General features: G+C 38.3%; 1 protein-coding gene across 3 annotated transcripts; it reads left to right on the top strand.

Annotated features, from left to right (window-relative positions):
• Positions 1-30935: 30935 nt before the first annotated feature.
• Positions 30936-116234, top strand: olfm3.L (olfactomedin 3 L homeolog). 3 transcript variants are annotated; one of them, XM_041589357.1, is made up of 6 exons: positions 30936-31702; positions 100696-100842; positions 104958-105113; positions 106082-106301; positions 113945-114051; positions 114748-116234. In XM_041589357.1, the coding sequence occupies exons 1-6, from the start codon at positions 31637-31639 to the stop codon at positions 115420-115422; spliced, it is 1371 nt and encodes a 456-aa protein (XP_041445291.1). In that variant the 5' UTR covers positions 30936-31636; the 3' UTR covers positions 115423-116234.
• The last annotated feature ends 27945 nt before the right edge of the window (positions 116235-144179 follow it).

Genomic DNA, 144179 nt, shown 5'->3' with positions numbered 1-144179 from the left:
TCTGGTGAGGCATTGATTGAAAAATATGTAAATTCCTTTTGTATATGCTAGAAATCTGGTATATTTTCCACCACTGTTGTCCTTGTGACCAGATTACCTACATATATAGCTTTGACAATTGATAACATTTCTGTGATCACAAAAAAGTGAAAAGCTGCTATATATTTTCACACTTTGTACCCTGCTGCTGTACATCATGAGAACCTATGGGTTAGGGTATCTGCACTCCAGCCAGAATGGAGCATGAGGACCTTACTTTTCCTAATGAATATAGCACTGTCTTTTCTCTGACTTAGCCACATTATTTAGACAATATATATGGGGTCCCTCTCGGAGTAGACTGTCCTTAGCCTCTCTACATAGACCGAAAGAAGCTGATATGCAACAGTACTATTTAGCTGCGCAACTATCACAAATGTGGATTTTGAAATACACAGAGCCGGTTGAGGTGGTGTATCAGTTGTGGCCAGAAAAATTACAAACAGAACTGCCACCATTCCATGCCCTTGCTTCTACAGACCAAAGAAGGCTAAGCACTCCAATAACCCATTGATACTACTTCAAAGATGTATTATTACTAAGCTTCATTTCCTTACTAACCCAAAGGGATTAGACCCGTTAACGTCCCTATGGCAAATGCCAAACTAGCCCCTCTGCATAGAACAAAGCTGCCAAAGGCCTGGCTAGATGCTGGGATCTATACGCTGGGCTAGGTTTGGAATGAGCAAGGTATGGTCTTGTTCGACAATCTCAGGGAAAAATTTGCCACCCCCCCCCTTGGGGCTGACATATCGCATGGTAAGATGGGCAGTGAGGAAAACTCTTAAAACCTGCAACTTCCACTTACCCTCTACGCTAGTGGCAGAGGTGTTTAAGCAAGACCAACCTCGTCACAGAATCTCTTCTTTTTAAATGCTGGGTGCTGGGAGGCTGATATATCACCATTTATTGATGAGCAATGGAACCAGGTGCTCCAAACTCCCCTCCTGATCTCTCCCATTTATAAGTTTAGGATGTTGCAATTATACTTTGTTCACAGAGCTTATTATTCTAGGACTGTGTTGCATAAGCTTAACCCAGAAATATCACTATCCTGCCTGAGATGTGAGCTGGAGGAGGGCACAATTTTGCACACTTTTTGGTCCTGCTCAAAAATTAAGCCTTTTTGGATAGCTGTACAGTCCCATATTACAAAGATGCTAGGGTTTGAGATACCGCTGGACCCTAAATACTATTTACTAGGTATGGACCCCCCAACTCCACTTACTCGTCCAGCCCAAATAATGGTTCACAAACTACTTTTCCTGGCGCGTAAGCTCATAGCACAAAACTGGAAAGCACCTGATTCCCCTACATACCCTGCTTGGTTAAATATGGTACAGGAATTACAAAAGGTGAAGGACCTCATAGCTAGGCGGAAGGGCTTCTCTAAACTCAATATGACTATTTGGCAATTATGGATCCTGGAAAACGATTGAGTATGAGTAGGGTATAGAGCAGTATACCTAAACAGGATAGGGCTGTGGAAGGCCACCTTTCATTGGTTTATGTTATTTATGCTCACTCTGTAGTATGGACTGTTACATGTGTGTATATGGATTAACTACTCTTCCATGAATAAATCAAAGCATTAGAGGCAAACAATTGGATGATAGTCACTGGCAGCAATTATGGGAGCACGCAGTATACCGTTTAACCTCCTATTCACGTAAATAATAGCGTACTACAACCATTGCTACAGCTACAGTTATATACTGAACACCAAATTATGGTATTACATTGTCAATTCTGTACGGATTTTGTTTTGTGAGACTGTGTAACTGCCCAATCTCCAAATTGGGACATGAATTTACTTATGCTGTCAAGTCATCTGTTATTCTTTAAGTCTTTAATAAAACTATATGCTATATGCTTTAAAAAAAGGATATAGCACTGTCTGCATTTGGTAGCACTGTATTCATGAGGGGTATACTGGGGAGGTGGGTAGGCGGCCCCATCTAGCCTCATGCCTACCTTCTAACTTGCATGTTATTCAGGCAGGCACATGGTGCAAAGAAGTCATGTCCTTACATACTGCCATAGGGACTGCACTGGACTATATTAACTAGAGTGTCTGCAAGAGAAAGGCTTGCAATCTTATTGTCAGGGGACCTATCGGCTCCCAGCGGGAGTAATCTTGACCAAGGAGGAAACTTTAAGGTTTTTTATTTTTTCCATAAATCTCTTAAAATATGTGTTTTTTTCAAAAACTCAAATTTTTGGAGGTTTTGGAGGTATTCATATTTTTTAGCAAATCAATCAGCATAATTTTTCGGTTCGTAAGTTTTGATTCTGATTTTTTAATAAATTTCAAGACATTTGTATTTTTAGAGTTTGTAAATTTAGACATGATTTCAAACACCTCTATAAACCACTAAAATCCTTTTATAAAGATGACCCCACTATTCATATACAAATTTGAGATTGATACAAATGTCACCATTAGTTTTATGGTCCTTTAAAATTACATGATTCAAATTCAATTTCAAAAGCAATCTTAAATTTGGTTCAAATTCAGTTCCAGGCACTTATGATTTGTCCAAAGCCCAGACTAATTCTTGGTTTTGGTGCACCGCTATACCTTCAATGATAAATTGATTCTGTGTCAGTCTCCTGGCTTGGAGCAAATGTTGCTTTTCCTGTGTAGTTTTCATTGTACAGGTCCAACAACTAAACACATGTTTTTCAAAGTGAAGGATTATAATAAATGAAAACAATTCTCAAATGAGAAAGGATTGCTATCTTTGGATTCACTTTGAACAATATCTGACACCATCAGCTGTTGCTTCTCTTCTTACATTTTGTTCATGCTTCAATGTCTCCTTTCTAAGTCTATAGGTAAATAATGATTGAATAGTGGCATGTGACACATTCTACCCCCAGCATGTAACAAAGAATGTATTCCTGTGCCGCCTTACAATCAGCACCAGCTTGAAAATAACAGAGATTGTACTGCATTTCAGCAACGGTTGGAGAGTCACTCATTGCACATATAAATATATACATGGATAGATTGATAGAGGATAGATGATGGATTAGATAGATAGATAGATAGATAGATAGATAGATAGAATGATAGAGAGACAGATAGATAGATGATAGATAGATGATAGATAGATAGATAGATAGATAGATATATGATAGATAGATAGATAGATAGATAGATAGATAGATAGATAGATAGATAGACTGCTCTTTAACTGCTACCTTGATCCTCTCCCACACTCCTAAAGTGAGCTATTACAGATCTTTTCTCATACTGCTGAGGCCTATCTCCAGATCAGGCACTCCAGCACCAACCACCCTCTCCAGCAATTGAGGTCCAAGATGTGACTTTAAATTGGAAAGAGAAAGCGCTCCCCCTCCCAACTGTGTAACAGACTCTTAAGATGGCTTAACCCTTATGAGGTCTGTCAAGGGCATGACTGGGTGCACGAAGGCTAAATGACATATACAATCCCTCAGCAATCAATATTGTGTGTAGCCTCCGAAAGAAAAGGTAGCTACAGACTGACGTTAGACAGGAATGTTTCCATTGTGCTTTATTTTAGTCCTTTGTTTAGAAGCTGAGCAATTTGTTTTAAAAGGCAGACATTTCTAAGAGTTCTTCTGTGTAAGGAGGGTCCTGTTGCTTTGTTTACATGGCAAATATGATTTTAGCAAGGCAGGAAGGAAATAAAATGATTACTGGATGCTGTGCCTATAAATGTGCACTGAAGTATTTCTTCTCAGCATACAAATTAGAATGACAGAGGACTAAGCAGCACTTGTTACTTTAGTTCTTAGGCTTCTGATGCTCTTGATTAAACGGCATTGTAAACTTCTACAAACTGACTCCACCTGTGTGCCTTATAATCAGTTGGATTAGCGTTTTCAGTCGTACAGTGTCAAAGACTAACTTTAGATCCAAATAAATAAGCCTCACTGCCTCCCCTTTCACAGCCAGTTTGTGCTACATCTTTCCAAATAGCAATTAGGCTTAGCTCAGGCTGTGTGCTCTATGGGTATTGCCTTTGCAAAATCAATTCACTTGTTGTCCACCTGTTAATGGGACAAAGTGCCTATTCCTTGCCGAAAGACTCTTTGTCCCATAAAATATTTCACCACTCAAGTCTGTATTTTTGTTTTTAAATTTACCCTTGAAGGAGATGGACAGATAGGAGGCAGGGTTGTTAAAAGGGAGAAGAGAAAGTATGAATGAGAAAAGGATAAGCTCACTCACTTTATTGGAAAGATGGGCAGACTAGATATGGGTGAAAGAGGAACTTCTGTCACTCTCATGGGGGGTGTAACTGGCAAAAGAGCAATGCAAATAAGCAAAAATATTAATGAGAAATTACATGCAAACTGTACTGACCCTAATACATTTGCGTGATTATTCTTGAGCTTTCATTCAGTCCAATGAGGCTGTATTGTACAAAGCAGCACACGTGACATATATCATAAAGGACTATTGCCTTTTGTAATCTTGTGCTAATTACTTACATTTGCTCTTTTTTATTCAATTCCAGATTGTCTTAGCGCTTTCAATCTGTTCATTGCCAGGGGCAATAGAAATATGACTTTTCCATGGGCACAGTAAATGTGACATTACCTTGATTCAGTCTGTGAATGGCCATCACCCTTTTTTTAAGTGATTCATCTGATACGTCCATGGCAAGGAACAAGAAATACAATTGCAAATGAGATGCAGCAGCCTCTACTCGATGCATTTAAGTGATGGTATCACTGTTTTGAATGTAACTGATGGTATCAATGTTTTCAGTAAGAGAGAAGACATACTGTCATACTGTCACACAGCGGCAAACATTTCAAAAGCTGCTAAATACTCTCAATAGAATATAGAACATGCAATTATTTTGCTCTACTCTTAACAATTGCTGCCATTTACACTGGCTGCTGCTGTATTTGCTATTAACACATGATAGTGCTGCCTGAAGATAATGCCTAATTACAGCACTTTCTAGCTACTTTCTAGCTGTAATGTGCTTTGACACTTTTTAACTGGCTGAAATATGGGTAGTGTGTGCTAGATAGATAGATAGATAGATAGATAGATAGATAGATAGATAGATAGATAGATAGATAGATAGATAGATAGATAGATAGATAGATAGATAGTGTTTACTTTTGGGTTTTGGCAGGTATCAAAATACAATTTTTTAGGAAGGCAACTCCAATTCTATCTTTTGTTATTCACTCAGTGCCAGTTGTTTAGAAGAGCCAATAGCTTTGAAATCATCTCTTTTCTTTTTCAAATCCAGATTTCACAATGCGATGAGATTTCCTTGTCTTGAAAAGCTAGCTGATTAAACAAAATGGGTCGTTTTCTGATAAATGCAGTCTCAAAAAATGTGACATTGTAGTAGACTGAGGTTTTGCAGTGATTTACTGAAATATAAATAGGAAAATAGTAAATTAGTAGCTGAGGTTATAAAAAGGAAAATCTGCCAAGTTCAACCTTTTGGTCCAAATAAACATTGCCTAACTGCTGACTGAGAAAAGCTGAAGCCATCTCTAGTCTGGCCTTGAAGAAGAAAAATGTAATTCCTGACTCCAAAATGGCAAACAGACCAGTCCCTGGGTCAACTTTCTACAGGTATGGGATCTGTTATCCAGAATACTGAGAACCTCAGGCTATTTGGATAAGGTATATTTCTGTAAATTAGATCTCCATGCTTTAAATCTACTAAGAAATAATTTTAATTTAATTAAACCCAATAGGATTATTTTATATCCAGTAAGGATTAATTATATCTTATATGGAATCAAGGACTGTACAAGCTATTGTTTTATTGTTACAGAGAAACAGGAAATCATTTATAAAATGTGAATTATTTAATTAAAATGGAGTCTAAATTCAGAGCTTTCTGGAAATTGGGTTTCCAGATACCTGTAATAAAAGTTAATTTCAGTAACTATATTTTCTCTGTTGCGAAAAAGGCATCCAACCCTACATCTAGGGGCCCATTTATTAAACCTCAAATTTATCTGGTTGAGGTTTTAATGGGGTGGTTCACCTTTAAGGTAACTTTTATTATGTTATAGAATTCTAAGCAACTTTTCAATTGGTTTTCATTGTTTATAGTTTTATAGTATATTTGACTTTTTCTTCTGGCACTTTGCAGCTTCAGAAACGGCATTGCTGTTACCTTCTAAAAACAATTATTCTGTAAGATTACAAATGTATTGTTATTGTTACTTTTTATTACGGATCCTTCTATTCAGGCCTCTCCTATTCATATTTCAGTCTCTTATGCAAATAATTGCATGGTTGCTAGGGTAATTTGGACCCTAGTTACCACATTGCTTAAAGGAATTGTTTAGTATAAAAATAAAAACTGGGCAAATAGATAAGCTGCACAAAATAAAAAATGTTTCTAATATAGTTACCGTATATACTCGAGTATAAGCCGACCCCAGTATAAGCCGAGGTACCTAATTTTACCTACGAAAACTGGGAAAACTTATTGACTCTAGTATAAGCCTAGACACAACTACAGCCCTGTTTCCCAGCAGCGCACATTCTGCCAAAGCGACCCCCCCAGCAATCAACTGGACTTCTTTGCAAAGTTGATGTTGACAGAGAATTGCCAAACGGATTACTGTGTGCATTGTCCCACTGTCCCACTACCATGTGCAGAGGGTGCTGTGTGATATTGCCATCACTGTTAATCCTTCATATAACCAACAGAGGGCGCTGTGTAATATTGCAGTCACTGTTAATCTTTCGTATAACCAACAGAGGGCGCTGTGTGATATTGCCATCACTGTTAATCGTTCATATAACCAACAGAAGGCGCTGTGTGATATTGCCATCACTGTTAATCGTTCATATAACCAACAGAAGGCGCTGTGTGATATTGCAGTCACTGTTATTCTTTAATATAACCAACAGAGGGCGCTGTGTGATATTGCAGTCACTGTTATTCTTTCATATAACCAACAGAGGGTGCACTGTTATTCTTTGATATAACCAACTGAGGGTGCTGTGTGATATTGCAGTCACTGTTATTCTTTCATATAACCAACAGATGGCGCTGTGTGATATTGCAGTCACTGTTATTCTTTCATATAACCAACAGATGGCGCTGTGTGATATTGCAGTCACTGTTATTCTTTCATATAACCAACAGATAGCGCTGTGTGATATTGCAGTCACTGTTAATCTTTCATATAACCAACAGAGGGCGCACTGTTATTCTTTCATATAACCAAAAGATGGCGCTGTGTGATATTAGTCACTGTTATTCTTTCATATAACCAACAGAGGGCGCACTGTTATTCTTTCATATAACCAACAGAGGGCATTGTGGGATATTGCAGTCTCTCCCCAAGTGAACTGTTGGTATAGGAATGATTAAAAGTTACTGCAATCTCAGCTACTGCCCGCTGACCCGAGTATAAGCCGAGGTAGACTTTTTCAGAACATTTTGGATGCTGAAAAACTTGGCTTATACTCGAGTATATACGGTAGTTGGCCAAAAATGTAATGTATAAAGGCTGGAGTGACTGGATGTGTAACATAATAGCCAGAACACTACTTCCTGCTTGTCAGGTCTCTTGGTTTCCACTGATTAGTTACCCTTGTGACCAAGCAGTAACCAATCAGTGACTTGAGGGGGGGGGGCACATGGGCCATAAGTGTTACTTTTGAATCTGAGCTGAATGCTGAGGATCAATTGCAAACTCACTGAACAGTTATGTCCCATGTGGCCTCCCTTATAGTCACTTACTAATTCAGAGTTACAGAGCTGAAAATCAGGAAGTAGAGTTCTGTTCTGTTACACATCCAGTCACTACAGCCTTTATACATTACATTTTTGGCTAACTAACTATATTAGAATTTTTATTTTATTTTATACAGCCATCTATTTATCCTGTTTTTATTTTTACACTGAACTGTTTCTTTAAGATGCAAATTGAAGAGCTGCTGAATAAAAAGCTAAATAACTCAAAAACCACAAATGAAAAAAATAAATGAAAACAAATTGCAAATTGTCTCAGAATATCACTTTCTACAGCATACTAAAAGTTATCTCAAAGGTGAACAACCCCTTTAAAGGGGGAAAACTCAACATTTTTAGGGATTTATAATATCCCAAAGCTGCTAAAAATTTGAATCTTATGTCATGTAGAAGTCAATGGCAGATGTCCCCGAAGTTGTGTGATCTGCGCTAAATTTTCGTCCGATAATCAGATAAAGTCGAGTTTTTGCTGTGATAATTTGACAAAGTCAAGTTTTCGGAGTGTCAATCGTATGATTCGAATTAACGCTGGATTTTGTTTAAACGTTTTTTCAATCTGACTTTTAAGAGAAGAATTAATGATAAATGAGTTCAATTCATGGATGGGAGTTTGGTCCATTTTTGTTTAATAAATAACAGAGATAAACTCAAGTTGTAGTAAATAACCCCCCAATCTGTATGGATGCCCTCACATCTACTGGAAGTATGAAAGATTGAAAGTGTATAACATGGTTATCTCATACGTTTATACACTGTTATCATATCCACCCTTATAGTCAGTCTTATGGTCAGTCTTATTCAACATGTGTTCAATAAATAATGCTTGTGCTGAGCATATACATACATTTTACCTGAAATAAATATGTTTTTTGTAATTGTTTTCACTAAACAGGTAAAATTCAATATCGAATGAAAAGTGGCATTCTACTCTCTGTTGATATGAACACAATCAAAGCAAATCACCAGTTCACAGCTACAGTCTGTAAGGTTTGTGCCCAGTGATAGGTGTATCACTTTTTTGTCCACTACACACATACACAGCAAAGTAGGGGGCTGAATCAGCAGCTTCTCCACCTGCTGAGATAAGGAGCAGGTCATCATCTAGATTGAAGCTTTTCAGTGGACTGGTGATTTGTTTCAGTCCCGCTCCTAAAAGCTCCTACTGTCAATTTGCCAGCAGAATTTTGCATTTTGTTTGCACTCAGTAAACATTCTGTTTAGTGGCATTTCATGGGCTGAGTTTAGTGCACCTAGAAAAACTATATATCTTTTTGTTAGCACAATCTATGCTTGTTGTGCATTTCTACTGCTGTAAGACATACTGTAAGGGGGGGGGGAAATTAAATAAAATTTGCAAAGAGAACAAATTTACACACAAATAAGGATAATAATTCACATGTAGCAATGTAATATGCTTCTTTAAACTTTTATTGCATTGCGAATGTTAGTTACGCATTGCGCACATTTAAGACCTGCTTGAAGGTGTCGTAAACTTTTGGAGCAAACCTTTTAACTTTTTCAGTAAGAAGTTTTATTACATACACTGGGGGTCATTTATCAACACTGGGCAAATTTGCCCATGGGCAATAACCCATGGAAACCAATCAAACTGCTGCATTCATTGTTCTACTTGCAGCTGGCTTTAAAAAGCTAATCACTGATTGGTTGCTATAGGTAACTGCCCATGTGCAAATGTGCCCAGTGTTGATAAATAACTGTGCTCTATCGCAAACTATACACAATCGAAATCCTACTGTTGTGAGAGGGTTCACAAAAATGTTCGTTACATTTGCACAAAGGCAAAATTGTTCACAATGTAAATATTTATTTGCATTGCAAACAGTTATTCCATAAGTGACCTGGAGATGAAGACATCCTATAAGTACAATGCCAAAGCACCACTCCAGAAGCTTTTTGGAAAGAACATATTCTCATAAATTGCAATTGGGTAAATGTGTCTATGAGACCACTACACAATAAGAAGACTCCAGAAAAAGCATATATTGGGCATATGCCCCAACACATCCATATGTACAAAGCTAAAACTTGCTTAAAGGAGAACTAACCCCCTTCATACCAAAATCCCCCTAAACTGCCTGCCATTGCCCCCCTTTCCCACACTGTGCATTAGTAAAAAAACAGCCCCTTAAAAAAATCTGACACTAAAATGCAGAGAAGAACAGCAGAGCTTCCACCTCTTTGTATTCATTTGGGACTCACAGCCTATCTGAGCATTAACAGTTGAAGCCAATTCCTGACTTGGCCCAACTGCTCCCATAAGCTTTGTGCCTTTGTTGAACCCCAAAAGAATACGAAATGGTGGAAGATGGTGCCCTGGAGCTCCTCTGCACTCCTCTTTATTTAAAGTCAGAATTTTTAAGGGGTTGTTTTTTTACTAATGCACAGTGGCCGGAGGGAGACGGGAAGGGGGGCAATGGCAGGCAGTTTAGGGGGGCTTTTGGTATGGGGGTTTGGTTCTCCTTTAAGTTAGTAGGGGGATTACCCCTTGGGTCTACTGCATGTGTATGCCATGATCCTTCTTGTGATTATCAGGGAAGACTTTAATATGGATTTAAAAAACAATAAAAGGACGAGCAGAAGGGAGAGGGTAGCAGAATGAGCACTTTGTGGACCCCACTATAAGATTGACAAAAGATAAGAGGTGCCACAGTTGCTTTTTGTAAGGATTCTACCATCATTCATGAAGTACAGCAGTTTATATAATTATTAATTACAAACCTTTATCAAGTATCACAGCTAGAAGGGCCTCGAGATTCTCATTGTTGGCCTCCAGTGATCAAATGGGATATTACTGAATTAGAGAGAGTCCAAAGAAGAGAAGCTAAGCTGGTAAAGGCTAGGTAAAGTCTAAAGACTAAAGTTATAATTGTTTACACTAGTGGAGTGATGCTTAAAGGGAGATATGACAACTATGTATAGATAAAGGGGCCCATATAATTAACTCTCTAATGCTTTATTTACCAGAAGATCCTTTAAGCAGATATGAAGGCATATATCCGTATCAGAAGAAACGAGATTATTATTATTATTGTTTGTGAGAGCTGTGAAATTGTGGAATTCTTTCCCTGAATCATTTGAAAATAGCTGGTGATCCAGGTGCTGGTCCGATTGCCATCTTGAAGTGAGGAAGGAATTTTTTCCCCTCTAAAGCAAACTGGAGTTGCTGTGCCACCCAACCACACCCACATTTGCTCGGAAGCACTGGGGATTCACAGGAGATACAATAGTTTTTAAAATTTCCTGTGCACCAATCCTCAGTACTCCGGACCTGATGCTGAGAATTTGCACATGTACACAAAGAAAGTGGAGGGGATGGGGGGACGGCAGAGGGTTTAGGGATTTTTTTGGTTTCCTCTGGATCAACTAGCAGTTAGGCAGGTTTTATATAGACATATAATCTCTCTCTTTATAAATACATATACTCAGTGGACATGTAGTCATGGGACATGTATCTTTTTTCAACCTAAGTTACTATGTTACTACATAGTATGATAGTAACAAAGTAAGTTAGGACCATCAAGTTAAACCTTTTAATTGTTTTTTTAACCTGCCTAATTGCTAGTTGATCCAGAGGAAGGCAAAAAACCCCACTTGAAGCCTCTTCAATTTACCTCAGAGGGGGAAAAAAATCCTTCCTGACTCTAAAATCACACTAGTCCCTGGATCAATTTATACTATGAGTTAGCCTCCATAACTGTGTATTCCCTCACTTGCTAAAAAGCCATCCAACCCCTTTTGGCTATCTAATGTATCAGCCTGTACAACTGATTAAGGGAGAGAATTCCACATCTTCACAGCTATCACTGTAAAAAAAACCCTTCCGAATATTTAGGTGGAACCTGTTTTCTTCTAATCGGAATGGGTGACCTTGTGTCAGCTGGAAAGACCTAGAGCTAAATAAAGCATTAGAGAGATTATTATATGATCCCCTTATATATTTATACATAATTATCATATCACCCCTTAAGCGTCTCTTCTCCAGCGCGAACATCCCCAAGTCTTAGCTAAGATTTTCCATACCATTTACCAGCTTAGTTGCCCTTCTCTGTACCCTCTATAATAAAATAATGTCCTGTTTGAGCACTGTAGACCAACCCTGTATGCATATTCTAGATGTGGCCTTACCGGTGCTCTATACAGTGGAAGAATGACCCCTTCCTGCCGTGAATCAATGCCCCTTTTAATACAGCTTATGACCTTATTTGCCCTTGATGCTGCTGACTGGCAGCCAAGTTTATCATCTACAAGGACTCCAAGGTCCTTTTCCATAATGGATTTGCCTAGTGCAGTCCTATTAAGGGTATATGTGGCTTGGATATTTTTACATCCCAGGTGCATGATTTCACATTTATCAACATTGAATCTCATTTGCCACTTAGCTGCCCAGATTGCCAGTTTGTCAAGATCCTGCTGTAAAGATGCCACATCCTGGATGGAATTAATTTGGCTGGATAGTTTTTTTTGTATTGGAATGACATCAACTTTTCTCCAATCCATAGGTACCATACCAGATGAAAGCGAATCTGAGAAAATCAGAAATATGAGCCAGTATTAAACTGAAACAAGCTCTCTTAGAACCCGGAGGTGTATGCATTCTGGCCCTGGTGTCTTGTTTAAATTCATTTTTATTAAAGCTTTATGAATAATCAGTCAGCCACTGACTAGATTGAGTCATCAGTGTAGCTATGAAGTGAGCCTGGGAACTCAGACTTCTCTATTGTATACACTGAAGAAAAGACATTTGCCTTTTCTTTATCTGTTACAACCATACTGAAATCATTATTTAAAGGAGCAACACTCTCAATCCACATCTTTTTACTATTAATATACTTAAAAAACTTTTTGGGGTTAGTCTTAGCCTCAGCCGCAATGCACTCTTCATTTCCTTTCATTGCCTTTTAGATTGCTGTTTTATAACATTAATTACAGTGTTTATATTCATTAAATGCAGCTTCTGACCAAGCAGACCTGTAGTTTTTAAATGCATTTCTCTTCTTTCCTATTAACTTCTTTACTGCTATATTAAGCTATATATTACTATGTTAAAATAAATAAAATATGCAAATTCATTCTGTTACGACGAGAACTTTTGCAATTTGCATTCATTATTTTTTCTACATTTCTAGATATTTGTACTTTGTAAACTGCTAACATAATTAATTTAAAACAATGGTGCCATCTGGTGGTCAGTTTTGCCAACCACCTTGACTTGCGAAAGACCAGAGAAATGTCAATTTTTTTCACTTCTGCCGGTTTATTTCATAATCTATAAATTAAATTCAAGTGATGGGTCAGATTAAGAACCTGTGCTCGTATAAGAAAAATGTATAATTTGAGTCAAATCTAAGAATATGGTTTCTATTATGTGTGCAGTAGACATGTTTTAGGCTTTGGTTAACTGAATTAAATACTTTAGGATCTTGGGGAAATTTCCAAAAGGTCAAGTGATGTATTTGTTATTTTAAACTGACTAAATAAAAATGTTTTAATATAATGGTTTACTGAGTATATATGCCTCATTTCTTGTACATAGGTGGTAAAATGAGGGATGAGACTGGAGCTGCACACCAAGTGTTTTTCTTGCATGAATCACACCTTCTTTGATTGAGATCTCTAACTCTGACAAAAGATACTGACACAGAAATAATATCAGACTTCTACTGTGTGCCAGAATTGACTGAGCCCTCCACTATGCCACTTCTTCCTCCAATTGATGCATGCTTACAAAAATCAAATAAAAATCTCTTTTTGCTGTCATCAGTGATTACAGCATGAAAGGTATTCCTGACAGGGCTTTGGCAGATTATAAAAGAAAATATGACACATCTGAAGAACAAAGTTCAGAGAAGAAAGCTTAACAGCCAGCGATAAAACATTCTAAAATAAAATGTATTCACACAACAGTTTAAAAGGTTGCTAATCATATAAAATACTTAATAGTTATTGTCCAAGAGGGAATATATTAGAAAATGTACATCATGCTGGATTCTTGCATAAGTTAGGCTTTCAGAGAACCATTTTACTACTAAAACTTGAAATATGGAGGTACATTAGATTAGGCAGCTAAATCAAAAGGTGGGAATTAAATTATGAATGCAGAAGGAGTCATTTACAGAAACCTTGCACAATTCTTGCTCATTCTGAAAGCAATTGCAGTCAGTGTCGGATGGGGGGGGGGGGGGGGATCAGGGCCCAGTTGACTTATATATAAAGTATAGAGGAGTGCATATATGTGTGCATGTAAATCAGTGTATTGCTAATTTCTCTGGGGTTTTTTAGCAATAAATTGGGCACTGTGATATATAGTGCAGCAAACGTATCCATAAGTAAATGCATTTATACTTCTAATACAAGATGCCATAAAAGTAAATGCAATATTCTCATTTAATAAACACCAAGATAAAGTGAAATCTTTTCTCTGCCGAGGAATATATTGATTAGCAGCTTTGGCCAGCTGCAGGTCAAATGCATAGGAATGAATCCTCCATTGTCAATTGCCAAGAACAGAAAAAGATGTCGTCCTCTAGTCTGATAAAACATCCAGTAAAATAACTTAGAATTGTAAGATTATTTTCTTTTATACAAGACTAGTGCATATTTCATCATGCATATCTCTTTAAATCCGTTGCATCTGGGCACAGAAAATAGCTTCAAAGGGCAAAATTGCTCAGCCTGTAATAAAGAAGTAGATCAAACACACCAAGAAGGGGCTTAAAAGAAGACCAAAGCTTTCATATGAAACGTATAGAAAGCAATAAAGGAAAAGAAGAACCTAATACTCATATTTTCAGATATAAGGAAAAACCAGAGTTCACCCTGAATATAAATATTACTTCTGTGTATGTGTATAGCAATTTTATACTGTACTGACTTGGATTTGAAAATTATTGGGTGTAATGTAACACCAGGGGTTAAGATTACTCCAGTTCTAATAACCAGTAGCAACCAGTCTGAAAATAGCATTTACGAATCCGCTGATGGAAATCAAGAGTTTAATTGGTTGCTAGGGATACTGGCATTCATTAGAGACCTGTTAACACAAACTCATTTAATGGTTTGCCCAGTTCTGCTAGAGTAAAACAAGTCCCATGGCTAGGATTGTATAATATTATGATATTTTATATATTTAGTATATTTGCAAGCATTCTTCTAGAATTTAAGACAATTTGGTCACATATTAAGTGAAAAAATAGATAGATAGCTAGATAGATAGATGATAAATAGATAACAGACAGATAGTCTAAGCCAACTAAGCTGAAACGTGCTTTCATTTTATACTAGACTGCTTGTCTAATAATTTGATGACATCTCCAATAACCTCTAGAGTGCTTAATAGATCATATGATTTACAAACATTGTCTCAACTTAACTTTACTGCCTTTGGCTATAACTGCAATTAACATTTATAGGATTCAGTATACTTAATTGGTGTCAAGAAACAGTTAAGAAGATGGAATGAAAAGAGAAAAGAATCTCACTCATTTTATTGGGCATATTTATATATACCCAATTACAATAAAGAGAGGGAAGCAGTAAAAATCCTAAAGACCTAAGAGGTAACTGAATATATGATCAGTGGGGGTAGGATGGGGAGAGACAAAAGAAAACAAGCTTCTTGATGTAAAACAAAGTAGCTAAATCATCTTAAAGGGTATCTTCTCTATTTTAAAAAGTTACTGAAAAGTCTTGTTGGTGTTTCCCTGTCAATGACCATAACCATTCCTGCAATCATTTATCCTGTAAGCAATTGAGAAGGAAGGAAGCATTCTATTAACTTAGGGGGATGACAACAGTACCATAGTTGGCTGCACAAGTGGAAGAAGGAATTGATCTTTCTTAGGAATAGGGTTCAGGGATCCATACCAATTGCTGATGCTATCAAGTAGCCTACGGGGTCATCAAATAGCAATGCAGCATGCCACAAATATTATTCACTGTTTCCCTCAACTCGTTCTGCTTATCCCACTAATTCTGAACAAACCATTCCACATGCTGGGAAAAGATGCAGTGATCTCTTTACCAATGAAGACCTTAGCTTTCAAATCAGCTTAATGATCATGGGAGTCTGCAGAAGGGGGCAAGAGGAGGCAGTTGCCCCACCCTGACTTTTCCGTCTAGTTCTAAGAAATTGTCTGTAAATTTAATTCTCAACACAAGACATTTTTTGTACTTCCCACCCCAAGGCAAGCCTTAATTAGGTTATCCTCTGCATTGTCTTGAATAGGTTCATCTTCAATGGGATGCTACCCTATGTGATATAAGATTACTTGCTCCGCAAGGCCCTGATAGCTGGTTTAGCTTCCATTAAGGATTCATTATAACTTAATTTGGATCAAGTACAAGGTACTGTTTTTTTTTATTACAGAGAATAAAAGTTTTTAATAATTTGTATTATTTGGAAAAAATTGAGTCTATGGATGGAGACCTTTCTGTAATTTAGAGCATTTTGGATAATAGGATTCTGTATAACAGATCCCATATGCAGAGTTAGGGATCAAGAGCATATTGCCCCATCTGTACCTGTGCCAAAGGCAGTCAATCCCTCAGATTGTCCCCAAACCCCCAATCTGTACCTGTGCCAGCATAAGCCAAAACATCCATCATATTGTTACCCCAAGTCTGTACCTATGCCAGCGGCAGCCAAAAAAATCATACTGCCCCCAATTTGTACATGTGCCAGCAGGAGCCAAATATCCATCACATTGCCCCAAAAATCTGTGTATCTATGTCATCAGACACCATATTGCCCCATATACCTGAGCCAAAAAATACACAATATTGCCCCCAAATATGTACTTGTGCCAGCAGCAGCAGCCAAAAATCCATCGTATTGCTCCTAAATATGTACATGTGCCAACAGCAGCCAAAAGTCCATCATATTGCCCCTAATCATCTGTTTACCTGTGCAAGCAGAAGTCAAGATATTGCCCACAAACATGTACCTGTGCCAGAAGATGCCAAGAGGGAGGTGTGGAGTGATCCTGCCTGCAGTATGAATCATGGACAAGAGGGGTTTGGAATAGGTGGTTTTTAAAATTTAAAAACTATTAGAGGCCATGCAAAAAGGGTTAAAAAAAAGAAAATTCCCCTTAACAGTGAGCCAGTGTCAGACTAGGACACCAGGGGCCCACCCAAAACCCTTTGACCAGGGGCCCTACAAAAAATGTTAGACCAAGGGTCCACTCTCAGTACTATTATTCTTCCTCTCCCCACTCAACCTCTATTCTCCTAGTCTCTTTTCTTTACATAATATAATCTATTATTCCATATACTTGGCCTCTTTGTTGTAGGGAATGGCCATGAAATAGGCCAAATGTTTAGCAGCATGAGGGCCCACCTACACCTTGGCCCACCGGGAGATTTCCTGGTATCCCGGTGGGCTAGTCCGACACTGCAGTGAGCCCCCCATGATTGCGCCCTAGGCGGGCGCCTACTCTGCCTACTCCTAGTACCGGCCATGGTGGGGGGGCGGAAAATAAAGAGGAGTGGCGTGACGCAAAAAGGGTGGAGCCAATGAGGGGCACCACACAAGGGGCGGGGCCATGGGGAGTAGCATCACAAAAGGGGCGGGCCATGTAGAGTAGCATCACAAAAGGGGCGGGCCACTGCCCGAAGCCGACAAAAATGTAAGTTTTGATCGGCGGGCATAGAATTTTGTAAATGGTATTACAAATTACTGGCAGCTACATTGCCGGTAAATTTGTAATACCGGCCCCGGCCCTGGCAGGTGTTTTACCAACTAGGCCAGTAAAATACCGGCCGGGTGGCAACCCTAGTTCTGGCCCTGATCAATAGATCTGTGCATAGGGCAAGCTACCTGTGTACTGTATGAAACAGTCAGAAAAGGAAATATATATGTTGGAGTAATCTAGGGTTCATGATTCTTTGCATTTTTAAATCAAACAGGTAACAGGTACTAAGGCACATTTGGGCAAAAACCATCACCTGTGAATAAAATAAAATTGATGAGAGCCCAAATATTGTTTTGTTTTTGAGACCCAGATTTTTAGCAACAAGAGGCTAAAATAAAGCTTTCAGAGTATCTTGGTGCTCTGTTTGGTAGAAGAGAATTACTGCCAACATAATATAGGTTACTTAGCACCAATTAACCTCCAGTCTGGCTTGATCCACACCACCCTGAAACAGTAAGGGAAAATGATCCATATTTAATTAGTCATTGATTATTAACATGAAACAAAACATCTATAAACTGAGGTCACAGGAATAGCATTTTCTTATTATGCTGGGGAGACAACACAAAGACATGTATCTGATTTACTGAACTGTACTCCTGCGTGTTTTCATTTTTAGCCTGAATTGATTGCTCTGCTTGTCATTGTGCAATGCTCCTGCTCACATGCTGTTGAAGGAAAATGTTAAAACTAATTAGGTATCAAGGCAGATCCATAGAGAGGAACATGGGCAAATTATTTGAGTTACCCACTAAGTCTGGGATTGAGCACATTCTGGAAAGTGTCATTTGTTTATGGTATATAGAGCAGAAAGAGGTATTTGAAGAAAAGGATATGTAAAAGTATGGCACTGTTATCCAAAATGCTCGGGAACTGAAGTTTTCCAGATAAGGGATCTTTCTATATTTTGGATCTCCACACCTTAAATCTACTAAAAAAGAATTTAAACATTAAACCCAATAGGGTTGTTTCGCCTCCAATAAGGATTAATTATATCTTAGTTTGGATACAGTACAAGGTACTGTTTTATTATTACAGAAAAATAGGAAATAATTTTTACGAATCTGGATTATTTGGATAAAATTTTAAAAGTTTAAAAAAAGTTTATAAATTTAAGGGAGATGGTCATTCTGTAATTTGGAATTTTCTGGATTACTGATCCCATACCTGTACTCTGCTCACCACCACAGAAGGTATGTGGTATGAAGGTATACAAATAACTAAATACAATGGGGGGAAATTATTCAAACCCTAACTGGGCTCAGATCCTTGTTGCCCGCGACTTGTGAATCAAATTGCTTGCCCCTTGATTCCCATCTCTCATAATTGTAGAATTCTAATTGATTCAAATGAAGTTGGAAACCAAACTACATATTTTTTTCTTCCTTTTTCCATCTTTGATAGCAGTTATCCAACCTTTGAAAGATGTCTGGCAGCACTGTTTTAATATCCTATTTAATAATAAAGTTTGCAAGAAAAATCTTTCCAAAACTAGGTAAAAAAGCACCTAGTGGCATTTGACTCATTACTATTAGGAATCAGAGTGTTGAATAAGTCATTCAGCTCCTTGTTTTGGACTCTGGTCTGTGTGCTAAGTTTGGTAATTTGATACAGTATATATATATATATATATATATATATATATATATATATATATATATATATATATATATATATATATATATATATATATATATATATATTTTTTTTTTTTTTTTTTTTTTTTTTCCCCCACCTGCACACCTATCCCTTCAGTGAAGCTTATGAAGGAAGGCTTCCCCCAGTTAAGTTGGATAGCCTCTATGTGGCTTAATAAATGCCTTTAAATAAAAGTAAATGCAATACCTACTTCCATTTCGTTAATATATAATATTATATTATATATTAATAATAATATAATATAATGTTCCATCTGACTATAGCAGATGGCAAGCCACTGTGATACCTGCCATTTTTATTGTTACACCTTTTCCTCTTAATATTTGCATCAAACAAAATGATCAAGAGATATAATCCTTAGTCCTTTAGCTACTTTAAATGTTATGATGAGTCCATTTAAACAGTCAGGAAGGTTTTATTCTGTCTGTTTATCCTTATCCATAACAGCTGTATAGGAAAGTAGCTTTCGATTTGTGCATGTAGGAATACAGCAGGCTGGGAGAATAAAATCACTAGACTTCTGAGGAATCCATCATACAATCAACTGTGCACTTTTCTGCACTAGACGATTTCTATTGTTTGTATGTAACAGATAATTCCTGATGCATTTTGAATTTTACCTTATGACAAAATAATGACAGTCCACTAGGAAAATTAAATGTTGCAGTCTGCCATAGCTTGACATATAAATTATAGGAAAATGTACATCTCTGTGCACAATTCCCAAATTCACAAGCAGAGGCGAGCAGGTCACTCTATGCCCTGGTTCTTTGATCCGAGAAGAGAAGCAAATCACAATGGCATTCCCTGAATGAAGCTCAGCAAATCTGCTCCCGTGCAATTGTCATCTTATGGAGAAGTAAGCCAATTAAAGCCGTATCCAAATTACATGCTAAACAGAAATCACTGGCTTTTCTCCTTTATAATGAATATAACTTTTCATTTTGCATTGGCAAGGGTATGGCCTTAATTATAGCTTGTACACAGCACATGCACAGTGTTCTGCATTGCCTTGTAATTCTCTTTAGAAACAAGGTAGTAAATCTCTTTGGTTAATAATCATTTCCTCTGTCTAATTTGGCACGGTTTTATAATCATACAGTCATGAAACATTTGACTGAATAATTAAAAATAATGACCCATATTTACTAAATACTAAGACCTGGAAAGTATTGTATGTTTCTTTGGTTTTTATTTTGTATGAGTAAGTAAATGTTAAAATTAAGGGCATGTTCGCAAATGCATTTTTACTAGCAAATGACATGCAGTTTGCTCAGTTATTATCGAGCTCAGAAGCAGTAAACAGTAACTATCTGGAATTATTAGCGGAATTCTGCCATAATTAATTGGGATACTTGCTTTAGATTCAGATGGACACCTTGTGATCTGGAGCAGTTTCTCAAGTGCAATCATTGTATTACGGTTACTAGTGTTGCACTAGAAGTGGTGCAATCAGCCTGTGAGAAAAAGGTACATACCTTCTTTGGGTACTTCCACCACCTGAGATTTGCACCGAGGTACTTAGATCCTTCAGGTTATCAAGTGGTATGTGCGGCCTATTCAAATAACACAGACTAACAGAAAGGTATTCTTTGTGGATTCTGAAATTTCCTATCAATAGTTTCTTGCTGCAATTTAGTTCTAGTAAGGCAGGGCAGCTAATTCATCACATCTTGACACCTGGCTAACAGGGGGTATGTCAAAAGGAAACCCGCACATCACTGCTGACTGGAAAGTCGTAATGACTTTGGCTCTGGTATAAACTGTCAAGGTATAATCCATATTTCTTCCAGCCAATCTCCAGCACTGGTCTATGGCAAAGTAGTCTAGGGCTTCCTTAAGAGAAAAAAAATTGCTGCTGGAGAAATACCGCAGCAATTATCAGAGATTATTTCTGCTGAAATTCAACATGCATTCACAAAGCATCATATTGCTGTACAATAAAGAAATGTATACATAAAACATAACAATTACATAGAAATTCTGTCCGAAACAGAAGTTAATGAGGCCCTACTAGTGATAAATGGTTTTTTTGACCAGCCAAGGATTCACTGAAAAATTCACCGCGGCAAAAGGGTGCAGACACTAAAACGCTGCCAAGACAAAAAAGTCGCCATAAGAAAAAACGCCCATAGACTTTAATGCATTTGGACAAAATAGTCGACATAAAAAAAAAGGCCATTGACTTTAATGCTTTGGACAAAAAAGTCACAGAGACAAAAAAGTTTCCACAAGAAAAAACTCCCATTGACTTTAATGCATTTGTAAAATTGTAGCACACATAGGGGCACATTTACTAAGGGTCGAATATCGAGGGTTAATAAACCCTAGAATCCGACCATTGAAGTTAAATCCTACGAATTCTAATATCGAATTCAGAGGATTTAAACCAAATCCTACGATCGAAGATCGAAGGAAAAATCGTTTGATCGAACGATAAAATCCTTCTAAATTGAATGATTCGTAGGATTTTAATTGATCGATCGAAGGATTTCCCTTGATCAAAAAAACCTTAGAAAACTGATGGGGAAGGTCCCATTAGGCTAACATTGTAGCTCGGTAGGTTTAAAGTGGCGAAGTATGTAGTTGAAGTTTTTTTAAAGAGACAGTACTTTGACTATCAAATGGTCGAATAGTCAAACGATTTTTAGTTCGAATTCGAAGTTGAAGTCATAGTCGAAGTAGCCTATTCGATGGTCGAAGTACCCAAAAAAAACGTCGGAATTCTAAGTTTTTTTTCTTTGAATCCTTCACTCGAGCTTAGTAAATGTGCCCCTTAAAAATTGTCATGCGAAAAATAAATTTTGACGCTCATTGAATTCACTGTGTTTCATCGCATTTTCATGGTTTCGGGAATTTTTTCAGCAAAGTGAAAAGGAACAGATTTTCTCATCACTAGGCCCTACTTGTTCCTTTCTAGTTGTCACAATCTAAAATACAATTTTAATGTACTGTACTTAGTACTTAGATGGTGCACCAACCATACCAAGATGCCAGTGCAAACAAACATATAAACTCTTGCTTACATCATGAGCATGGGATAAGGGGGACATTTTCGTATCAAGAGGATACCAATGAAAGGTTTTCCATTGGCGAATGTATAATTTTATATGACTTTATTGCCTTGGTTTCTTTAGGAAAGCTAACCCTCCCCAAATATTCACTATTTTCTTGAGACTTATAGCCTAGAACTGTTAACTAGAGTAAAAATACACATTGACTGGTAAAGCATAGCAGAGCATAAGAGCCAGTATATTAATAAAGGCTGGCTTATGTAAAAAATTAGGGTTGCCATCTGTTTGGTTTTTCTCAAGGCTGTTCGGGTTACTACTGCCTGTTCAGGTTTCAGCCTTGTGAAACCCGAACAATAATCTGTCCGCTAACCACCTCTGATGTTAAAACACCACCCACATGAGACACACACCCATAAATATCCGAACCTTCCTCCCATATGTTACTGCTCCGCCCCTCATCCCTCCCCCTTGTTTTTTTTTTTGAAGAAGTCAAAGATGGCAACCCTACAAGCAATCATTCTCACCACAGTTTTGTTCAGTGGTTCTGCTGTCTTCCTGTAGTAATTGGCATTGAAAACATTGTCATTGAAACAAGGAAGCTGCCGTGACACATTATGCACATTATGTAGTTTCAATTCATTGAGTGAAATAACAAGTCATTTTTTTGTGACTTAATGTAGATGCAATCAATAATATAAACTGAGAAAATTAGATCTTACAGTCATTTTGTAGCAGTGTCTAAGTTGCAGCAACCAAACTGCTGATGTGAGCATGAAAGATAGTGAACTCACTTGATTTCACATCTATGAAATTCCTGAATACTGGGTACTTATATTTACCCTGCCCATGACAATCTCACCAGCCTGCACGGACTGTTAGTTGGAAAAGGGGCATACTTTTCTCAGAAGGAAAACAAAAAGATCATTGTTCTTCATGTAGCATTTCAGTTTGCGATTTTATTGGTATTTTTAAAAGAAGTTTAAAGGGGTTGTTCACCTTCAAACACTTTTTTCAGTACAGTTGTTTTCAGATAATTTCCATTTAAAGGAAAAGTAACGTCAAAAAATTAAAGTGTTTTAAAATACTGCTCCATGCTCCACCTTCAGCATGCCCGCGGAGCGTGCGCACACATATGCGTACTTTGAAGAGACAAGATTGGGGCAGCAAGAGCAGGGAGCGGATCTGGGCCTGCAGGGCCAGCGAGAGTCTGGGCCCACCGGGTTTTTTCCCAGCACCCTGCCGGCCCAGTCCGACCCTGGCTATAGCAGATAAACTCTGTAGAACATAATGGTGTTATCTTTTATCCATTAGTTAACCTGTGCTATATAGGCAAACACGAAAAATAGAGATGGCACTATTCCGGTATCCCAAAAATAAAATCTAATCAAATGGAATCCAGGAGTCACATAATATTAATAAAGTAATACAAAAAGTTTTATTGCATCTTGTATAAAAACAAAAGCCTGACGCGTTTCGTGTCCACACAGGACACTTAATCATAGGCTAACTGGTACATATTATACACACAATATTTAAAGGAATGGGAGCCAATAGGAAATAACATGGGCGGGATCTCAATTCATTTGCAAATGTGTTACTGCCCCTAGTGGCTCTTTATCTAAAAAGCAATGCTAGTACAAATAGTAGTTCTAATAAATGTACTATTAAGTTTTTTATACAAGAAAATGACAATGTTCATCAAATATGTGTCAATACAAATATGAATATAAATAGATAAACATAGAAAAATATAGAAAACGAAAAACAAAAAGCAGGGGTTGTCTATTAAATAAAAAATGAAAAATATATATCTGTGCTATATGCCTTTTTTCAATTACCGCCATTGCTACACAGCAGCTTGTTTATATGAACTATAGTATTGTTTCTGAAGCAAACACATCAGTTTTACCGGTTCAGGGCAACATTACATGATATTTTCATTTCTTTAAAACACTTAAATTTTTTGGTGTTTTTTGGTGTTTTGGTGTTACTGTTCCTTAAACTGTAAGGGGAGCAGGTCTTTCTAAAGCATATATATATAAGCTTGAGTATATATAACAGCGTTCAATGGACATTGATTACAGGTAATGCTAGAATGCACATAAAAAATAAAACAAGTTAGGGACCGCCATTCGGGGTTTACCTTGACGTGGTATGGTGGCTTATCAATTTTATGATCATAACTTTGTAACAAAATAACCCCTATTTGGGTACATATGCAATAGCATTTATTATACTTATATATATACTTTAAAGCCTTTAGAGTGCTCCCACAACCCCCCTGTTTTGAGATTGTATATATATATATATATATATATATATATATATATATATATATATATATATATATATATATATATGTGTGTGTGTGTGTGTGTGTGTGTTGTACATACATAAAGCATCCATTGCTATTATATTACTGCATATAATATAGGGATGCACCGAATCCAGGATTCGGTTTGGGATTCGGGCAGGATTCGGCCTTTTTCAGCAGGATTCGGATTCGGTCGTCGGCAAACTTACTGCCTTTTATTTCAATAGAGATAGAGTATTAATCTGACTATAGACAAAAGCCTTGTTTTACTTCACTAGTACAGGTATGGGATCCATTATCTGGAAACCCCTAATCCAGAAAGCTGCAAATTATGGAACTGCTGTCTCCCATTGACTAGATTTTATCCAAATAATCACATTTTTTTTTGATTTCCTTTTTCTCTGTAATAATAAAACAGTACCTTTCCCAACTAAGATATAATTAATCCTTATTGGAAGCAAAACCAGCATATTGGGTTTATTTTATGCTGATGATGTATGATTTCTAGTAGATTTACGGTATGACTTACCCAAATTACAGAAAGATCCCTTGTCCAGAAAAACACAGGTCCCAAGCATTTTGGATAACAAGTTGCATAACTGTACTAGAGATGCAAGAGATAAAAATATAAGGTATCATAATTTCAGTATCTAGTAGAGTTAAATCTAAAGCAACTGGCTCTTTTTCAGTTTTCTGGGTAGGCATCATTGTGATGGATAAAACATTTAAACTTGTGGGCCATCAGTAAAGTGCTAGTAGACTATTTAGCAGATGGAGGATTCAAATTTTAATGCACTCGGGATCAAATATTGGCCCTGGAGACAAACCCACACCCAAGTGTATCCCGTTAGTTCCCAGTACTTTCCGGGAGAGCTGTACTTCACAATCTTAATCAGGCAAGAAAACTTTATGATTTCATAAAACTTTATAAAAACTTAATAAACCTCATAAAAATCACCTGGAAAATCAATAATATTAAAGTAACTATTCACCTTTGTTTCTAATGGGTAGACACAAAGGTGTCTTAATGACTATTGCCACTAAATGGGTTGTTCACCTTTAAATTCGCTTTAGTATGATGTAGAGCAGGGGTACCCAACTGCCGGACCGGCACTCCTCAACTGGGCCGCCAAAATTAATGGGGTGCACAGAATTGGACGCCGGTGACCAGAATTGGAGGCCGGTGACCAGAATTGGACGCCGATCCCCCTCCCGACCCCCTCCCGACTTTCCCCGACCACCCCCCAACCCCCCTGACCTTGCAAAAAATTTTCCCCGGGCCAAAAAAGTGAGAGCATTTGCAATTGGTTTTCATATTTTTTCAGTTATTTAAATTTTTATTAAGCAGCGTTCCGGATTTCTATTTCAGCAATCTGGTTGCTAGGGTCCAAATTACCCTAGCAACCTTACACCTCTATTCACGCAGCGGCGCACTCAAAGGTCACAAGAATCGCTCCATTCAAAGGTTTTTTCTTTAGTTAAAAAACATTACTTTATTAGATAAATCTTGGTATTAAGAACAGAGTCCAAGGTCTGACGCGTTTCGTTTCTTCCTCAGAGACCTCAGAGGCCCCTGTTTATATATGCTTATGCTTAGAGATTTATACCCGTGACAAGTCGGCCCATTTTGAATTACATCGATCCCGAGGTTATGCTTTGGATAAACTTATGTTGTGTCCCCTAGCAACCTTCCACTGATATGAATAAGTGGCTGGAATATGAATAGGAGAGGACCTGAATAGAAAGAGGAGAAATAAAAAGTAGCAATAACAATGTAGCCTTGTACAGAGCATTTGTTTTTTAAATGGGGTCAGTGACCCCCATTTCAAAAGCTGGAAAGAGTCAGAAGAAAAGGGAAAATAATTGAATAATTATAAAAAAATAAGTAATGAAGGCCAATTGTAAAGTTGATTAGAATTAGCCATTCTGCAACATACTAAAGTTTACTTAAAGGTGAAGCACCCCTTTAAGTATAGTAAGTGCACACAAGGGATGTCATTCCTATTGACTGCATTTTGCCCACCAGAGACAACAACTCTACATAATCCTATTACTCACTGCGAACTACAGCTTTATTGTGATATCAGTGATCAGGATTCTGCTGCCCAGGCCTGGATCTGCTGAGAGGCCACCAAGGCCCGGGCCTAGGGCGGCAGGATTTTAGGGGGCGGCATGCTGCTCAACCACACCCACATTGATTCAGAAACACTGGGCAGGCGCTGGAAATAAGATTGTTTTTAACATTTGCTGTACTCCAATCCCCATTGCTCTGGTCCCGATGATGAAAATTTGATTGAATAAAAGGGAGGGGACAGGGCCTGCTATGTAAATTCAGCCCTGCTGCTGCCTACTGTCTGCTCAAGTGATCGTGTGCTGTTGGCAGTTGAGACAATGCACACTTTGAGGCCATTGTCTCACCCTGAAGTAATGCTCATTAGAAAAAATAGTAGTAGCATAACTACCTTGCCGTTCAGTCTTGCTGACTGTGAGCACATTCATATTAAATGTAATTGATTACTCCAAAGCAGCTGTGTGAGATATGTGGGACAGTGCCTGTCTTACATAAGCGCCAAGGTGCTTTATCTTTATCATCTGTACTTTCTACCCACTCTCTGCCTCTTTCTGTCTCTTGCTATGTACAATATAGTGGGCTAGCAGTGTGCATTTACAATGATCTGTATGTGAAGAAACTTAAAAATGTGAACATGCGTTTATCCATTGTGAATATTTGTTGACACAAATATAGTATGTATGTGCAAATCTATTAAGAGAAGCATTTGTATTAGTGATGTGTAGGCCGACCCTTGGGTCAGGCGGGTTCGGGCCGGCCTCGCACGCTTTGTCGCGGGTGGAGGGCGGATGCGGGTTGAGCACTTCTCCTGCTCTCCCCGCCACCATCAAATGCCTGCTTCCGACTTCTGGGTTCGTCTTTGATAGACGCTGTGCCTGCTCGCCCCTTTTGTGACATCATCGGGTTGGCGCGAGTCTGTAAAAGGAACTCCCGACGCGCACATCTCTAATTTGTATCTCTAATATCAATCTTTTGATCAGTATATGCCCATATATATCTAGTATCCTGACCCTGTGTAGAGATTTATTTCTAAGTCTGATGCTATAAAATATCACCTTATCAAAATCCATTATTATGCTGTGCATATGACATTTCTCTGTATAGCTTGATTTGGTGGATATACTCTATACAGAGAACCTGTTTTTCTGTATACAGTGCTTTCACGGTTGCGTCTGTGGCTCTCTCCTGCTGTTTTTCTGTATTTATTCATCTAATTCCAAACCCCTATTTTGCATAAATAACGCTTGTTAGCTTAATACCCAGTCTCTCATTATCTGCCTGTCTTTATGAGTATTATCACATTAGCTCGTTAAGCCTTGAACTTCATAGGCAGGTGTGTCCAATCATGAGAAAAGGTATTTAAGGTGGCCAATTGCAAGTTGTGCTTCTGTTTGACTCCCCTCTGAAGAGTGACAGCATGGGATCCTCAAAGCAACTCTCAAAAGATCTGTAAAGAAAGATTGTTCAGTATCATGGTTTAAGGGCAGGCTACAAAAAACTATCTCAGAGGTTTAAACTGTCAGTCTCAACTGTAAGGAATGTAATCAGGAAATGGAAGGCCACAGGCACAGTTGCTGTAAAACCCAGGTCTGGTAGGCCAAGAAAAATACAGGAACGACATATGCGGAGGATTGTGAGAATGGTTACAGACAACCCAAAGATCACCTCCAAAGACCTGCAAGAACATCTTGCTGCAGATGGTGTATCTGTACATCGTTCTACAATCCAGCTCAATTTGCACAAAGAACATCTGTATGGCAGGGTGATGAGAAAGAAGCCCTTTCTGTACCACAAACAGAGTCGCTTGTTGTATGAAAAAAAGCTCATTTAGACAAGCCACAGTCATTTTGGAACAAAGTGCTTTGGACTGATGAAACAAAAATGTAGTTATTTGGTCATAACAAAAATCGCTTTGCATGCTGGAAGAAGAACACTGCATTACAAGAAAAGCACCTGCTACCTACTGTCAAATTTGGTGGAGGTCCAATAATGCTGTGGTGCTATGTGGCTAGTTCAGGGACTGGGCCCTTGTTAAAGTTGAGGGTCGGATGAATTCAACCAAATATCAACAAATTCTTCAGGATAATGTTCAAGCATCATTCCCAAAGTTGAAGTTACACTGCGGTTGGATATTCCAACAAGACAATGACCCTAAACACACTTTGATATCTACAAAGGCATTTATGCAGAGAGAGAAGTACAATATTCTGGAATGGCTGTCACCAGGGGTGTAACTACAAAGGAAGCAGACCCTGTGGCTGCAGGGGGCCCCAGTAGGTATAGGGGGCCCCATGAGACCCTAATTAATGAGCATTTTAAATATATACTGGTAATGCAGGACAACCTCTAGATATGTTGGGGGCCCTAAAATTAATGTGCTGTGGGGCTCACTAACATATAATATGTCACTGGCTGTCACAGGCCCCCAACTTGAATATCATCGAAAATCTATGGGATGATTTGAAGCAGGCTGTCCATGCTCAGCAGCCATCACATTTAACTGAACTGGAGAGATTTTGTATGGACGAATGGTCAAAAATACCTCCATCCAGAATCCAGACACTCATCAAAAGCTATAGGAGGCGTCTAGAGGCTGTTACATTTGCAAAAGGAGGCTCAGCTAAGTACTAATGTAATATCTCTGTTGGGGTGCCCAAATTTATGCACCTGTCTAATTTTGTTATGATGCATATTGCATATTTTGTGTTAATCCAATAAACTGTATGTCACTGCTGAAATACTACTGTTTCCATAAGGCATGTTATATATTAAAAGGAAGTTGCTACTTTGAAAGCTCAGCCAATGATAAACCAAACTCCAAAGAATTAAGAGGGGTTCCCAAACATTTTCATATCACTGTATAACAACCTGCTTTTCAGTGGAATATTTACTCCTCCCTGATACTGATTTCATGCAGATGCTGCTGTTGTGGCTCGGTTAGTTTGTTGCTTGAGCTTTATGGCTGAGAGTGGGGTTTGTACAATGCATATAGTACTATATTTATGTTTATATAACTGTCAGACATTAAGGGCTAGTCCACACGGGGAGATAGCCCTGCGTTTGCGGTCGCGGCGACAAAGCGCCGCGCCAGTCGCCGCGACCGGCGCAGGCGACAGTTTTGTATGGGCGCCTATGTAAAAACGCCTGTGCTAACCACACGAGGCGATGCGCTTTTCAACAGTCGCCTGAAAAAGCCTGGCGAGGCATTTTCAGGCGACTGTTGAAAAGCGCATCGCCTCGTGTGGTTAGCACAGGCGTTTTTACATAGGCGCCCATACAAAACTGTCGCCTGCGCCGGTCGCGGCGCTTTGTCGCCGCGACCGCAAACACAAGGCTATCTCCCCGTGTGGAATAGCCCTTACTGCCTTTACTGACACCAAACCCATTACCTTCTCCTTTTGTTTTCCTCTCTGGAAGTTGAGTGAAGGAAAGCAGATGCCTCTTGTTTATTATAGTCATTACAACAGTGTCAGGTTTCATATACATGTATATTTACCTCTGAGTGCCCAGTGCCCACCCCTACAACTATGCAGCATCAGCACACCCCCAATAAAAGTATCTTGTCACTCGCATTATTCATTTCAGTTACCAGGTAGCCCCATTAGTAAGACAGTAGTGGTTGAATTAACCCTGTAAGTGCCGGGGGAGGCAGTGTGTCAGTGTATGTAGCACAACTTACACCCCTACTTCCCACACTCCTGGGAGTATTGAGTGAGTTGCAGCAGCAGTACCAGTGCTAGCAGTAGTAGTAGCAGTAATAGCAGAAGTAGTAGCAGTAATAGCAGCAGTAGCAGTAGTAATAGCAGTTGGAGCAATAGTAGCAGCAGTAATAGCAGTAGTAATAGCAGTAGGAGCAGTAGCAGTAGTAATAGCAGTAGTAGCAGTAGTAATAGCAGTAGTAATAGCAGTAGAAGCAGTAGCAGTAGTTATAGCAGTAGGAGCAGTAGAAATAGCAGTAGTAATAGCAGTAGTAGCAGTAGTAATAGCAATAATACTAGCAGTAGTAGTAGTAGCAGCAGTAGTAATAGCAGACTGCTATTGCTACTGCTGCTACTACTACTGCTATTATTACTGCTATTACTACTGCTATTACTACTTATATTACTACTTATATTACTACTGCTACTACTGCTATTATTGCTGCTATTACTACTGCTACTGCTACTACTGCTATTAGCAGTAATAGCAGTAGTAATAGCAGTAGTAATAGAAGTAGTAATAGCAGTAGTAATAGAAGTAGTAATAGCAGTAGGAGCAGTAGCAGTAGTAATAGCAGTAGTAGCAGTAGTAATAGCAGTAATAATAGCAGTAGTAGTAATAATTAGCAGTAGTAGCAGTAGCAGTAGTAATAGCAATAGTAATAGCAGTAGTAATAGCAGTAGTAATAGAAGTAGTAATAGCATTAGTAATAGCAGTAGTAATAGCAGTAGCAGCAGAGGGAAGTGTGATCCAGGTGAGTAGTGGGTGAGTAAGTGTCTGATGGTACTAGAGGGGCGTGTGATCATCCCCAGCACAAGGCAGGGAGCCAAGGAGAGCGCGTGTCAGTGCAGACTGTCAGTGTGGCATTTAGAGAAGGAGCAGCAGTAGCGGCGGCAGTAGCGGCTCCACAGATCCAATGAGGAGGTGGAGATTAGGCAGAAGAGTTGCGCTGAGGGTGTGAGGGAGCCCAGTACCCCCAAGTGCATTCAGAAAGGAGCAGAATCGAGCGGAGTGTAAAGTGAGCACTTTCTGTCAGAGCTCTCTCTCTCTGATCGTGGCCAATTCATTCGTTTATCCACCTCACCACGACTCTGCCAGTCATGCTCTCCCCTAGAAGATACAGCCCCCAAATCTCTGCAAGCAGAGCCCCCCTGAGCCTGTGTGATGTCACATCCGTTGCCCAGGTCTGAGCACCTCTCCTAGAAGCTCTCCTGCCACATCCTCCTGCACCTTCCCTCCAGCCCTTCGCTTTCTCTCTCTCTCTTCTCGCCTTCCGCCGGCCTCCAAACTTTGGCGGCTGGATCAGCACCAAGGAGAGCGCACGATGTGGAGTGGGAAACATTGCTGCTGATGAGCTGGCCAGACAGGGGAGCAGTATCATGCAGTCTCCTCACAGCCGCCTCCTCCTCCTCCTCACCCTGCTGTCTCTGCTGGAGCCTTCCAAGGTACAGTAGACTCTCACAGACCTGGCTCCATGCTCCTCCTTGCTGGCAGGTGCCCTTTGTCTGAGTGTGGTGTGGGGACAGTCTGAGTCTGCTCCTGTCCTGCTGTGATGTCCTTGGAATGCAGAAGTGCTATTGGTAGTGTCTCTGTTTAGGCAGCAGTTTGGGACAGAGGTGTTGTGTGCCTTGGTGGGTGTAAGAGACATTAGGGGGTGCAGTGTGTGTGTGTGAGAGAGACCAGTCCCTGTGTATCTGTGTGTAACTGGTCAGGGCATAGACTGCAGAGAACAACTGGGAGGGAGGCAGCCAGAGATGCTAGAACTACTTTATTTATGATGTGTTGTTCAGTAGGAGAGCCAGACTCTGCACAACCCAAATAATGTCCCACTGAAAGGATAGATAGCAGAGCAAAAGTGCTCCTGACAGCAGCATTACCATGCTCTAATCTGTTTCATGCTCCAGGCTGGATGCTGGCCAGACCCTGCTGAATTTCACACCAAAGCAGAATGCCAACTAATCCTTCCTCCCTGCTCATCCCTCTTCGGTAAAATCATCATATTTAGTGCTGAGCGATGTAGCTGAAAACTCTATTCATATTATATAGCCCAGAAAAACAGATCTGGCCAAACCGCTTTGTATCGTTGTTTGATTTAAATACAATCTGCGCTTCTCTGCCTTGTGATATGTATTTCTCATTATCTGCTAATCAAGTGTTAGTATTATAAGCTTGGCATTTAGAAGTCAAGGATTTTCTCCTTAACGTCGAAGCAAATGTATGTTATTCTGTAATAACTGTATTATTCTGTAATCAGCATTATGTGCCTGTTTTATTTGATTGGCAATAGCTTTTAGGATAATGATGCAATATTTGGCATACAGCTTAATTCTGCCCCCCACCCCAAAGTGCAGAATCTGAATACGCTCCAGATGATGGTTAATAGTCTTATTAGCCTCCTGACTAAAACGTATACAATGCCCAGTGCTGATAGCAGTGTGTATAATAACACACCAATACACAAATACAGATAGACAGACAGAAATAATTAGTTTTTTTCCTCAGAGTACATTTATTGATCCTTTACAGTGCACTTCATTATGGAGACCAGAATTTTAATTGAACCATTACAGATAAAGAAACCAGACTCTACCATTGTGTGCTCTTTTAGTATAAACTGTTCGTAGCATGTGACCCTTAAGGGGTTAACAGAGTTACATAGAAGTGTTATGTTGCGACACAAGTGCACCGGTTTCATAGTAATTGGAAATGATTTGCCTATTTCAGCAAGGTGGATGTGCACAGTAAATCAATGTTTGCCTTTGCTTAATTGATTAATGTTAGCAATCAAATAGATGTTTCGATATATTAAGAATAACCCTGATTAATTCAGTAGATTTTTTAAGAAAAAAAAAAAAATATATATAAAAATTATTTAGTTATATATACTGTACCTATATCTCATGCTCACATTTTGGAATTTGCTTTATTGTTGCGGGAAACACTGTTTTGTTGTACATATACTGTATACTGCGTATACCTCTTGCAAGAAACAACATGATGAATACATTGCTGGAAAAAATGTACACAACATTGACAGAAACCATTAAGGACCAGCTTTGTATAATCATAAGATTCAAGTAAATTATCACATTTGGACAGGAGATGATGAGCCAACTGTATTTGATAATTGATAATTGACAGTGATAATTAATCATCTAAACTACGTTTTTTGGTGTTGATTCTATTTGTCATTGTATATCTAATAAATACCCTGTTTCCAAAGCTGACTGTGGTCATAAAGAGAATATCTCAGCTCCTGGCAGTCTAGCTCAGGGTTGTTCAACTGACTGTCAACAAGAAAATTATATTTTGCCTCACCTGCTTTTGTTATCAGACCTATCATTAAATGATGATATCTGATCATGTGATTATCAATCTGTTGAGGGGGCTTATTAACTATTGGAGGTACCAAAATACAGTATGTCATGGCAAAAATTTAGCAACTCTCTAATGTCCTGTTCAGCCAGTTTAGACTGAAAAATCCTCTGGTTGTTGTGGGCAACACGATCATTCAGTTAAAGACATTTTGGGTGAGAGTGACACCACTTCCTAGGGACCACTGAGATTGTTCATTTCAAGTTTCATACTGGCATGTGACATTGGGTAGAGTACCATGTGCTACCAGTCATTCATGACATGTACATTTCTTATAATACATTTGCATTCAAATAGATATTTTGCTATCTGATAAGCAAAGACTAGTGATGGGCAAATAAATTCACCAGGTGCAAATTCGCCAGCAAAAAATCCGCTGCATCCAAAAAATTTTGGTGCACGTCAGAATAGTCTTGCGCATAAAACTTGTTGCGTCAAAATTATTCTGACACTCATCGACTTTGATGCATTTGGACAAAATAGGTGTGTGTATAAAAAGTGTCACGGGTGTCAAAATTGACGCGCATCAAAATAATTTTGATGCCCATTGACTTCAGCGTTTTGTGAATTTTTCGCCTTTTCGTGAATTTCGTTAATTTTTCGGGACAAATTCGACCGTCACTAACAAAGACACTAATTTCAAATCAGATATATTTAAATGATTGATTTTCTTTTTTTTGAAGCCATATGGATTTATTTTAATTTTGTCAATGACATGATTGGATCTTTCAGCTTCTTCTCTGAGTCATATCTTCCGCCCCCACTGTTTTGTGAGAGGGCCTCAAAAAGTTCGGTCTGTTCTGCCATCATCGGTGTTGTTCAATGTCAGGCCTTAAGGACTTTTTTTAATATCGAGGCACCCAACTACACGTGAGGCTATTAGCCATTCATTATTTTTTATTCACCTATTTGTAAGTGAGGGTTAACTTAATTCCAGGCCCACAAATGTCCTTGAGACTTGAAACATCTCTATATCTATGTGAAGATCTATTTATATGGAATATGGAGCTTATGTTGTGCCAGTAAACAAACTATTCATTACTATTCCTATCGTTTTACTTAAAGAAAGACGTTTAAGCCAATCCCTCTTTCTGATGGACTGAATGTAAGGGAAGTATGTTATTAATTAGATTTGTCTTTTTATAGTTAATAATACACAGGAGCCAAGCAGGAAGGCTGGCCATCAGCTAGAGTTATTTAAGCAAAGTGAGGCATGAATACCATGCTCTTCAATAACTGTAAATCATGTTTTGTTCACTGCTGAGCATCAAATCATTTTGCACACATCCTTCTTCAACAAAAGCTCTTTAATTAAAAATATTTAAGCCTCTGGCCATACATTTCTTTACTGCTCTGTCTCCGCTAATAGAGAAAATCCTCTCGCTCTCTCTGAAGTATGTGCTGCTTATTTTGATTGAGATGCAGCAGGACAGTTTATAGAAACTTTTCATGTCTTTAATGTATTCATATAATGCACTTTATTCTCATTTCATTTTGTATCAGGAATAACAATAACATATAGATAAAGCAATAAAGTAAAGTTATAGCCTATGGAAATGACAGGGTATATTGTCTATCACAAACCTGATTTGGATTGGTTTCCATTGAGTAGCAACTCCTTACATCAGGGGAGTATGTAGTAAATGAGTTGATAAAGTATCCAATGCTTTAGGAGGGAGCAACTTAGGGACAATGGAATTCTGAGGTACCTCTGTCTGGTATGTTTTTTTTTTGGATAAATGTATGATTGTTTTGTACACCAAATAAATATAAATTTGAAGGGGTCAATGTTCAATGCCAGCAGAAGCTGTTAAGGCATATGGTGCGAGAAAGGTAGAGGGATTAAGGAAAGGGATTAAAGAACTTCACGTGGCCAATTTACACTACCTTGGCTAATAAATAGTGATGGGCGAATTTGCACTGTTTTGCTTTGCCGAAAAATTGGCGAATCTCCCGGGAAATTCGTGAAACGCCGTAAAATTCGCAAAACGTCGCCAGAGTCTCGTTTTTGACGCCGGTGTCCGTTTTTGACACCGGCATACGTTTTTTTTATTCCGGCGTACATTTTTGACGCCGGAGTAAAAACAATTGACAATTTGAGCGGCCGTTTCGCAAATTTATTCGCCGGCAGCGAATCGCGCAAATTCGCCGTGAATTCACGCCTGCCAAATAAATTCGCCCATCACTACTTATAAACATTAACATTATTCTTGTAATAGTCATGTTGATCAGGAGTAATGTTCAGGGCTGGTTCTAAGCACATATAAAGAATACTTTTAAAATGCAGGGCTAGATGATTACATTTAAGACAATAACAGGAAAGGAAATGATTAATAATCATTTCCTTTCCTATTATTGCCTTATCATAATGGGGAAAGTTAGTATGACATGTAGATTTATAAAATACCAGACAATGTTGAAATACAATTCTGTTTCAGAATTGTGGGGGTTAGCAAAGGCTCTTTCCTTGTTGTAATTTCATATATAACTCTTTGTACTGCTGCACAACAGGAACATTTAATCCCATCTATTTGTTCTGATATTGAAGCGCACCGAACAGAGATCTTGTTATCCTGCAGCTGTCTGTGATATGCTCTGTCCTTCTTATGGATATTTATGCGTCAGCTTGTGAAGTTTTAAGTGTCTTCACTTCATATAACTGCTCAGTCGGTGTACGCTCAGAGCGCTGCCTGTCAGTATCACAGTAATATTAGTCTCACGCCTCCTGATTATTCGGCTTCTTTGCATTCTGAAGCGGTAATAAATCCAGAATATGATCACAATAAACTCCACTGCTTTTTTTGCCTGTTGGTACACAGGCCTGGAATATTGATGAGCTGTTATTCATTCATTTTCAAATCACAGGCTTTGATAATTACATTTCTGTTTAAAGCGCTGTGGTGTTTTTTTTTCCCCTTTAATTCTGACAGAATCAAATACTTTCCTTGCATTTAAGAAGTGGCAGATATTATGTCTGTCTACTGCAGTAAAACACAAATCCTGACATGGTTTTTGGCTGACACACAGTGATGATATGTGAATGGAAACATGGTAACTTTACAGTTTGGCACTGCAGAATTGGGAGAGAACAAGGGATTAATCCAGTGTCGGATTGGCCTGCCAGGCTATAGGGATTTTTCCTGTTGGGCCCTGACCTTAGTGGGCATTTTGCTATTACTGGAGAACAGAACTCTTTTCAACTCTTTTCTATGTTTGCAGGTTCTGCTTGTGCTCATTTATTCCCAGCAGGGAGAATTATAGGAAAGTGCTAATTTAGGAGTCTGTTATGGGGTTGGGGAAATGACTGAGGCCAAATGTATTGCTGAAGATAATCAGGATAATCCAGGGAGGCGATTATGTGTATAGAGCTGGCAGGGGAAGCTTCTTAGAAAGTGTAAACAGGTGAGCCTGAGTTAATAGATTCCGCAAACAACCATATAGTCTGAGCTGAAATCTGTATCTCCCTGAGGGCAAAGAGATGCAAAGGTACTTTAAAATTATACATCAGGCCTGAAAGCCCAGTCAATTAATATTCACCCCTTGCTTTCATTATGTATATGATAGGGTCATACTATAGAAATAGTGTTTATCCCTTGTTCAGTTGTTAACAAGGAAAACTAATTTTCCATTTTAATGCAGATGTATTTGATCTACAACAGTGCAACTTTATATCAGTGCAACTTTATATCAGTGCAACTTTATATCAGTGCAACTTTATATCAGTGCAATTTTATGTCAGTGCAACATTATGTCAGTGCAACGTTATGTCAGTGCAACTATATATCAGTGCATCTTTTCACGAATGAAAACTTAGAGAGCCAGTGGAGAATGTTTAAGACCTATCTGTCACCTTAATATGTTTTTGCAATACTGACTATGACAATTTTCATTCATCCAGGCCATGGTATATCTAGTATAGGTACATCTAAAACAACTGGACTTGCTGAGTAATCATTAAAGGGATTAAATCATTGGGAAGAGTTTATATGCCGAGAACTTCCCACACCAGTCAGTTGAACTGAAGAAGCTGCTTGGATGAGTAGTGAAACGTCTTCAATGATTACTCAGCAAGTCCAGTTGTTTTAGAATTACCTATACTAGATATATTTATGCAATACTAGCTACCTTCTAATTATTGACTGTGATATGGTTATGTTTTTTTTGTATCCAAGTTATTAAGCACTGCCTAGAATTTTGTCATATGACCTAACATTTACCTAAATCCCCAAGCCTCTTTCATTACAAATTGGTAAATTTGCTAGCAAACATAGGCTGCGGTTCTACTGTTTGCTGATAGATGGCAGCAGTGAGCTGTGAAATAACTATCGTTGCCAAAGTGAGAAGAGTTGAGCAAATAAATTTGGTATCAGAACACAGTCTTCTGAAGATGCTGCTGTTCTCAGAGGACTGCATAGTATCGCATTTTTCATTTCTAGATATTTCCATAAAACATAATACAGCTATTTGCCCTACAACTCGGTGATAATTAATCTTCTTTATAAATCCTAGAACTGTAGAAGATGAGGGTAAAAAGGGAGGCAGCACTTTCTGCAATGCAGAAAGTGATGTCCAACCTGCCACCCACAAATCCAGTAGTTTTAACAATACATAGTTACATAGTTACATAGTTAAATTGGGTTGAAAAAAGACAAAGTCCATCAAGTTCAACCCCTCCAAATGAAAACCCAGCATCCATACACACACCCCTCCCTACTTTTAATTAAAATTCTATATACCCATACCTATATTAACTATAGAGTTTAGTATCACAATAGCCTTTAATATTATGTCTGTCCAAAAAATCATCCAAGCCATTCTTAAAGGCATTAACTGAATCAGCCATCACATTACAACAAAAACTAGGTGCTAGGTGCTGCCACACATTGCCTCAAGCCCAATGAAGGTGAACAAAGCATTTCATCATCTTCAGTCTAACAACTAGATAGTGAGATGAGCATCTATGAAGTACCATAAATACATTACAAACATTTGTGTATTTTTTTAAAATTATATATTCATATAATGTAAAATTATAAATATATGCTACAGCCAAGGACATTTTTAAGACAATTATTTACACCCGTTATTTATATAATACCACTGTGTTCTGCAGTGCTTTACAGAATGTTATGGAATGTTCTGCTGCAGAACAAAAACATAGCAGAATGTTTTGTGATACACAGCAGTTCCTGCCAGGTGTAGCAGATAAGCACATCCAGTTTTCACAACATTCCCACAATTCGCCGCCGGTGAATAAATTAACGAAACCGCCGTGAAAATTTGCCATCGACAATTCGCCAGCGTCAAAAAAAAAATGGACGCCGGCGTCCGTTTTTATGGACACTGGCGCAATTTCACCATTTTGCAAATTTTTCGCAAAATGTCCCAAATTCGTCCATCACTATTCATTAGTGAAGCTGGAGTAAAAGGGGTCCAGTAAAGGAGGTTACCAAGTGACATATTAGCACCCTGTTATAGTAAACCCAGGGGTGTAATATAGTCACAGACTAGTGAGCAAGAGTGACGGACTGGCCCACAGGGATACCAGGAAAACTCCCGGTGGGCCCAGGGGTCAGTGGGCCCTCATGCTGCTAAACATTTGGACTATTTCATGGTCATTCCTTATTTCTATGAGAAAAAGGGCTTAATAGATGGGTATAATAGATTATAGTATGTAAAGAAAACAGACTAGGAGAATAGAGGTTGAGTGAGGAGAGGAAGAAAATAGTACTGAGAGTGGACCCCTAGTCTGAAGTTTTTGGTGGGCCCCTGGTATTCCAGTCTGACACTGCTGTGCTCCACATAGGAGAAGTAAATTGGGTGAGTATCCCACAGGCAACACCCACCAGAGTAGGAACTTTAGTGTGTTTGTGCTCAAGTTTATGTTCAAATGTACATTCCCTTTGAGCACCACTGAATAACCTGTATGCTGGGGCGGACAACTGTGTAAATTATAGCAATAATAGCAATATATTGCAATATAGCTATGATAGCAATAAAAATGATCTCATAAATCACTATAATATTTAAGTAATATTTTCTATAGAACAGAATGCTTTTATGGATGTATATCATAATGGGAAAAGTAGACCTGGTATTGTTAAAGTATGGTCACTCCTGCCTTAAATCTACTAGAAAATCATGTAAACATTAAATAGACCCAATAGGCTGTTTTTACTTCTAATAAGGATTAATTATATTGTAGTTTGGATCAAGTACAAGGTTATATTTTATTATAATAGAAAAAAAGGAAATAGGTTTTAAAAGTTTGGATTATTTGGAGTAAAATGGAGTCTATGGAAGACACCCATCTCGTAAGTCAGAGCTTTTTGGATAAGGAGTTTCCGTATTTTGTTTGTTTTGCTGTTACAGTATATAATTAGTAGTCTAACTACTGTACACCACCCTTCCTTCAGACAGCGGTGAGGGCTTAAATGGAAGAGAGGGTCACAATGTAACTAAGCTCTACTGTTCAGCAACAGTGGTAAAGAATGGATTTCTAATGACCCCTCTTTCTACCTGTTATAGTACATATTCATACCCTAGGTTTAGGGCATTGTGGATATCAGGTCCCACACCTGTATATGGGTGTGTGATTTTATATTTTGTGGGGGAATTATGGTATGAGTGCCAGCACCTTTTCTATGGATGAGACAGAGACACCAGGAAAAATCCACGCTGGACCGTTCCTTTGTCTTATTCACAAGCAGGCAAACATATATGAAAGTTCTTTTCATACAGCGAAACACACAGGTTTGCCTTTCTAAACTTAAAATAGGCTCAGCAACTTGTAGCTTTCAGAGATAAATCTACCACCACTTAAATGAAAATCACACTACCAGTATCTAGGAGTTTTCTCAGCTCCTCATCCATTCAAAGCTCCCAGACTACTCTCTTAAGCATTGTATACAATTACTATTTTGAGCAGTGTATAGAAGTATATTTTGATGTCTGTTTTTTCGATATTTAGGGGACCGCTTTACAGTGACCACTGAGCTGACCTATCTCTTCTATTCTATGTCGTTCTGATGATCACTTCTTTTCCTTATCTTCCCACTGAGACTTAAAACTGACAAGCACAATAATAGGTTCCCAGGGAATCCAAATTGGTCCTGTGATAATCTGACTTAAAGAAGACACCCATCTGCAAAGTGCATCTATCTGTATCACATCAGGCTTATACTAATAACTGTCTGGGTATAGAAATTTGCTAAATGATTACAATAATCTTGATATCTGTGCCAGTGTGTTTCTCCTTTAACATGTTATCAGTTTGCATTAAATTGTGGGTTTTTGCTTTTCTAAAATGCTGTACATTCCATAGTTCATAAGAAATACCCCTCATATCTATGTCTGGGATATTTATTAGTCTACACCAGCCTTGTCATTAAACTGTTGCTATAGCTGTCACATGAATGAAGGATAACATGTGTAGGGGTGCTAGTGCGGGGGGAATTGTTTAGGGATTGATGTAAAGAAACATGCAGTAACTGAAATATTATGAACAATCCATCATTCATCGCTAATATCCATCCTGAGTATATTATGAACAGCTGCTGGGTATTCCCTATTGTGTCTGGCTGATGTTAAATGCATATTTATGAAGCTTGATGTTTGGGTGAAGGACATTATTAAGCTTCATCCATTGACTCAGAAGCAATTGCTCCACTAAAATAGATAGATCTGATAAACGTGTATGCCCTACTTTGCTTTATTTATATACAAACACTCACATCCAGACATTACTATACCAAGCAGCACAGAAAATTTCAACCAAGCTTAATTTATATTGCATGCCCCTAAGGGAAGGAGGTCTTTAAATGAGAACTAAAGCCAAACTGAAGAAGTAGGTTATATGTTGTATATTATGTCCTGGGCTTCTGTATCAGGCCAAGGCAATCACAGTCCTTTAGCAATAACGATCTGTTTCTCCAAAGATGCCCCAGTAGCTCCTCATCTTCTTTTCTGCTGATTCACTGTGCATGCTCTGTGCTGCTGTCAGCACAGAGACCCACTCACAATATACAGCACACATAGAATATAAATGTCACTATATAGGGCTGATTAGTAATTAATACAGATAACTACATGACCGCATAGAAACTAGTGCAACTAGCATCAGAATATAACAATAAGCCCTGTAGCATCAGCGTATATTACAGACAAACCTCATTTTCTGCTTGAAACAACCCCTAAGCTTAGCTTCTCAACAGCTGCTCAAAGCCCACTGAGCATGTGAATGTCACAGACACTTTCCAAGATGGTGACCCCCTGTGACAAGTTTGAAGTCCTGGATCATTGCTGCTATTGAGAAGCTGAAACTTAAGGCTGGTGCAATAAGTTCGGTATATAAAATATGGCATTTTTATCCATATTCATATTTAGGGTTTAGTTCTCCTTTAAGCGTAGAATCCAGTGCTACATAGTAACAGCATGTAAAGAAATAACTATTTGTATACAATTCAAGTGAACATATGCTCATGGGTCCTGCAAAATCTTAAAGGACAGGTGGTAGAAAAAAAAGATACAAATATCATATGCAATTAGTACAATTCTCTCTTTTATACAAATGGAAGCATCACCACTGTGGGACATTGTTAGGCAGAAATCAAAGGACAGACCCACAAAGCATAGTTTACAAAGCAAGTACTTGTGGTACACACCCTCTCTGTCATGATCTGTGTAGCAAAATCCTGGGACTGATTAGTAAATCAGACTTCTTGGTGAGTAGGACAGCCCTTCCAGGAGCAGTCTTCAGCAACACCCTTTTAGAGCATCAGAAATTTCTGCTGCGGAGTAGTAAACAGAGGCAGCTTGGGCAATTAAAAGGGGCCAGGGAAATGCTTTTATTTTCAAATTTGGCTCTAAGGTTTAAGTGTAGATGCAAGTAGCTCTGTTAATAGCATTTTAATGCATGCAATATCATGCTTACTTATGCTTGTGTTATTAAAGGGATAGTTCACCACTAAGATAATATGATTTAATATTGATATTCTGAGACAATTTGCAGTTCGTCTTCATTTTTTGTTTTTCAGTTATTTAACTTTTTGTTCTACGGCTATTTTAGCAGCTATGTGTTTGCTTGGGTCTTGTTTATCCTAGCAAACAGGTAGTGGTTTGAACAAGAGATGGGAATGTGACTAGTAGAGGGCCTTCATATAAATATAATAAAACAATTGCATGTAACCCTATTGTGACACCTTGTGTAGCATAGGATATACACTCTCTTAATTTTTCTCAATACAGGGCCTGAATCATCTGAATCCACCTAGTGGGCATTGGGGACTTACAGCTCAGGGAAATTCTACCAGGAATTTACCACACCTATTTCAGCAAACAAATATAACTTTAACGTTATAGAAATACAGAAAAGCAAGGCAAAGGCAAACTGCAATGACAATATCACCCCTGTCCTGTGGTAAGTCCAACCCTTGCACAGTCTTTACCAGGACACAGTCCCACATTCAAAGACAGTCACATTTCAATCCTTTTCCCAAAAGCTCTGAAATGTTCCTCAGGTAACGCTACCTGCCCCAAAGTACCTCTCCCTTTAGACAAGGCAGTAGCTCCCAAACAGCAAGCTCACGGACAATTTCTGTTCTCACACAGGGGCCCACACATTGGATATGACATCCACAGAGTCTCTTCAGGCCAAGCTCTCTAGCTGAGCACACAAAGCCTCACCAGGCAGCTCCTTTACATTTCTCTGCTGCCTTAAATTCTAGATCATCTCTACTAGGTTGACCTCCCACAATGCTTGGGGACCCATAACTTCCCCCTCCCATATTCAAATTAGGCCCAATTCTTAGCTGGTCACATCAGTGGATTGTCAGCCAGTAGGGCATTTCTAGAAGATAGTGGAAGTTAACCCTATGAACCCCTACAAACAATAAAATTGTAGCTTCACAGAGAAATAGTGTATATCTGCTCCTAAGATCCTTACAAGAACAGTCTGCATTTTAACTTTTGTCTGCCATTTTGCCTGTCATATGCTGTGCATGCACATACTGTACATGTAGGCAGAAGAAAACTTTTGTCCGGTACAGTTTCATGGCAAAATTTACGGTTTTGCCAACACAAAACTTTTCACAAATCCCTGCCAGAATTTTACTGTATGGTCTGTTTAAAATTTTTTTAACGTATAGTATAGAGGAGACGCCAGATCTCATGCTAAAACTCTGCTCTCTGATGTGAGTGGGAAACCAAGAGTGCAGTGAACTAGTACACTATACTTTAAATTGGGACTTGTAATGCAAATGATAACCACCATCCTTTAATACAAGTAATGATTACATTTATAGCCAGTTCATGTAATCTTTTATTCTACTCCCCATACCCCACAAAACCTGCATTCTCTTTCCCACAGATGTTAATTCACTTTATATGTATAGCCAAAGTTTTATACTATATCATATTTTTTTTTAGGAATAGTTATAAAATGAGTTCTGCTCTCAAGTAACACTCCTTAGATGTATTCCTTGTGAAAATTCTGGATTACTTTTAACTTTGTACATTTATCTGATTAAATTACACTGCATTACAGAAGTTAATTAGGTTTTTTTCTGATATCGTTTTGTAATTAAGCATCATGGGACTCTTCATAGATTCTGCTGCCATCATCACAATAAGCATATAGGCAAAGTGTCAGAAAAGATATCCATATCTCTCACTAAAACCAGAGACAACTAGCCGCTTTAAGACTTTAATCTGTCTATAAAGGTTTAGTATATGTCTGTTTCAGGGTAAGTTAAATTCCCAAGGCTTTGACATAAATCACATAAACTACTTTTGCACTAACTCCTTCCCAGTGCAGTCTTTATAGTGACCAAGCAAGGAAATTAATTAGTGCAAGAAGGAATGATTTACCAAAAAGTTTGACCACACCCATTTTTGTGGTCACACCCCCTAATTACCATGTTCATTTTACAAAATGTGGCAGGTTATGAAGGTTTGAACGCATTTCTGTGCTTTGTATGTGTTATTACAATTTCCTTCTAATGAATGAAAATTGTGCTTTAAGCTGCAAGTCATAGTTTCCCCAAGAGACTTGCTTATCTTAAATTGTTACCATTGCTTCTTTGCTTATCTTAAATTGTTACAAAAGTACCTAAGTGCACCTGCCACATATTGTGGGCTCTCTGGCAAAAACCAAATAAGTTTCAGGAACATTGTATATTTTTTTGGCTGTTCAGTGTAGGAGATCAAAGAAAAAGTCGGGGCATTTCAGTAACAATCTGGGATTGCGGGGTCAGCTGTCAAAATCGGGACTGTCCCATGATAAATGGGACAATTGGGAGGTAGGAATTATATGTAGTTAAAGAGAAGAGTGGAGCAATGGTTTGACTATTCCCACAGGGACTTTACAAGCATCAGGAACAGGATATAATAGCAGTAGAAATGGCAATGGGTCTGGCATTTTGCAAGGGAAAAACATGGCGATTGCTTTGTGTGCCATCAAGCTAAGACAAAAACATTCAGTGTTCCCAGTATGCATTCTTTAACTACAATATCACATTTATCAGCATAATAACTTGTTTTGAATTCAGTTTATATATTTACTGGGCTTTTCTGAACATGCCTGCCTAATGCCCTTTAATTATTTTAAAAAGTCTTTTAAATTCTACTGCTGCTGGGAAACCAATCATTGTATCATAATAATTTGAGTTTACCTAACAGAAGTCCTGACCCTGCCATAATGCAACATTGGAGCATGTGTCTAACCATTTCCTGCATTTGTGCAGTGCCTTCATGTTTTATTAATTACCCAACAAGTCTATCTCCCACCCCCATTGCACGATATTTAGTTACTGGTTGCTAAAACTCCCTAGTTGATTCTATTAATGTGTAGGATGATGTTAAAAGTACTTCTTGCGCTCAAAGGCCCTGCAGTACAGTGTGTTGAAAGTACACCTGGCAATGAAAGCATCAAACCATGTTCTTCTCCTAATAACAAAGCATTTATCCCTGGCGTGAAATGAAGAAGTGTATACTTCCTGCAGAAGATGAGCTATGTTTGTATGATTCAAACCTGATTGCTCCATTTAGCTCATGGGGAGTCTCTCTCCTCCCATCTAACTGATTCTTTTTGCTCTTACAAAAAGAGTATTCCTTAGTGTTGATAAATGAAAATAATGGCTGTGGTTAAGTGTATAGTGGAGCAGCAATTCATTCACAGCAGTGATTTCTTTGTAGCAGATCTGACTGAGGAGACCTGTCTAGTGGATAGATGTAGATGTACTCTGGATAAAGAGAGGTTATTAAAAATATCTATTTAGACACTTCGATATCTACGCATTCTATTGTTGCACAAGAACAGATAATTTCCACCGACTGGCAAAACATGATTGAGATTCTCTATGAGAGATATGAGTTATAAAGAAGTTGCAATGTCTACTCTAGATATATGCTGTGATAATACAATGGAAGCTTACACATATAGAAATTCGGGTAGTTCCAGATAATTACATAAGGAGGGAATATAACTTTGCATATAGCTGAAAAGATAACAGTGAGATAACCTGGCCCCATCCAAACTTATACATAGACTGAAAACAAACAGATCTGCTTTTGTATGACTAGCTTAAAGGGAAAAGAAAGCCCCTCTTTTTTACATTCAATCAAAAAAAGTTGCATAAGCACTACCTGAAATTCAAGAAGTAAATATATTATAATTTAATTGTTTTTTACACAATCATACACAATTCGACAGTTTGAAAGGAAACCATGGGAGAATGTCTATGTGTTTGCTGGGAACAGTTTCCCACACACCTAAGGCTTACAATGTAACGCAAATCCTCCTTCATCATGTTCCATGTTGCCATGATGGCTTTTGGGATTTGAAGTCCCCATGCTTTCCATAGGGAATGGTGCACAGTTTCTCTGGAAAGCAGAAGTCCCAGAATCCATCACGTTAGCCTACACTGGAGCCTACTGTCATTACAGAGCTGTTTTTACAGTTTGAAGTTGATGCTTTTTGCTTTGGCTTCTCATCTGTTTAGGAATCTTGTTAGGAAAATTTAGCACTGTTATGCTGGAGGATTAAATTAAGTTTCCCTTTCTATTTCAACTTTTCTCCCTTCACATTCTTGCTATACCTATGCTTTTTTTCCCAAAGGGGATCTGTAGTAATAGGGTAATAACATATAAGTCTCTTTAGTAAAATATTAAGAACAATAAACAAAAAAAGCTGCATTTGTGATTTGTGTGAAAACAACCACATCTTGCTTTAATGGTGGGGTTCTAGATATACAATAGGATCAGATCAAAAGCAATAGGCTCAAAGGATTCCTAGCAATAATACCGCAAGGAAAAAAATATGATAGTTGTTAAATCTCCCCCCGAAGTCAGTTTACATGAACCCTGTGGACAAAATTAAATGAGATAAAAAAAGGGTAATTATGACTCCACTGTATTCTTTTTAGGCTCTGGAAGAACGTTATCATAACACAAGCAATTGATAGATTCCAAGATAAAAGGTCCTAGATATCTATATAAAGCTGATTTAAAAACTCGCCTTTGCTCACCCCATTTGGTGGCCCTATAAAGAACTCATTTTCCCTCATGACCTTGTAGAAGCTGGAAGCTGTTATTTAGTTTTTCTTTCTAGCTCTTGCTGTGTCTTTTTATGACTGCGGGAAGCAAAAAATAAAAATAAAACGTGTCGTCTTTACCTCTCTGAAACCAGCATCCAAATTCTCTTCCTTTGCATAAACAGAATAATCTATCAGGAGCAGAATAAAATAGCCAAATTAATTGCCTCTTTAAAGCCTTTCCAAATTTGTTTCAAGCTTGGCTGACAGTACGTTAATGGCAGTTCCTGATGCACCTGGTGCTTTGTACCTATTAAACTAAACAGACAAAATGTATTGTTGTTTGTCTAGTTATTTATAATTTCATTACTCTTAGGAAGATGGAAAGAAACTAGAAAGGAAAGGCGAGACGAATATTTCATCTGCACTAAAATAGATGTTTCCACGTTGAAGAATATACAGAAACTGTTGAGTTTTAAGATGTAAGGATTTAATTATACTATCAATAATGATGTGATTGTATTAATCTAACACACTGCTTCAAATGCTGTCATTTTAGCACAACACCACCAGATAATTTCTTCCTCCTATTCCTAAACCACAATGCCTAAATTATCTTGTGAAACACCTACTTTTCTCACTGCACTACTGCAATCAATTAAAACCTAATATCTAATAGATGAGCCCCATTCATTTTTTCCTTATCTTCCTTCTCCTTATGAGATCCTGATGCTTAATATTAACATCAACATTACTGTCACTCATAGAGATCAGAACAGTTACTTCCTAGAACATCCTTACTGTTTCATACAATTACAGTAGAGAAAGAAAGAGGCAATAAAAAAGGGCCTTCAAGGTAGATGCTCTCGAGGCTGAAAAGTATAAATTTTATTTAGCACGTAGAAATGTTCCTCTAAGTTCTTCTAAAGTAATTCTAGCTTGCAATCTAATATCATATTATGACCTCTATATATTAATATACACAAGAAAAGTTCCAGGGGCATATAAAGGCATGAAAAGCTGACTGCTTTTTATATTCCGAGTTGACTCCTAGGGGCAGATTTATCAAGGGTCGAAGTGAATTCGAGGGAATTTTCAAAGTAAAAAAAAAATCGAAATTCAAAGTAATTTTTTGAATACTTCGACCATCGAATAGGATACTAAGACTTCAACTTCGAATTCGATTTGAAGTAAAATACTTTGCATATTCGAAGTAAAATACTTCGATCGTACGTTAAAATCGTTCGAATTGTTCTATTCAAAGTATTTAATCGTTTGACCGCAAAATACACAAATTTGAAGAAAAAAGTTCGAATTCGATATACAAATTCGAAGTATTTTAATTCGATGGTCGAATTTCAAAGTATTTTTTACTTCGAAATTCGACCCTTGATAAATCTGCCCCCTAATATCCTAATATCTTACAAAGGGTGCCTTATTTTATATAATGTGCAAGTTTCAGTAAGTAATATTACACAAATGAGATACTAGGGCTATACAAATGTAAGAGAAAAGAACCTAAATATGAGAAAAGAATATACTGTATATATCTTTAATTTTTTTCATTTTTAAAAGTATAAAATCAAGAGGATGGTTAATTTGATAAAAAGTGATGCAATTCTAACTCATTTTAATGAGTCCCAAATTAGAAGCATAATCAGCATGAAAGACTTCAGAGTTTAAAAAAAATGTAATTTCCATTTTAAGTGTCCTGGGGCACTGGACAGACAACCTGGAGCATATACCTTGAATTTTTAATGCTCCTTCAAGTTCTCACAATAGGGCCCAAGGAACAGTTTGCAATCTCATGTTACAGCAATAACTTTTAAATGTCCCCTCTCAGGTAGACTTCCAGGGTTATTTTCTTTCAAACAAGATTATTTGATTCCCACTATCGTTAAGGAAGTTTCATCATTTGGGGTTTTAATCTTCTTTATACTTCATCTTTTTGAATGAAAGTTGGGAACAAATGAGCTTTAAGAAGGTGCCAATGCCTGTCATGTAGCTAATTTATCAACACTGTTGCACTGTTGCATGTATGTGAAACCTACGCCTCCATAGCCATTACTGAAATTCAAACTGCTGTCATTAATTGCATTGAGAAGATTCCACTTGGCCCATGATTGACATTAAAAAAACATGCGTATACAGCAATAATGAAAACTTCTAGTATATCCATGTGGGCGTGAATGAGTGATATTTTCTGTCAGCAACGATTTACAGGTATAAGACCTGTGATTGAGAATGCTCAGGACCTGGGGGTTTTACAGATTAGGGATCTTTTCATAATTTGGATATCCATACTCTTAAGTCTTAAAATGTAAAAATATATTTAAACATTTAATATGCCCATTAAAACTGAATTAGTTGGGATCAAGTACAAGGTATCATTTTATTATTACAGAGAAAAGGGAAATAATTTTTAAAAATGTCACTGTTTAATAATAACGGAGTCTATGGGAGATGGCCTTCCCAACGGAGCTTTCTGGATAATGGGTTTTTACTTAACTGATCCCTTACCTGTTTTATATACTTACTGTATTATATATAATACCTACAATTTGCATTTTAATTTATTCTGTTAACCCTGTTGACTAGATTGGTGCCTTCTCTGCCCAAAAATAAATAATGCTATTCATGATCTATGTTTTAGAGATAACTGAAAGCTTTAGATGCTCAAAATCTGATTTTATTTCATGGCAGTGAATATGTCCTCGGAGACATAACTTTCAAGCAGTATTTTTAACTCTGTGCTCATACTCAAGAGGCCCAACACTACCGACATACAGAACATAGTACTATAATTATTTTATTACTCCAATAATAGCTGTACATTTCTAAAAATTATTTTGAAACTCTATCTAAATGAGCGAAAAATATAATGTGTTTTATGTGAGATTATACTGGTAATGTAGTGGAATATATCTGCTACTTTACTTTTTATGGTTATCAGAAGTTATGTGATCATATAAAGGCCTGAAACTGCAGGCTTGCTGTATTTATGCAGATCACACTAATCCGAGGTTATTTAAACATCCTTTTAATATGCATACGATTATCTGTTACTCTTTATACTACACAATTTTTATGTTTATTGATTTTAAGGCATTTTAAATCACATGCTTACATGACATAAATATGGTAAGGGAAAACACAAACATATATCAGTAATGCCAGTTTCTGTAGTTGGAAATCCATTTGAAGAAGATGGAATGTAAACTTTTGGAAAAATTTGGAAATTATTAAGCAGAGTTACATTAATTATCAGTGAAATCACAACTATTAGGTTACTAGATTATTTTATATGGGATATTAGGGATTCATGTATGGTATTGCCATCAACTGAGATAGATGTTAGAAACATATTTGTACAAATCATAAATTCCACAGTAGACACGAACAGTAGCCAAGATGTTAACATGTAAAGCAACTGTTGAAAGTTTTATTCTCCTTACTCCAAATCAAATCCTCTCTATCTTGGGGTTGAATCCACAGTAGACAAAACAGTAGGCACAATAGCACAGTAGGTTTAAAAGTGACTGCCAAATGTTTGTTCTCCTTAAAATGGCCGTAGACATACAGATTTTATTCTTTGTACGTCAAAAGATCGTTCGTTGTAATATAACGATCTACAACTAACCATTCAGATTAAATAAAATAGGAGAAATAACAAATCTGACAATGTTCTGGTCATTAATTGACAGACAGCAATCACATGAAAGTGATGTCCTACAAATAGTGTCGTCAAGGACATTGGCAATTTACTAAAAGGTGAGTAACACACTTCGCTAACTAGAAATCTAAGTGCTGGAGAAGTTTTGCACAGCGTCACAAAAATGTATCAAAGTGTAAATTTTTTTATTTGTTACTAGGGATGTAGCGAACTGCGAACTTAGAACACCCGCTAAAATCGTTCGATTCGAACGTTCGAAGGATTTTTCATTCGAATCGAACGTTCGAAGGATTTTAATCGTTCGATCGAAGGATTTTCATTCGAATCGAACGTTCGAAGGATTTTAATCGTTCGAACGAATGGAAATCGTTCGAACGAATGGAAATCGTTCGAACGAATGGAAATCGTTCGAACGAATGGAAATCGTTCGAACGAATGGAAATCGTTCGAACGAATGGAAATCGTTCGAACGAATGGAAATCGTTCGAACGAATGGAAATCGTTCGATTTTAGCGGTCGAATGGTCGAATGGTCGAACGATTTGTATTCGAATCGAACGCGAACTCAAAATGCGAACGTTCCCAAACGTTCGCGAACATTAGGCGGACGCGAACGGTCGAAGTTCGCGCGAACAAGTTCGCCGGCGAACAGTTCGCTACATCCCTATTTGTTACCCTTTTTCGCCAATTTCTATTTCGCCGGGTTCTTTTTTTATCAGCTTTTGGTGTCTCACATTCACCGATCTTCCTATAATCCCAATCTGTTGTGTCCATGCAATATAGACAAGTAACTGCAGGAGTAACTGCTGTAATGCTTAACAGGAAGCACAATCCATAACGCAGTAAGTAGCAGAGAAAACAGAACAGCAGTTTCAAGGCCTTATACGTAAGACGTTCGTACAAGAACAGGATCAGGAGATTCTACAGGAAATATGTGCACAATTAATTTTATCTCATATTAAACACCAATCAGAATCTCATGTGTAATAACATTTTAAATGAACTTACAAGAGAAGTGGCCACAAATGATTTGCTGCTGAACCTGGTCCCACGTTGGCCTGCATCTACGGGATAAACAGGAGCACCTTCATGTTGCTGATCACCTTTAATAGCTTCAGGTAGTTGAAGATACCCTTATAGATGATTTTCCACTTCAATATTATGTAAAATGCAGGCTTCTAAAATTATATCTCATACTTTACTAGGGGAGTAGTGCAGAATACACCCTGAATGGTCCAAACAATGGAAGCGCATCTTGAGTAAGTCAAACACATGCTCATTGACTTGTCTGGCCCTTTTATGTGTTACGTTACATAGTTACATAGTTACATAGTTAAATTGGGTTGAAAAAAGACAAAGTCCATCAAGTTCAACCCCTCCAAATGAAAACCCAGCATCCATACACACACCCCTCCCTACTTTTAATTAAAATTCTATATACCCATACCTATATTAACTATAGAGTTTAGTATCACAATAGCCTTTAATATTATGTCTGTCCAAAAAATCATCCAAGCCATTCTTAAAGGCATTAACTGAATCAGCCATCACAACATCACCCGGCAGTGCATTCCACAACCTCACTGTCCTGACTGTGAAGAACCCTCTACGTTGCTTCAAATGAAAGTTCTTTTCTTCTAGTCTAAAGGGGTGGCCTCTGGTACGGTGATCCACTTTATGGGTAAAAAGGTCCCCTGCCATTTGTCTATAATGTCCTCTAATGTACTTGTAAAGTGTAATCATGTCCCCTCGCAAGCGCCTTTTTTCCAGAGAAAACAACCCCAACCTTGACAGTCTACCCTCATAATTTAAGTCTTCCGTCCCTCTAACCAATTTAGTTGCACGTCTCTGCACTCTCTCCAGCTCATTTATATCCCTCTTAAGGACTGGAGTCCAAAACTGAACTGCATACTCCAGATGAGGCCTTACCAGGGACCTATAAAGAGGCATAATTATGTTTTCATCCCTTGAGTTAATGCCCTTTTTTATGCAAGACAGAACTTTATTTGCTTTAGTAGCCACAGAATGACACTGCCCAGAATTAGACAACGTGTTATCTACAAAGACCCCTAGATCCTTTTCATTTAAGGAAACTCCCAACACATTGCCATTTAGTGTATAACTTGCATTTATATTATTTTTGCCAAAGTGCATAACCTTGCATTTATCAACATTGAACCTCATTTTCCAGTTTGCTGCCCAGTTTTCCAGTTTAGACAGATCACTTTGCAAAGTGGCAGCATCCTGCATGGAACCTATAGTTCTGCACAATTTAGTATCATCTGCAAAAATAGAAACAGTACTTTCAATGCCCACCTCCAGGTCATTAATAAACAAGTTGAAAAGCAAGGGACCTAGTACAGAGCCCTGCGGTACTCCACTAACAACACTGGTCCAATTAGAAAATGTTCCATTTACCACCACTCTTTGTAGTCTATCTTTTAGCCAGTTCGCTATCCAGGTACAAATACTATGTTCCAGGCCAACATTCCTTAATTTAACCAGTAACCTTTTGTGTGGCACTGTATCAAATGCTTTAGCAAAGTCTAAGTAAATCACATCCACTGCCATCCCAGAATCGAGGTCTCTACTTACATTCTCGTAAAAAGAAATTAAGTTAGTCTGGCAAGATCTATTACGCATAAAACCATGCTGGCACAAACTCATAGTATTATGATTTGCTATGAAGTCCAGTATCTTATCCTTTATTAACCCTTCGAAAAGCTTTCCTAATACTGACGTCAGACTAACTGGCCTATAGTTTTGAGGCTGAGAACGGGATCCTTTTTTGAATAGAGGCACCACATTAGCAATTCGCCAGTCTCTTGGCACAATACCAGATCTCAATGAATCCTGAAAAATTAAGTAAAGAGGTTTGGCAATCACAGAGCTAAGCTCGCTAATTACCCTGGGATGAATACCATCTGGCCCTGGACCTTTGTTAATCTTAACCTGTTCAAGTCTCTTTTGAATTTCTTCTTGTGTGAACGTTGTAGCAGGTATGGCTGGATTACCAATTGGATTAAGCAGCCAGGGTTGACAACCAGAACTAGTAACTCCTGAAAAATATTTGATATATGCTTAAATCAATGAGTTTATCATTCTACATAGATTATCCTTTATAAAAATGCAACACTTTACATTGCTCTTTTGTCATGTTTAATTCTGTCTATAATTGCATTTTGGTTTTTGTTTGTGGGGAGGGCAACTGGAATGAAGAGAAAAAGCTTTTATGTAAAACAGGTACATAATTACTTTCGAGAGTATCAAAAGTTAAATCTTTGTGTCTATGGCAAGCTTTACTCCAAATCTTCTCTATCTGTGTACTGGACTTTGCACCCACCCATTATAAAACATACAATCTTCATCTCCTACAAACTAAAACTAAGAGCTCTTCCCATCTAAAATATATTTCATGGTTAACTTTAATATATTACCAGAACCTGACTGACTGCTCAAGAGTTCTCCCGTGGTCTCTTTCTCATCAAACTTAAGCTCCCCATAGACACAAAGATTTTTCTTGCCGAACGACCGATTTTAGCGAAATTATTGTAAAGTTAGTGGGATTCAAACGATTCAAACGATCGCACATCTAGCGATTTTTCGGCCGACATCTAAAAATTCTTTATTGGTCCCAGTGCAATCTATCTATGTTTGCAGGGCCAAGCAGGCAGCTGCCCTTTGTTTTCCTGGCAAATGGTCTTTTTAGCTGATGGACAATTCGTACGATTGTACGATCGTACGATCGTATGATTGTTTCGAGATAGCCGTGGTCTCACAATGACGATTGGATTTTTTAAAAATATTTACATCTATGGCCAGCTTTAGGCTAGTCAGAATCCTCTCCTCCAAACACAGGGCCAAAGATCTGTTATGCAAACACAGGGTCTGAGACCTCTTTAACAAGCACAGGGCCACAGAATTTTCCTCCAAACACAGGGCCTGAAACCAGGGTCAGATTGTCCCATTGGTGGGTGCTGGTCCTTGAGACCCTGCACAGTGGGGACTGCTTTCAGTGAACTGTTGGCTGGTGGAGGGAGGCCAGGAGCTTGATAACCTTTATCTTTTTTTCAGCCTGGAAAACTTATTAAAATGTTAATTCTGTTACCAAAATCTAAAATGAATTTTAGAGATATGTTACATAGTTACATAGTTACATAGTTAAATCGGTTTGAAAAAAGACAAAGTCCATCAAGTTCAACCCCTCCAAATGAAAACCCAATATCCATACACACACCCCTCCCTACTTTCACATAAATTCTATATATCCATATCTATACTAACTATAGAGTTTGGTATCACAATAGCCTTTGATATTCTGTCTGTCCAAAAAATCATCCAAGCCATTCTTAAAGGTATTAACTGAATCAGCCATCACAACATCACCCGGCAGTGCATTCCACAACCTCACTGTCCTGACTGTGAAGAACCCCCTACGTTGCTTCAAATGAAAGTTCTTTTCTTCTAGTCTAAACCGGTGGCTCTGGTTGGTGATTCTCTTTATGGGTAAAAGGGTCCCCTGCTATTTGTCTATAAAGTCCTCTAATGTACTTGTAAAGTTAAATCATGTCCCCTCGCAAGCGCCTTTTTTCCAGAGAAAACAACCCCAACCTTGACAGTCTACCCTCATAATTTAAGTCTTCCATCCCTATAACCAATTTAGTTGCACGTCTCTGCACTCTCTTCAGCTCATTTATATCCCTCTTAAGGACTGGAATCCAAAACTGCACTGCATACTCCAGATGAGGCCTCACCAGGGACCTATAAAGAGGCATAATTATGTTTTCATCCCTTGAGTTAATGCCCTTTTTATGCAAGACAAAACTGTATTTGCTTTAGTAGCCACAGAATGACAGTGCCCAGAATTAGACAACTTGTTATCTACAAAAACCCCTAGATCCTTCTCATTTAAGGAAACTCCCAACACACTGCCATTTAGGGGCAGATTTACATAGGGTCGAATATTGAAAATTAATTAACCCTCGATATTCGACTGCCGAATATAAATCCTTGGACTTCGAATTCCTACGATCGAACGATCGAAGGAAAAATCGTTTAATCCATCGATCGAAGGATTTTCCTTCAATCAGAAAATTGTTAGGAAGCCCATGGGGACCTTCCCCATAGGCTAACATTAGCCTCGGTAGGTTTTAGGTGGCGAACTAGGGGGTCGAAGTTTTTTTTAAAGAGACAGTATTTCGACTATCGAATGGTCGAATAGTTGAACGATTTTTAGTTTGAATCGTTCGATTCGAAGTCGAAGGTCGAAGTAGCCCATTCGATGGTTGAAGTAGCCATATTCGACCATTCGATATTCAAAGTATTTTTTCTTCTATTCCTTCACTCGAGCTAAGTAAATGGGCCTCTTAGTGTATAACTTGCATTTATATTATTTTTGCCAAAGTGCATAACCTTGCATTTATCAACATTGAACTTAATTTCCCAGTTTTCTGCTCAGTTTTCCAACTTAGACAAATCACTCTGCAAAGTGGCAGTATCCTGCAAGGAACCTATAGTTCTGCACAATGTAGTATCATCTGCAAAAATAGAAACAGTACTTTCAATGCCCACCTCCAGGTCATTAAGAAATAAGTTGAAAAGCAAAGGACCTAGTACAGAGCCCTGTGGTACTCCACTAACAACACTGGTCCAATTAGAAAATGTTCCATTTACCACCACTCTTTGTAGTCTATCTTTTAGCCAGTTCTCTATCCAGGTACAAATACTATGTTCCAGGCAAACATTCCTTAATTTAACCAGTAACCTTTTGTGTGGCACTGTATCAAATGCTTTAGCAAAGTCTAAGTATATCACATCCACTGCCATCCCAGAATCGAGGTCCCTGCTTACCTTCTTATAAAAATAAATTAAGTTAATCTGGCAAGATCTATTACGCATAAAACCATGCTGGCATACACTCTATAGTATTATGATTTGCTATGAAGTCCAGTATCTTATCCTTTAATAACCCTTCAAAAAGCTTTCCTACTACTGACGTCAGACTAACTGGCCTATAATTTTGAGGCTGAGAACGGGATCCCTTTTTGAATTGAGGCACCACATTAGCAATTCGCCAGTATCTCTGCACTATGCCAGACCTATATGAATCCTAAAAAATTAAGTAAAGAGGTTTGGCAATTACAGAGCTAAGCTCGCTAATTACCCTGGGATGAATACCATCTGGCCCCGGACCTTTGTTTATCTTAAAATGTTTTAGTCTCTTTTGAATTTCCTCATGTGTGAACCATGCATCATTAGTTGTATTACTAGAATTGGGACTATTAAGAAGGAAACCTTCAATAACTGGTTCCTCATTTGTGTAGACATATGAAAAATATGAATTCAGAATCTGCGCTTTTAATTTGTTTTCATCAACCAGCTGATCCCCCTCTGAAACTAAAGGTCCCACTCCTTCCTGCTTCATTTTTTTACTATTAACATATTAAAAAAAATAATTTTGGATTCTTTTTACTGCTTGCTGCAATATCCTTTTCCATATCAATTTTAGTTTGCCTTATAGCTTTCTTGCATGATTTATTGGCCTCCTTGTACCTTATAAATGTTTCGGCTGTCCCAGCTAACTTGAAAGCCTTAAAAGCACGTCTTTTCTTACCCACCTCACAGGGGCGATCCTGGCCCCTCCACCGCCTGAGGCAACAGCAGTTGCTGCTGCCCCCCCTTCCCCGGAAATTCGCTCTTAGAGTACCAGGAGCAGCATTTTTGCTGCCCCTGTTACCTTGCGGGGCGCTGCCGCTTGAGGCGACAGCCTCAACTTGCCTCATTGGCGAAGCACCCCTGCCACCTCAACACCAACACTTCTATTGAACCAAAAAGATTTTGCTTTGCAACCTCGTTCCTTGCTTACAAGGGGAATATACTGCCATGTATATTTATTAAGCAGCATTTTAAAGACTTCCCATTTTTGTTCCGTGTTTAACCCTTTGAAAAGCATTTCCCACTTAATATGTTGCAGAGATGCCCTTATACTGTCACTGTAATGTGAACTTTTTTAGACCGCGAATGAACTCACAACTCGAATGGTTTCTAATTTAAGAAAAAAAACTTGAATCAGCGAGTTCGGGGTTAACAGCCCGAAAACTCTCATTGATTGAGTTTTCAACGGGAAAAAACTCGAATCATATAAATTGATGATCGAGTTTTCTATCACAACCCTCCAAAAAAAGCTCAAACATCATGAAGGCCATTAACATCTTCAAATGATTCAAAGGACCTCTGCCATTGACTCCTACATAACCTCGACAGGTTTTAGATGGTGTAATTTACGGATTCAAGCTATTTACAGCTTTGGGGTTTAATAAATGTAAAAAAAAACTCTAAAAGATTTAGGGTTTTTTAACCTGAAAAAAACTATTTTTAACTCAAAAATAACCTTTTTCATGAAAACCACAACTCGAACCTTTATAAATCTGCCCCTTAAACTTGAGAAAACATGCAGTATGGAAAGCTGTCAGTGAAAATACAAGTCTTCCAAACATAGGCCTGAAATTATTCTTCTAATCCAAAAACAGAACCACAGGCACAGGGACCTCTCCTTGTTCTCTAAGCACAGAGCCAGAGAGGTAAGTATCCATACCACTTTTATGTGCAGTGAAAGGACATCCATTCACTGCCAAACATCCAGTTTCCACACTATACTATCTAAGGAGGTTTCCACAAATATTTTCTGACCTATGAGAACCTAATGGAGGAATCTCACTCAAAATGGAGCAGACTAATGTGTCACTTTGAGAGATGAATATTTAATAAATGGTACTGCACTTTCACTTACATCTCCAAACCTCATAATAAGTATGTTTTCATTTCAGCATTTTCTCTTGCCTAATACTATGCTTATCAAATCCAAACATAATAATATGGAGTGAGATTTCTTGTGAGTTATGAGACCAAGGACCCACTATATTATTCCAGTTATTTAGTGATGCACAAACTATGTTCAGAGTCTAACCACAGAATCACTAGGCATTATCTGACTTCCTTCTTTTATTTTCTTGTTCTACAAGTCTTAGGCATTGCTAAAGATCAGGTTGGTTTCAAGCCCATTTCTGCACTGGTGAGATAAAGGAATACATGGCATTTGAAAGATATTGATATTTTCCATGCATTCCTGAGTTGTTTTTTTATAGCTGGAAGAGTCAGCAATCGCTGCTTTTTATCTGATAATATGTAACCTCTTCCTTTTCCTGAGTTTTTGAAGATCTTCAGGAATGAGCCGGTTGCTGTCTGAGTGTCTAGTAAAAATTCAGTTATATAGATAGCTCTTGTAATTGTGCACTGCTGTGTAGAACAGGTGGTGCGTTGGTCTTTCTGTGGAGCCTCTTATGCATACACAATGCACGTACAGAACTGTGGCACCAGCAGAGCTACTGACATAAGGTCCTCTAGGATTGGAGATGTAAGATTGAGCTGGCCAGACTCCAGAACAGGAGAGACTCTGCCAGATTTTGTTACTGTTTAGTATTCAAGCAACATGTTATAAAATATCTGCAGCCTGATATCATGTATGAACAGAAATTAGATTTATTTTTCTATGGCTACATTTAACTAAATAGTAGATGGCTTCTCTAATTTTATTGAATACAAAGGACTGAGCTTGCTAATGCACATAAATTAAAGTATTTTCAATTAAATCCCCAGAATAATATGCCTATCCCAGACAGATGCTTTTTTCAGTCATCTGGAAAGTGACGTTCCCAGGAGTAAGTAGATTGAGTTGGTGCCAGATAGCCTGAATTCCTTTAGGAAAGGGTTTTCTCATAAGTGGACTATGTTGTGGTGAGCCATTTTCTTAAAAGCTGGGACATAAGGACACAGTTGTCAATCAAACGGAGACACCATGACATTTATTAATCCCTTCACTGCAAGTTCACAAACCTATTATTTGGAACTGTGAAATGCACATTGGGTGTTTTTTCATACAATTTGCACCCCTTCTAATTTCCTTTTGCATTTACATGACTTTACTCATTTTTTACCTGGCCTACACAGTTGGGATCCATAGTCATGTATTTTGTTGAACTGGTGGCAACTAGTGATAAGCAAATTTTTTACGCCCGTAGTATGAAAGAAATTGTTGCGTGACAAAAAAAAAAAATTGTTGCGCCGCCTCATGTGTCAAAAGATTTTGTCACCCCTAGACTTCAATGCATTTTGATGAAATTTTGCCATTTTGCAAATTTTTGATGAAGCGAAAAGGGTCAGATTTGCCCATCACTAGTGGCATCTAACATTCTGACTTACTAGTCACCCTGCCACAGGTCTATGCCAACTACCCTTGTTGGTTCCATCATCTGCCTGCTGTTTTCTCTATCTGTGTGTTGGTGGCAGTTGTATAACTTGCAAACAATACAGTCAGGCAACTCACTGTAAAACTAAGCTGCCTATAAATCATCTGCTTGTGGTGATTGGCAGAATGAGAGCCCAAAGCTTCTTGTTGGAAGGAGGCATATTCACTAAGCTACCCTTGATTCTGGTCCATATTGACAACAGTACTACAGTTTACTCTTTATATTAGCATGGTTGAAGCTAGACATGTGAGGCCTCTGGGTGATGAAGGAAGCCCAGGCTGCCACCCTTTTGCTCTTATGAAACTGACAGGTGGGGGAAGAAATATTGAACTTTGAAGTACAGTAGCTTGACCCAAGGTACTTTACATGGAATATAATGTAATTGTAATGTCTTAGACATAAGAAAAATTGTCAGGGGCGATCCAGACCCCCTCTGCCTGCCTGAGACAGCTTTCCTGCTGCCACACCTCCCTATTCCCTCTGAGCTCACCTTTTCAGCGTTGGAGGGGGTCCAGGTAGGGTCAATGTCCCTAGTGCAAAGAGCACAATTCCACTCTCTGCACTAGAAGAGCCAATTTTCCCCTTTGACATAAACATAAAGCAAAAAGCCACCCCTGGTAACTTCACTAGAGATAGGGAATAGGCCACACTTACTTAGGTGCCTCTGAGAGAACAAAGCGCCAGTTACTGTTTTGGAAACATATATGTCTGTATCATACTGCAAGGTACAGTAAACTGGGTCTGTCCTCCGTTTGTATGCACTACCTTTGGTTATTTAACCTATTTTGTTCACGTCCAAATTTCTAGTGTTGCTTTAACACAAGACATAGGGAATAGGCCATACCTACTTAGGTGCCTCTGAGAGGACAAAGTGTCAGTTTACTCTCCTTGCACACCATTTTGGAATTAACACTTGTGCGATACTTCAAGGTCCAGCATACAAGGCATACAAGGTGTTGGTTTGTCCGTTGTTTTTCCCACAATGGGAGCCACCTAATTTATTTTGCTATAGACACCCTCCTGCTCCCCATCCCAACTCATACTACTATCAGAGGACATATAGGCTGATGTAATGATCTAGGTGGGACCAGTATTCTCATTACTCAGATATACTGCAATCCTTACAACTGTGAAACCATTTGATTTTAAATAAACTATTAAATGTTATGTTTTATTGAGTTATTCCTTCTTCTACAGACTAGTGGAATGCGAACTGTTGCTTACGTAATTAGCACTCCTTACACTATTGCACTTTATTAACTCTTAATTGTTTATCCCAAGATATAATAATGACAACACATCAAAGTGTGGACACTGAATTTATTTTGAATTAATTTATTTGCACTCATCAAAAAAAAACAATTTTTAAGGCATTAATCATTCCTTTCTTGGTTTCAAAGTTACACACACAACCTAATTATATTTTGATATGTGTGCGACCTCGTTAGCTCTTCTTTGCAGTTTCTTTCTTTCAGGTACAAATTCATGTTAATTTTTAAGAGCTGTCGGCACGTCTCAGATTAAAGGACTTCTAAACAGCGGTGATGGGTGGTTAGAAGGTGCGGAAAAACCAAGAAACCCAATTTGTAATTCTCACCACTGACCAAAGCATTCATTTATTGTACAAAACTTTTACTTCCCTTTGTCTTTCTCTAGAAGCAGGACAGCTAATGTTCCCCCAGGGTTATTACAGGATCTATTTAATTGCAGGAAATGATCAATATAGCTGAGTACCTTGCTGCCATCTAATTTTATCACTTGGGTTGAAACAATGGTAGCCTTAAGCACCAGCTTGTATTGCCTGCCTATGGGCAATTAGTGAAAACAATTTCCTATTGAATTGACAAATCAGCTAATCTATTGCCAAAGGAATAGCCTATTTGCAGCTTTCCTTTCAATACTGTCTATTGTCCCACCTCCACCTTTTACAGTGGTCCCTCTGTGTCCAACAGTTAAAATTAGTGACTGGCGAATCTGACCCATTTTGATTTGCAGAAAATTCAAGAAACTGCAAAAATTTGCCAAAATGCATTGAAGTATATTAGAGTTAGGCAGCACAGCAACTTTTTTTGACATGCTACATTTTTTTCACCCATTGGAGTCTATAGGTATCATTTTCACGGCGAAACACTTTTCTTTCATCGCTAGTTTCAATTAATTGTTTGTGCAATTTTGCACAAATTAAAAAAAAACCTTTTTCTGTAAGTCACTGGATACAGATTCATAAAACTTATATTGAAAAATGTTAAGAGTTCATGTTTGAAAAATGGATATTGTTTCCCTATACTATTACATTTTGTCCTGTTATTCTTTTGAGTGTCATTTAGTGATGGGCGAATTTGCGCCGTTTCGCCGAAAAATTTGCGATTTTCGAGCGAAATTCGCGAAACGGCAAAAAATTCGCGAAACTGCGCCGGCGTCTCGTTTTTGATGCCGGCACCCGGTTTTTTTCGAAAAATTTTTTTGACGCCGGCGAATCGCGCAAATTCGCCGCAAATTCGCGCCTGCCGAATAAATTCGCCCATCACTAGTGTCATTTAACTAAGGGTTATGATTTCATCTGTCTCTAGCTAAAACACCAGAATAATATACTATAGTTTCAATAACTGTGGCTCATTTACTAGATAAATTTGTACCAGTGCAGTAACCCATAGCAACCAATCAGTGATTAGCATTTTGAACCAGCTCCAGGTACAACAATAAAAGCAACATTTAGATTTGTTGTCATGAGTTACTATTCAAATGCAAATTTGGCCATAATAAAATTCAACTAAATGAGTCTGGCTTTTCATGGGGGCCCAATACTATAAAAGTTGCTTGAAATAGCCATTCAATAACATACTAAATGTTAACTTAAAGGTGAACCACCCTTTTAACAACTAACACTGCTGAAGACAGTAGGCCCCAGACAGAACATATAATAAATCCTTAAACCTGATTATTTATTAACACTTTATTCTTATAGTTTTATGTAAAAAAGTAAATAAAACACTGAACTCGTTGCATTTGCCTGTTATCATCCAGTTCCACTTTTATTTGTTAAAAAACCTTCTCAAATACAAATAGCTTCAACTTTTTCCATTTCTCACAAGCCATCACCTCTTAGCTTTGAATCAATCATTTTTCGACAATTACATTCAACTGCAACATTCCTCGTAAAAAATCACAAATGGCATCTTCCCAGCTAAATAAAAGGGATACTTTAGCACTCTCATTTTTCTTGATCGTTCAGATTCACTTGACTCAATAAATAACCCCCTCTGGGCTTAGAGATGCTTCTAAGCTTGTGACTTCTAATCTATTGTACCAGATTTCTTTTTCTGAAACCTCATCTGTTTTTCCCTTTGAGCTGTTCTGTCAACTTTGGTCATTGGTTCCATAGTTTTCCCTGTTTATGTCAACTCATTAGTAATTCCTTCAACCTTCAAGGCAAATTTGCATTTCCTGTTCTGCACCAGCTTTTATTAACGTATTCTGATACCAGTGCATGCATACCTGTCATGACCAATAAAGGGCCAATATGTCCCTATGTGCATCATAAATAAAGCTTGTGCTTCAGAATGATTCTGTCTGTTTTGTTTAAAGATAATAATCTATTGTTTGCATCATGTGTTCCAAACACTAGAGAGCAGTGAGAAAGGAAACAATTTCAGTTTACACACAATCTACTTGGATAATCAGAGTGATTGTGAGAAGTGGAATAGTTATTCAATCAGATCTCCCTCACATCTAAACCCCATGTATAATGAGTTAAAACTGAGGCAAGGGCAGCAATAAGGGGAACGAAGAAAAGAGTCTAGTGTATCCAGGGCTCATCTCTCTTTAAATAGTTATTAAAGGTAAAACTGAACTGAACTGTTATTAAACAGTTATTAAAGGTAAAACTGAAAAAACTGCTGCATAATAGTGAAAAATAATATATATATATATATATATATATATATATATATATATATATATATATATATATATATATATATATATATATATCTTTTAAATACAAGGCAAAACCAGAGTTGATATGCCTCTGGAGGAGCATTGTGTAGGTATGAGACCTGTCATGCAAAATGCGCAGTACCTGGGGTTTTCCAGATAACGGATCTTCATATCTTAAAATGATACAGTCATGGGAAAACATGTTTTTTTCAAAACGCATCAGTTAATAGTGCTGCTCCAGCAGAATTCTGCACTGGAATCTGTTTCTCAAAAGAGCAAACAGCTTTTTTTATATTTAATTTTGAAATCTGACATGGAACTAGACATATTGTCAGTTTCCCAGCGGCCCCTAGTCATGTGACTTGTGCTTTGATAAAGCTCAGTCACTCTTTACAGTAGTACTGCAAGTTGGAGTGATATCACCCCCTTCCCTTACCCCCCTCCCCAGCAGCCCAGCAGCAGAACAATGGGAAGGTAACCAGATAGCAGCTCCCTAACACAAGATAACAGCTACCTGGTAGATCTAAGAATCTCTATATGTGTCTCAGAGGTCCCTCTGAGACACATTCAGTAAAATTGAGTAGGAGAAACAACGGCCTACCAGAAAGTAGTTCCATCCTAAAGTGCTGGCTCTTTCTACACAAGCTCATGACCAGGCAGATGACCTGAGATGGCTGCCTACACTCCAATATTACAACTTAAAACAGTGTAATTTAGAAATAAAAACAACACCATAAAAATCATGACAGAATGCCTTTAAGTCTATCTAGAAAATCATGTAAACATTGTAAAAGCAAAACCCAATAGGCTGGATTTGATTCAAATAAAAAATAATTATATCTGGATCAAGTATAAGGTACTGTTTTATACTTGAAAAGGAAGAAATTTGGATTATTTAGATAAAATGGGGTCCATGGCAGCAGCCTTTCTGTAATTCCACTTTCTGAATAATGGGTATTTGTATAACAGATCCCATACCTGTACCTAATCTCTAGGATGATCCTCTGTCAGAGCATTGCTACCTTGTAACTTTCTCTAGCATCCCCAGAGATTTGCCACATTAGGATGAAAAGTAAAAGTTAGATATTGTGGACAGTGGATAAAACATGAGCAACATTTTTGAATGTATCAAATTTGCCCAAGAGCAACTTAAAACTTGGAGATTGTTCTTTATTAATCAAATCAAATTTCCCCTCCTCAGAAGCAGCTTCATAACTCTGAATAATAGTAACATGAATTACTGATTACCCTTTGGATGATAGCATCCCTTTCAGATTTAGTACATTCAGGGGTCTATTTATCATGCTGTGTAAAAAGTGGAGTGAAACATTATTGGTGATTAATGATTGGTGAATCTGACCTGTTTTGCTCCGGCAAAAATTTGTGAAACGGCGAAAATTCTGCGAAATGTAGTGAAGTCTATTTGACACACAAAACATTTTCTCACCCATTAGAGTCTATGGGCGTCATTTTCCCTCTGAAACATGGTGAAAAATTTTGCTCATTACTACTGATGATATTGCTAATAGCAACTAGTGATGGGCGAATTTATTCGGCAGGCGCAAATTCGCGGTGAAATTCGCGAAACGCCTGCGAAAATTCGCGGTAAAAAAATCGCCGGCGTCAAAAAATTTTTTTTCAAAAAACGGACGCCGGCGTCAAAAACGGGCGCCGGCGTCAAAAACTAGACGCCGGCACCGTTTCACGAATTTTTCGCCGTTTCGCAAATTTCGAATTTCGCAAATTCGCCCATCACTAATAGCAACCAATCAGATCTTTGCTTTTGTTTTCTAACTGGTGACATCTAGCTGCTGATTGGTTGCCCTGGGCAACATCACTGGCAATCACTGGTTTACTCTATTTTTTATACCTTTTTTGCCTATTAAATATTTGGGAGGATGGTACTTATAGATAGCTGGTTGCTGAGGACAGAGATTCTGAACTGTTACTTTTCATTTTTTTTTTTACACAAATCAGTTCTGTCCCTGAGTGGTGGTAAATGGAACATTTTCCAATTGGACCAGTGTTAGTGGTGTACTGCAGGGCTCTGTACTTGGTACTTTGCTTTTCAACTTGTTTATTAATGACCTGAAGGTGAGCACTGAGAGTACTGGTTCTAATTTTGCTGATGCTACTAAATTGTGCAGAACTATACAGGCAGGATGCTGCCACTTTGCAGAGTGATTTGACTAAATTGGAAAACTGGGCAGCAAACTGGAAAATGAGGTTCAATGTTGATAAATGCAAGATTATGAACTTTGGCAAAAATAATATAAATGCAAGTTATACAGAAAATGGCTGTGTGTTAGGAGTTTCCTTAACTGAGAAGGATCTAGGCATTTTGTAGATAACAAGTTGTCTAATGCTTGGCAGTGTCAGTATGTGTCTTGCATAAAAAAGGGCATTAACTCAAGGGATAAAAACATAATTTTGCTCTTTATAGGTCCCTGGTAAGGCCTCACCTGGACAGGTTTGTGCTCGAGTGCTTAACAGGAATATAAATGAGCTGGAGAGAATGCAGAGACATGTAACTAAACTGGTTAGAGGGATGGAAGACTTACATTATGAGGGTAGACTGTCAAGGTTGGGGTTGTTTTCTCTGGAAAAAAGGCGCTTGCGAGGGGACATGATTACACTTTACAAGTACATTAGAGGACATTATAGACAAATAGCAGGGGACCTTTTTACCCATTAAGAGGTTCACCACACCAGAGGCCACCCCTTCAAACTAGAGGAAAAGAACTTTCATTTGAAGCAGTGAGTACAGTGAGGTTGTGGAATGCACTGCCAGGTGATGTTGTGATGGCTGATTCTGTTAATGCTTTTAAGAATGGCTTGGATGATTTCTTGGACAAGCATAATATCCAAGGCTATTGTGATACTAAATTCTATAGTTAATGTAGATATACATAAATTATATGAGTGTATGGAGGGGTCAGTGTCAGTGTGTGTATGTATGGATGCTGGATTTCATTTTGAACCTCAAGCTAATATTTATTTATTAAACATTAAAAACATGAAAAACGCTAATGTAAAAGGTGACCATCTAAAAACTGTCAAGGTCAAATATAAGTCAATGGGAGCTGTATTTAGAAAATTATAAAATATTTACTTCCAAGTTTTTTTCACTTGTAAATAAATGAAAAAGGATTTAACCCTTTAAGTGCCACAGAACGTAGAATCTACGTTCTGTGGATCAAAGGACCAAAGTGCCACAGATCGTAGATTCTACGTTCTGCAGCACTTCCGGGTTTGCGAGCGGAGGAGCGGCTGTTAGAGCCGCTCGCTCCGCTCCTTCACGATCCCCTGCCCCTAGACAACGAGCAGAGCAGGGGATCGTGTGGCCCCTGGGGCGCGATCGCCCAGGGGCCCCAAAGCAGCAGCAGGGACGCGTTTCCTATGCGTCCTGCTGCTGCCTGCGCCGCACTTCCGCCCAGCTCCGCCCCCACATGGCTGATGATCGTTGGAGCTGGAGATCTGCTGCGTGGGACCCTTTCTGATCGATCTGCAGCATCTACCCCAGGTAAGTGTAACATTTACACACACAAAACACACAAACACACCAACACACACTTATTACAGTAATATACACTTACATTCACACTTACACACACTCACACATAGATTTTTGGGGATTGGGGGGTCACACACACTCACAGCACCCATGTACACTTGCACACGCGCACATGCGCAAATAACATGCAATTTACCCGTTGTGCACACGCATATGTACATATATGGCTTTGTGGCTTTTTTTTTTTTTTTCTTATCGCATCGTCTCTTTTTGGGCTAAAAAAAATGTTTTATTGCCGTTCCGAATAGCGTATTCGCTAACCGTACTGTGCAATAGCTTTTGTATGTTATTTTGGTGGTTATATTGCAATTTTGGGTATTTTGGTGCATTTTTAGCCATTTTATTGAATTTTTAGCCATTTTATTGCATTTTCAGCTCTGCATTTGTGTTGTTCACTTGTTTCTGCCCGTATAATCGATTTGGCCCAGCTAAAATATTCAAACGGTAATTCTGGTGGCCGATTACACTAGTGTGAAAAAAAAAAGCATTGATTTTTGTGGTTTTATTAGTTTTTGGTGATTTATTTGCATTTCACACTGTTCTGTGTTATTTTGTTTTGCCTATGTAAATTTTATCTACTATATATCCATTTGGGGGTCTCTGTGCGCCACATAGTTTGGTATATCTATGCATATTGGGCATCAAAGTGTTCAGTAGACCCCTGTCATTCATATTTAGGATGTTTTATGCTGATACGTTACGAAATGTGGGGCACATAATGGGGTAAAATTCAAGCTTTGTGACGATTTTCAGAAATTTGATAAAAACCGTTATGTTCAGCATTGCTTTGCAGTTTGGCAGTTTGCTGTAGAAACACTTATTTACCCATTTTGGATTCGTCAGAATGTGTACTTTCTGAAAATATATGGTTTTCTGGGGTCTCTGTACTGTTAGGGGGGTCTAATGTCGCATAATACACACACCAGGTGCTTATATTGCAGCAGCCAGCGCGTCAGCTGTGAAAATGTCTATACATATTGTCATTTGGGGGTCTCTGTGCGCAACATAGTTTGGTATATCTATGCATATTGGGCATCAAAGTGTTCAGTAGACCCCTGGCGCTCATATTTAGGATGTTTTATGCTGATAAGCTACGAAATGTGGGGCATATAATGGGGTAGAATTCAAGCTTTGTGACGATTTTCAGAAATTTGATAAAAACCGTTATGTTCAGCATTGCTTTGCAGTTTGGCAGTTTGCAGTAGAAACACTTATTTACCCATATTGGATTCGTCAAAATGTGTACTTTCTGAAAATATATGGTTTTCTGGGGTCTCTGTGCTGTTAGGTGGTCTAATGTCGCATAATACACACACTGGGTGGTTATATTGCAGCAGCCAGCGCGTCAGCCGTGAAAATGTCTATACATATTGTCATTTGGGGGTCTCTGTGCGCCACATAGTTTGGTATATCTATGCATATTGGGCATCAAAGTGTTCAGTAGACCCCATGCGCTCATATTTAGGATGTTTTATGCTGATAAGTTACGAAATGTGGGGCATATAATGGGGTAAAATTCAAGCTTTGTGACGATGTTCAGAAATTTGATAAAAACCGTTACGTTCAGCATTGCTTTGCAGTTTGACAGTTTGCAGTAGGAACACATATTTACCCATATTGGATTCGTCAAAATGTGTACTTTCTGAAAATATATGGTTTTCTGGGGTCTCTGTACTGTTAGGGGGGTCTAATGTCGCATATTACACACACCAGGTGCTTGTATTGCAGCAGCCAGCGCGCATCAGCCGTGAAAATGTATACACTATTGTCATTTGGGGGTCTCTGTGCGCCACATAGTTTGGTATATCTATGCATATTGGGCATCAAAGTGTTTAGTAGACCCCTGGCGTTCATATTCAGGATGTTTTATGCTGATAAGTTACGAAATGTGGGGCATATAATGGGGTAAAATTCAAGCTTTGTGACGATTTTCAGAAATTTGATAAAAACCGTTACGTTCAGCATTGCTTTGCAGTTTGACAGTATGCAGTAGGAACACATATTTACCCATATTGGATTCGTCAGAATGTGTACTTTCCGAAAATATATGGTTTTCTGGGGTCTCTGTACTGTTAGGGGGGTCTAATGTCGCATATTAGACACACCGGGTGCTTATATTGCAGCAGCCAGCGCGCGTCAGCCGTGAAAATGTATACACTATTGTCATTTGGGGGTCTCTGTGCGCCACATAGTTTGGTATATCTATGCATATTGGGCATCAAAGTGTTCAGTAGACCCCTGGCGTTCATATTCAGGATGTTTTATGCTGATAAGTTACGAAATGTGGGGCATATAATGGGGTAAAATTCAAGCTTTGTGACGATTTTCAGAAATTTGATAAAAACCGTTATGTTCAGCATTGCTTTGCAGTTTGGCAGTTTGCAGTAGAAACACTTATTTACCCATATTGGATTCGTCAGAATGTGTACTTTCTGAAAATATATGGTTTTCTGGGGTCTCTGTACTGTTAGGTGGTCTAATGTCGCATAATACACACACACCGGGTGGTTATATTGCTGCAGCCAGCGTGTCAGCCGTGAAAATGTCTATACATATTGTCATTTGTGGGTCTCTGTGCGCCACATAGTTTGGTATATCTATGCATTTTGGGCATCAAAGTGTTCAGTAGACCCCTGGCGCTCATATTTAGGATGTTTTATGCTGATAAGTTACGAAATGTGGGGCATATAATGGGATAAATTTCAAGCTTTGTGACGATTTTCAGAAATTTGATAAAAACTGTTACGTTCAGCATTGCTTTGCAGTTTGACAGTTTGCAGTAGGAACACATATTTACCCATTTTGGATTCGTCAGAATGTGTACTTTCTGAAAATATATGGTTTTCTGGGGTCTCTGTACTGTTAGGGGGGTCTAATGTCGCATATTACACACACCGGGTGCTTATATTGCAGCAGCCAGCGTGCGTCAGCCGTGAAAATGTATATACACTATTGTCATTTGGGGGTCTCTGTGCGCCACATAGTTTGGTATATCTATGCATATTGGGCATCAAAGTGTTCAGTAGACCCCTGGCGTTCATATTCAGGATGTTTTATGCTGATAAGTTACGAAATGTGGGGCATATAATGGGGTAAAATTCAAGCTTTGTGACGATTTTCAGAAATTTGATAAAAACCGTTACGTTCAGCATTGCTTTGCAGTTTGACAGTTTGCAGTAGGAACACATATTTACCCATATTGGATTCGTCAGAATGTGTACTTTCTGAAAATATATGGTTTTCTGGGGTCTCTGTACTGTTAGGTGGTCTAATGTCGCATAATACACACACTGGGTGGTTATATTGCAGCAGCCAGCGCGTCAGCCGTGAAAATGTCTATACATATTGTCATTTGGGGGTCTCTGTGCCCCACATAGTTTGGTATATCTATGCACATTGGGCATCAAACTGTTTAGTAGACCCCTATGTTTATATTTAGGATGCTTTATGCTGGTAATGATACATGGACAATACGATGCTGGAAAGTTGAAGCTTTGAGGCAATTTTCAGAATATTTTACCAAAACCGCCAAATTTGGCAAAGCCTTGCGACTCAGTAGTTTGGGGCAGAAAGGCATGGGTACCCATTTTAGATTCTGTATAATGTGTACTTTCCAAAAATATATGGGTTTGGGGGGTAAACATATATTTCTGTGTTTTTACCCCACAAAAATGCAGTCAATGTGTTGATTTTTCATTAGCTGAAGTTACCCACAGGACTATTTGTATGCGCTAACTTCATTTTGGGGCCTCTAACTGCCATATACTTTGGTAAACCTATGCACAGTGGGCACCAAACTGTTTGGAAGACCCCTGGCAATCATATTTAGGGTGTTTTTTTTTGGTGCGTAACGATACGTGGGTGATATGGTGCTGAGAAGTTGAAGCTTTGAGGCAATTTTCAGATATTTCACCAAAACCGACAATTGTGGGAAAGCCTTGCGACTCAGTAGTTTGGAGCAGAAAGGCATGGGTACCCATTTTAGATTCGGTAGAATGTGTACTTTCCAAAAATATATGGGTTTGGGGGGTAAACATATATTTCTGTGTTTTTACCCCACAAAAATGCAGTCAATGTGTTGATTTTTCATTAGCTGAAGTTACCCACAGGACTATTTGTATGCGCTAACTTCATTTTGGGGCCTCTAACTGCCATATACTTTGGTAAACCTATGCACAGTGGGCACCAAACTGTTTGGAGGACCCCTGGCAATCATATTTAGGGTGTTTTTTTTGGTGCGTAACGATACATGGGTGATATGGTGCTGAGAAGTTGAAGCTTTGAGGCAATTTTCAGATATTTCACCAAAACCGACAATTGTGGGAAAGCCTTGCGACTCAGTAGTTTGGAGCAGAAAGGCATGGGTACCCATTTTAGATTCGGTAGAATGTGTACTTTCCAAAAATATATGGGTTTGGGGGGTAAACATATATTTCTGTGTTTTTACCCCACAAAAATGCAGTCAATGTGTTGATTTTTCATTAGCTGAAGTTACCCACAGGACTATTTGTATGCGCTAACTTCATTTTGGGGCCTCTAACTGCCATATACTTTGGTAAACCTATGCACAGTGGGCACCAAACTGTTTGGAGGACCCCTGGCAATCATATTTAGGGTGTTTTTTTTTTGGTGCGTAACGATACATGGGTGATATGGTGCTGAGAAGTTGAAGCTTTGAGGCAATTTTCAGATATTTCACCAAAACCGACAATTGTGGGAAAGCCTTGCGACTCAGTAGTTTGGAGCAGAAAGGCATGGGTACCCATTTTAGATTCGGTAGAATGTGTACTTTCCAAAAATATATGGGTTTGGGGGGTAAACATATATTTCTGTGTTTTTACCCCACAAAAATGCAGTCAATGTGTTGATTTTTCATTAGCTGAAGTTACCCACAGGACTATTTGTATGCGCTAACTTCATTTTGGGGCCTCTAACTGCCATATACTTTGGTAAACCTATGCACAGTGGGCACCAAACTGTTTGGAGGACCCCTGGCAATCATATTTAGGGTGTTTTTTTTGGTGCGTAACGATACATGGGTGATATGGTGCTGAGAAGTTGAAGCTTTGAGGAAATTTTCAGATATTTCACCAAAACCGACAATTGTGGGAAAGCCTTGCGACTCAGTAGTTTGGAGCAGAAAGGCATGGGTACCCATTTTAGATTCGGTAGAATGTGTACTTTCCAAAAATATATGGGTTTGGGGGGTAAACATATATTTCTGTGTTTTTACCCCACAAAATGCAGTCAATGTGTTGATTTTTCATTAGATGAAGTTACCCACAGGACTATTTGTATGCGCTAACTTCATTTTGAGGCCTCTAACTGCCAGATACTTTGGTAAACCTATGAACAATGGCCACCAAACTGTTTGGAGGAACCCTGGCAATCATATTTAGGGTGTTTTTTTCTTGGTGCGTAACGATACATGGGTGATATGGTGCTGAGAAGTTGAAGCTTTGAGGCAATTTTCAGATATTTCACCAAAACCGACAATTGTGGGAAAGCCTTGCGACTCAGTAGTTTGGAACAGAAAGGCATGGGTACCCATTTTAGATTCTGTAGAATGTGAACTTTCCAAAAATATATGGGTTTTGGGGGGTAAACATATATTTCTGTGTTTTTACCCCACAAAAATGCAGTCAATGTGTTGATTTTTCATTAGCTGAAGTTACCCACGGGACTGTTTGTATGCGCTAACTTCATTTTGGGGCCTCTAAATGCCAGATACTTTGGTAAACTTATGAACAATGGCCACCAAAATGTTCAGAGGAACCCTGGCAATCATATTTAGGGTGCTTTTTCTTAGTACGTAATGATACATGGGTGATATGGTGCTGAGAAGTTGAAGCTTTGAGGCAATTTTCAGATATTTCACCAAAACCGACAATTGTGGGAAGGCCTTGCGACTCAGTAGTTTGGAGCAGAAAGGCATGGGTACCCATTTTAGATTCTGTAGAATGTGTACTTTCCAAAAATATATGGGTTTTGGGGGGTAAACATATATTTCTGTGTTTTTACCCCACAAAAATGCAGTCAATGTGTTGATTTCTCATTAGATGAAGTTACTCACGGGACTGTTTGTATGCGCTAACTTCATTTTGGGGCCTCTAAATGCCAGATACTTTGGTAAACTTATGAACAATGGCCACCAAAATGTTCAGAGGAACCCTGGCAATCATATTTAGGGTGCTTTTTCTTAGTACGTAATGATACATGGGTGATATGGTGCTGGGAAGTTGAAGTTTTGAGGCAATTTTCAGATATTTCACCAAAACCGACAATTTTGGGAAAGCCTTGCGACTCAGTAGTTTGGAGGCAGAAAGGCATGGGTACCCATTTTAGATTCTGTAGAATGTGTTCTTTCCAAAAATATATGGGTTTGGGGGGTAAACATATATTTCTGTGTTTTTACCCCACAAAAAATGCAGTCAATGTGTTGATTTCTCAGTAGCTGAAGTAAAGTCCTGAACAATTTGGATGCGCTAACTTCATATTTGTGTCTCTAAATGCCAGATACTTTGGTAAACCTATGCATAATGGATATCAAACTGTTCAGTGGACCCCTGGCAATCATATTTCAGGTGCTTTTTCTTGGTACGTAATATAGTTTGGGATATGCGGAGCAGCAAAATAAAACCTTTGAAATGATTTTTCAAAATTTTGAATTTTATTTTGAAAAACCGCTATGTTCAGACAAGCTTTTCTGTTTGGTAGTTGGGAGTAGAGAGACATAGTTACCCATTTTGTAATCGGCAGAATGTGTACTTTTCAAAAATGTATGGTTTTCTGGGGTAAACCTATGGTTTCAGGATTTTTTGCCTTGGAATCTAAAGCATGCCGTTTTCTGCCTTAGTGCTTTCAAAATTCAGTAATATACTGCCGGGAGTTTTTGCTGTACAGAAATCCTAAATCTCCCTAAAACTATACATATCTGGTATTGGCACGTTCGAGAGACATAAGGCTTTCCAAATCAGTTGGATTTTCATCTGTAAAATGAAATATTTTTCTGGTATAAATTGATATACAATGAAAAATGGTAATTTTTCATTTTTTTTTGTTATTTAGCACTATAAATTTTTTTGCACAGGTGGAAATACATGAAAACTCAGGCAGATTTAGAAAGCTCAGTTTCTACCGAAAAAAACAATGTATAGTTTTCCTAGGTAAACTATAGGTTTCCCCTCAGAAAATGCCCCTAAAGTGAGAGAGCACAAAATGCTTAAAAACGGCTGGCATTTCGCGTAACCAAAATGTGAAATTCTGCTGGCACTTAAAGGGTTAAAGGTCTTTGAATTCTTGCTTGGATTTGTTCTGCCCTTTTATTCGTTTACACTTTTTTTATCAGGATTTTTAAAAAAAAACCTCAAACTTTCATAAACAGGTATCTTAGGATACACGTGGGTCAAGGTTTCAGAACAAAAATACAATATCATAAACCGTTTAAGATTGCCTGTACACATTAAATAATATATCCACAACATTTAAAAACAATATCTTTTATTATTTATTATGTGTGCTGGTAGATGTTTGCACAGAGAGCAATATTTCCGCATACATCTTGTCGGCTGCAGTGATCTAGTTGACAAGTTTTTAAATTCCTGCCTGTGGGCACTTGATATTTTGAGGCACAAATGACAGTGATAATAGATCGTCTCACACTACGAAGTGATGAATTTCCTGCTGGAGGAGGCTGTTCTGATGAAAGTGATCTCTTTATTCCATGAAAATTATTCAGCAGTTTGACCTGCAAGTCTATTTTTTTTTTTTTTAACCTTTTTGTGAACTCTTCATCGATCAGTCAGCAAAGCAATGTTTACAAAGCATAAAACTGATGCTCCATGCTACTATTTTTGTTACTTTTTATTAGTGATGGGCGAATATATTCGCCAGGCGCGAATTTGCGGTGAATTTGCGTGATCACCGCCAGCGAATAAATTCACAAAATGGCCGGCGTCATTTTTTTGGACGCCAGCGCATCTTTGCCAAAAAAAAACTGATGCCGGTGTCAAAAACGGACGCCAAAGTCAAAAACAAGATGCTGGCGCCGTTTCGCAAAATTTCGCAAAGTGAAATGGCGCAAATTCGCCGATCGCTACTTTTTATTGCTTATTTTTCTGTTTAGACCTTCTCCTATTCCTCTTCTATTCTGAGTCTCAAACTCCTACCTGTTTGCCAGGATATACAAGACCCAAACTGTAAAGGAGTAAAACAAAAAGTTAAATTCTTCATAAACAATATAAATAAAACAATGACAATGTCTTAGAATACCATTTCCTACAACAAATAGTCTAATACTGGTGTTTTGTATAAATATTCCTTAAATATATATCAAGAATGCATGTAACTCTAACAGGAAATCTCCACTCATTACTGATAACTGCTGAAAGAGTTAGAGAGGTTGTAGAGGTAACAGCAAGTGTTCTGGTTTGGTGGTGTTCCGTATTTTTAGGTCCATTCAAAGTCTTGCACCTGGCCAACTATATGGTAACTATGGCATCTGGCAGTAAAACTTCTTCAGGGAATGTAAATAGAGTATGTCTCATTAGATAAAAACCTTTCATAGCTGAGAATAGAACATTTCTTCTTCTGAGTGTCAATTAAGATCTAATAGTTAACAGATTATATATATATATATATATATATATATATATATATAAATATATATATATATATATATATATATATATATATATTTCTTAAGATGTATTTATGTTACCTCCTTACACTATATGTAGAGCAAGTTTTTCATATGCATGCACTTATCTATATTCTGTAAGAAACTGCCTGAAATAGTTTATTATCCCCACACAAAATTCACTGGGAATTCCTATAATGCTTCTGAATTTGTCATTTTTGTATAACTGTGACAAGTAAGTGAAATGCCATAAGCCAAGCTACAAATCTTCGCTATTGCAACAACTCCTTAGAGATTATGCTTCTATTTGCTGTATTCTTTCTGTACAACATTACTGCCAGGAGGCACCACTTTGACAATTCACAGCCCCCCAGAGTGAACCCTCTCTGTTCAAATGCCGGAGGAATCACTCAGACTAGAAATCGATCCTATTTTCTGGCTTCCAGTTAGCTGTGTTCCCATCAAGAAGCCTGCTAAATAAGATGCTGGCGTGGGCTGAAATATTTTAACTCAGCCCAGGGAGACTTAGAGAATGACTAACTAAGGCAGAGATAAAGAGATTGTACAGTATCAACTAAAATGTGTGTAACTGACTGAGATCAGACAGCAATTTCCTAAATTGTGATAAATTCAGAAAACTTTTGGCAATTCATATAAAAGTTATTAGAGCAGAATATGGCAAGGTAAACAACTACAAGGATTAGCAACTTTAGTTTGCATATAGCTGTGTTTTGACATTGAATATTAAATATGTTGATGATCACGCGAGGACTTAATATGTTTTTCAATATGTACACAAGGATCTGGATACATTTTACAAAAAAAATAAGGAAACATTGCGGATGTGGTTGTTGACCAATTTAGCATCAGTGCAGTAAGTAATAGCAATCAGCAGTTACCTCTACTGCACCAGTGCAAAATATGCAGACTGTTAGTAAATGAGATAGTGATACATGCCCAGATTTGGTTGAGGTTTCCAACATACTGCTATCTAGACTGGTATGACAGGTTAGAGGTGGGTTGTTTCAACACCATCCTGCATTCCTGAAATTGCTATCTGCTGATGAAACATAATGTTGGAGCATGGGCAGATCATGAACAAATCTAGAGTTCCTGCAGTTTCGATCCTTCAAGCTGTCAGCTTGAACAACAGAACAAAAAGAGGTGTTCATGGCAGGTACTGTTCAAGATTGGGTAAGGCCAGCTCTAGTGCTTCCTATAGTGTATACCTGTCTCTTCAGTAACAGTTCAGACATCAGTGGGATTAAAGCTTCTTCCCCTAAATTACACATCTGCAAAAAAAAAAGGGCTTGCAGAAAGGAAAGCAAGCAAAAATCAATTGAAACCCACAATAATAACAGTAGAATTGCATAAAGCAATCACAGCATAGCAGATAGAGTCCTCCCTTATGCAGTCCACAGGTCAACAGTACAAAGTCTACTTACGTAAATCCACACAATAGCAATACATAATCCTCTTTAAATGGGAAGTATATCCCCTGTTCAACAATAGTTCAATTAGTAGGACTTTTTGCCTTTTGTTTTAATCATATTTTTAAAAATATATGGCTTTTGTTATGTTTATATACTATGTATATGGTAAACAGGGAAACTGTAGCTACTACATGTTTGGTCCTTGTGATTAAGAAAATCCCTTTCCCCTTTGTTGTGACTGGTTTGTTATCAGTAGTCTTCTGTGCAAGGGACATTTTTGCACCCAAGAGACAGATGGTGAGAATTACCACAAGTACAATCACAAAAAACAAGGTTGAAGTACAGTGAGTATTAATATGTATATGCATATTTGGATATGTCCCATGTCAGACCCTACAGACCCTGTAAAGAAATCAGCAGACAAGATCTGGACTGAGATTAAAAATAGTCCCTAGCATTTTAGCACAGAGGCCCAAACAGTCCAATTTTAAGTGAATACATAGCATTTAACAGCAGCCCCTCTAGCATTTGCTAGATTTTATTAGTTGACAGTAGGAGGCTGCAGCAGACTTTACATTGAGTCTGTGAGGGTTGTGTTGAAACAGACGTAATTCTGGCACCATCATTGCCCAACCCCATATATATATATGAATGAAACCAAATCCAACCAATGATCCAACATCTAGTGGATAAGCCTGCCCAGACAAGCAGAAGTGAAGCACAGAGAGGATCAACTTCATATTGATGCCCTTGGTTTTGGAGTGATATATGGGACTGGCAGATGTTCACTTTATAGTTTACCTCTCTAATAGTGGCATAGCTTTAAGGGATTGTGAGAATTGGCATGTCTGTAGCAGAAAGATGCACAGACCCACATGACAGATATGGGTGGATAAAGGCAGTTGAACCAAGAAACTGATTGTGATTTGGGTTGCTGCATTTTGATTAATCTAAACAAAGTCTAATTACTCCTTTGCTCCCTATATGAATATAATTTTTCATGGACACTGTGCTTTCATCTGCACCACCCTCACAATAAAATATAAAATCTGCACTGAGCTAGCAGTTTGGAAGTGCAAATATTACATTATATTTTGATGAACTGTTTTGTTGTTGCTAACATTGTTTGTACGGAAATTCAGATCTCATATATATATATGAATTATATATGCATCTTTCCCACACAATTTCCCATGAGATTCAAATAACAGTGACTTGCATGTAATGATATGCATATTATATCAGCAGCCATCCATGAAGGAACATGCATCAGTAATGACTGTCCCAGCTGATTCAACAAAATATTGCCTTAAAGGAGAAGGAAAGCTACAGAGGCATTTTATTGCCAATAGATTAGCTGCAATAGTGCAAGCTAGAATGCTATATTTATTCTGCAGAATGTTTTACCATACCCGAGTAACAGCTCTAGAAACTCTCTGTTTGTTTAGAATAGGAGCTGCAGTATTAATGTGGTGTGACATCACTTCCTGCCCGAGTCTCTCCCTGCTCTGGGCTCAGATTACAGTAGAGAAGGGAGGGGGAGGGGGGAGAGGAGCAAACTGAGCATGCTCTTGCCCAGGGCAATGAGGTTTAAGCTGAAGGCAGGAAGTCTGATACAGAAGCCCATGAGTACACAATAGAAGGAAAGAAATGTGCTGTTTCTTTTGACAGGGGACTCAGAGCAACATTACTTTGGGGGTTTACTGGTATATTTAGATAGACCTTTCTGATAAGGCATACTTAGTTTTAACCTTTCCTTCTCCTTTAAATAGTATGTATAAAATGCCAAACATAGTGACTTTAGATTTCTGTAGTAAACTGGATTGTTGTGTGTGGATATTTAATACATATCTCATATATAAAATGAATAATCCTAATTGAAAGATATAATGCAACAGCTGGAGGTCAAATGTTATACATCCCATGGTAATAATAACACTAATATAGCCTAACCCAATTGTGCAAAAACATTATAACAATTATGTAGAATTAAATGCATCTAATGGTAAGGATGATTCAGAATTCTGATGCCAGATAGAGGGAAATCCCAGGAGAAAAATAGTTTTTTTTCAAAGTCATTAAGTCATTACAGCTTCCTGTGATATTTAAATGTGAGAAAGTGTGTCTTTCACATTGTGATCTATGAAGGGGAATCGGGAAAGTGGAGTGGGGGAACTGGTTAAAATAAAGTGAGGAAGTCGAAGAAGTCAAAGTCAAAGTAAACTTTATTGTCATCTCAGCAGTATACGAATATACAGTGAGACGAGACGACGTGGCTCCAGCTAGTACATATCACAAAAAGGCACTTAAAAATACACAATAAATATATAAACATGAAATGTGCAATATATAGGCAGAAATTGGATATATACATGTGTAAACCTTTAGAATTGTGCAAATAAATTAACAGTTCACAAAGTTTAAGTTCACAGTTCAGGTGTGTCTGGAATGTAGTGGGAGGACAGGCAGTGAGTTGAGGAGTCTGATAACTTGTGGAAAAAGCTTTCGCGCAGCCTGGTTGTTCGGGCTTTAATGCTGCGAAAGCGTCTGCTGGATGTTCAACCTCTTCAATCACAAACTTCCTTCAAAGTCAATTTTATCTCTTCCTTTTCATTCCCTCAAAGTTCCCCAAGTAACTGTTATTCGTTTATAACATTTTTGACTTCCTGGTCTTTTCCTGACACTTTTTAACCTTTGTTTTTTTATTTAATGATTGAATTTTCATGCTAAGTTAGTTAGTTAACTAAACTAAGAATGAGTAAACTTCAGTGGATATTGATAGTATGGTCAATGTCATCTATGCAAAGATCTAGAAAATGCGTGGCTGGGAGCAGGTACCAAAGAGGGGAGAAGGTGTGGAAGGTTTATTCACCCATGGAGAAGGCTTCTATAATAGTGGTATCATGCTGTCAGGACTGCCAGAAGCACTCGATGGTGCTGCTCACCTTCTCGGCGGTCGCAATGAAAATCCAAGATGGCGGCGCCCATGTTGAACACATGGGTGCAGCGTCGCTGCATGATGACGTCATCGCTGGTGCCGATGGATATCCAAGATGGCGGCGCCCATGTTGAACACATGGGTGCAGTGTCGATGCTTGATGATGTCATCACTGGTGCTGGGTTTTTGTCATAAAAGGGCGCCCTGGACACTGAAACCCTGCCCAATTATAGGTTTCTTGTGCTATAGAACCTGGGTGTGTTTGCTATTGTTATCCTGATCCTGATTCCTGCCTGAAACTCTGACTTTGAACCTGATCTGCCTGCCTCCTGAAACTTTGCCTGGACTTTGACTATTCTCTTGTTTAACCCCTCGGATACCACGATCTTGGACTTTGGTTCCTGGCTTCCTCCTTGGTCCGGCCCACTCCCTTTGGGAGCCGCTAGGCCCCCTGACACATGCATCTGATGTTATTTCAGGCTTGTGGAAAAAGGAAATCCACTTGTGTAAATACTGGTATTTTAGTTGTTGCTGAATATGTGCCTCCCCCCTACTCAAAAATGGCTCTTTCCTAGGACAAAAATGGCTCTTTTTCCAAGACAAAAAAAGGCGAAGGTATATCTACATAGATTGACTGTGGACCTCTCTTTTGTGCCATATTTATATATAAGTAGCAGTTATGACACCCATAATACTTGTTCTATTTCCCATTTTCCCATTTGTGATGCCTGCCCAAATACTCTGCCAGTTGCCTGTTTAATAGCATGGAAAGCCTTTCCCTGTTTGACAGTTCTAAGTAGGAAATCATATAATCCTAAACAAAGACTCTTCAGGCGATGTGATTAAGTTGCTTAGCAGTTCTTCAATGTCTATTTCTAGTTGTGCAAACTCTTTAGAGAGTCTTCTTTAAAGATCATTAATCAAAAAATGAATATGCAATGAACACTCATACATTTTCTTGTAAAGTAGGAAGAAATATCCTGAAGATTTCTCTAAGGAGCCTAGTTATTTGCATTTGGTCATTCTATGAAGCTGCATGCACACAACTGAAAATTTCTGTTGAAAAAAAGAACATACAGTAATTATGAAAATATGAGTAATGTCAGCTGTAATTTCGAAATTATATCAGCATAACAAGTAGAAGCATTTTTTCTTATTATTCATCACGAGTGGCATAAGTGCTGTGAGATACATTCCTCTTGCTTTAGACCCTCTGGCAAAAGACAGAGCCAATAAGACTCTCAGATTTAGAACTCTCTGTTGCTTTGACTAAATCAATAAGGCTCCAATGTAACTTGTTCAGAATCTCATATCTTCACCATGGAAGAGGGAAGATTTGGAAGTTAATTTCATGGATGGACCTTGAAGGCTCAGCCGGCAGGGCTGTTTATACTTGTAAAGCTGATTACAGAGCTAAATAGCTAACTAACCTACTTATGGGAGAATTACAAGGATTAACACCCCAGGGAACTGACAGATACTTTCAACAATTTCTGGACACCCGCACTATATAGTCAGTACATTTTATTCAAGTTGCTTGTGTGATGCTTTTTGAACACAGATATTGACTGTATTCAAAATGTTTGGGACCTAGGTTTTCAGATAAGAGGCTTCACATTCAATAGGATTGTTTTGCTATGAACATGGATTTATGCTGCCCTAGCTATCATCAAATAGACACCTATTATTGCAGAGAAAAAGGAAATCGGTTAAAAATGAATTGTTTTACCCTGCAACCAGCTTTCCAGCTTTGAGATTTAGCATTGTCTAACAATTTGTTCCCATAGAACCCAGAAACATAACTGGTCATTTTCGAATCCACAAGTAGGGGCACATTTACTTCGTTCAAGAGAAGGAATAGAATAAAAAAAAACTTAGAATTTTGAATGATTTTTTTGGCTAGTTCGACCATCGAATTGGCTACTTCGACCTTCGACTACGACTTAGAATCGAACGCTTTGAACTAAAAATTGTTTGACTATTCAACCATTCAATAGTCGAAGTACTATCTCTTTAAAAAAAACTTTCGACCCCCTACTTTGCCGAAACTGAACCTCAATGTAAGCCGAACCTCAATGTAAGCCTATGGGGAAGGTCCCCATAGGCTTTCTAACAATTTTTTGGTTGAAGGAAAATCGTTCGATCGATGGATTAAAATCCTTTGAATCTTCGAATTACGGTAAATCTTCGACTTCAATATTCGAAGACGTTAATTAACCCTCGATATTCGACCCTAAGTAAATGTGCCCGTAGTGTAGTACTTGGATATTACATATTTTGCCATAATATATTTACAACAGTTTTTTGCCTCTCCTGTTTATTTTTCTTGGTTATAACTTAGTACAAAATATATATTATATATATGCACTTTGTATTTATACTTTGCATTGTTGACTTTCTTATGTAGTCACTTTTTGATACAGTGTGTGTGTATATATACATATTGTATATGCATTTATTCTTACTTTTAAGATTGATGTAGGTCTTAGCTTTTCAATAATGCTTATTTCAGTTATTTGCAATAAAAGGGGAGTTTTATGTTCCATTATGAGAGCAGTGGAGCAGATCAATGATATGCCGCTGAAGAAATATGAGTTATGAGGAGCATTGACGCAAAGTACATTAGTTAATGTGTGGGCTACACAAAGCAATCTCATCTAGTGGCTAATTCCAAAATATAACTGGAATAAATAGGGTATGATGGATTATATATTGTGCAGTTATATGGAGCAGCTACAATAAAAGTAAGTTAGAATTTAGTGGGAAAGTTGAGTGTATATACAGCAGCTAACGGTCTGCACTCGTTTAAAGACTTTCTAGTACCGGAACCATATGAACCTTTATTTGACAAAGCAATGCATTAGCAAAGACAAAACAAAATCAACAGAACACTCAGTTGAGAACCAGAGACTGAAAAATGCAAGATGCTAGGGTCATTTAACTAGATCATAGCCTAGTTAAATGACAGGAGCACTAGCATTAAAGCATGTCTCATTCAAAGAGCACTGAGTAAGGTGCAGACCCATAGATCAGGCAGTAAATACAGAGTCCCTTTGTAGCCTGCATTCACTGGTGTTCTTAATTTGTGTGTCTAAATGATGCCTACAAGAATACAGCACTCCCAAAAAAAAGAAGCACTGTATTCTTCAGGGGACTGCAGATCTATGTACCGTATATACTCGTGTATAAGCCGACCCGTGTATAAGCCGAGGTACCTAATTTACCTAAGAAAACTGGAAAAATTTATTGACTCGTGTATAAGCCTAGGGGCCTCATGTCAGATTTCAAAATGTGAATGTGTAAATGTGTAATCATGTTTTATGGCATAGAAATCTATCTAAAACGATTTAAAAGAGTCAGAACTATTAGCTGGACAATTGCCACTTGTTTTCCCTGTGACCTCCCACCTGTCATGGCTGCTCAGAAGATCAATGAGGTGCTGCACCTAGGAAAGCAGAAAAAAGGTACCGTACGCTCCTTCCGCGGCGCCAACACACCTCCCTCTCCCATAGCGCAGGACTGTCTGTGCCTCTCCCATAGCGCAGGACTGTCTGTGCAGGTCCAGGAGCAGATACGCTCCTTCCGCGGCCCCAACACACCTCCCTCTCCCATAGCGCAGGACTGTCTGTGCCTCTCCCATAGCGCAGGACTGTCTGTGCAGGTCCAGGAGCAGATACGCTCCTTCCGCGGCCCCAACACACCTCCCTCTCCCATAGCGCAGGACTGTCTGTGTGATCGCCGCCCGGAGCAGGTCCAGGAGCTCCGGGCGGCGCGTCCTTCCCTGCCGGCGTTCGCTCTCAAAATGGCGGCGCCCATGGCCGCCACGTGGGTAGCGGCGCCGGCCGCTACCCACGTGGCGGCCATGGGCGCCGCCATTTTGAGAGCGAACGCCGGCAGGGAAGGACGCGCCGCCCGGAGCTCCTGGACCTGCTCCGGGCGGCGATCACACAGACAGTCCTGCGCTATGGGAGAGGGAGGTGTGTTGGGGCCGCGGAAGGAGCGTATCTGCGGCCGGTGAGGGATTGGCTACTGTTGCTACGGTATGACCCGCGTATAAGCCGAGGTCGAGTTTTTCAGCACATTTTGGGTGCTGAAAAACTCGGCTTATACGCGAGTAAATACGGTACTCCGTTTCGGAGTGCAGAGACCTGTGACAATCCACGTATATACAGGGTGGATTGCACCAGTTTTTATGCATTTTGCACCCTTCCCTGCATGTAGTAAATAATCCTCACTGCCATTGGTGAAAGTACACAACTCTCAACTAAAATTCAAGGTAGAAGATAAAGTCAGATTAATGTACTATATTAGGAAGGAATATAAGAGGACAGGCTTCTTAAGAGTAAATGCATCTTAATGAATTGCAAATTTGCAAATTAGCATTGTTTGATCAGAATTTAGACTGTAGGACTCATTTTAAAATTCAAGGGCAATGTTCGGAGTGAAAAAATGCCCACAAAATTCATACCCACAATGAAAGGGTGCCCAGTGTTGTAGGTTGTGTGTTGATAAATCCTGTTTTGCTGGCAACAGTGGAGACACAAGGATAATTTTATTGCTGAAAACGTCATTAGAATTCATTAGGTGAAAGTTGCATGTGTAGGCACATAATGCAAAGGAAACCCTGGAAGCAACACTTCTCCAAGGTGTGTGTTAATTCCAGGGCTCCATTTCATCCATGTGCCCTATACTTTGCACCTTATTGGGAAAATGGAAACAGTGGCATTTTGGTGAAAGGGGGCAAGTATAGAGAAGAGTATACAGACTCAAGTATCTTTGTGAATATATTTAAAAGCACACACATACTTGAGCAGAGGCAGTATGTCTGATTGTATTAGGTAAAGAGAGTATGATTTGCTCTTCTTTGCTCAGCATTTGTGCTTGAGTGAATAATGACTTGACCATAAAATCATTGTTAACATTCTCCTTGTATCCCAGCCTTCAGCAGCCTTATCCAGCATTGTTAAGTGCAAGACATGTTCAGCTACACAATAAATTTAACTGGTATCTTTGTAAAGAAACTTTCAGGATAGCATGATAGCCTGCTCTCTGCCAATTCGTCTTGTCTTGATTTGCACCCACAGATAGAAGACTTTCAGTGATAACTAATTATTAAATGTTGATGCAAAGGGTACATTGTGTTTTATAGTTAAAGCACAATATGCACTATTTACCACTTCATGTCTTGCAAGACAATATAGTAAGGAGTAAGGAGTGACCACTTATTCTGTTCCTTGTTTGCATTTGTACCTTAGTGGGAGATGCTATTTTAATAATGAATCAAATAAATGGCTGTGAACTGTATTATTGCAAATAGAGAAGCTCCAGACCATTACATGCTACCTGCTAATATGTTGTTATGGGTTACTACATCAGAAGCAGATTTCGCACTCTTTATTACATTATGCCCATGGGGATAAAAAAAATGAACTCTTCCAATCATATCAGGTAATATAGTAGATTGTGGTTACTGCTGTTCATTCCTAAAATATTTTGCTGTATAAATTACCATAGTTATATGAGTTTCCCTATGAAATATTCAATGACTGGCAGATGTTTGAACAGTATTTGGAACAAAGAGAACAAAGCTCTTACTGCATTCAGCAGTGCTTGCTTCCTCTAAAAAGCATTTCAAAGATTATGGCATGTTATGTCAAACGCAGTTATTTCTCAATGAGATAGTCGGCATGTTTCTCCTACTGACTATCCTGTATGTTTTAGCTGTCCACCCCTCCATTTCTACTTTTCCTTGTATTTCATTCAGGGCTGGAGATAGAAAGGTTTTTTTTTACAAAGGAAAATGCAACGTGTAATAGTGCAAAATCCCTGCTATAATTAGTTGCATAGAAAAGGTTGAAAGTCCCCACGGATGCAAAAGAGTGTATTGAGGGGTTCCTATAATATGTTGTACAGGTGTGAGGTCAATTATCTGAAAACTTGTTATCCAGAAATCTCTGAAGGCCATCTCCCGTAGACTCCATTTTATCGAAATAATTCAAATTTCTAAGAAAATTTTTTTTCTCTGTAATAATAAAATAGTACCCAGGACTCCTGCATTCTGGATAAAATGTCCAATACCTGTACTACACATGCAACTCACTTATAGCTTCTGAATAATCACATGATTTGTGCCCGCTGTTATCTGGTGCTGTGAGGTTAAAAAAATGTGGCTGCCTCCACTTCACCACCCTGCACATCCCGTTCTTGCACTCTAGGGTAATGGGGGCCCCAGACAACAGAACAAGACCTGCATCCCTGCTCTTATATCTTTTGGCTTTCAATGGGGTTCAGGCAGTTGCAGTTCAACAGCTAGAGGGCTGGAGGTCAAACTTTTTGGAAAAACAACTTGACCGTTGATAAATTTACACCATGCATCATGACCTTTGATAAATTTACACCATGCATCATTTTAGGGGCAGATTTATCAAAGATCAAGTTTTTCGGCTTTTAAAAAAGAAACTTTTTGAGATTTAGTATACAGCAAAGCTGGAAATAGCTCCAATCTGAAAATACTTCAGCTAAAACCTGTCAAGGTCATGTAGAAGCCAATGGCAGAGATGCCTTGAATCACTTGAAGATGTTAATCGCCTTCATCATGTTCGGGTTTTTTCGGTGGGATTTGCTCGAAAATTCGACTAATTCGAGCTATTAATGTTTTTTTTCCAATGAAAACTCGATTAAATCGAGTATTCAGGTTTTTCACCAGAATTCACTGATTCAAGTTTTTTACATTCGAGTTCTTTCATAAATTAGAAAACATTCGAGTTGTGAGTTCATTCAAGGTATAAAAAACTTCACAAAGCTCACAGACTCGACCTTTTATAAACAACCCCCTAGGTGTCCTCAGTGCTTTTATCTGTTTCCTCTTTGACTGTGGGAGCCAAAGGCAAATGCCATTTATGCTCTGTCCTAAAACATATTTTAAACTAAAAGGAGAAGTAATAAGCCAACCAACAGGCCTAGATTTCAGTGCCGTCATTACTTATATGCTTTAAATGTTTCATAGCCAGAAGTTAATGCTTATCCAGGGCTGTATAAGCGTGCATTAGTCATACCAAGATTGCCATCTTGGGAGTCAGGAAGGAATTCCCCCCCCCCCTCTGAGGCAAATTGGAGAGGCTTCAAATGTTTTTTTTTTCCTCTGGCTTAACTAGCAGTTGGGCAAGTTACATATATATATATATATATATATATATATATATATATATATATATATATATATATATATATATATATACACAGTATATAGACTTAAAAGGTTGAACTTGATGGATGTGTGTCTTTTTTTCAACTGAACTTACTATGTTACTATATTATTCTAACTTGAATGTTACCAATGTAAATGTACCATATTTTGTCGCCCAATGAAAAGAATTAAATGGGTCACTAGGCTGCTTCAGAAACTGGGTCAGCAAACTTGATCGGCTGATAATCAGCCCCGTGTTTATCCAGTGAGCAGCTGAGTAGAGTTACAAAGCCTGCTTTTTGGCTAATAGAATGGACGTAGGGTTTCATTTTTCCCCTTCCTCCTATGGGTTGGATCACTAAATATTTTGGGGCAACATCAGAATGGGAGTTTTTAATGGGAAATGGCAAGTCGTGTATATTCATGTTAGATTAATGGGATGAATGTGTGAGTGTGCAGTCTTTCAGGCACATCCTCCTGTTGGAAGCTGTTTGCTTTTTCCAGCCGTTACTCCTCCCTCTTTCCATCTCTTGTGCTGATTCAGTTACTATGAAAACTCAGTAGCTTTCCTACTATGGGCTCTCCGTTCCTCACACTTGGTGCTGTGCTTTGCACCATGGCAATGATTTCTAATTGGATGTCCCAGACTCTCCCTTCCCTGGTTGGGCTCAATATCACAGGACTAAGCTCAGGTAAAGCCTTGGTAAGTCCAATCACTCCTTGCCTTTCCCCACACCTGTGATCCATTCCTGATCTAGCATATGCTTTTATTAACCCTTTACTTAGCAGCGGCCGCATTCCAGGCCTGGACCTAAAACTTTTCTGTCTTTCATTTTCATAGAATCTTTCTAAATTGAAACATTTCCATGTGCCTTATTTGTTGTCATGTATCTTAAACAGTAGAACCCCCATTTTACATTTTTCAGGGGGCCAGAAAAAAAATGGTGTAAAATCTGTCAAAATGTGAAATCAGAGAAATGCATTGTATGTTGGTGGGACCACAAAAACCAGTATAAAATGAGGACAAAATCAAAATCAGGGGATGTAAAAGTTTCACAGTGTTTGTATCAGAAACTGATGACACAGTGGCTATAAAGTTATGAGCAACAGTATATTCACTTATTTTCTAATACAAATGTACTGTAGCAGTTGTTTCTTCTTACAAAGTAATTACAGAGGCATGCTATGATTACACTATTTTTTGTAAACCTTTGTCATGTATATGCTGTATGTGGTGGTACTGTTCCTAATATATCAGGCAGAGGTTGCAGTTAGAACTATTTTTATTTTCAAATACCTTAGAAAAAGCCTCCCATATTCTTCTCTTTTTTCCATAATGTTTCCTGCAAGCAGAGGGTTAATTATTCATCTCATGGAGCAGAAGCTCTGATTTCTCAATGTGAGACTTTAAAGCTGCTTCATTAAGTATTTAACAATTGATGTTTCAGTGGAGGATACGTTTCAGCCATTGGGAAAGCAGCAAGAATCTTTGTAAATCTTTCTTGTATCTGGGGAATATACACTGAGTTGTAAAAAGCTAGCATTTGTCTCCTAAATGAAACTATACATGTCGGCTGGGGTAAAGTCTGTGCTTCTTTTTGCTGATTAGATGTTCTTTCCTCAAAAGTAGTATCAGTAACATAATCACCTCCAATTTAAATCACAAACAAGTTCCCATGCGCTTTTTTTTTTTACGGCAGACTGGGGAATTCTCTTGTGTTGCCATTTTATGTAGGCTTTATGCCAAAAATAAAATCATTTGTGAAAAAAACACAATAATGAAATGATGGGATGGCTCTGGTTAGAAGTGATTGTGAGCTTCATGGTTGTAGATGTAGTCCAGAATTGAAAGTGTCTTCACTTTGCCAAGAATGAATGAGGTGGCATTTTTATGAAAAATTTATGAGGAAAAATGTGGATAAAATCAGGGGTTAGTCATAGGTGGCTATTACATTCGAAAATCTTTCTTTTGAAGCATCAGTTGGTTTCAGTGGTAGAAACTCCAAAGTATGAATCTTTGCTCGCAGCGCTATTCTGTTGCAGCCAATAGAAAGCTGTACCTACAAACAGGTAAACACATGGTTGTGTTTGTTATTTGTTTTGTTTTTCCTGACTGCCACAGGTACGCCTCAATCATTGTCCATCTGTTTAGTGACCACTTTGTTACACCTGCAAACCTACCGAGAACTAATTGTTTGAGGTGTTCCTAAAAAAGTTTCCTTCTGGAGAATAAAGTGTGCAGGTATCAGACCCTGTATCCAGAATGCTCAGGACCTGGAGTTTGCCGAATAAATGGGTTTTCCATAATTTAGATCCCCATACCTTATGATTAAAAAAATAATTTAAACATTAAACCCAATAGGATGATTTTGACTCCCTGACAATTAATTATATCATAGTTTGGATCAAGTACAAGGTCCTGTTTTATTATTACAGAGAAACAGGAAATACTTTTTAAAAATCTGAATTATTTGATTAAAATGGAGTCTATGGGGGATTGCCATAATGTAATTCAGAGCTTTCTGGATAATGGTTTCGGTATAACAGGTCCCATACCTGTAGTTTTCAAAGCACCAGATTGCATCAAATTATTGTACAGCATGGCGGGAATTTATTGCAGATTTATAAATACAGGTATGGGATCCGTTATCCAGAAACCCGTTATCCAGAAATTACGAATTACGGAAAGACTGTCTCCCATAGACTCCATTATAATCAAATAATCCAAATTTTTAAAAATGATTTCCTTTTTCTCTGTTATAATAAAACAGTACCTTGTACTTGATCCAAACTAAGATATAATTAATCCTTATTGGAAGCAAAACCAGCCTATTGGGTTTATTTAATGTTTACATGATTTTCTAGTAGTCTTAAAGTGTGAAGATCCAAATTACAGAAAGACTCGTTATCTGGAAAGCCCCAAGTCCCGAGCATTCTGGATAATAGGTCCCATACCTGTGCTTGTTAATAATTTGTCTTGTTAATATACTGATATTAATCAGCCAAATAATATCTAACAAGGTAGATGACACAAGGTTTTGTGGACAATTCAGCCTTGGAGCTAATCAACTTATGTGCCCGGACCTCCGATGGGCCCAACCGACCAATGTTTGTCCAAGAACCACCCAGATGTGAATTGGGCAGGTTTGATTCACGTCTTATTGATAACGATGCTTGTTTGTATTCTTGGCACCGTTATGCAATTGGCATATTTGGCCCCAGGATTAGCCAGATATCACCCAGTTTAGGTGGGTGAAAGATCTGCTTGTTTCGCGACCTTGCCAAATGAGCATATCTTACAGTATGTGGCCAGCTTTATACATTTCTACTTGATCTGATATGGAGGCATCAGTCATAATGCTACCCGTGGACCCATGTACTTCCAAATCAATAGAACTTGCAAATAATTATGGCACTGGTCATCTGAAAGTTTGCTAAATTGCATGTTAGACAGGATCAGACTAGAATCAGCAATCATCTAGTTCCATAAAACTGATCTAAATCATCTGTACATGTGGCTGGCATCACACCTAACCCTACATGTTAACATTCAAATCCTATAACAGCTTATTTTTATCAAACTTTGTCTTGGTGCAAAGAGAATTATGATAGGGGTGTTATTCACTTTAAAGGAAGGAAAAGAGTGAGGGTCCATGAAATCACTGCGATTGAATGAATGGCAGTGAGAATTATAAAGGATAAATATTAATATTTTACTACCCACAGAAGTATTATTAGAAACATTAGTTAATAATGTATATATATAATCATTTTCCTTTCATAAGCACCCTTTATTTATGCTTAAACTTATTTGAGTCCTCCCCAGTATCAGTATGAAATGGTGCTTCTTGGTGACTGCAGCACAATTTGTACATCAAAAATGCAGAATAATAAAAACCTGTAAATCCTGCTCCTTCAGGATGATTTAGAAGTCCATATATGCTTTTATAATGTTTGACATTGTAAACTGGTGCCATGTGGGATTGTGGTTCACAAGAAGATGTATATATATCCACCCAAGGGATTGTAAATATTTAGTGCCTGTGGTTAGAAGACGGAGCTGTCAGTGTAATGGATTCTACCAGCCGATTTCCACAGCCAATGCTTTACTTAAGCCTCATTCTGAGGGAGCATTAAGAAACACATATGAGACACACAATTCTGGGTAAATAGTGTATCTTAAATTATGTAACAGATGATTGGTTAATAAGTATGAGCTCCTTGTGCACTTATTTGCACTATAGGATGCACAGCAATTATGAGAGAATGATTGCTAAGCATGTGGCCCCCCAGCTGTTGTTTCCTGCAGCCTTGATGATCAGTGATTAACATAAAGAAAAAGAATCATCAAGAACATATTGCAGAGTACAAAGTTCATTTATTGATAAAAACAATACAGAAAAAGTTCGAATTGCTCGATTTTTTAGTGAAAACGTTCGAATTGCTCGATGTTTTAGTGAAAACGTTTGAATTGCTCGATTTTTCTGTGAAAACGTTTGAATTGCTCGATTTTATAGTTAAACGTTTGAATTGCTCAATTTTTTTCGTGAAAACGGTCGAATTTCACAATTTTTTTTGTGAACTTTCCAATTTCACTGTTAGTTTTCACCAGTTTTGCATATTTTGCGGGAAATTCGCAAATTTTTCAGCAAAGCGAAACGGGAGAAATTCACTGAAACTTGTGTATTATTATAATAAATAAAGTACCCCCAGTTGCAAAATATGAGGATATTAGAAGTTACTTCGCAGTTCCATGACCTGTATAAAAGCATAGATAAGGGGTGTATGGATAAGGGGTTTACAGATGATGGATCCTAATAAATGACGTTGTAAAATATGCTTTCATATGGTCACTATGGAATTCCTTGTAGACTTCTTGTAGAAAATTTTTATATTTTACAATAGGGGGTACATGATTTACTATATATTGGAATTAATTATATACAGACAGATTCTAACTACAGGTGACTTTAGAATTGTGACCTCCAAGTTCCATCATGCCCTGTCAGCACACAGAGGAACAGTTGTAAAATATGACAAAAGATTGTCTAGTACAAGAAATGGGGTTGCAGCTATAGCACCATGAAATTGTTCCACACTTTCTTTGCACCGTTCTAAAAATAAAGGTTTTGATAATATAACTGCTGTGCCTGACGCTGTCAAAAGAGACAGTTATAAATTGGATGCACTAATAGACAGAGGATATCAGCACTATGGATCATGGCAGCAATGGAACCATCTGAAAGGAAGTACAGACCTGCAGTCTAATTACTCATAGTAGGACACGGGAAGATGACAGTATGGCAAAGGACATGGAAATAGCTATCTACATAAGGTGAATATACAGAAGAAAAGTTCAGGCTATAAAGAATCCTTTGTGCTTTGTGTAGCTGACTATTACTTCCTATTGCTGCTTTGGCTGGCAGAAAGTGAATTTTTGTAGCACATCAACCAAGGGGACGGATATTCATACAAATCCTCACTTCTACCGACATGGCGGAGCAAATGATGGATTCTGTTTTTTGCTTGTGTATGTGTGCTACATTCTGTAAAAAATGTAGATATATATATTGCATGTATTTTGGGGAAAAGCACTGTTGTGGGTAAAAAACATGGTGATCTGCATCCATTTTTTTTTTCATTGCACTGATTTCATAAAAGAACCTTTTATGCTGTGTAAAATGAATTTAGTCGACGGTGTAAAAATCTGTGTAAAATAAATGGCAGATTTATCAAGGTGTGTGTTATTTTACACCATGCGAACGCCAGATTTGCCTCCATTATTTCACATTGCTTCCGGTGGAAGTCACTCTAAGAAAAACACATTAAAATGCAATGCTGTTTTTTTACATGGCAAAGCGTGCCGATGTGTGATTTATTAGCCCGCTGTTTTTTAAACAACATAATAAACATGCCCCATGAGACAGAGCAAATGTGGAGAACAAGTGGAATAGCGTTTACCGAGGCTGGAAAAACCAGTACAAGTGTTGTGATTCAGGTAAAATGGTGGGGGAAGGAGCAAAAATATCTGTCCAGGAAGTAGGAACCAGGAAGTAGGAACCAGGAAGTGACCAGGTGCAGCTAAGAGAGCTGAGGAAAAAACTAAATAAATGTAGGAGTGTCAGTTATGAACACTGGGCAAATTTGTACCTCAGCAGTAACCCATAACAACCAGTCAGCAAAAAGCTTTTTTCAGCCAGTCGCAGGTAGTTAATAAATAAGCCCCAAATTATTTGTAATTTCCCTTGATTAAGTTGCATTAATAGTGGCTGAGGCTCTGTCCAAACGCAGGTTTCTGAGATTCAGTCAGTGGTCCAGTCCATTCTAGTGTCAGAAGAAAGAACTTCACTTTATTTTCCTATGTTGTGAAAAACCTGAAGTTAATAAAACACAGGAACCTCCCTGTTAGAAAATTACATTGGGTATCACTTTCCTATGATTTGGAAAAGTTATTGGTGCTATAGTTAACACTACTATTATGCGCAATATTCTGTCTGTTACATTCTTTGGAATTAATACTGTACATTTAACTGCCCAGGACTAGAACCTAAAGACTAATGTAGGGACCCATAGGGTTAATTTGCCCCTATGGCTTTAAATCCCTACGCTTCCTGATCTCCCTAGTTGATGGGCAGATGCCCATGCAGCTAGATGTAATTTGCATATCCAAGTTATTGGCCAGGAGGCGCTGTGACCACGTTCTGTCACACTTTGGTATAGTGAGTGAGAAGGGGTAGATCTTACTCTTTGGCTTCTGGTTGCTGATCCAGCTGTATGTTCCAGGGAGCCTCTGTGCAACAATACCCAGTAAAACCATGTGCCCTAGAGGGACCAGTACCTCTAGAGAGATAAGTCGGGGGGAAGGGACCCCGTGAATGAGGCCCGCTAGATATAGGTTACTACCTTTAATAGTACTATCTAGGAGAGTAAGATAGGCAGGTCAACAACCTTGTGTGAGTAGGAGGAGCTCTAAGAGTTACTGGTGGATTGCTGATCCAATACACAGAGGTTGATGCATTGAGTCTGGGGAAGGGTGTTGATACAGTGCTGCTATCACTTTTTTTTTTTTGTATTTTTTGTAAAAGTGTTTTTTTGAACATTTACATCCAATTTGAAATCTTCCCTGGAGCTGTACTTTTATTTAGAGTTTATGTTTAAATAACAGCTTTGCACTGAATGAGATGGCTTGACATTTTATTTAATTTAATAGAGCACAAGCTACAGTTTACAGAGTTACAGAGTGAGGATGCAAAAGAAGCTTCATATTGCTTCTGGGAATACAATGTTCCAGAACAGTACCATTCCATTTAGATATTCTGTTGATATCAGAAGATATGAAGATTAATGATACTGGCAACAAGGTTACTTTAACATCTGCCCTGGCCTTTCTCCAACAGACGTTTTATGTCCATAAAAAGGAAGGTGTCTTGGGCACTGGAAAGTCTAATAATTCTTTTTTTTTCTGGAATGAAATCTCATATGATAACTTTTATAAAGAAAATAAACCAAGAAACAGCTCCCAAAATACATTATGCAGGGTCCCTCTATGGCAACACCACTGGAATTATTGGAACCAGATGAGTTAGAGTAAGTGTCAGCTCATTGGCAGGGGCGCTCCACCAATGAGGCGTGTTGAGCATCTCGCCTCAGGCGGCAGCACCCCACTAGATACCAGGGGCGGTCTTATGCATAATTTGGCAAAGAAATGTGGGGCAACCTATGTAACTACATGTATATCAATTCCAGGTGTCATGGACTGGATCCCCTTAACCATGAGAAAAAGAGAACCATGGATTGAACCAGGACTGGAACTATGGGTAGGCAGAAGAGGCATGCGCCTAGGGCACAATGGAATGGGGTGGGATGATGGCACGTACCTCTTCTCTTTGTCTACTCCTACTCCTGGCCCTCATCCCCGTAGCTGATCTCCTGGCCACCCACTTTTCTCCTGAAACTTTGACTGGTATCAGCACTCATGCACACTCATGTGTGTGCTTCAGTGTCACTCCATCACTCTACATGCACTAGAGCTTGTGCCTGATCCATTCGCCAGTATTTGCTGTTTGTATATTGACAGGATTAACCGGCCATTCTGTAGAGCACACAGAGGATGAGGGACTGTGAGAAATTCTACAGTCATAGCTGTAGTGCTTGATAACGTTTATAGAAACAGTTTGGAACAATGTTAAACTCTTATTAGCCAAGGATTCAGCTCTACTGAACTCATAAATATATCAAGAACGTTTTTTACAGACTGATTTGTGGGCAGGAGCCCAGTTAGTTTGTTTAGTAACAGCCTACTGAGGGGCTTCAAATAAAACTTCCCAAGATAATTTCACGGATAAATACACCAATATTATACAGTAAATTAAATGACTGATTATCGTTGTTCCTGTAGGAGATATGGTTAAGAAACCTGCTGCTAGCTATTTGAATAAAATCTGTAATTAAAATGACATGGGTCCAACCTCCCCAAAACGAACATACATATAGTATAGGGTAGCAATAGGACTATGGTATTATAAAGGCTGTAAAGGCAAAGCAGATATAACTACACAAAAGTCACATGCTATGTGGGGATACGATTGGGAAGCAGGAGTTGGAGTGTAAAATATCAAGGTTGTAACATACAAAGTAAAGTTTAGAATGTCAGACATCATCTTCAGGCTTTAATGCTTCCTCGGTTTTTATACTTATCTTCATATATAGTTACTGATTATTTATGTATTTCCTACCTTTAGCCATTTCAGAACATGACCTAAAATTCCCAGACAGCTGATTCTAAGAGTAACCGTGTGACTGCAACCTCTTCTTGAAGAATAGACATCATTTAATCAGACATCAAGTGGTCTCAGAGATATTGAACGGTCTGCTGTGACCATCATTACAAGCTGTTAATAATGGCTTCAGCTAGCAGGCTTTGTGAACCTCAATCATATCATCATTATCTGGTGTTGCACTAAGTTCTCACCCTCCGTGTGCCAGGCTGCTTCTGCTGTGATATCCAGCTGTCATGATCAGCCTGAGAGTAAAAATGGATAATACAGAGACATATAACGTCTATATAATAGGTTTTAGACATGATTACCATAACAATAACTGTACCATAAGTGTGTACTGTATAAACTGGCCTTGTGAATTTTGCACAAGCATTTATAAAGAATTGGCTATGGTCCGGTCAGAGTAGTTATACTGTAAATGTTCCGTTCTCTATACCTGTTATACCACAGGGTCTGGAATATTAATGGTTTAGAAGAGAGTACTGAAGGAAAAGCAGTAATACCAATGCTGCATGTATTATCTCTGGAAGAGATATCTGTATGCTAATCAGAGACCTAACGATGATATATGAAGTGAGTCAGTGAAGACAATACATCTAACTGTAACATGCGATGATCATATACTCTATAATATTCACGGCCCATGGTTAGTTGCCAGCAAATAAATTGGAAATATACAATGGAAAACACATCTCTAACGTCTGCAAATTTCAATTGATTCCAAAATCCAATCAGTATAGAAGCACTCATTGCTAGGTCTCAGGTCTTGAATAACATTTATTCAACTCTGTGTCATAGTTTCACCCTAGTCACATTACAGGACTAGGGTGAAACAAAAGTGTTATGGAAACTGGTGTAACTATAGAGAAAGCAGACCCCATGGTTGCCAGGGGACCCAGAGAACAGGGGGTCTACTTCCGCTATAGTTAAGATAATCTCCTCTCCCCTCCCAGGATATGACTGGGATTGTGGGTGGAGAGAGTGCAGCGCTGGAGCTGCAGTGCACTGGGCCCCTCCAATAGTGATGGGCAAATTTGTCCTGTTTCACTTCACCGAAAAATTAGCGAAACCCGTAAAATTTGCGAAATGGAAAAAAATGAGAGAAACGCCAATTCTGACGCTCGTGTCAATTTTAATGCTGCCATAAATTTTGATGCCTGCGTTAAAGTCATTGGGCTTCCGAATAATGTTGAGGCTAGCAATGATGTCATTATCTTTATTACACAAATGTCATTTTCAGGGCAATTTCTGCCTTGAGGCAAGGTGAAAGCCTTGCCTCAGGCGGCAGCGAGTGGCCAGTTACAGTCTCTTGTAACTTTAACCCGGAAATTCGGCTCCGCTAGTGCAAAGAGCGCTATTACGTTCAATGCACTAGCGATACTGCCCCCTGAAACCCGCTCCGACGCTAATTTTTAAGCGCGGAGCTCAGGGGCAGCAGCCCCAGAATCGGCGCTGATCATTTTTTGCTTCTTTTTTCAAAGAGCACATAGTAGCATATAGCACGTAGAGTAGAAGAAGAAGTGCAAAAAGAAACTAAATTGAATATTTCATCTAAGGAAACCACTGTCCACATTGGGTTTGTCTACACTACAAAAGATGCACCTAGTGGTGGTTTATAATATGTTTCTTTACACATATAACATGTTTTCTTCAGTGTGCCTGATAAAGGCTCTGTGGGCAGATGCAGTTAATAGATTATGGAGGGTTGAATGTATAATTTATACAATTTTATATATGAAAATGCTTAATAAATCTTTGAAATGATTATACAAGTATGAAAACCTGTTATCCAGAATCCTCGGGACCTGGGGGTTTCAGATAATGGATCTTTCTGTATTTTGGATCTTCATGTCTTAAGCAGGGCCGGGCCAAGGTAGTTTGGCACCCTAGGCAAGGGTTCCAATCAGCACCCCCCCCGTCCAATATTACCCACCTTACTATTACCCATGTACCTGTGCCAGCAGCCACCACACTGCCAGCATGTACCTGCTGTGCCCAACCCAAACCTTCATGATCTGTACCCAACCACAGGCCAGCCATTTCCACCTTTAAAACTGCAGGCCCCAAGCCCACACCCCACCTGTACCAGCCTGTGCCCAACCCAAGAAGCCCCCATGATCTACTTGTGCCAGCAGCAAGCGTCAAAGAAGACAGTAGCAAAACTTAGGTGCAGCTACCAAACGTGCCCAGGCCCCAGCGAGCAGGACAGACAGACTTTGAGTGCTCCCCTCTAGGCGCGTGCACAGCAGGACCTCTCTGCAGCTGCCCAATGCTCCAACCGATCCTTTTTAATGATGTTTGACAGGACTGATGTTTTGCGCCAGCGCGTCAGCATGGAAGGCGCTAACTCACACTCCAGGATGAGGGATCGCTTTCACATTTTGCCAGGCTGAAACAAACCCCATAGGGGGTTTGCCGCATGCAATTTTTTATAAATCATAATGCTTTCAGTAAAGGCCAACATCTGCTTAGTGAATTGAATAGTAAAAAATGAAAGAAAAAAGAAATTCCCCTGAGAAGTGTTCCTCCCCAGTGATTGCACCCTAAGCGGTTGCCTACCCTGCCTACCCCTTGGCCTGGCCCTGGTCTTGAGTCTACAAGAAAATCATGTAAACATTAAATAAACCCAATAGGCTGGTTTTGCTTCCCATAAGGATTGATTATATCTTAGTTTGAAATAAGTACGAGGTACTGTTTTATTACAGAGAAAAAGGAAATCATTTGTAAAAACCTGGATTATTTGATTATAATGGAGTCTATTGGAGACATCCTTTCTAGGGATGCACCGAATCCAGGATTCAGTTCGGGATTCGGCCAGGATTCGGCCTTTTTCAGTAGGATTCGGTTTCGGCCGAATCCTTCTGTCCGGCCGAACCAAATCCGAATCCTAATTTGCATATGCAAATTAGGGTTGGGGAGGGAAATCGAATGACTTTTTGTCACAAAACAAGAAAGTAAAAAATGTTTCCCCTTCCCACCCCTAATTTGCGTATGCAAATTAAGATTCTGATTTGGTTCGGTATTTCCGGCTAATCTGTCGCGAAGGATTCGGGGGTTCGGCCGAATCCAAAATAGTGGATTCGGTGCATCCCTAATCCTTTCCATAATTCAGAACTTTCTAGATAACGGAATTCCAAATAACGGATCCCATACCAGTACTGTTATCTATATTGCAGTAATTTGCTAACTGAATCCTTTGTTCTTGTTACATCCTTTTCCCTTCCTGGCCCCACAATTTGGCTAGATATGGGCCACAACCTCTCCTCCCTTCCCCCCCTTCCCCCCCTTCCCCCTTTTTTCTCGCATGTGGACATCAGAAATTTACCAAGCCATTGTTCATTGCTGTCTACCCTATATATGTCGAAAAAGCACATAAAAAATGATTGCAAAGAAATGAATATACTGAACAGAAACATTTCTCTACACATAACACAACTTATGTACCCTGATGTAAGCTGCTTTGCATGAACTATGCCGAGATAAAAGACAGATTTCCATTCAAATGATGGTTGAATGCATTGTTTTCTTATGATACTGAATACTTTTGAGCTATTGTGGTGTAACTACCGTCGAAACCGCTGCTGGGCATCCAACAAGAGCACCCTTATGGGCTCAAAGACTTTATTTACTTACACAAGGGCTGAGTGGGAGTGTCTAAAAGGCATACAGAGCAGCATGTTTTTTACATACTGTACATTGCAGTTTTCTTTCAGGATTCCAGTGGTGTAGCATGTAAAGCAACTTGCAAACAGTTTGTGGAATGTGGAATGCAAATCTTATGTAAAATGTTATGTGTGTACTCTAAGAACTTAAGGTGGCCATACACTTTGAGGCTGGTGATATTGGGTTGATCAGATCACTATGATGGAAATACAGGTCGTCACATTTTCAAAGCTGCCCACTTGACTCCTGAAAGGTAGACCTGTCAGAGGGCTTCATATACAGGCTGCTAAATTACAAGTAAATCTGGAGCTTTTATTTGGCTGTGTAAAGCCACCTTAACTTTTCACCTTCTATTTATTTTCGCTATTATCCATTTCAACCCTGTAACTTTCTTCTTTTCTTCCTGCAGACCCAGATTAGCCCCAGGGAGGGTTGGCAGGTGTACAGCTCAGCCCAAGACTCTGATGGACGTTGTATCTGTACTGTGGTGGCACCAGAGCAAAATCTGTGCTCTAGAGATGCCAAAAGCAAACAGTTACGGCAGCTGCTGGAAAAGGTTAGTGAGCACCATTATTCATTCCCTTGTTATTATCTTTATCTCCCAGAATCAATGAAAAGTGTTTAGCATTTCAAGTGCATAGGGGGTTGCAGTTACATATCAGGGATGGAGCCTTGATACTATTGTTACCAACTGACATTTGATTGCTAATATGGACATTCCTTTTGAATGTGGAAGAGTGTCAGCAGATAAACTGAATATTCAGACTTCACATTACATGGCATCTTTGTGCATAACAGTAAACCTTAAATAACTTGTCCATCCTGTATTGGCCTATAAAGCCAATCTACAGACAGAACAACTAACAAAGAATATTGCCTAGGGCCAAGTCTACAGAATTGATGCCGGGGGAAAGAAAAGGTGCTGAGCATCAATAATCTAGTGAGCTTTCCATCAAAAGTAAATCAATATGAAGGGAATAGGTCGCTGCACCCACATATGCACCGAATGGGGTATATCAGGTCTGTAATGAGCAGAGAAGATTAAAATAATAATAACACCATCAAAGACACTGTGAAGTAAGTCTGCTGTAACTCTCATGCTACCAAAAACTTTCAAACACAATCAACAGCATTCATCCGTGGGAAGCTGAGTATTGTTTTAGAACTTTTTATTGCCATGTTTGAAATCATATTGAAAACAACAAAAAACATGAAAGGTGCCAAGTCCCAATGAACATTAGGACTGGGCACATTAAGCTCAACCAGTGTCTGAATAGCCCACCAAAATACCAGATCAGAAAAACTACTGGAGGGACCAGGTGCCAGAGGGCCCTCCTTCTCTCCCAAACAAAGAGGTATAATGGAGAGAATGCTAGATGAAATTATAGAGAAGTATGATAAAGAGACAAGACTAAGAGAATAAGGATAATGAGTGGAGAAGTATAAAAATAATGTGGAGTGTGAGCCTTTGGTCTAAAGTTGTCTGGTGGGCCCCTTGCATCCCAGTTCAACACTCACCTCAACTAAGCCCATTTATATCTAAATGAGTTGTGTGTGTTTTTTTCCCTATGCCCAAATATCTCTCATGGGTATTATATATCCCATGGGGCATCAAGGTTATTTAGGATGGCTGTTCATATTATTCCCACGTCTAGGAAGAAGGTCCCTCGCTATTAGTTTTGGAACCTCTGATGGTCAATATTACTAAATAATAAAAATAATAATAGCAGGAATGTTGCAGCAGATTCTCTGAACACAGTTTAATTAGCTATTAAATGTAGTATCGACAGAAGCTGTCAATATCAGGATGCACAGTCTGATGTTCTTTTTTTACCCTTTAAATATACAAAATAACTTACTAGCTGGGTGAGGAAGAGGTTTGAGCATTTATCAAACACTTTTTATTGTATAATATCTTTTTTTTCTCATTGTTTGTGCCTTAACATGCACTTTTCTTGCTGAACAATACATGCAAGCCCTGGGGCAGGTTATTGACTCTTTAGTCATGTTAGAACCAGCAGCCAAAAGAAGATCGTACCCAAGAGGGCTTCAAATAAAAGTCATTGATTACTGTAAGCCCCCTAGCCCTCTCACATTGCTTTGCTCCAGACAACATTTACAGCAGAGACAATGCTGTCTTTGCCTTGTGCAGCCTGTCTGAGTAAAAAAGATAAACAGCAAATCTAATGGAAGAAACAAAAGAACATGGCAAGAAGCTAGAACACTTCCGCTGCCAGAAGCCTGCCCACCAAATCACTTTTGTGCAGTCACTGATCTGTGTGGATAGTGATACATTATATAATAAATTAATTGTATGCAGTCCAGCTGGGCTCAGCTGTGGAGTGGAAAATAGGGTGAGTATGCAATGTGATTTCGCTGATGTAACAAATTAAACAGCAGGTGAGAAATATCCAAAGCTGAATAGAAATGGAAGAAATACTGGATAGATAGGATGCACCTGGATGACTAATAAATTGTCTCCATTCTGCACATTCATCTGCCATATTGGCACACAGAGAGGCACAAAGCCCAAAATCAAGCACAAAATCATTATATGTGTGTCATGTACAGATGTTCAGTTTTTCCCTATATATTTTGTAATCCATCTGTATAGCACCCAAAGATGACTGCCTAGCCAGTGTTTAGATTGCTGGTTTTGCCACAGAGGCAAATGGTTTGAGTGTGACTTCTTGCTAGGACATTGAGGAACGTGTGCTAAAGTATTCACCACTTTGACAGTTGTATGTGTAATACTAGTGTAAAAAACATAGACACCCAAAACTCATCATAATTACCAACATCTGTTTACATTCTCCAACATTCTCTGTATACCTTTCTTTGTAAATATAACCAGTTACTTAAGTAATTCATTTCCAATGCATTTCTGTGTGTACACTGCATAGTTTGGTAGGCATGTGTATTAAATCAGCAAGAAACCCCTCCATCCCTAAAGGATTTTATATTTATTTGAACTCTAAAGGGACAATGTGTAAGGGGTGACAAAAAGTTTGAAATGTTATTTGCGTGCAATGTATATTATTTAACAATAGAAGGTAGCTTTGTGGCTAATATTATAGTGTGTAAGTCACCGCCAGAGGAAGCCGGGTAAAAGGGACCTTCCTGGGAAGAATCTAGGAGACAGGAAGGGGCAAAATGGTATAAAAGGATAACAAGAATGGGCATGGCCTCTTTGTCAAATGGCAGCATCTAAAGAAACATGCTGGGAGCCTGAGGTGCCTGAAGAATCACACCAGGTTGTTTTACAGGTTAAGTCAGGACAGGGATAGCTGGTGTAATAGATAATCCTAGGAATGAAAGGCAGAGAAAATAGCTAGTTAGGGCAATCTGTGCCCCACCAAGGATTTCAAAGGGTTTAGTACTGGTTTAGTACTGGAGACTAAAGGTGGAAGTGGGTAAACAAACAGAAGTAAAGTCAAAGTGAGCAAATATTTGGGACTAACACTCATTTGTAAAGCGTACAATTTAAAGGTTTGGATAATAATTTATAATAACCGATTATGAACTATGGATATTAATGCTTCCCTGTTTAAATTATGTGGCCTGCCTAATGTTGATGCTTGTACAAAAGCTGAACAAAAGCTTGTGTGTGATGCAACTCCCAGCACCCTCACATTTTGTGATGACAATTAGCCAAACTTTTATTTCTGTGGACACAGTTCATCAGGTGCCTACAAGTGCCAGAACCTGCTAACCTTCAGGAACTTCAGTAACAATACTAGTGTTTGTGGGTCCCAGTTTAAAATTTGCACCGGGTATCTCCCCCCATGAACCACCTCAATCTTCCTTATGGCCCGGCTACTCCGATGTGCTGACAACCTTCCAGTAGGTCACATGGAGGTGTAGTAGCATTCCCCCCCCCCCGGGTATTTCTGCCAATGGGACTTCTGCCTAGTTTTTGTAACTTAGAAATCATTTACAGATTTGCATGAGTCTGCCTCAATAGAATGTACTGGCAAAAAACACAAGACCACAATCCAAGAATGTTAATACTAATAGCAAAGGGAGTTTTGACTGTCAGAGAAAATGGAAAGGTTAAATGTTGCATTTTTAACACATACTTAACACAGCTATGCTTGAGAGCAAAGTTCTTCGAGTTGGGAAAAAATTGAGTGACCTGTAGAAAGGACAACGGGACAGTAAGAAGAATGATACAAAGGGATTAAGAAATCATATAGTCAGTACTAGAGAAAAGAAAAGGTTAACAATTTTATACTGAAAACATAATAAAAAAAACGAGGAGGGTGAGTTGATACGTGTAGCTCAGTTTTGTGTGGAGAATGGGGAGGATGGGAATTAGTTCAAGGATATCTACCTTTCTTTCAAAGCAGATAACAGCCTTGAGGGAAATGTGAAAAGGTCAATAATTCTTTGGCTAGAAGATGGAAAAGAGTATTAAATATTGGGGGGAACCAATCGGAATTACAGTAGGATTGTCCATACTCCCCTATTGGGGGTCCCAATTCTCCTTTAATGTTCAGGCTCCCAGTTCTCAAACACATATCCTAGATATAAAATAACATGCATGCAGCATGAGTACTATCTTGAATTATCAGAATTGTCCAAAATAGCCGGATAATAAAGGTACTGAAGCATAGAATGTTTGTTTTTACACATACAACGATCCCAGTAAATCTACAACTTTTAATACAGGTCCAAAATATGTCCCAGTCCATCGAAGTGCTGAACCTCCGTACAGAGAGAGACTATCAGTATGTGCAGAAGATGGAAACCCAGATGAAGGTGGTTAGAGTCAAATTCCGTCAGATTGAAGACGATCGCAAGACCCTTCTAACTCGCCACTTTCAGGTAAAGCTCATTAGTTATTTTACATTTAATGAATACTGAAAAAAGACTAAAGAATGGAATTTTTTTTCTCTTTTAGAGATACCATCTAAAAAAGATATGCATAGATTCTACTGATATAAAGTAAATGGAGTAGAATTCTGGATTTGGGATTCACATATAAAGCACAGTAAATTGGGCCCCTGGAGTCTGTAAATATATCAGAATTCTTACATTTCTTGTATTATGGTCTTTGTTTACTGTCCCTAATGATCTGCACCCAATGTAACATGGACATTCTAAACCTAACTAACAATAGGTAACATATTGTTGCCGTTATACAGGTATGGGACCTGTTATCCAGAATTCTAGGACCTGGGGGTTTCCAAATAAGGGACCTTTCTGTAATTTGGATCTCCATACTTTGTCTACTAAAAAAAAACTTACATATTAAATAAACCCAATAGGATTGTTTTGCATCAAATAAGGATTAATTATTTATGAATTGTGATCAAGTACAAGGTGCTGTTTCATTACTACAAGGAAAAAGGAAATCATTTTTAAATATTTGAATTATTTGATAATGGAGTCTATAGGAGACCACCTTTCTGTAATTCAGAGCTTTCTAAATAATGGGTTTCTGGATAATGGATCTTATACAGAGATTTATCATTTGTTATACTTGCTTCACAGTATAACATACAGATTGAGAACAGATATGTGGCAAATAATGACCTATTTGTATTTGTTATTTAATTTGTAAAGCTGATTGATTTATGTACAGTTTTAATGGCTGTTGCACAGATGCAGCATAGAATATCGGACTCCACATCTCCACCACTATCATCTTCCTGTTTTTATTATATTATCTTGAATATGGAGCAAATATTAATGCAGACACCACTTCACTGTTCTTATTGTGACTCTTTTGTAATCCCCAGAAAACCAGAATACTTGTAGCTATCTGGTGACCTATATGTTTATTCCTGCAGGATCTGAAAGAGAAAATGGATGAACTGTTGCCACTGATCCCAGTTCTCGAGCAATATAAAACAGATGCTCAGCTTATCACCCAGTTTAAAGAAGAGATACGGAATTTAACTGGGATTTTGACCACCATCCAACAGGAGATTGGAGCATTTGACTACGAAGAGCTGCACCAGAGAGTTCTAGGACTGGAGACGAGGCTCAGAGACTGCATGAAAAAACTTAGTAAGACTATCACAATGATATGGAAGAAACATAGCAATATATATTTATTAATAATAGAAATTAACTGTAATAGGGGTCATTTTCTTAGACTGGAAGAATTACAAGAGTGTTGACAGGTGCAAGAGCGCACCCTTAGTGACCATTCAAAGACCACTTTTTTACTGGGTCTAGCTGTGCCTTTCCTATCGTGCAGAATTAAAAATCTAGTGCAAGGTGCAGTGACAATGTGCAGGTCAGCATTATCCTATCAGGGCCCCATTGTGATCTGCACCCTACTGTATGTCTGCTACTGCTCCTTACCTTTCTTGTCTGAATGATGCACAAGTTATGGGTCAGGGAGCAGGCAGTGCTGTATTTATCCGGGTTGTTGCTGATCTATGAGCTCTGAAACAGAATACAGATTGGGGCAGTTTTGCTAACATTGGAGATAAATATCTCCAGAGATGTTGTCCTTAGTAACCAGTCAGATAGTTGCTTTTGTTTTCTAACTTGTAGGTTTCAATCTAATTGCTGATTGGTTGCCATGGGCAACATCCTTGGAGATACTTTTCTCCATTTTTTAAAATAGGAAGGCAGTATGCAAAAAAATGCAAAATTGTGTTAAAGATTATCGAGCTGGTTACATGGCAGTCACCCTTTATATTATATGTGAACCTTATAGACAGAAATGGCTAAGTTATTCTTTTTAGAAATGGTCAAATTGGGCTGAAATGCTGCACGTTGTAATGGATTGTAAAACACACAGTCAGAAAGCAAGTCATGCTTAGCTGTGTGCAGAACTAACTAGTGCAAATGAATGATCAGAGCCCAGCTAGTAAGATCAAAAATGCAGATGTCCGTGAAGCCTTAATGAATTAGCATGCTAATTGTAGTATGATTATGGTTAGCTGTATGGATTGAAACTAGGGGTAACATTTATGAACATTTATGGTGCAAGGCAGTGTGTCCAGTATTTAAGTAGAATATAGAAATCCTATTCCTAATCTATCTTGTTACACTCCCTCCTTTAAAAAAATGCACATGCAGGACAGGCAGAGTTAAAAGCCTCGCAACTTCACATGATATCTCCACAGTCTCCTTCTTTATATGGAAATAAGTTATTAATAAAATGATCCTCAACATGAGGTTGCTGCAGAAATATGTGTTTGGCTCAACAGTGAGGCCCTTCCTAGGAAAGCCCCTCCCCATAACAGCGGGTTGGGAGAATGAGCACAGCTCTGAAATTAACCGATATCGTGAGCTTTTAAATTACATTTAAAATGTCAGATTTAATTATATCTAACTTCTCAGATCCCAAATTAGTTTCCTGTACGGGTTTAGAGAAGGTGACAATTCCAGTGAGAGATGATAATTTAAGTCATTGTTAACCCTTAGGCAACATTTTTGGATACATAAATTAAGCACTAAAGGGCCTGAAGGGATGAATAAAATATAGACATAGAAAAAAAATCATTATTAAGTGTTCAGAAAAATGTTCATTCTATAGCAGCAGCAAATGTGTTGTAGCTGAAATTCAGCCTGTAGCAACTTTTTCTGTGCTTGTGCTGGTATTGTATGTGGATTAGTACGGGTTTTATTGGCACTCTGATGCTTTGTTTGCTTCCTGTTGTTTTCTTACATTAAGGGGGTTATTTATTATGCTCCGAATATCCAAAATTCGAATAATTTATGGTATTTAGACTAAAAATTGCTAGATTCTTAGAAGTATATGTAATAACATGATGCAGTACGTACCCCATTGCAAGTACCCAAAGCAGTCAATCAAATATTTACAATCATTTTTATCTCCACTAGACAGATCAATGCTTTTTGCTGATGGGTCAGGTTTTGAAGGGGCCATACAAAGGATAAAAACTGAGTCAACAGCTTATTGGCCTGTGTGCCTGTATTGGCCTGTTTGTTCCATATCTGGTGAAAAATTGAGCAGGTTTGACATTCCGTTTTTGGGCAAGGACTATATGTGGTCCTCTCCTGATAGCCTCTATTGGCACCCATTATAATCTGCCACCCAGCTCAAGGTGGACATTTTTGGGAAAGATACACTCTTTTGGTGTATGTCAAGCTTAAAGTGAACCTGTCACCCAGACATAATTCTTTTTTTTTTTATTAAAGTGTTCATAGCTGTTGTAAACTTAATTAAACATCTCAGCTGTCAATCAAATATTGTCTGCCCCTCCTCTATGCCTTAGGCATTGAGGCGGGGCAGACAATTACTTTCACTTTCCATTCAGCTCTTCCTAGATGTCACTGCTCTCCCCACATTCGCCGGTTCTATTAACCATTTAATTATGTAGACAAGGCATGGGAATGGACATTAGGTCCCCCATTCTGGTGCACAAACAGGATTGTGAGATGATACAAGGCTTGCCTTAATAACTGTGTGCACAAAATGGCTGCTGACTGCTTGCTATAATTATGAATTCCCAGACTGAAGAAAACAAGATTCGAATAATTTAAACAGTGTAATTAAAGTTCATTTTGCTTGACTACTGTGATAAAATAGGATTTTGAATAATTTTTTTCGGTTACGGCTCCCCTTTAAGGAAAATGTAAACCCTTAAAACAAATGAATGTAAAGTATTGAAAACCTTAAAACAAATTAATGTAAAATGGCCCAGAGCGCTTTTACCATTTTTATTTATTTATTTATATTCTAGTGTTTAAGATATTTTCAGATTTTAAATAAATAGTACGGTGTGCTTTTGTGTCAAATGTATTATATTAGAAGCTTAAAAACTGCTAGTGTATTGAAAAGTATAAAAAAGTATAAAAAGTATAAAAAAAATAATGTAGAAAGCAAAAGTGTGGGGCAATTAAAAGTAATTTGTTTTGATGGTTTACATTTTGCACATTACTCCCCCACTGGCCTGTGCTAGTGGAAAACAGGAACACTCAGATTAACTGCATAGTCATTAGGTTGAAAACCATGCTTCCATCCATAGATAAGCAAAAAGATTTTCCAGAGGATGAATAACCAACCAAATAATAGTGGAACCAAATAATTTATCTGTACAGATATTGGATCCATTATCCAGAAAACTCAGCATTACGGGTAGGCCATCTTTCGTAGACTCCATTTTAATCAAATAATTCAAATTCTTAAAAACGATTCCCTTGTTCTCTGTAATAAAAATACAGTACCTTGTACTTGATCCAAATTAAGATATAATTACTTATTGAAGGCAAAACAATAAGGTCCTGTTGAGGTTGAATGATTAAATTGTTTTGTTTAACCTCGACTAAACTCACATTTTAAAAAAAAAAACACAAAGTATACCTATTCATTGAAAGATACAAATATAAAAAGTATGAACAAATAAGAATGCGGTATGAATCCCAAGAATCTGAAAACCAAGAAATTCTTGTTTTGTAAGCATTTTCATGCGATTACATACAAAAAAAAAACAAAAAAATCTCTAAAAGTTCAAAGCAAAGAAAGATTTTTCGCAGTGACTTCAACATGGCCTCACCAGTTTTAGATGGTGGTGGTTCTTGACATATTTATCAAGGGTCGAATTTCAAATTTCAAAAACTTCGAAATTCAAAGTAAAAAAGACCAACTGAAATGAAGTCAAAGTTTTTTTTGACCAAATAGGTCAGTTTTCGATTGAATAGGTCCATATTCGGCCGAATGCAAATCATACAAATCGAAGTAATAGCAAATTCAATTGAATTCGAATCAAAGTATTTCCTAATTGTTCACCGATTGACTCCAAGTAGATTCTAGGAGGTCCCTGATACGCATAAACAACAATTCGGCAGGTTTTAGATGGCAAATGGTCGCAGTCGAATTTTTAAAGAGAAAGTACATGATAAATTTCAATATTCGAATTTTCTAATTTTTTTCGAATTCAAATCGAATTTAGACTATTCTCTAGTCTAAGTACACAAAAAAATTGTTTGAAATTCGAATTTTTTTTAATTGAAAATTCACTTCGAGCTTTGATAAATCTGCCCCTTAATGAATAATGATTTTTTTTTTGGTGGTTTAGAGTATTTATTCTAATACACAATCTTTAGCGCTAAAAAGTTCTATTTAGGGAAACAGAATGATATGAATGTTTTATATACTGTATGGAGATCAAAACTACGAAAAGAATACTAATACAGAAAACCCCAGGTCCCAAGCATTCTGGATATCAGGTCCCATACCTGTAGTCTTAAAACTGAGCAAGTACTCTTCTAGAGCTTGTTTGGGTAAAACAAATAATCTATGTTTTTTTAGAGACTGACAATTATATGTTGGTGTCACATTGTTAATAGGTAGCAGGAAGGTGAAGTAAAGCCATTAATAAATCTTTGAGATTAATTGGTGCATGGACTCCCAGACACATTTAGTATATTCTTTGGCTGACACCACTCTCTCGGGTCACATAAATACTATTTTAAGGTGAACAGTAGTTTTCACATAATAGTTGTCTGAATTAACCATCGTGATGAAACTGTTCCCCCTTCAATAGTCATTTAAACTGATGTTTTTCCTCTGAGTGTGCTGATATTTTTCATCTGTTGTAAACAGTAGGGAGAGAAAGCCACAGCCGCTGTCATTTTTATCTGTAGGTTGAACAAGTCCAATTAAATTAGGTCCATCTACCTTGCCTAATGAAGAGCTGCTATTTACTCATTAAATTCTTGTGTTGATTTGTTTAACTTGCATGTGTGCTCGGGGAGGAATGTTTGGAGGCCTCTAGAATAAATCAAAAGCACAGCTGAGGACATTAACATCATTTCATACTAATTATTTTCTGGCACCAAAATAAAATGATTTAATGTCGGCAAGATATCTTAAAGCCACAGACAATATTAATAAGACTTACAATTATAATAAATGGCAAAATTAAAGGAAAGCAATAAACGACGGATTTATATTGAGAGACAATATGACATTTACCATCTGTCCCAGTTTTAAAGCAAGGATCCTGGGTATGTCTCCTCATTTCATGTTGAAATTCATATTATAGGTTGAAAAGTCATTTTACATTTGATAAAAGACTTCCATTTATTATATTATTGTCTGTTAAATACACCCGCCCCCCTGCCTGCGCCTCTTGCTGTAACATAAACGGTATGGGATGGATGGCTTCCTGAGGAGTTATCCATACACTCAACTTGTTCATAATGATGTATTATAATTTTGAGAGGTACAGTGATATTGAGGCACCGGTGCCCTATCTTTGCATTTAATGAGTTACTGCAAAGATACAACTGTCTGGGAAATGCAACTCAGTGACATTTTCTAATGCCATGAGAGACAGATGTGTAGGCTGGACAATAACAATGAGTGGACACATGCTATAGGGTCTATTTATCATGCTGTGTAAAAAACAGAGTGAAGCTTAACCAGTGATGTTACTCATAGCAACCAATCTGACCTTTTGCTTTTGTTTTCTAAAGGTGGTCATAGATGCACCAATAATATCGTACAAAACAAATTTTCGTACGATATTTGGTGCGTGTATGGTGGAAGACAAGCCTACCAATAGCAAAATACTTGGATATGGTTCGACTCATTAATTGGCTGGCCGGGAAATTTAGATTAAGCTCCTTTGCAGGTACCTGAACATCAGCCATTGTTAGTGCTGAATCGTCAGGTGCAATAGAATTCTATTGTTTCTACCTGTATATCTGATGATTCAGCTCTATACGTGTGTATTGAAACTAACGATCTTTTCTGGGGAGATATTGCTGCACTTTTTTACACCGCATGATAAATAGACCTCTAAGGGGCAGATTTATCAAGGGTCGAATTTCGAAGATAAAAAACTTCGAAATTCGACGATCGAATTGCCCAAATTCGATAGTTGAAGTTTTCTTTTATACGTTTTTGGTCGTTTTCGGTCAAAGTAAAATTCGAATGATTCGAACGATTTAATAGACCGATCGAACGATTTTCCAAAAAAAAACTTTGACTTTTTAAAACTTAGCCAAATTTTGGCTCTAGGTTCTAGGAGGTCCCCATAGGCTAACATAGCAATTTGGCAGATTTAAAGTAGCAAAGTGGCGAAGTGTCGAAGTCGGTTTTTTAAAGAGACAGTACTTAGATTTTCGAATGGTCGAATATTCAAAGTATTTTCAATTTGAATTGAAGTTGAATTTGGCCTATTCGATAGTCGAAGAACCCAAAGAATACTTTGAAATTCAAAGTTTTTTAATTCAAAAATTCACTTCGACCCTTAGTAGTAGTGCTCCTAAGTGTCCTATTTGACAATTTACCAGCACGTCATCCTTGAATGACAATATTTATTGCACACACATGCACATCAAGAGGTTCCTGCAGGCACGTTTCAGGGGCTGCCCCAATGCCGCCCCTCCTCCTGCATCGCTAGTGCAGTGAGCGCTATTGCACTCGCTGCGCTAGAAGAGCCGAATTTCCATTTTAAAAAACGGAAATTTGGCTCTTAAAGTTACCAGAGGCGGCTTTCTGCCGCCCCTGGTAACTGGCCGCTCCGTGCCGCCTGAGGCAAGATTCTCACCTTGCCTCATGGCCGGAGGGGCCCTGGGTTCCTGAGATGCCGACAATAGTCATCAGCACTACAGTATGAGATATACGTAACATCTACTAAAAAATAATTAAAATACTAAATGTGGTTATGGTCACCACAAGATAAACTATGCTAAAATTCTGTGTAATTCTAAATCACTGCTCTCTGTTATGTACCAAATTTTAAAAAGTCAGTTGTACGGTTTAGCTTTTGGTTGGAGAAGAATATACAAATTTGTATCATCTAGGCATTTCTGTTTATTAAGGGGGAATGATAATATATTTCATAAAAACATTTTTAAAAAACGTAAACAAAGTAAAATCACATTCTATCCATCAAATTTTGAATTGATCTCAAAAACTCAAATCAACTTTCACATGAACACTCCAGATTTTAGATGCTGAATTTTTCTATTCTAGTTTTTAAGTTTTAGTACACGTAATTAATTGACAAAATTCAAGAAACTCAAATTTGAATGTGATTTTTGCAGCAAAAAAAAGACTTGAACTGCGGTAAAAAGTTGAATTTGAATTTTGATAAATCTGCCCCAATGGCTGCTCTTGTAATGCTCTCTCACCCCCTTCTTCCCCATCATGGTATCCAACTGATCCAGTTGCAGTATGATTTGGTATTTTATGGTAAGTGGTAGAATTCTTAGGTCTCTAAGTAAAGACTCACCAATTTAGAGAAGGGGTCCAGGTGCACTGCCATGAACCTTCAGTTGAGGGAGCAGATAACCGTATAGAAAAGATGAGCAGACACTATGATTAAGTATCCTATTGATATGAAACATGTAAGGCTGTATCCTAGTGCACTGCAATAAAAATACTTTTTTAACTGACAGGTCTGCCTGGAAGATTGATCTTTGGAAGTGCCTGCTCGTCTTTTCTATTCCATTTTATATCAATCATGTAGAAACTGGATTAGTCTGAATTCAAGATTGCATACCATACTTTTTGTATTTATACATTTTGATGTTAATTATTCTGTACTGACTATGCTTAAGTTCTTGATGGTGACGGTGTAAAGTAAATTACTTAACTTATTGAGGCAATTTATGTGACAGTTCCAGAAATGTCTCCAAAGTAGACTTCTGCCCTTGGCATGTAGTGCCCTGTTCTTCATCCTCTCTAACCAGCTCTCTGTTGCTTCTGCTTTCAGCTTGTGGTAAATTAATGAAAATTACCGGACCAGTAACTGTGAAGGCCTCTGGACCAAGGTTTGGTGCCTGGATGACTGATCCAATTGCATCTGAGAAAAACAATCGAGTATGTACTGGAAAACAAAAGTACCATTTTGTTTTGCTTGTCTTCATTAATTCCAGTTTTTAGCTGGTGTGTATATAGCCCCACTTCTTTTTGTCAGTGTATATACTATTCTCTAACATAAAGGGAAAATAATAAAGGAAAAACAATAGGAAAATCTAAAATTAAGCTGGACTAATGTTATCTTTAATTAACAGTGTTGTTAGTTAATGCATTGCTTCGATCTTTACATGTAATAGATAAGTAGAAGTTTCTTACTCAGAGACTGATAATTCTCCTCCTCTTCAATTGCCTTAAGCAGCAATGTTCAACATTTTTCATGCTATGGGCCATTTATCTGCTTTTTATAATGATTAACAATGATATCATACAAGATGTAGAGATCAGACAAATCTCCTAAACGGCCGCATCTGGCTCAAGAGCCTCCAATAACATGCCAATCGAATTGTGAATAAAATTTATTAGAGTTTTAAAAAATTCACATTACTCTAAAATAGATCTTTGATAAATAACCCCCTGAAATTGTTTTCTTTTATATGTACATGCTAATGTATATTCATTTAATTAATAGTGAATAATCATATTCTGCTCAGTCGCAAAGGAAGGTCATTGAAATTCATTTTAGCAGAGTTATATACTTTTACACTATACTTTTATACTTTTTATATTTACTGGATGCCATTTGCCCTGTGTTTTTAGGTCTGGTACATGGATGGATTCACATCCAGGACTGTGCGGGAATATAAGTCAATGGCAGACTTTGTCACAGGGGCTGAGTCTAGGACTTACAACCTTCCATATAAGTGGGCTGGCACTAGCCATCTGGTATACAATGGATCCCTCTTCTTCAATAAGTTCCAAAGCAATATTGTTATCAAGTACAGCTTTGCAACAGGAAGAATTCTCAATCAGCGTAGCTTGGACAATGCTGGCTTCAACAATGTCTATCCTTACACATGGGGTGGTCACTCTGACATAGATCTGATGGCTGATGAATTTGGAGTTTGGGCAGTATATGCCACTAATCAGAATGCTGGAAACATTGTCATTAGTCAACTGCGACAGGATACACTGGAGGTTGTAAAGAGCTGGAGTACAGGATACCCCAAGAGAAGTGCTGGAGAGTCCTTTATGATCTGCGGTACCTTGTATGTCACTAATTCCCACCTTACTGGTGCCAAGGTATTTTATTCATATTCCACCAAGACCTCCACCTATGAGTACACAGACATTCCCTTCCACAACCAATATTTTCACATATCTATGCTGGATTACAACTCACGGGATCGTGCCCTTTATGCCTGGAACAATGGACACCAGGTACTCTTCAATGTCACTCTGTTTCACATCATCAAGACAGATAATGATGCATGATGTGGAACACAAGCCCTTCTCCGGCTGGAACTCTTGCTTGCCTCTGAACAGTTTGTTCATTCTCTCTCCATTTTCCTTCTGTCTCAGTATACTACATTCATTTCATTTATTCTTTAGATGTTCACAGCATAAATTCCCCTGAGGATTTCATAGCTGTGTACTGTACCATACAAGATAACGGTTTAATAGAGCAGGGCATATTTTCCACCTCCAGCCATCAGTTAGCACTGTCTGTGCTACAGACATGTAGTATTACACCAAGCAGAGCTAGGGATAGAGAAGAAGGGGCCTAGGGCAAAGCAGAAAGGCCAAGAGGCCCAGTTTCTGAAATTAACTACATAAATCAGAAGTGCCCAACTTTGTTGGACTACTACTACTACGATCTTTGGTATAACTGCAGTATAGACACCCAAGATAATATATATTGCACATTGTAATAATAAATATGTTAAGTACCTGCCACAAAAGTTTACAGAAATATGGGAAACTGCACAGACTATTTCTTGCTTAATCCCAGTGTAGACCTGAGGGGGGGGGGATTTAAGAGCTTGGCACCCCCTTTCCAGATATTTTAGATAAAACACATAAATACACATAAATAATCACAATAAAGTGCTGTCACAGAAAAATGTGTCAATGCATTTTATTTACACAGCTTTTTAAATAAGTCCTGTAGAGTCTATCATTTGTACAAACAGCTCCTAATACAGAGCGGCAGTAAAAAATGACTAGGATTCTAGCTTTTGGCTCTGCACAGAAAGTACATGATGGGCGATTCTGTTCATAAATAAAATGACGATTTCCCGCTGGAAGGGTGTGTATTCCACGGAGTACATTTAATTAACCTTGCTTTAGGGCTTTCTTTGATTTACATCTGACAGAGACAAGAAAGAACAGTACCCCAGTGACTGTATAGGCAGCGTCTGACTGGCCCACCAGGATACCAGGAAAACTCCCGGTGGGCCAAGATGTCAGTGGGCCCTCATACTGCTAAACTTTTGGCCTATTTCATGGCCTTTCCCTATTCTATGAGAACAAAGAGGCTAAATAGATGTAATAATAGATTATAGTATGTAAAGAAAATAAACTAGCAGAATAGAGGTTGATTGAGGAGATAAAGAATATTAGTACTGAGAGTGGGCCCCTGGTCTAAGGTTTTATGGTGGGCATCTGGTGTAAGGTTTTTGGGTGGGCCTCTGGTGTCCCAGTCCGACACTGTGTATAGGTTTTCTACTTGAACAAATTCTTGCATCTCTGAGTAGGCAAAGAGAAGGGAGAGAAAAAAAGAGTGTTCTGAGAGCAGATATCCAGCAGAAATAGAAATAGCCATCATATTTATTCTGAAGGGAATCTATGTAGAGCAGCAGTGGCCAGGTTTTTGAGCTTTTACTTTGATCCGATTGCAGGTATCGTCCAAAGCTTAGAAGAGGTTAAACAGGGCCCTAGCATTTTTCTCTGAAATTTTATCACTGAATTATCCAGTGGCAAGTTTAATGATCTGTAATTATAAAACCCTGAGGCGGTCTCAGCTAATAAGTCATAACGATGAACAATTATCTGGTCTATTAATCCAGGAAAATCTATTAATGCCGTCTGAGTGTGACAAAATGACTGCGTTACGTGTCAGTCTCCCACCTGATAAAACAACACCAGGGTTATTAGAAGAAACATGAAATGAATGTAATTGCTAAAAAGTGTCTTCATCTTCAACTTCTTCCTTTTGATCTGAAAGCTTGAAGAGATCAGTAGACTCAGTGTAAAACAGATTTTTCTATAGAGCAGAACTGCCCAATGCTTGGTTGTTAAAGGGGAACTCCGACTTCCAAACCAAAATTTGATAAAGAGGCCCACATAACATAGAAACCCTCTAATATACCCATCACAGTTGCCTGTTTCTTCAAAAAATATGAATAAATGCCATTTTTTATGCTGATATGTTTTCTTCTCTTTCTGCATCATTTGAAATCCTGGCAGGGAAGGAGGGACTAAACACTGATATTGCAAATTGTAACAACTTCTCCACAGCTTACAGACAGCATGCAGGAACTACATAACCCACAATGCATTGCACTGTGATGTTTCGTTCCTTATTGAAATCACGTGTGCAGGGAATTGTGGGCTTTAGAGGATGCAGGCTAAGGACAGCTGGCTGTTGATATAAAGTAACAATAGTCAGCCGGCTCAGCAAAGTAGTCAGACAGATCAGCAGAAGACCAGGGGGCTAGGCTTAAGGAACTGTCGAAAACCATTAAAAATCATGAAAAGTTGGCATATTTTATAATTAATGTATATTGCAAAGTTGCTTGAAATTATTGTAACACCTATTTGGGCCATACGGGGTTAATTCACCAGCTAGTGCAATAGAGCATGGGTTACACGTGACTCTAACACTTTAGGTTAGGGCCTTCGCTATATGGAAGATTAAAGGTGTGGTGTAGTGTAACTACAACTCCCACAGGCTACTGTGCACTAACAAAAGACTTGGGTGCCAGGAGGTTCTTAATAAAACAGGAACAAGGTTTATTAACTATGCACGAGGCAAGTGACATCAGATTTCTACTCACGCTGGAGTTGAGGCAACAGCATATAGAGAGTTCACACAGATCTGCAGGCAGGCTCATCTAGAGCAGACACAGGCATTTCATGAGGATTTAGTCATTAGGCATTTGCAGAATACACACACATTCCCTCCTGGAAGTTGCCTGACTGGAGGCAACACATAGAGCCTCTGGGAAGCTACTCCCTTACTGCAAATCCTTGTTGGAGCTTCAACTGCTCTTTCTCTCTATCCTATCTGCCTTTCTCTCCTAGAGAGACTATGACAAGTCTGCCCTAGTATATTTGTTCCTCATTCACGGGGTTTCCTGGTCCCTGACTTGGACACATGCCTTCTTCTGGGCCTTCTGTACTCAGCCCCACTGAGCATATCCAGCTGGATCAGCATCCAGAGGCGAAAGAGGAAGAGGCCACTCCTTACACACACTATAGTGCAGTGTAGCAGGAAGCTGTCACACATCTCCTGGCAGATTACTCTAAGAAAAAGGGTGGGGCCCTTAAAACTGCAGGGCAGATTAACCCGTAGGGGCCCCTACATTATGTTTACTTTTCAAAAAGTTTAAGTTATGTTTTTTTGGAGTTCCTTTTTAATCTACTGTTAAACTACAAATCCCACCAACAAACTGTTAGGTTACAGGCTAGGATATGCGGCTACCCTGGTGTTCAGTGATCTGACTCTTGCCCCAATATACAATATCTCCCATACCTGCAGCTGCTGCTCTGTGGGGCCCTACCATACCTGCAGGCTGAGGGCCATCACCTTTGTTTACTGCCCCCTACAGACCACTCTGCTAGATGGATATAATGAAACCCATTTTTACCATTAACCCAATGCCATCCATATAATCTGTGTTTGTTTTGCAGTCTCAATTTATTCATACACTATGTAACATTGATGTACAGCCTCATAAATTCACCTTTGTATAGTATTGCCTTTTTATGGTTTCATTTCATTCAGTATACAGTATCTCTGTAACCATGTCTCCTCCCTTCATTTGCCATATAATATCTTCTGCCATATGCATTCACTATGTGATCCAATATTCCCATCTGTATGACTTGGAGAAGAGAAATCTTAGCCCATTAAGGACGGGCCAGTGACTGAACTGGATTTATTTGCCTTATCCGCTACTCACAAGGGTGGGCCAGAAATATACAGTATGATCTTCTATCATCAGATGATTACCTTTCCCAATAAGGTTTTCTCTGCTGCCAGCGGGGACACCAGCGTTTGTTTTCATGGATTCAGAGAATGTAAAGATCAGTAACGGTCTCACTGCTGGAAGCTTTGAAACATTTTTACATATTGATTGTGCTACATGACATACACATGCACAAAGTGACATATATTTGGCTTGTATATTCTACAAAGTGGAAAACAGTCTCTGTTCTATTTTATATCATATTATATGAACGGTATTCATCTTATTTATCAAGGGCAGGAACAGTTATGTTGTAGAGCAACACGTTGCCACATTATTATATTTATTACCTTGTCAGTTGCTGTGTGTATACAAGTAGTATATTTACATACATTTCCAGTGTAACTCATTAGGTGTGTATGTCAGGCATCAGTAATGTCTGCGGCTTCAGCAAAATGACAAGTTCCCACCGCAAACCCCTCATTAGCTGAGCCATCTTGGGATCGCTGGACATTGTAGCTCAAGAATAGATGAAATGCAGTTGCCTGTTGTGTTGTGATGTAATATTTTGATTCTAATGAGCAGTGTGTTTAATGCAGCTGCATATGGGCAGGGTATATTCACAGAATATATAAGAATAGGAAAGATTTCATAATTCAGCTGAACATAAAGTACAATTTGGCCATATTTTTCCATTATATAGTCGATTGCTTTTATTTTCCAAAAGTAGGTGGGATATCTGTTGTGTCATAACATAAATCCTTATTCTGTGTCCAGATTTATACCATGCTAAATGCCACATTCCTTTAAACAATTTAGGAGGCTGCATTTACCAGGTGCAATTGGCATAGTGCAAATATTGGTGCAAGCTTTTTTTAACGCATAATGAAGGGTTTTCCAAGACTTGAATTGCACCCACAGAGTAAAAATAGTAAATCAAGCACAAAATGTGTTGGAAATGGTGTCTCCTACGATTTTTTAGGTCTAAGTCAGGGGCATTTATGGACATAACATGCAAATAAAGTTATGGAAGTGACATCTGATCAAGGCTGGTTTTAGACTCAGGACTACCTTGAGTCCATGCACCTTGTACACAGCTTAGCAAAGCGGTATGAATTGGCACAAGGAGCAAGCATGGAGCATGTATAGAGGAGCATCTATTGACCCAATTACCAAATGAATTAAAAAGAATCAAAAATGTATTTTGAGTTCCAGACAACAGATGGATAACACAGCACACCATGGAATAACATCACAACATTCCTTTTAATGGAAAAATGTGTGATAATGATCTATCAGTAATGATTCGAAGTTTTTAGACCATCGGACCATCTCGAATAATTCATCGGGTTTTTTTTCTTGCTATGAAAACTAAGAATTAATCGAGGTTCGGATATTCGGAGCTTGATAAATAACCCCCTATGAGTTGCTAAACATATTTTTCATCAATAATATAATCATTTCTTATAGCAGAAAAAATACAATTAGATATTTCCTCCAAAGTTAGCATTATGATATTGCAGTAAAGCACTTAAAATATGTTTAGCATACTAAAGTTTTAAATTGCTGCATTAATCAAGATGTATTCTGTGTGTCTCATATAGACACATTCTTCATATGACTCTCTGCTATTGGCTGCTTGTCTCTTGAATACACAACGTCTCTGCCAAATGAACAATAGCAAGAGGTGTTTCCACCTAAACGACTGCTCCTGATAAATGAAACGTGTAACACCTTCTCTTCTGCTACACTAATGAGAAGAACATCATTACTATAACTCAATTACAATGTTACACAAGGGAGCAGTTTCTACCAAAAAATGCTCTGTCACTTGTGTACAGTTCCCTTACATTTGTGCCCAGACGTTGTGTTTCTCTCACTTCATAAACTGACTTCTGGCATTAACCAAACAATGCTTTCTTTTAGACCATTCTCCTGTATGCTATTGTACCAGTTCTTCACTGACTAGAGACAGAATGCAACCCGATGAACCAAGAGAGATGCAGAATCCATTTATATCTGACAGAATATGAAAACGCTATTATGCTCAGTATAGAGGAATTCCAGGCTTTCATCAGAATAATCATGAGCAACATGGTAGAAATGGCCTATTTTTAGAAGCAAGATCACCAGGATTAGAAGTGGGTATTAATTCTGTCATTTTAATCCACAGTCCTGGTATCTGGGGCAGCACAGTTTTTAATCTGCATTTTCACAACAATGACTGAAAGTTCTTTATTTCAAGATGTTCTGTCAGATTGGTATTAGATGTAGCCAGAGAGTGGCTAATTAGGTTTTGCTGAGAACCAGACAGTGCTTACCTGATTTCCTTTAAGAAGAAAAGGTACAACACGACAACTCACTGCCCCTTATCCACCAGTTTGTATGGCACTTACAATTGACCATTGCTTCTTTAATCTGCTGTCCATCTATGATCCTGCTTATTCCATGGGAACCTGAAAGGAAATGTGATACTGAAATATGTGTTACATTTTTGCCTTAACTCCAAGTCCTGGGCCTGGTGCTTCTATAGCACATTTTTATCTCTTGCAAGCATTTGGTGGGGGGGGGGCTGTGTTTGTTTTCTCTTGAAATTGGCATTGTGTAATTGTATCTCTTCACTTCTGTGAATGTCAGTGGCGCTATTTTTTATAAAAGCAGTACATTATAAAGTCACCTGTGTCTAGATGAAAAATGTTATGCATACGCCAGTTTGTGGTCTTATTTTGTGCTCATTTACACTAAGCTTCAAATAGTAATAACTGGCCAACTGTCACATATGGAAGCCCAACAACCACGGCAGAAATGGTGGGAAAACAATCAATTTGGATCTAAAAAGATCTAAAACATATAGTAAACCACTAGAAGACTTTTGAATTAAAATAGTTAACTTATTGCTATTAGAACCCAACCAAGGCTTTTAAGTTATGCGGCACAGGTATGGGACATGTTATCCAGAATGATGGGAACCTGGGTTTTTTTGGAAAAGTGGTCTTCCCGTACTTTGGATCTCCATAGCTGCTAAAAAATAATTTAAACATGAATTAAACCCAACAGGCTGTTTTTGCTTCCATTAAGGATTAATTATATCTTGGATCACGTTAAAGGCGCTGTTTTATTATTTCAGAAAAAAAGGAAATCATTTTAAAAAAATGTGAATTATTTTATTAAAATGGAGTCTATGGGTGATGCCTTCCCGTATTTGGCGCTTTTTTATAATGAGTTTCTGGATAATGTAACCCATACCCGTAATAAGGATCAGAAGATTGTATGAGTGCTATAAAAAGCCTTTATAAGTGCTCAATCCTTTACTCCATGTCTGGAGGAAAAGACACCACAGGATTCATAAATAAAAAAAATAGATTCTACAAGTCTACAACCTTGCCTCAGACAGCAGCTCCTCAGAAGTTACCAGGGGTGGCAAAAAGCTGCTACTGGTAACTTTAAGAGCCGAATTTCCGGTTAATAAACCGGAAATGCGGCTTTTCTATCGCAGAGAGCGAAATTTCGCTCTCTGCCACTAGAGATGCGGCCCCCCTGGACCCCGTCGGCAATTTTAATGTAAGCACGACGGGCAGGGGGGGGGGCGTTACAGGGTGGAATGCGCCTGCTGCAAGTCCTACATTTAGAGGGTTATTTATCAAAGGTTGAGTTTGTGAGGTTTTTTAATACCTCGAACAAACACCAATGTTTTCTTATTTATGAAAAAACTTGAATCAGTGGGGGGGGGACCTGAATACTGAAATTTATTGAGTTTTCAAGCGCAAACCACAGAAAAAACCCAGAATATCATGAAGTTGCTTAGGTTGCACAGTTTTTTTTTTACTTTCAAAGAGTTGGCTGCAAGAAAATAATGGCTCTAGACTCACCCCACCACTCTATGCCCGTCCAATCAGCTCCACGAAACTCCGTGTGCTCAGCCACCAGCGTCCCAACTGTAATATGATTCTGTTAACCCTATTGTTGCAATAAACATGTTCTATTTTATCCAGAGTGCCACCTGATCTAATTGCTGATTGGACTCACATTGCAAGAAAATAATGTCCCGTGTGTAATTAAACATAATTTCCCACAGTCCCACTGACTTTGCAGGGCTCTTAGGCTCAGTTCAATAATATATATGATATTAACCTTCAGCTAAAAACAACAACTGAACTGGAATGATTGATTGCTTATGTGTACAAAGGAATAACTATGCCTGCAAATAGAAACAAAAAAGCAAATATTACAGTGAAAATAACAATTGGTTTCCAAAAGAATTACTAGTGTTTGGGAAACTCTTTTACATTAACTGAACAAATGGTAAAATCATTGTTTTATGATTATTACTATATCATTCATTAATGGAACATAAAATTGGTGTGCAATGCAAAGGAATTCTAACAACAATGAATACATTCCACATAAATTTGTGTCAATATTATTTATTAAAAGCTTAAATATCAGACTAGATGAACAATTGTGAATCAAATATTGTATATCGTTAGTTACTTTAATGAACCCAGAACAATGTCTGCAAAAGTTTGCCTATCACATGCCCTAATTGTAGCCGTCATAGGGTATAGATAATGTCTTTTTTTTATAATAAAATATAATATAATTAAGAAGAAGGGAAGAGAGCATGGTAAATTTGTCAAATATCACTATAATCCTAGAATCCCCATGAGAGTCTAATAGATAAAATAAACGAATAGGCTGTATTTATTTGTTGTTTCTCATGAAATATATTTGAATGCGCTGCCTCAATAATTTGAAGTTTGACATTGTCCTTTAAATGAATTTGCCATTAGACTTTGTTATGAGAAATCTCTACTTCATCATTGGAAAATCATTTAGGGGTTATTTATCAAAGTCCGATTTTATGTCAACATTTTCTGCTACAAACGCTGATCAAATCCACTCGGGTCTTTTACGCCTATTTATTATTAAATTTTCCTGAAAATGTCCTCGATATTCACGATTTTTTTTTGATTTCTTACGCAAAAACTCAGATTTCTTATGCTTTTTTGCCCGAAAACTTTGGGGGTATTGCACGGAACCCAGCGCACATCGAAAAGTCATTGGGACTTCTCCCATTGACTTGTATGCAACCTCGACAGGTCTCTGATGCCGGATTTTCTGATTCAGACTTTTCCATCCTCGGGGTTTAATAAATTCTGAAAAATTTTAGATTTTTTTTAAAAGTCCGATTTTATATTAAAAAAATCACATATTTTTAGGTATTTTTGCATTCGGAGTTTATTAAATGACCCCCTTCGTGTAAAATGTAAGGATAGTCATGCGTTAACTATCAGAACTAAATATATAATATCTGCTCAAGAGATGAACTAGACAGAAGCATCAGCTTGACTTTTATTTCTTATCATTTCCAAAGCTGCTACATAAAATCTATATCTCCTTAAATCATAATGACATCTTTATGGCTAATGTCCATGCAATAAAGTTGATAAGATAATAATAATAGGATGCTGCCACTGTTGTCTCAAATGTGTCAGGCCACTGTTTACTATCACGCTTATCACCATAAAACACTTATCTAAGTGAAACTGTGACATCACAGGGTGGCTAAATATATACTGGGGCACTGCTGTGTATATTTTTGTGGGTGTGTGACTACATGGCAGTCAGTGCCTCGGAAAAAACAACTGAAAAGTTGTGGACAACCAAGGATTTGCTACATAAATGGTATGGGGCCTGTTATCCAAAATGCTCAGAACCTGGGGTTTTCTGGATAAGGGGTCTTTCCATAATTTGGCTCTCCATACCTTAAGTGTACTCACAACTGGAACAGTATCTTATTTAAGAAAAAACTCGATTCTGTGAGTTTGAGTATTGAAACCCGAAAACTTTTCAGCGGGAAAAACTTGAATCGCTCAAATTATTCGAGTTTTCTGGCAAAACCCTCCCAAAAAAACTTGAACATCATGAAGGCTATTAACATCTCTGAAATGGTACAAGGGACCTCTGCCATTGACCTCTACATGACTTTAACCGGTTTTAGATGGTATAATTTCGGATTCTAGCTATTTCCAAGTTTGGGGTATAATAAATCTTGAAAAGTTTGAGTTTTTTTAACCCAAAAATGTGAGTTTTGACCAAAAAATACAACTAGAAAACTCGAATTTTTTGTGGAAAAAAAAAAAAAAACTGGAAAAATAAATCTGCCCGTAAGTGTACTAATAAAAATAATTTAAACATTAATTAATCGCAATACAATTGTTTTGTATCTAGTTAGGATTTATCTTATTTTGGATCAAGTACAAGGTACCGTTCAGGGCCGGATTTAGATATCTGGCACCCCTAGGTCCACTGTTGTTCGTCACCCCCGTCACCTCCCTTTTAGTTGCTCAAATTTTCATCATTGGGACTGGAGCTATGTGAATTGGTGCACAGTAAATTAAAAACTATAGTATCTCCTGTGCATCCCCAGTGTTTCTGAACCAATGTGGGTGTGGTTGGGCAGCATGCCGCCCCCTAAAATCTTGCCGCCCTAGGCCCGGGCCTTGGTGACCTCTCCGCAAATCTGGGCCTGGTACCGTTTCATTACTACAAAGAAAAAGGAAATCATTTTTAAAATGTTGAATTACAGTATTTGACTATAATGGAGTCAATATGACTCTGGATAACGGGTTTTCAGATAACGGATCGTATACCTGTAATTCCTTTTCACATAAACAGGATACTGCAATGTTTTTTTCACAAATTTTTTAAGGTATAAATATTAGTGTCTCTCCACAACCTTATATTTTTCCTTGCTTTTTTTGACAGTTTCAATCACTGCTGGAATCAGCTTTTTTTTTAGATCAGGTAAAAGCTGTTTCAGCAATTTCTAGAATGAGTTACAAAAAAGAAATGTTAGGGGGACAAATTATAATAAACACACGAACACTGAAAAATTGCAATAAGGCTGTTTTATCACCAACATTTATGCAACTTAGTTACCATCTATTCAAAGGTACTTTTTTATTATTAGTAAAAATAAGCAAAAAACAAATACCAATGCTATGCTTAAATGGCATTCAAATATTTCAGAGCTTTTAGGATAATGTGTTCCCAGATCCCATATTTATTAAACATACATTACAGTTAGTAGATTTTTTTTAAATTATGACAATTTCCATTTAAATAAATGAATCTGTTAATAGCCCATCTGCTACACAAAAAACATTGTAAGTGCTATTATGCATTATATATATATATTCACATACAGTAGGTGTGCAAACAATATATTACTGCAGTTGGATAATATCAGCTTATTTTTCCAGTGACATGTAATGCCTATCTTGTTACTGACATTTATTGTTGCTGGCACACAGGGAGAATGAGTATTTGTCAGTGTCGTGCAAGTGATTACAGCTACAATATTGGTTTGGAAATGTGTCCCCTGTCATTTTTTTAACTATGGAAACTGCACTAACACAAATGCAATTATTTTGAACAAATATTTAAAAGTTACTGTACATCAAGGTGACATTCAGTTCTCTGTACTGTTCCAACACAAAACAGTACTAAGGCAGCCTGTTACAGGGAAGCCTCCTGTCTTTTGATTTTAACATTCCTTGGTTCAGATATAGGATCCGTTATCCGGAAATCCATTATCCAAGAAGCTTTCAGTCCATTATAAGCAAATAATTCTAATATTCAAAAATTATTTCCTTTTGCTCTGTTATAATAAAACAGTACCTTGTAGTTGACCCCGACTAAGCTATAATTCTTATTGGAGGCAAAACAATCTTATTGAGTTTAATTAATGTCTAAAGGAGAATTCAACCCTTTAGCAAAAAAAAAAAAGCCTACCCCCCCACCCCACGTAGACCCTCCTAACTCCTCCCACCCACGGGATATGCCCCCAACTTTTTACTTACCCCAGTCATTGGAGTTCACCGCAGCCATCTTCCAGATCTTCATGTCTTCTTCCGGCGCTTCGGCAATTTCTGTCCATTTCGGAGTATGCGCCACTTTGCTGGTCTCCGTCTCAGCTTACCGAAGACCCGGAAGATGGCTGCGTGGAGCTCCAATGCCTGAATCTGCGGGTAAGTAAAAAGTTAGGGGCATTTCCCCGGGAGGGCAGTTTGACTGGGTGAAGGAGGGAGGGGGGTCTATGTTGGGTGGTAGGTAGGGGTTTTTTTTGCTAAAGGGTTGAATTCTCCTTTAAATGATTAGGTATGAAGATGCAAGTTACAGAAATATCCCTTATCTGGAAAACTGTTGGTCCCAAGCATTCTGGATAATATTAGCAAGTCCCATACCTGTATATGTTCCCATTGTTCTGCTCCTGGGCTGCCTTACCAATCCCTCCAATCAATTTCTTTTAGGCCCAGAAAAGCTATTCCTGCCTATATAGGTTCTGGGGTGTTTATTATCTATAAATCACATGGAAATCATTACAGTGAGATGTAAACATGGGTTATATAGTATTCCAACAGAGGGCTGACTGGAAAACATACTGCAATTAATATTAGATATATACTGAATCCCAGAAAGCTTCTAAAGTAGTGTTCAGAAGAACCAAATCCAGGCTCTTAAAGTCACATTCTGTACTTTATTCACTGGTAATGTGGTCTCTATCCAGTTTGCACAAATTGGGATATGCTTATTAAGATCTTAGTTTGGTTGTAATTATTTGTTATTTGGCCATACCGCAAAATAATGGATTTTTACCACACCTCCTAAAAATGACCTTTATAATGATCAAGTATTAATATATTAGTTGGACTAAGCAACATAAAATGATTTCTGCATTCACCAAGCCCTACAATTCAGTGTTCTGTCCTCATTGTGCAAAATATGTCCACCAGTGTGTTATTCACATGTAGGTGCAACAGTTTATTCCCCATGCCCCTCACACCATTGTCTGAAAAGAAGAAGGACATTGCACTTTGCCCTTTCTTTATAAAAACAGCCCTATACTATCACTTGGCTGAACTCTTTTTACCTTAAAATATATGTAATGAAGGCTACGACTTAATCAGCGAGAGACTTAATCATGAAAACTATCGGCACCAGGTAAGGACTTGAATCTTGGTTTCCGACAGTCATAGTCTTTCCTTGAGTAAAATAATCCTGTTGTGAGGGTGCTAATATTTGATGGTGTTATTAACACTAGCACAAACACAGTTTGATGGATGCTTATATTTTATAGCACAAAGATATTTTATGTTCAGTTTCCAACTATGGGCTCCCAGTTGCAATTCTCAAGGGCGGTAACGGTACTTGTTTCAAGGATACGCACATTAAACTAAAAACAGCTCAGTAAGTCATTTTGTCACTTTGATCTGCACCAATTCCAAGATAATCATCACCTGCGTGTCTTTAAGATTATATTTTTGAAGGTCTTATTTTTATTTATTTTTTTGGTTCAAAATTTCCTCCCCTTTTTTCGTTATCCTGGATTCATCCTTATTCAGCTCACTTTGCAAACCTGTAAATGTTTTATTGGCATTACCAATTTACACGGGTTACAGTTTTTGAGGATAAAATGCTCTCACGTATTCATTTCTCGCTGCTCTCCTCTTTGTTATTTATTTGTTCCTTCTCACGTGGATTTTGTCTGCAGTGAAAATGTCAAATATTTTTCAAAGTCAATTACACTCTTTTTATATTACTTGCTGCGGTCGTTTAAACATGGAAAGTAAAATTGCAGAGCAAATAAGTTCTGATAATGGAATTCAGAAAGTAATTATGTGGACTCTGGAGTTCTGTCAGGTTTGGCACTTGGTACTGTTAATGGAATGGTTTATTCTTTTGTTAAATGTAACTCGCTAAACTGCTGAAAACACAGAGTACAGTGTTAAAGGAACAGTCCACCTTAAAATTAACTTTTAGTGTGAGCAGAGAGTGGGCTTCTAAGGTAATCTGCACTTGGTCTTCATTTTTGTATTGTTGTTCAGCTGTCAGGTTTTTAACAGTGATCTGGTTGCTAGGATTTGAATACGATAGCAACCTGGCAGCAGTCAGGAAGTCACAAGGAGTGATTAATATTAGAAGGTCCAAGTAGAATAATAGGTACCAAAAAAAGATAGCAGAGAAAGTAAAGTCTCCAATTCAGTTTGTATTTTGATTGTCAGGATCATTGACCTAGACAACTAGATAAAGCTTTCAGTTGAATGCCAGAAACAGTTAGTAGGAAGAACAATGGAAAAGTTGCTTTGTCTATGTCCATCTATAACTTGCTAAAAGTTTATTTAAAAGTGAACTTTCCCAAAAGTGTGCCAGTCAGGGAGTATATTCCAGCAAAGTCACTGATATGGATCCTGGGTATGAGAGCTTGTCTGGATAAACACAAGCTGGACATTAATAAATAGTCACTGCAAACATTTAGGAAAAGGTTTTCCTTTATATTGTACGCTTGTGGGATACACAATAGAAATGTCTTTAATTTTAAGGCAGTGCAAAAAAAAGTATTCAAAAATTTATCTATTTGTTGCTGAGTAAATACATTTTTTTAGTCCATGTCGAGTAGCTGCAATTGAGAGTATCCCTACACTGGGAAATACATAACTATAGGTATGAGACCAGAATGCATGGGACCTTGGGTTGTTTCCATAATTTGGATCTCCATACCTTGAATCTACTAAAATATCATTTAAACATTAATTAACCTCATTAGGATTGTTTTGCCTCCAGTAATGATTAATTACATATTAGTTGGGATCAACTACAATGTGCGTTTTTATTATGACAGAGAAAAAGGAAATCATTTTTAAAAATGTAAATTATTTGATTATAAGGGATCCTATGGGTGATGGCTTCCTATATAAGGAGCTTTCTGTAAAATGGGTTTTCAGACAATCCATATTAATCCAAAAAATCTAGCATTTGACTGGAGGCAGGGTATTGAGGCGGTGTAATGTAAAGCAGGGGAGGCCCACCGCTCTCAAAAGCATGAAAAGGAGGGAGAAAGAGAGGTATAAGAGAATAGGTACTTAATTTAAGAGTAAAGAATTAAAACCCTGAGTATGTATATGGAGTTGCAGCCAAAAAAAATTACATCTGTGAGTTGATCTAAGAAATACTTGCTGGGATATTCGCTGCTGTTGGGTTTAAGAAAACGTTATGATTGGAATCCAAGCAGCGACATCAGTAACATCAGCAGTTTTCTCAAGACTCATCCATTTAGCATAGTTGTTAAACTTACTGACCTGCTCTTATCCTGAGGGGGGGCAGAAATCCATTCACTTTCCAAATCTCAGCAACTTGAATGGCCAAGTACTTAAATATCAATTAACCAGGTTAATCAAGTTGATGTAGCTCTGAGCTGGAAACTACAAAACTAACTGTTGTCAATAGCATTCACCTCCCCCTTCCAACACCTCTAACCCTGCAGAACAGTAAAAAAAAGAGAATTTTCCGTCTTTAAGTATCAGGCAGAGGAGAGAATAAGCGAGGCTCAAGAACATTCAGTGCCAGGGGGAGTTGACACAAATGTCATACTAAATTGCTACATTTTCTTACACTTTGCAGTGACCCCCTTGAAAGCAACAACACCATGTTGTGGCAAATTGGCTGCAGTTGATTATGTATGGTTTTCTGTAAAATAAATAAGAATAGTGAGCAGCCTCATGTATGTGTCCCATGTTAGCTGTACTGTCTGCTCTGCTTTCTATTATATACTGACAATATACTGACAGTTTTTTTACAATGTCTATATCGCCTACCCAAAGTAAAGTGCTATCAGAGCACCCCACTCACCCCCCCCCCCAAAGTGCACACACGCCTGCCACTTGCTCATACCAATTCCTATTACTACCAAATTGTTTTTGTAAAAAGAGAAACAATCTGGGCTCCAGCTGTAGCTCTTTAATAGAATAAGTGACTAGCATGTGTATATACAATTTAAATATACAAAAACCTTTTTCAGTTCAAATAGTTCATAAGAAAATAAGTTTTAATTACTTTGTATTTTCTATTTGTGACTTATTTTTTCTAATATTGAGGTTTAAAGTTTCATTTTTCACCTTCTTATGCCTTTGTAATGCAGCTCGGGGGCAGGGGGTCACCAACTCTGCGGGCCCAAGGACCCAACAATCAGATCAGAACGAGGAAAAAACAGGCGTTTAGTTTGAGGATTGCATCAACAAATCGATTTTTAAGCATGGCTGATCAACATCTGCCTGACTTTCGTCCAGATATCAAATGGGGAAGCCGTCTGAGGGCCCCATACATTGGGAAACATAATCTGGCGGCAGTTTATATTGTGGGCCTTTAGAATTGATACAATAGTTGCTAATATCCCACAGGTGCTTCTGAGAAATGGACCAACTAATGTAGCAAATTGTAACAGTTCAGAATCTGCACCTGGATTACTGAGCTGCCACACTGAAATGCCAGAGGCAAGAACATTAAACTTTAGACTTAAATTGTGGTAAAAAATTAAAAAGCAAAACAAGGGAAGCAATTGAAAAAAGTCTTTATTTATAGTGAACAATCTGAAAACAACTGAGCTGAAAAAAAAGTGTTTGGAAGGTGAACAACCCCTTTAATACAAACTATAACTCGCAACATGAGTGCACATAGTCCGGGCCATGTAGTCCTGTTGGGAGAGAACTGCAATAACTTGCCAATGCGGTCTTTGTCCAACAGGATTTTTCAAACCTACCTGACAGATATCTGGCCAATTTTGGTCCAGATATCTATTGGGGATGCTGTCAGAAAGGGCCTGAGGATCTGAAAAGGATCTGAAGAAGTCAAAGCTGCACTTTAATCTGCCTAGGTAAGGCCAGTTTTATTTACTCTTATATTAGCTATGCAGGCTATTGTTTCTAGTTTACACGTATGGCTACATGCAATGTAAGGTTGCCTCATAAGTAGGGTTGCATCATATTGAATTCTTTGTCAACAGGATATCAAAGATCTCAACACAGATCTCTGTCTATAAAAGGGTGTGGCACTAGTGCTCACTATAACGAATCACTTTGCACTCTATCTGGTGCTACGTGCTATTGCTTATTGATACTGCACAGAAGAACTCTTCACTTGGTAGATGTTTTCCTTTGGAAGGACTTGCTCATCCCATTTGTAGTCTGCACTGCTTTCCCTAATCCTTCCACCCTTTACATTTAGGGTCATTTATTAATAAGCTAAATGCTCAGATCAGCATCTATAATTAATGACCCATAAAGATACCTCCATTTGATACATTTGAATTGGTAGCAAGGAACATTGAGAGGCTAAATAATCGCCAGTGTATGTCCTTACCTCTGGCTTCCTGCATATGACCATTACAGCACAACCATGTCCATGTGCATGAAACAATAAAGCGAATTCTCTCATGCCTCACTATGTAATATAAGGCAGCCAACTGGTACAGTAGTTACAATGTGTCTTGCTTTCAGTGCAGTATCAATCATATTATATTCCTCTCATGTTCAGGTGCTATGAGTGAGATTTTTATATAACCCATGAGAGGCTATTCATATGGTTTCCATGGGCAGATACTTGTTTCAGGGAGATCTAGTAGAGGCAGCAATACTGCATTTACATAGATTTTGGTTGGAGCAAAGTGAGAGATGAAGGGTCATTTCAAAGTTTTTTGCCCACAATGCATGTTTTCCCAGAATTTCACCATAATTGTAGGGAATTGCTCCCAACCTAAGAAATTACCCAATGTTTGTCTGCAAATTGGATCCCCAAGATTTTAAGAATGGAAATTTCAGCATGTTACATAAATACGGCATTAGAGTGTGATTCTTTTGGTGCAATTCTGATACACCTGTTGATGCAAGCCATTGTTGGTACCCTGGAATTTCTGCCACATTTAGGGTAGCGGTAGCTTCATGGTTAACCTGCATCAATAGGTTCACTTGTGCACAATTCAGTAGGAAAGGCTGGGCTGGGAAATGCAAGGAGCATGTTTGAATGTAATTAGGCCTCATTTGCAATAGCCTACACAGTGTGCAAAGTGCAAAAAATATGCCGCAATCAGGTGGTATAGTCAAGTAGGCAACCTCCATCCCATTCCATATCAGCAGCCCACATATGGACCCTCTCTTTAAGGTAGGCAATTAGGATAAGGCTGAACTGCGCCTCCTGCTGCTGATCTATTCACTGCCAAATTTTTCATTGAAGGCCTTCTCCCATAGACTCCAATGTAATGAAATAATTAAAATTTTTAAAAATTATTTTCTTTTTCTCATAGCACAGTACTTAATCCCAACTAAGATACACTTAGAGGCAAAACAATCCTATTGAGTCTATTTAATGTGTAAATGATAACTTAAAGTACGGAGATCCAAATTTCAGAAAAATCCCTTAAGCTGGCCATAGACACAAAGATCAGATCGTACGAATCAAGGGTTCGTACGATTTTCAGACCGTGTGTGGAGAGTCCCGACATTTTTCGTCTGGCGGAGATCGGACATTTGGTCGATTGGACAGGTTAAAAGATTTCTGCTGCTGCTGATAATATCTCTGCATGTATTGCGATCGTACGATTTTCAGTGGGAGACTGTCACCAGCTTTGTCAGACATAACTTTCGTACAATTGCTGTCAGGGGCAGAACATTGGCTGATCTGTTCTTTTCTACTTTATTTGATCGGAATGGTCAGTGGCAGGTTGGGAAAGTCCGATCGTACGATGATTCGTACAATCGGATCTTTGCGTCTATGGCCAGCTTTATCCAGAAAACCCCAGGTCCTGAGCATGCTGGATAGGGATGCACTGAATCCGGGATTCGGTTCTGGATTCGGCCAGGATTCGGCCTTTTTCAGCAGGATTCGGCCGAATCCTTTTTCCTGGCCAAACTGAATCCGAATCCTAATTTACATATGCAAATTAGGGGTGGGAGGGAAATCAGGTGACCTTTTGTCTCAAAACAAGGAAGTAACATGTTTTCCCCTTCCCACCCCTAATTTGCATATGCAAATTAGGATTCGGATTCAGTTTGGTATTCGGCTGAATCTTTTGCGAAAGATTCGGGGTTTGGCTGAATCCAAAATAGTGGATTGGGTGCATCCCTAATGCTGGATAACAGGTCCCATACCTGTATTCCTAAGTAACCCTTAAAGTCTTCCCTCTTTTTTTTTATACTGCATTTATTCATTTTTAAGAATCAATGAATCAAAAACCATTTTTATGTTTATTATTTCATAGGTAAAAACCCATAGCACAAAGCTTATCATGATTGCAGCAATTGATCTTGAAATACTACAGACCACAGCAATTTGTAATGACCAAATAAATCCATGAATATTTTTGAGACTATTTGGAGTCAATTTTCATCTCTTCCCACCTTGAGCTGACCCAGATCCTACCAAACGGAGCTAAATTGAGTTATAGATCAAATCACATCCAGTCATTTTTCCCTACTCTCATCCTAATGAGGTGCTGTACTATAAATGCAGAAGCCACACAATTTCTTTAAAATGTAATCAGTCTGAATGCTGAGTGAAATGGAGAACCCGATTAGTGCTGAAAATACACAAGCACACTAATGCTGTACCCAGATTACGAATCACAAAAAATAAAACTTCTCAGAAAATGTATTTTTCTGATAAAAAGGAACCAATTACCCACAGCCAACCGTGAGGAACAGCATCTGAAGAAGGGTTTAGCACACATTTTAAAGGACCAAACCAGGTCAACATCAGATTCTTTAGATGGCAGTTCAGTAATATTGATTACATTTAGTGAGGTTCAATTTCTTATTTATATACTGGCAGAAATCCACACAATGGGGAACTATAAGTACCACATTATGACAACGGTAATATATCTAAAGCATAACCTTTCAGTTAAGATAAAAGGGGTAAATACATTAAGGGAATTCAATGCTACCCAAGACAGATACAGAGCTAATATAACTGCCTGCCTGTTATTACACAGAGTTCATCCATCAAGCATTGAGCTTTTTTTATTTTCCTTTTCTGAGCATCGATAACTTATAAAATAATAAAATCAGCCAGTGAAATGTTCTAGGAGCTGTGATGATTTAGGGCAGTGTGTTTCAAATCTTGAAATAACACCGAGCTATGCTAAATGGTTAACGTTACAGAAGGAGTTAATCTAATCGGTGACACTTCGGAGCTCCTCTTCTATTATGCCACTTGCTGCAGTTCTTGGAACATAATGTACATCATTTGTCCTTTAAGATAGTGACACCAGCAGATTCAGGGTCCATGCAAGAGAATTTATCGGCCATTTAATATTATAATGATGATTGCTGTCATTCCCCAGGCGAGTGTGATCGTTTCTTCTAGGACATAGAAAATAATGAGTCCACCCTTTAAATCAGAACTCATTGTTCTGTGTGAAAGCAGAAGGAGCATCAGACATAGTAGTGAGGAAAATGTGCACACTTCCATCTGCCTGCTGATTATTTTACAGATATGTGGCTATAGATAAGTGATGGGGAATAATATTAACTGACAGAGTCATGGACATAATCATTCGCTTTCATTCTTCCTAGGCTGCCTCTCTTGTGAGCTCCTACACCCCTACCTCCAAACCCCACCTACACCAGCCATGTGAAATGAATTACTTATTAACAAACAGGGAAAACACACTCCTTGCCCATATATAGTAAGATTTTTACTTCTTAGATGTCTTTAATTTCTTTATAGCTTTTTTTCCCTTTATACAGGGCTATAACTATAGATACCCCCTGCCCCAAAACACCCATGGAGCCCCCAACCACAAACATCCATGGGGGTCTGCCCTTCCCAAACAATGTAAATGAGTATCAAATACGGGATCGCAGGCTGTAGGCTAGGCAGGTGATTTACAGTAAACTTCTGCTTTTGAAAACTGAAAGATGGGTTTCTCAAGCCCAGGTTTGAAGTCTTAACATTAATGGGGGAGCGCAATCAAAATCACAAGCGACATTTAAAATGTAATTTTTGCAATAGTTTAGCACTGCTCGCAATGTAAAATCATTCGCTGGTGAATATTACATCTCTAAGCAAGGTTGACATTAGAGGGCACGTTTACTATGGGTCGAATATCGAGGGTTAATTAACCCTCGATATTTGACCATCGAAGTTAAAGCCTTCGACTTAGAATATCGAAGTTGAAGGATTTTACCGCACTTCATTTGAACGATTTTCCTTCAATCAGAAATTGCTAGGAAAGCCTATGGGGACCTTCCCCATAGGCTAACATTGGTGCTCGGTAGGTTTTAGGTGGCGAAGTAGGTGGTCGAGGTTTTTTTTTAAAGAGACAGTACTTCGACTATCGAATGGTCGAATAGTCGAACGATTTTTAGTTCGAATCGTTCGATTCGAAGTCGTAGTCAAAGGTCGAAGTAGCCAATTCGATGGTCGAAGTAGCCAAAAAAATACTTCGAAATTAGAATTATTTTTTATTCTAATCCTTCACTCGAGCTTAATAAATCTGCCTCTAGCATTTGCTTTGGAGTTTTGTTAAGTATTTCAGGGCAAAATACGCTTTTAAATTGTGAAATGTTATTATTTATTATACATACACTAAGAATGTTTGCAAAAGTCCCTTTGGTTGTGTAGGGGACGAGTAAATTTGTCTCCCAGTATTATTCAGCAGGCAGTCCCCCAGTCTTATGGACTCCTAAACTGGGTCCTAAAATACAGTTAGGAGGGGGAACTGTTTCCTTATCCTGCCTAAACCTATACCCCCCGATAGTTCAACCAGTGTGCAGTAGATGGCACTGTGCTAAAATATATAGTCCTGAGCATCCATGTGCTCAGGCTCCATTTTGTTAATCCCCTTAACTGAGTAGGCAGGAAAAAATAGGAGCAGACAGCTACAGCAGAGTTTGCTAGAAACCAGCAATGTGATCTCTATATTGGCTGCTAGACTGGAAGGCGTATTTAGAAAAACAGAGCATGCTCACTCGCCAACAGTCAAAGGCAATTCCTGAGGGAGGGGGCCAAATGGGTTAGAGGAGGGTAAGGAATCCGAAGTGATTAAGGGGATGCTGCAGCATTACTATTAACCTTTGAACAACCAGAGTGGCAGGTATTTAAAGATTTCAAAAAGCCTGTTTGCTGATTACATTTTTTGATTGGGTGATTACATGTCCTTTAAACTTAACACTAACCACTGTTGAGTCAAAGGTTCCATTATAATCAACCGAGTACTGCTAGGTCTATAAACTGGTTTGCATTGAAGGAGGACTCAGAACACATACCCCACAGAAATAATAGAAGAAGAACATTGAATTGTACATTATACATTCCAATACACATTTATACATATATAAAAAATAAATGTATAACTTTTCAGTAATGTTATTGTTATGGTATGGGATTTATTCTCTAGAATACTTGGGATGCTTACTATAAGTACCATCAAAACAATGTAGCAGTAGTCACCTCAACTCCAGTACTCCAGTTCCATAATGCCTTGCATCGTCCTAACAGACTTTTGAAAAAGTAGAAATACAGAAGCATGCAAAGCAATGTGGGCAATGTTGTTTTGGTTAGAGGGAACTGATTGTTGCCACATTTTTTTGGATGGTACATGTATTCAACACCAGGGAATAGCAGGGAATAGCTCTCTCAATAGTTTGTTCACATAACTTTAAAATAATGATGCATTTATAATGAATGTATATTGAAAAGTTAGAAAGACATTTTCTACATTTTCATTAGCTGGAGTTCCTCTTTAATCATTATCATATTTGAAATCAGCATCAAAGATGCAGCTGGCACAGGGATCTGAGGGATCAGGCCACTCTAAGGGGCAAATTTACTTTGCTCGAGTGAAGGAATAGAATAAAAAAAAATGTGAATTTCAAATGTTTTTTTTTGGCTACTTCGACCACCGCTTCGACTTTGAATCAGACGTTATGAACTAAAAATCGTTCGAATATTCGACCATTCGATAGTCGAAGTACTGTCTCTTTAAAAAAAACTTCGACCCGTAATTCGCCACCTAAAACCTACCGAGGTGAAATGTTAGACTATGGGGAAGGTCCCCATAGGCTTTCTAACAATTTTTTGAATCATTGTTCAAATCTCTGAATCGAACGATTTTTCATTCGATAAAACTATTTGCGGTAAATCCTTCGACTTCGATATTTGAAGGATTTACATTCAGCAGTCAAATATCGAGGGTTAATTAACCCTCGATATTCGACCATATGTAAATCTGCCCCCTAGTATTCCATTGCTTAAATATGTGTGAATATTAGAGGATTCTCTTTTTAATGGAGGCTAGCTCTGGGTTATAGTGATGGCCGATTAAATTCGCCAGGCATGGATTTGCAGTGAATTTCCACGTTTCACACAAGCCAATAAATTTGTGAAAAATCTGCCACGACAAAAATAATTGTTGCGCGTCAGAATTGCTGCACGCATCAAAATTGTTGCGCGTCCAAATTATTCGGATGCCAGTGTTGGACTGGAACACCAGGGGCCCACCCAAAAACCTTAGACCAGGGGCCCACCAAAAAACCACTCCCACTCTCAGTACTATTATTCTTCTTTTCCTCACATAACCTCTATTCTCCTAGTCTCTTTTCTTTACATACTATAATCCATTATTCCGTAGAAATAGGGAATAACCATGAAATAGGCCAAATATTTAGCAGAATGAGGGCCCACTGACCCCTGGGCCCACCGGGACTTTTCCTGGTATCCCGGTGGGCCAGTCCGACACTGTCAGAGGCCCATTGACTTTAATGCATTTGGTCAAAATAATCGCACGTATAAAAATTGTCGCTCGCGTTAAAATACTCACCCGTCAGTTATTTTGACCCCCATTGACTTCAATGCATTTTGCAAATTTTTTGCTGTTTGGAGAATTTTCGGCAAATTAGCGAATTTTTTGGTGAATCAAAACGCCACAGATTCGTCCATCACTATTGGGTTATGCTGTAGGTGGTGAGGAATCTGCTGGAAATAAAAGCCAATGTGTCGTACATTTGTAACGATTGTTGAAGTATTGTGAGGAATTTTAAATAATTGCCGGCTGTTTAGATTTGGATTTATACAGTGCTTGTATCAGGTGTGATAGAAGAGCAGAGATATTGAATCATTCATTGCAATCTGTCAAACAAAATAAGGACAAATGTCATCTCCAGATGAAAGACGATCATTTTTGCTAATAGAATAGCAAATAGCTCTTGGCAAGAATAAGTGATTTCACTGACTCAAATAACCGCAGAAACATGTCAATCTTAATGCAATTAAGCCCACGGAGAGGATATTTAATATAGGTGCCATCCAGCAGACAGGTTATGAAAAAAACACCTACAATACATGATTGCTGAAATACATGTGATGTAGTTCTCTGTCAGAATATGGGTTGCAGCAGGTCCGGACTGAGAATTAAAATAGGCCCTGGCATTTCAGGTAGACAGAGGCCCAATGAGCCCACAAAAAGGCCCGACCAGCCCACTAAACACTGATTTTCTATGGCACCTTATAGCAGCCCCTCTGGCACTTGCCAGAACCCACAGATTGCCAGTCCGGGCCTGGGTTGCAGCGAATAAATATCCATTTTGTTGCACAGCACAAAAACATTCTTCTAACACCAAATGAATCTTGCTTTAACAAAGTCTGCAATGTTGTATAAAACAGATATGGACGAATACAATAAAAGTCGGTAACGGAAAAAATATTTGCAATGCGAAAAGTTATACCTCTGTGCAAACAAATTTGCCTTTGTGCGCATTTAACATAACTATTGCGAACCCGGAAACCATTTAGCGACCACTTCCGACAGTGGAAAAAGGTTTGCACATTTTGTAGTTTGCGCCAGTGCGCAGTAAATGTAATAAAACTTCTTACTGAAAAAGTTGTTAGGTTTGCTCCAAAAGATTACGACACCTTCAAGCACTTCTTAAAAGTGGGCAATTAAAATTCGCAATGTAATAACAGTTTAAAGAAGAGTATTACATTGTGAAATGAAACTTTTATTCTTATTTGTGCTAATTGTTTTGCTCTTTGCGACTTTTATTACATTCCCCCAATAATCTATTACATTAAATCAATTTTTGCTGCTTTTTGTCTCACAGAATCAGTCATACTACACGGTGGATAAGGAGCCCCGACATGGATTCTTTCTTATTTTTGTGGAACAAATCAGTTTTGTATCAGAGAGAGGGTTTGCAAAAAAGCAGGTCGTTAATCATGTATGGGACATAGAAGCAATTTCATGCCTCAAAATCACTCTTTATCATTGAGTCAGAAAACTTTTCTAATAAGGCAGATGATCAATTTGGTATCATTTTTCTGCAATAAAAGAGATAATTAGTGATTTTGTTGCATGAACATTATATTATAGGACATTATATTTATAAATGATGTCTATTAAAAGAAATTATTTCTATACTGTTATAAACATTAACTAGATTGCTTAAATGGGCCAGTTATTCTTATAATTTTTAGGTTTCTACATATACAGGTATAACTGTAAAAACACATGGTCCTGTTCTAGAAGATGCTACCGAATATGCATGCATGCTCACCAAACCAAATACCTCCACTTAAAGAGGTTGTTCACCTTTAAGTTAACTCTTTATTGATGTTGAGAGTGATATTTTAAAGGGGAACTATTGCGAAAATGAAAATGATTAATATTGGCTTCCTCATGCTGAAATAAGAAACTTTCTAAATACAATCAATTAAATATTCTGAATTTATTGTGATTTAATCATCTTCATGCAGCAGTTGGATGTCAGATATTCATTGACAGTTAGATCCAATATATCTTATAGGGGGCTCCCTTTACTACCAATTGAATTAGAGCTCACTCAAATAACGGATTTCAGTACAAACAAAATCTAACACATGTATGCATGTAGAGAGACATGATTGTCTGGTGATTCTAATAGAATGAGCTCTAATACATTTTCTAGGCACAAGGAGACCCCCTATAAGATATATTGGATCATTCACCTGACACCCAACTGCTGCATGAAGAGAAAATGAAGAGAAACAGATGCTAAGAGAGGAATAGTGAAGATAAACTTGATTATTTCAGAAAGTATATAGAAATATTTAATTGATTGTATTTAGAAAGTTTCTTATTTCAGTATGGTGAAGCTTATATTACATTTTCATTTTCGCGATTGTTCCCCTTTAAGGTAATTTGCTCTCCAGTTTGCAATTTCAGCAATCTGGTTGCTAGGGTCCAAATTGCCCTAGCAACCATGCATTGATTTGAACAAGAAACTGGAATATGAATAGGAGAAGCCTAAATATAAAGATGAGTAATAAAAAGTAGCAATAACAGCAATACAGAGCATTTGTTTTTAATTCTATAACATACTAAAAGTTAACTTAAAAGTTAACCACCCCTTAAAAGATGAGTTAGGATGATGATGCGGTAAAATAGGTATTAAATATTCATGCCAGCCCAGTCCCCGAGTAGGAAGCCAGACAGTAGGTGGTTAGTGAATGTTACAAGTGGGTAGGGGAGTGGGTCCATGAGATTTCCCCAACCTAGTGCTCAATCGACATCAAATTCAACCCTGCATACAAAAATACCTGGCCAAGAGACCAGGCATCCACATAATATGCTAAAATACAAAAGAAAGTTCTACTTGTCTTGATTATGGAAATCAACTATTCTTCATCTGCAAAAATGCATACCAAGAAAAAAGGAGGGATGTCTTTTTAATTACTGCGAAACAAAAGGGTGATTTTTGCACTGTAACATTTGCATGTCAGATACAATTAATTTCAACTATAATTCTGTTTTTGTGTTATAATTATTCAAATTTCTTTTTACTGTATCTTCCAGTCACCAGTGACTCCTCATTAAAGATGCACAGGCGTAACTAATGGCATATTTGATGCCTCCTGCTCTTGTGCTCATTTCCGATATTGCTCTCTTCCTTTATCCATGATTTAGGGATATCTGGGTGTCTTTCCTATTTGAACTTTTTTTTTGTTCTCTAATGTTAAGAATGTTTGTAATGTGATGTTTTCTGAAATGAACTTAAATGCCAATATGTGGCATATCAAATGGCACTGGAGGAAAGGGGGTCCAGTATAAGGCTAGGGCCAGACAAGAATCCGTTGCCCTTCTGACCAATGCGCCTGTACCCAGAAACAACACCTCTGCTCTAGTGTAGGCAGACTTGGTTATTTTAGCTCAAAAAGCAAATCTCAAAATTCGTCATGTCTGCATTTCTCTGCAGGATGAGATCCGGCTCGTCTGGCCCTAGCCTTAGGGGCAGGGCAACCAGGCAGATTCTGGGAAATTATTTGGGGAGATTAGTCGCACAGATTTGTTTTCCGAAGTCGCCTGAAGTTGCCTCAGGAGAAAACTTCAGACGACTTTGGACAACGAATTGGGACGAGTGCCATCCCACTGTCGATTTACACTTTAGCCAGCGGGAAGGCAGGGGAGGCAGTTCGGGGAGATTAGTCACCCCAAAGCAGAGGAGATTTGTCGCCCTGAATTTGCCTTTGTGCCCTGACCCTTAGCCTCAATGGAACTGTTTTATTTACCTTTGGCTAGTCAAAGCCAGCCTCTCTGTGTGCAAATGATTTACTTCAGGATTAGTTATCAGGGAAAATAAAGTTGATATGAAAAAACACCCGTTGACTGTAAAAAAACCACCATTATCTTCAATGTATTTTGCTCAGAAAAAAATTACTGTAAAAAAATGCCCATTCGCGATTTTTCAGCGAAACAAAACAAGTCAGATTCACCCATCACTAGTCACTGCAAGAAAACACTCATTGGGGCAGATTTAGTAAAGGACAAAGTGGCCATCGCTAGCAAAAATTCAAAAAACACATCTTTGCAAGACCAAGGCTGTGCACATGCTCAGTGTGGTCTGGGCTGCTTAGGGATCGTCATAAACAAAGCTGTTTGAGTTCTGCATGGCTGGGAAGTAAGGCGGGGGCTCCCCCTGCTGTTCATAAGTATGATTGTTTCCCTGCTCAGCAGTTAGGGACCATCTGCCAATTCCTATCCACAGCAGTAAATGAAGGGAGAATTTCACTGCATACAGTCAGGTTACTTATAAAAACAGTACACATTTTTTAATTAAAGTATATTGGAGATAGGTTTCTTTTTCATTAAAGAAAGTAAAAATGGGATTTTATTTTTTTGCCTTTACATGCCCTTTAATAGCCTAATTAAGTTTTCCTATTTTTCCTCATAGATTTTGATATAGCTGATTTATAAAGTGTGCTTCCCCCGACCAACATTTTTTCCTTCTGCAAACAAGTCAGCCACGCTCTGTGTCAGTTGTTGCTGACTCTGCTGCCGGAATCCGCCAGTTAGATCAGGTCAAATCTGACAGCAACTCACAGCATAAGTGTGTTGTTTGTAGTCAAACAAAAATGTTAGGTTGAGGAACGCCCATAGAAATTGTGAGATCTCAAGAACTGTTAAAAAAATCATGAATTTATTAAATATCCACTACAGATTTGTGATTTTTTAATACAGCAACAGTTGCCTCAAGAGTTCCTCTTTAAATACAACCTGGTCACTGAAAAAAATAGAGATGTGTGTGCTCTGGTGGCTGTCACTCATTATATGACTCTGCTGAATATAAAATACAAGCACTGATGGACCGTTTATTCTGCCCCATTACCTCGCTGTCTTTATTCACATTATCTTCCAGGTATGAGCGGCCCCTCAGCATGCTGTCACTAGCTAATTCTGATTCTTAGAGTAATACTAACATTGAAGTTGTTTGATTTTTTTTTCTGTTATATGATGTACATTTTCATCTTCCTTTAACTATATCTGTTCCTCAGATAATTGAATCTCTCCCGCACTTTTCCCTACTCTGTTATGTTGACAGTTATAGACAGAAAATTTGAGTCTGGCTAGTCAGTTGAGTCAGTTACTACCTACAAAATGTGAATTCTTGACAGTGTTATTAAAATTATATTTTTGACATCTTGGTAGCTGAATTGAGGGCACTGTAGGAAGTCTGCTCTCTGCATTACATCGGTGCGGGAGAGGTCATGATCTGCATGAGCAGGCAAGGAATAGTATAAATCCTAGATAATTTTAGCAGGTGCATGAAAGTCAATGTTTTTAACACAAATTATAATGCAGACAGTATGTAAGGGACTGGGAAATTCATCTCCCAATATTATTTAGCAGGCAGTCCCCCAGTGTTATAGATGCCTAACTGGGTCCTAAAATACAGTTAGGAGGGGGATCTGTTT

The sequence above is a fragment of the Xenopus laevis genome, chromosome 4L (genome assembly GCF_017654675.1).
Source record: "Xenopus laevis strain J_2021 chromosome 4L, Xenopus_laevis_v10.1, whole genome shotgun sequence".
Classification (NCBI taxonomy): Eukaryota; Metazoa; Chordata; class Amphibia; order Anura; family Pipidae; genus Xenopus; species Xenopus laevis.
The sequence above is the reverse complement of the archived record's forward strand: the minus strand, read 5'-3'. Positions and strand labels throughout refer to the sequence as shown.

What these genes read in the sequence shown, in the direction of transcription:
- olfm3.L (XM_041589357.1), top strand. Translation starts at nt 31,637, where the DNA reads ATGCAGTCTCCTCACAGCCGCCTCCTCCTCCTCCTCACCCTGCTGTCT. An exon ending in TACGGCAGCTGCTGGAAAAG is followed by an intron (nt 100,843 to 104,957) that starts GTTAGTGAGCAC and finishes CTTTTAATACAG; the next exon opens with GTCCAAAATATGTCCCAGTC. An exon ending in CATCTGAGAAAAACAATCGA is followed by an intron (nt 114,052 to 114,747) that starts GTATGTACTGGA and finishes CTGTGTTTTTAG; the next exon opens with GTCTGGTACATGGATGGATT.